Here is a 126214-nt window from a genome sequence, read left to right on the forward strand (position 1 = left end):
CCCCTTCACTACAAAATATTGTATTTTTTTTGTGCAGGATTGGCACATGCCAATCCCAAAACCAGGCATCCCACGGTAGTGCCTTTTAGTGTGCGGTAAGCACACGTTACTGCTTATCGCCACGTAGTAAAATGGCCCCTTTATCAGCCAAAGCAACAGCTTTGAAAACTGCAGTAAAAATATAAAGCAATAAGGCTCAGCAAAGGGGGTATAATGCTTTTTACTCAACTATTCAAATAAATTTCTTGCTAGCTTTTGAGAGTTATACTTTATTTATGTTGGTAACTTCATCACGTTCTGTTAATTGTAAGAAATATGCAGATCACATGGACAAGATCTCTTTATATCAAAAGGGTTTTATTTAAAATGTCCAAATTCTATAAAGGGTGCTAAAAATTAAGGGCTTGACTGTGCACCTAGTTATAGAATTGGGTCATTTACATGCATAACTAAATTAGCAAATTGGCGATGTGTCAGTAATTGGACTTAACTAGCACTAATTTGTAGCTATGCATGTAACAGACTTACTCCCCTAATTTAGCACCTAATTTTTATAATGCTGAACTCAGAGGGGCATGGACTTTATGACATTCATACCCCACATTTTCCTGCACAAATTCGAGTTCAGTGTGGCCAACAAGCTATGGCGCCCTTGTACTTAGCCGCGTAGGCACCTACACATGCTGCACCAGTTCGGAACTACCGCCCGGCTACCGCATAACCCGGGTGATAATTTCATTTTTTACACGCGTCCAGTGCAGTATATTTTATTTTCCGGTACTCGGCGCTAACCTGGCAGTAATCGCCATTGTACGCATGCTGACGGTTACTGTCCAGTTAACCTTGAGACCTTACCACTAAGAGAATGGGTGGCGGTAAAGTCTCAGGCCCAAAATGGATGCACGCCAATTTTCATTTTGACACGTCCATTTTCGGCCCCAAAAAAGAGGCCTTTTTTTGTAGGTGCGCTGAAAAATGGACCTGTGTGCATCCAATACATACACCTACACCAGCGCAGGCTGCTGTTCGGCACCCTATAAGAAAATACAAAATATGAAATAAGTGCTCACGCCTAAAATTAGGCACCGAAATGCAGACTTGAGATAGTATTCTATAACAGCAACTATACACATTATTGCCATTATAAAATTGGAGTTTACCCCTGGATTCTATATAGCGCGCCTAGAGATCTGCACAGAAATTGGTGCAGATTCTGTAACAATGCACATAACAAACTTAACAAGCAATAATAAGCACTGAATAGAACTTATACTCACAAGTTGCTTAAGCGTATTCTGTAATGATGTGTGCTGAACTTTTAATGCGTGTAGGCCAGTGGCCTAGCTAGACTTTGACGGGAGGGGGGTCCAGAGCCTGAGGTTAGGGCGCACATTTTAGCCCCCCCCCCCAGCGCCGCTGACCCCACCCTGCCCGACGCCAACTTTCACCCCCCACGGCCACAACCCTCTCTACCCCCCCTTCCCACCGGCAACCCTCTCGCCGCCTACCTTTGCTGGCCAAAGTCCTCAGCCGTGCGGCGTTGCCGAATGATCTGATCAAGTTTGAATCTGTTTCTGTGCGTGCGTCTGACACAAGCACAGAAACTTGATCAGATCGTTCAACAAGGAACGCTGCGCGGCCGAGGAGAGAACTTCGGCTGGCGGGGGTTGGGGTCCCCCGCCAGCAAAGGTATGTGACTGTGGCGGGGAAGGGTTGGTGGTGGGAAGGGGGGGTCGAGAGGGTCGCGGCAGGGGGGTCAAGGGCCAAATCTATGGGGGCCCAGGCCCCCGTGGCCCCATAGTAGCTATGCCCCTGGTGTAGGCAAAAAGGTGCATGGTTGTAGGCAGGAAATGGGTATTTTGTGAGCATTTTGAAATTTATGTGCCTAGTTATAGAATATCTACTATAATTCTTAATGCACTAATCCACATTCAGTCGCATGAAGGGGGCCAGTTGATCACTCACACACATATGCCCAACTTCTTTAAATACAGTTTTACACGTCTATTCATTAACCGTCAGTAGGATCAAAAAGATTTTCTTGTATATATATTGGATCATCAGAAACACATGCACACATCCATTTGGCTAAAAACTTTGAACCAAGAATTCAATAGGAGAGGTATGTACTCATCTTTAATCCATTTTTGTACATTAAACTTTTAGTCCATCCTTTATTCTCAGTATTATATATTTTTCAATTTTTTAGTTATAAGTTTTTAAGAGTTGTTTAACAATAAGAACCTCTTTAATTAAGAGGATACTTAGTTTTCCAGCCGTCACAAGGAAAAAAATCTGGAGACTACCTTGAAACAGCTATAAGTGAAACATGGATATTTGTGTCGGTGATATATGGTCTCCAACTTTGCTTGGGTGCTTAGACTGAAGCGGGAAGCTGCACCAATAAGCTGGAAAGTGAAGTACCCACTTAATTTTTTTAGGTGTCACATATAGAATCTCCCTCTTAGCGCCCAAATGTTTGGCACCTAAGTTTTTGTACCATGTATCTTTTTTTTGTTACATTTGTACCCTGCACTTTCCCACTCATGGCAGGCTCAATGCGGTTTACATGGGGCAGTGGAGGGTTAAGTGACTTGCCCAGAGTCACAAGGAGCTGCCTGTGCCTGAAGTGGGAATCGAACTCAGTTCCCCAGGACCAAAGTCCACCACCCTAACCACTAGGCCACTCCTCCACATGGGCTCTACATGCTTAACCACCAAAAGCTAGTTGCAGAAAAAGGAGCAAGCAGATTACTGTATTTACATCATGGGGCACACTATACTTGGCTCCAACCCATGCTTTCTTAGCCACTTTGCTTCACTTCTGATCAAAGCAGGTGTTTGCATAATGGAAAGAACTAGCTACAGCATTATTATGCAATTAAACAATCAGCTCATTCCCAATCAGCCCCCAGAACTCTCACATTTGCAAAGCAGGGTGACTCATCTAAGCCCAGCTCCTTTAGAGACTGGGACCCAAGTTTGTTTGTTTATTGGGATTTATTAACCGCCTTTATGAAGTGATTCACCCAAGGCGGTGTACAGCAGGTTCTAACTGAACCCAGGTACATTATGTTCAGTGATTGGACCCTTTACCTTGAGCATGTACACTCCAGATCAGCACCAGAAACCCTTTTTCATGAGCTCAGGGGGCCCTATATCGGTACTTGGACCCCCCCCCCCCCAACTCATATTTGTTGGTGAGGTCCCATAGCTGTGATATTGCCTCTTCCCTACTAATGTGAAATCTGTCCTTTAGAAGGGAAAGGGTAGGCTCTTGTCTGCCTGATTCTTCACTTCTGCTCCCCTTGTTTCCTGATGTGTGCAACAGAACTCTGTCCCAGTGTTTTGTCTTCTGCCCCTTATTGTTCCATTTTATCTGCTAGCGCAGGGCAGCCACAATTTTCTAAAATTTGAGTTGCCTTTCACCGAGGGCAGCAGCCATGTTATGAAACCAACACCCTTTGGCTATTCTGACATGAGGATCACACATACAGTGACTGCTAGCTGTCAGTGACACATATATAACATGAAACAGAATAGTCCTGTTGGGGAAAAAATTTAAAAAAAATATATGAAATCCCCTAAGATATGTTGTATCTGACATTATTCAATTAAAGACTTTTCATGGAACATTTTGAAATAATCCTATCCAATCTAGGTGACGGCACCCCAACAAAAAAGCCCTGATAAAACAGCCTGGTGACAAATCAGCCTGTAACAAAATGGCCCCTCCCACAAAATAGCCCCCTAGAAAAAAATGTAGTGCCATATTCTGGGCAGCCTGATCGGGGCTAATTTGTCAAAGGCTATATTGTGGGCAGGCTGTTTTGACAATGGCTGTTATGTCCGGAGCTTTATTTGTTTGGAACTTTTTTGTCGGGGCTATTTTGACCGGGTATCCAATATGACAAATGCTGTTCAGTAAATGCAAGCTCCCAAGTAAAACTAGAGGCAATTTTATTGGTATTGACTATAAATAATATCAGTATAAACACTTTTTGAAGAAGGAAATATGTTTGGTACTTAAACTGACGACAGCATGAGAAACACAAAATGATAGGATACCAATTTATTAGATATCCATGTTAGTATACTGGTGATTGTGCTTTTCCAGATTAAAATCTCCCATCAGCAACACGTCTTTTTTCACTGCTGTACCATCTGCCATTTGTTGGTGCTGCACGTTCAGCAGGAGCTATGCTAGGGTTTCTGCCGCCCCCCCATTTTTCTCTTCTATTCACCATTTCCCTTTTCTCTTCCCTCCTCTCGCCATCTCCCACCCACCATTACCCACTCTCTTCACCTCCTCCATCCAACATTTCCCTTACTCTTTTCACTCCCTCCCACCCACCCATTCAGCATTTTCCTTGAAACTCCTTACCTCCCTTCTGCTGTGCTGGTTGCTCCCACTGCCATATCTCCAGGTCCATAAGTTCACAGCAGCAACCTGAACACCAATATGTGCAGAAGAGCCTTTTAGCCCATGTGCTTGCAGCTTGTAAAGATCCTATCCACTGTGATGCATATTTCCCCTTGTCGGGGGAGGGACCAGCAGGATCTTCACAAACCGTGAGCGCATATGCTAGAAGGCTCTCCTACACATCTTGGTGTTTGGGTTGCTCCTGTGAGCTGATCGGCCTGGAGCAGAGGTGTCTAGACATAAATATTTAGGGTGGGAATAGGGAACCAAGCCAAAGCAACACTTTTGCACATTATGCCCACTACCCATGATAACTCCTCCTGCCCCCACACTTTAAAATTAGCACTATAAGACACAAAGGCCTTTTATGCATAAAGATGCCCCCCCCCCCCCCGCTACTTTCAGCTGCCACATTAAACTGCCATCATAATTCAAATTCTTCTGTGTGAGAGTGAAGTGTGGATCTTCTATAGGATTGACAGAATCTCAATATAAACTTTGCACCTCCAGTTCTGTATCAAACTCTATATTCCCCAACAATGGAGCTATCCCTTACAACTCACCTCAGGAACAGCACATGCTCCTTCCACTACCAGACCTGTTGATTAAATCAGATGGATAGAAAAAGCGACAGTCAAAGCCAAAAGGATGCTTGGGTGCATAAAAAAAAGGGATGACCAGCAGAAAAAAGGAGATGATAGTGCCCTCTGGTGAGGCCCCATTTAGAATACTGTGTGCACTGCAGTGTTGGAGACCGCACCTATGAAAAAATATAAACAGCATGGAGTCCAGAGGGCTGCTACAATATTAGTAAGCAGTCTTGAACACTAAAAAAGATAGGGACAGGCTTACGAACCTCAACATGTATACACTGGAAGAGAGGAGATATGATAGAGACATTTAAATATCTCAAGGGCATTAATGTACAGGAAGTGAGCCCTTTTCAACTGAAGGAAAACTGGAACGGGTGCATATGATGAAGTTAAGAGGGAATAGGCTTAGGAGTCATCTAAGAAAGTATTATTTCACAGAAAGGGTGTTGGAAACATGGAATAGCCTCTCAGTGGAGTTGAGGACTGTGTCAGGATTTAAAAAGGCATGGGATAAGCACGTGTGATCGCTTAAGAGTTAGGGACTACAGAGGATGGGCAAACTGGATGGGCCATTTGGCCTTTATCTGCTGTCATGTTTCTGTTTGTGTGGTGACTCTACAATATGTGGAGACAAGTAGTTGATCATTTTTATCTAAGGTGCCAAGGACCTGCTTTTAAATAGGGCCAGATATTTTACAAAATAACACAAAACCCTGCAAAAAGGCATTCAAACCTATATAGCAAACTTGCCAAACCACAGCAGTACCTGTGAAAAGACAGTGCTAGAAATATTACACTGGGTCCTACAGTATCAATCTACCTGCTACTGAAACTAGAACAAGCTAGACATTTCTACATAGACACTACATGCTAGCAGAATCCTTCACCTCAGTTATACATTCAGAAATATGGACCCTCAACTGATAAAAAATAGGGGCCCCCCAAAAATATGTAGACAAAAACTGAAATGGGAGGTCCCTCCCCTCCACCCAAGAAAGACAGACTTAATACTGGTACAAAAAAACAAATGCATTTTCTTCTGTACTCGACAAAATACACCAATAGAAAAGATGTACATTTATTTATTTAAATGTATTTATTTATTGCATTTGTATCCCACCTATTTGCAGGCTCAAAGTGGCTTACATAGCATTGTTAACATAGTTATTCCAGTATATCAAGTATAGTTAGTATTGTGTAGAGATTAATTAAGAAAAGAAAGAAGGAAGGAATTTATTACGGTATTTATAGAAGGTGGGCTTTCATAACTGAATGGGTTGGTGGAGTGGATTAGTGGGGCTGTAGGTTCTCATTGTAGGCCTTGTTGAAGAAATATGTCTTCAGAGATTTGTGAAAGGTAGTTGTTTCGTCAATTGTTTTCAGATCTGTGGGTAATGCATTCCATAACTGCGTGCTCATGTAAGAGAAGGTGGTGGCGTGCATCAGCTTGTATTTTAGTCCTTTACAGCTGGGGAAGTGTAGGTTGAGAAATTTGCGAGATGATCTTTTGGCATTTCTGGGAGGTAGGTCCACGAGGTTTAGCATGTAGGTTGGGGTGTCTGCGTGAATGATTTTGTGTACAATCGTGCAGATCTTGAATGCAATGCATTCCTTAAGTGGGAGCCAGTGGAGTTTCTCTCTTAAGGGTTTTGCACTTTCATATTTAGTTTTTCCATATATGAGTCTGGCAGCCATATTCTGGGCAGTCTGGAGTTTTTTAATAGTCTGTTCTTTGCAGCCAGCGTACAGTGCGTTGCAGTAATCCAGATGGCTTATTACCATTGACTGTACCAATGTATGGAAGATGTATCTCGGGAAGAAAGGTTTTACTCTTTTGAGTTTCCACATGGAGTAGAACATCTTTTTCGTAGTGTCATTTCCCAACATGGATACATCCCAATCCTTAAAAAGAATTAAATAATATTTGTATTTTCTACCTGGGCTGGTCCCAGTCCCTTTTCCAAATGCCATGTGTCAGCCTTCTCCTAAATTATTTTCCAGGTTGGCCTTTCCATTTCTTCTCTCTTGTCTTCTTTTCCTTCTCTACATCTGTCTAGCAATGATCTTTCTTTTTCTTTTTTTTTTTCTCTTTTCTGCCTTTATACATGCCCATTTTATTGTACCCTCATTCTCCCTGTCTTATCCTCCTTATTTTCACCTCTCATCTACCTACCAGCTTTTTCCATTTCCCTTTCATCCCCTCTCCAGCACTGCTATTGCTCCCTCTCTCTCCTTCCTCCTGTCTCCTATTCCTACTCCTTAGTTCCCCATTTCCTTCCTCACCCTACCAGCCTTCAGCAGCCTTAGCTCCCTCCTCCTGTCTCCTTTCTCTTCCCTCTAGGCCAGTGTGTCTCCCTTTCTCTTTTCTTCCACTCCCCCCTCCCCATACACACTTCCAGCTTCTCTATCCCTCCCTCTGTGGGTCCAGTGTCTCCCTCCTTTCTTCCTTAACCTCCATCATTGGATCTCTCTCTCTCTTCCCACCCCAAACCCTTCCCTGGCCAGCTTCTCCCTCCCTCCTTGAACCCACCATGCAGCATCTTTCCTTCCTTCCTTGCTTGCTCCTGCCTCACCTACAAAGGCTATGACGCCATCCAAGTCTGTTCAAGGTCCTTCCAGGTCAGCCAGGGACCCTGAAGCCAGTCTGCCAGGATCTGAAAGTGTACAGCCTGAAAATATAGATTAAAAAGGGGACACCCATACCGCCTTAAATGATATATAAACTGCCAAACCCTGGGCAGCTGTTTTTTTTTCCAAATATAGGCAAAACCTTTTTGCTGCAAGTCATCAAATAATTTTCATGGGAGAGGGGCAGCACCATAAAAAGAGTAATATGGGGAGGAGCATCAATTTAACTGCATGGATACAGCCTATCCAAGAAAGATTTATGCCCTCCCATCTCTCCAACTTCGCCAAAAGTTCACAGACCTTAGGTGAGTTTTCCCTGTAGAGATTATCTAGTCGGCGGGTGAAATTGACCTCCAGGTAGTGAATATAGTGGGAAGCCCAGTGAAAAGGAAAGTAGGCCTGTAGTCATGTCACCTGCTAGTCTGGGAGGGTAATACCCGACCATACTCCTGCTTCTCCTGGGCTTCTGAGTCAGAAGGACATCATCTGCAAAAAGGATAATTTTGGATTCCATCAGGCTGTGTTGAAGCCCCTTAATATCCCGGCATGTTTATCGTGTTGGGCAGACTGGATGGACCATTCAGGTTTTTATCTGCTGTCATTTACTATGTTATATGTTACTATGCATGTCAGAATCTTGCCAGCCAGTTCAATAGAAAGAGCAAACAGCAGGGAGTAAATAACACACCCCTGCCTTGTACCACAATGTAGCACAAAGAGAAAAGAATAGTGTCCATTGACCTGGACCGATATCCAAGAACAAGCATAAATGAGGTGAAGCCATTAGAGAAAGCATCCCTGGATGCCCACCCGCTCTAGGACCGAAAACAAAAACTTCCACTGAACCCGGTCAAACATTTTCTCTGCGTCTAATGATAGCAAACACATAGGAACCATAGTAGTCCAGGCACTATAAATAAGATCTAAGGCCTGACGGACATTATCAAAGGTCTGACGGACGTGAACAAATCCTGTTTGATCTTCATGAACCAAATCAGGCAGCTACCAAAGTGTGGACTTGGTGCAGTTGCCCATCATTGTAAGAACAGGAGTGCAAAGGGGTGCTGCCATCTATACTTAATCCCCAACTCCCTCAAGTGGCGTTAAAGGGTCGCAGTTCGGAGCGGCGTTTAAGGGTAGTGTTAGCCAGATATTGATAAACTTCTACTTGATAGGAATTCCATTGGAAATTGTCGATCAGCTGCGCAGCTTTAAGGACGTGTTCTTTAAGCTTATAGTTACAAAAGCAGGCCATGCTGTCTTTGGGCTATTTCTAGGCAGTGAGTTTTTTCTAGCAAGAAAGGTGCCGGTACTCAACTGCTAGGCCACCCTTCAAGGGTGGGGTGATCACTGAGGGACCCACCCCACAATAGCCAGGCCCCCTGCAGCCAGTCATATGACAAGGCAGAATTGGTGTGTAGAGCCTGAGCTCTTTCATTAAAACTTGGGGTCCATTGGTCAATTTTAGAAGACAATGGAAAAGATGCCAGTACTCAGTACCCCTCAAAAAAAAAAAAGCCCTGTTTCTAGGACTCCCCAGGTCCCGATGTGCATGCTCCAGCAAGATAGTAGCTGGATCCACTTTAGTCTGTCCTTCAGACAGGAGGGAGCTGGTTATCTGCTGCTGCTGCACCACAAATTTGCTGTCTGCATAGGTGGGCGTGTCCGACAGTCCCCCAAACTGGAGGTTATGACAATGGTCCTCCACTTTATCTAAACTCTGCCGGGTGCCAGTCTATGCGGACAATGGAAAAGATGCCAGTACTCAGTACCCCTCAAAAAAAAAAAAAGCCCTGTTTCTAGGACTCCCCAGGTCCCGATGTGCATGCTCCAGCAAGATAGTAGCTGGATCCACTTTAGTCTGTCCTTCAGACAGGAGGGAGCTGGTTATCTGCTGCTGCACCACAAATTTGCTGTCTGCATAGGTGGGCGTGTCCGACAGTCCCCCAAACTGGAGGTTATGACAATGGTCCTCCACTTTATCTAAACTCTGCCGGGTGCCAGTCTATGCGGACATCCGCGACCTGCCGGTTGAGTGAGTCCAGGGCCGCTGTGTGTTCTTTGATCCGCTCCTCCACCTCTTCAATATGGTGCCCCAGCTTGCGGATCTCCCCTCTCAGATCAGCCCCCAGCACTACCAGCTCACTGCACACCACTTTAATATAAGACTTAATCTTTTACAGTCAATCTTTCAACTCACTGAGGGGATTTAGCGAGGCTTAGTGGTTAGGGTGGACTTTGGTCCTGAGGAACTGAGTTTGATTCCCAGCACAGGCAGCTCCTTGTGACTCTGGGCAAGTCACTTAACCCTCCATTGCCCCATGTAAGCTGCATTGAGCCTGCCATGAGTGGGAAGGCACGGGGTACAAATGTAACAAAAAATAATAAAAATTCAATTGGTCAGCAGCTGTTTCTAGCCAGTTAAATTGTTTTGAATATCAAAAAGGAGGAGTTGAAAGTCTTGCTGTGGCCCAATTAACTCTGCAAATGGAATGAAATGGGACCAAATTTCATGTGGGGGAAAAACTGTTGAAAAGATAGCTCACATTTGAAGGTAGGCCGTAGTTGACTGGGGCTTCCAGAGAAATAAGCCCCCTGAAAAAAATGGATTAGTGCATTTCTATGGGAAAAACTTTCCAGCATAGTAACATTGATATTGGAAAGATGAAATGAAATGGTACAATGAAACAGAGCAGTTAGAAATTGCTGCTTTCAAACTACCTCTCTCTTGTTCTCTAATCTCCTGCCCATAGATGTAGTGACCTCAGTGGCTCCACCAACTATGAAGGTATAGACCTCTATGGTTATACCAGTAACCTTTCTGATGCCACACAGTACTTTCCAAAGTTGAGAGAGTTCTCAATACCTGTAAGGTAATGGTAGGATGAGACTTCATTTTAGAGGGAATCTGACTGGTAAAAATATAGACAGCTTTCTGTATTCTTTCTGTATATGGCTGGCTAAGTCACTACACGATAAAGTACTTGGAATTTGGCTGACCAAACCACCATAGTAGTACTACCTAAGCACTTTTAAGAAGTCAGAGGCAACAGAAGGCCTCAGAGAGGAGGAGGAGTAAGGTTAAGAGTAGCCATGGATCCTGGAAAGGGAGAAGAGCCAGAGGACCACCCTAAGAGTTGGATCCTGGGTGGCCAGGGTTCAAGAGAAGGGGGGTAATGCATTTCATATACTATCTTTTTATGGTACACCCAATGTGATTTACATAATATACAGGTACTTTCTCTGTCCCTAGTGGGCTCACAATCTAAGTTTTTGTACCTGAAACAAGTGTCTACAGCCTGTGCTCGTTACCAGTCTCCACAGAAGAAGAACTAAGAGGAGTTGGAGAAAACTGGATTTCCCCCATCTACTAAAGAGAATTCAAGTAAGTGGAGACGTTTTCTCTAAGGGAGAAGAAAAGATGAATCAATATTAAGATTCAGATAGCAGTCAAACCACAAGACTGCTGGAGTGAGAGGTTGGTCATATGTGTGCACTTGGTATGAACAACTCCTGCTTCTCATAGAGCAGCATTTCCAACCTCCCTCCCACCCGAACTGCTACCACAAGCAGCGTAGCAGCGGCAGAAAAAACAAGAAAAAAAGCAAGTGCAGGACTGCAGCCTTCAAGCATGTGCTGTCAGTTCTGCCAGTCCTCTGCCCCCAGAATTGGAAGTTGATGTCAGTGGGGGCAGAGGAACCAGCACAGCCGACAGCGAATTCCTGAAGGCTGCTGCGGCCCCGCACTTCTGTTTTTTTTGTCACAGCCTATGGGGACAGGGAGTTGATGGCGTTCGGGACTCGGAGGCGACTGCTAAGGAGGTTGGATGAAAACAGGAGACAGGATGAAGTTAAAAAAAATTGAAGCCAATAGGTCAGTAGTCTTTGTTTCCATTCCCATTAAAAAAAAAAAGCAAGCAAACCTATGAGCTGCTGAATCCAAGTTCATTCTTTATTGTTGGTAACTTTTTAAATTTAATCTCGCTTATATTTTTAAACATGCTGGCTTGTGCAGCATACAGATGTACAAAGATGTGTAATAACTTTTCATAGGTAGTTTAGTAATCTGCTTTAATTTGTAATCAATGTGTTATTTGGAGGGGCTGGTTATAGGGACACCCTAGCACTGATATATTTGTGGAGATAAAAAGATGGTCCCCTCCAAGGGACACCACCTTCCAGTGGTGGAGAGGCTTCTGTGTTTCAATGACTCAGAGGGCTATGCTGAAGGGTTACCCAAATCAGACAGGCCTCTGAGGAGAAACCAGACAAAGAGTGTCCCAAACTAGGGAGAGTAGAAAGATGGCGACCTGAAGCTCGTAAGCTCAACGGCCCAGCTGTCATGTAAAGTTCTGTCTTTGTTTACTTGACATTTCCTCTCTGCAACTGCAGTTACCTTAACTGAGAGGAAGGGGACAATCGGGGTTCAGCCGCCGATGGCCAGAGTTTTGTCCCCTGTGCAGCAAGTGTGGGACCGCTGTGCGATGAGATACCCACAGATGACTGGGTTGGTGAGTCCTTTGATTAGCACCGGCGAAGGAGCGTCGACGCTCTTGGATTTGGAAACAATTTCATCGCTCTCAAATCATTTAACCACCATGTCCAAAGGAGTGGAGGAGTGAGTTAGGAGTCCATGCTGAAACGGAAGTCATTTACAGCTGAACCCGAGTCGGCGGTGCCACTCCTAAACCCATAAGAGCTATCAGCTTGGAGTTTTTGGCTCCCATGGAGGTTACATTGAATATCATCTGGAAGGTGCTCCAGGACCTAACGGTGGTAGTAAATAACTTTGCTTCAGATATAATCTTATTAGTGAGCTACATGGATAACCTAATCGAACCCGAGAAAGAAATATTGATACAGCAAATTGAAGAGAAGACTAGACGATTTCATATTTATTCATATTTAATATAAAAAGTTTATTTTTGGTTCAGAATTGACTGCATAGCTCAATGGGCTATTGCAGGAAGCATTTCTTGATAAGCAATATACAAGCCAGAATGAATGATTAAAACAAAGCAATGTAAAGCAAAGAAATCAGAATGCTATATTCAGACAAAGAAATTAGAATGCTCAAGGTAAATCGAAATGCTTAATACCTCTTTGTTTCACTCTGTTTTTATACCGTCCTTCTTTGGCATCTGACCAATTCTCTCATACAACATTCCTGTGCAAGTCTCTGAATACCACAACGCTATTGTGCAGAACATGCTACATCTGTTTCCCCTTATTGGCCCCCCCTTCTTGCCAGACTTTCTGGAGCCGTGCCTTTGGCTGATGTGGGCCTCATGTCTCAGGAGATTTAGTGTTGAAACAGCTTGCTCTGCTGTTCTTTGAAGCTTTCCACTTCTATTTTTCATAGTTTTGTTCAACAAATCCTCCCTTTTGAGGACTGATTGTTTCAGGCCTCAAACATCTGTTTCAGCTCCAGTCTGTTGTTTCCTTACCTCCCTTCTAAATCTCCTCCCCCCTTGTTTGTGGCATTCAGTTTCTGCACGCTTTTTCAATATTTTTGGCTGACATATTAAAGTTCTATTCATTCTTTTTCAGTTATCATTTTAAAAGCATCCTGGCACATCTTTGCAAACATGCTAATACATGTTATACAACATTAAACAGATTCAATTGTACTAGGGTACAAAATTTATATTTATATTTCTTGAGGTATATAATTTATAGGACAGTGAGCTTCATCAAAGGGAAGTACACTGTCATTCATTCTTACTTTTCATTAGCTGATGTGGCATTAAAAATTACACAAATTAAAAGCATAACATTCATTGAATCAGTTGTTACAACATTCTGCGTGTAAGTGCTTTATCGGGGGAATGTGTTCAGTTGTCATACTATTAATCAGACACCAACATGATGTCTGTGGGTACTTGTCCATAAGCAAGGCTTGCTTATAAATAGTCTCATTTGTCCAATGAAGGTTTTCATCATCTCTTACACAGGTATTATTGGGATCACAGTCATGGTACCCACTCAATTTTATCATTGTAGTCCCATACATCATAGCTGGCAAGGACAAGGATGATGTCAATCAGTGGGCACATATGATACAATCAGTCAAATTCAACATTTTGGCCACTGTAACAAGTCTATTCTCATATGTGTTCATTGTCCATTAACAAACAACAACAGTCCAATACCATCATGTTTAGGGACATGATGTTTGTTTATTCTTTGTCCATTTCAATATTATTAATTCGTCGAATATCTGCTAAATGTATCCAAGAAGTATGACCTTCCAGACGGGCAGCGGTCTGAGTAAGGGCCGTGATAGCAAAAGGCCCTACATACACAGGATCCTTCCATGTTTTATGTGTAAAGTTCTTTCGTAGCACTAGGTCACCTACTTTAAAAGCACAAACATCATTATTCCCTACCTGATGTGATACATTTGTACGAATCATGTCACTGGTCAAATTTAGCATTGGTTGTAATTTTTGCCAGTACTGAGCTGTGCTATCAGTACTTGCTATTTGCATCGGGAAGAAATGACGTCCTGTCTGAATTTGGAATGGGGTCAATTTAGTACGCCCATTAGGTTGGGTCCTTATTGTCATTAATGCTAATGGCAATACATCAAGCCATGTATATAATTTTCCCACCATTTCTTTATTGAGAGATTTTAGTAAGACTCTCAATTTTGTTTTTAAAATGCCATTGTAGCGTTCCACCAAACCATTGGAGGTGGGGCGATACACTGATACTTTTCTGTGTGTTAAACCCATAATCGTTTCCATTTCTTTCAAAATACTGTTATTAAAATGTGTCCCGTTATCAGAAATTATTCTAGACGGACACCCATGTCTTGGCATAATATGAGTTACCAGGCATTGTACCACTTCATGTGCTGTCTCCCTTTTACATGGAAATGCTTCTACCCACCTTGAAAAAGCATCCACCCAAACTAACAAATACCTTTTTCCCTGCACTGGAATAATCATATCAGTGAAGTCAATATACCATTCTTTTGCTGGGCCTTCTGGTATTGGAAGTGTCCCAGGTGATATTTTAGGCCCTCGTTTAGGTATGTTAATATTGCATACCATGCAATTCTGCACAACCTGTTGAATCAAGTTATCAATTTTCAAAGTCCAAAATCTTTGTTCAAACTGTTGCTTCATTGTTTCCTTATTCCAATGCATGGTTGCATGCCACTCAGCCAATACCTTAATCGCCTGGCTCATTGGCATACAAGGTAATCCTTCTTCTGCATTAAACCATTCACTTCCCAATTTCATACATCCTCTCTTCAACCATTTTTCACTTTCCTGTCCCTCTGGCTGCCACATTTCAATCTTATCTACATTCGTAAGTGGCCCTTCCTGTGTCTGTCTAGTATTATACAAAATCTTTTCACTTTGCTTAACCACCTCCGTTGCTGCTGCATCAGCCATTGCATTACCTAGTGCCTCAAAGGTTGGCTTTTCAGTGTGGGTCGTGGTCCACACAACTGCAGTTTTTCTACCTTCACGTTCCCTTCTTGCCAAAATTTCAAACAGCAATTTCCAATATGTGTAATGTTGTAAATTTTTACCTGCACTGGTTATCATCCCCCTACGCTGCCATTTTAATATATGATACTGTAGTGAACTTGCAACGTAACCACTATCAGTATATATAGTGACATTTTGAGTCATATCAGTGTGTTGTAAGGCCGTAATAACGGCTAAAAGTTCAGCATGCTGTGCAGTATGGTCAGGAGGGGTTTTATATTGTACTTGCATTATCTTTCTTAGATTCTCATCTACCTGCACGCAGGCAAAGCCTGCAACAGTCCTTTCACAAGCTCCATCTGTAAACCATATTAATCCATCAGATAAGGGTTCAAAAGTAAGACAGTGAAATGTAGGGATTTCTATAGTATCAATCTCACCCTCTTGATCGACAGGAAAAAGCAGATCTATCTTATTTCTCTGTTCTTTAGTTAATGGTATTATTCTTATATCTTGTCCTAAAAGTACTGCTTGATATTTTCCAAATCTAGTGGCTGTCAATGCCGTCTGGCTAGGGCTCAACAGCGTTTTAATTGTGTGGTTGGTATGTATTACAATAGGAACAAAAGGCATTTGTGCTCTCCATTTACCTACTGCAGCCACTATAGCTGTCAGTAACTTTGGTATTTCTTTCATTCCCTTTTCCACATGATTAAAAGAGCCTGACAAAAAAGCTACTGGTGCATTTACTTCATTGTTTTGATTAATCATAGCTGCCCAACTGTTTCCCATGTCTTTTACCCATAGATGCACAGGTGATTGGATATCTATTACTGCTAACGGTCCTGGGGATAACAAATCCCTCACAATCTTAGTCAATACCATCTTATCCTGTTCTTCCAATACAATTAGTGTATTCTTTGGTGTGGCTGCGGGCAGTTTCAAATGTTTATAAAGTCTCATTACTTTTTGTGTATAATTTGGTATCCATTGTCTGCAGTAATTTAACATTCCCAAAACAGCCTTTATTTCCAAAATTTAAACACAATCCTAATTGAGACAATAAGTCTCTACCACACAAATTTACTGGGCAATCAGGTGCCACTAAGAAGGGTACCACAGCCTCCCTTGAACCGTGCGGTTGGCATTCCAGTCGCACCAGAGTCGGTTCTGTTAGCCTTTTTCTTTGTTCTATCCCCGTAAATCCCACTGTTGTTCTATACTGATTTGAAAGCTTAACTCCCTGCGGTTTTGCACACAACACAGAGGTACTCGCCCCTGTATCTATCAAAAATCTCACAGGAGTTCCATATTTGCCAATTGTCAATGTAATAAAGGGCTCCCTTGTGTCTAACCTGAAAATCATTCTCTCTTCCTGACACGGGTTTGCTTCCAGTCAATAGCATTGGTCTGGAATATTCTGCCAAGTTGGAAAGGCATTCACAGTACCCTGTCTCTGTACTGGAGCTCCTGGTCCCTGTGATTGCGTCGCTGGCTGCTGTATTGCAGTCTGCGGGGCACTCACAGGCATCCCTATTACTTGTGGCATCAATCCTTGCTGTGTCTGCATTTGTACTTGGGGCATTCCTGCATTCTGATAACATTCTGAGGCATAGTGACCAAATTGCTGACAAATCATATTGTTCAGATGTTATTAAAGATTTTAAATCACCTCTTTCACTATTAGCCCTACACACAAAACTCGCTAGGACTGTGACTAATTCAAACCAGATGATCTCTTAACACTGCAGGAATCTCACTTAAAAAAGGGTTAAACAAAGTTAAATTGCAAAGACATTCCACATAGAGAACTAGAACTCATTAATTAAACAGAATAACACATATTTTAAAATAAACAGAGATCACCTTATAAGAAAAAATCAAACTTATTTAAATCTAATCTAAAACAATCTTTTAAAAGGAACAAAGAAAATTTCAGTTCTTCCTGACCTTTCTAACCTGAAATCAAAACCAGATGGCATTCCTCAACCTTCAGGCTGAACAAAAGGCTGCTTTTCCTGCTCTTGCTGTATTTTTTCAAACGATCCATACTGAGACCAGCTCAAAAAAGAATCTTTTCCTTCATATTTGACCCATTTCTCATGTATTTTTTCAATCTGTTTTTTTTCTAACGGGAATAATTCTATGACATGCTGCAAAGGGGAGCATTTTTTTGAACTATCTAAATACATAGCATATACAGGAGGCTTTTCTTTCTTATCTGCCCCTTTCCCTTTCATTTTATTCTGACTATTACAATTTCTCCTATAGAGCCACAACCTACAAAAATATACTAATGCACTTAAACAAAGAAAATATACAAAAAAGAAAACTACAAAGCTAAACAAATATACATAAGTCCACAATGTAAGCTTACTCACGCGTCTTCTTATTTCTCTTTAGCAAGCCCAGGAGTTGTAGCCTGTATGTCCAGTTCAGTAGTTTGATCAATCCCACTTCAGTGGAGCACAGAAATTAGGCTTAAACAACGCTTGCTCTCTCAAAATCCTGTAAAAAACTTAGTTAACAACAAACACTTAATTTGTCCTTCGTCTCGCCTTCTCTTTTCCGTGTGCGGCCTACTCCTACTCCTGGCTGGCTCGCCACTTTGAAGAGAAGACTAGACGATTTCATATTTATTCATATTTAATATAAAAAGTTTATTTTTGGTTCAGAATTGACTGCATAGCTCAATGGGCTATTGCAGGAAGCATTTCTTGATAAGCAATATACAAGCCAGAATGAATGATTAAAACAAAGCAATGTAAAGCAAAGAAATCAGAATGCTATATTCAGACAAAGAAATTAGAATGCTCAAGGTAAATCGAAATGCTTAATACCTCTTTGTTTCACTCTGTTTTTATACCGTCCTTCTTTGGCATCTGACCAATTCTCTCATACAACATTCCTGTGCAAGTCTCTGAATACCACAACGCTATTGTGCAGAACATGCTACATCTGTTTCCCCTTATTGGCCCCCCCTTCTTGCCAGACTTTCTGGAGCCGTGCCTTTGGCTGATGTGGGCCTCATGTCTCAGGAGATTTAGTGTTGAAACAGCTTGCTCTGCTGTTCTTTGAAGCTTTCCACTTCTATTTTTCATAGTTTTGTTCAACAAAATGAAGTTCTACAGGCGTAGGAAATGGTTAAGATTTTGAAAATGATAATAAACCAGAAATTTGAACAAAATTAATATTATTACAGATGATTAATATTGAGATTGTTGTTTTCCCAGAGTTCCAGGTATGACTCCTAAAGATTTCCTCAGAAATATTTCCTGAAAATTTTGTTATTTTCCTTTGTAATGATTCCTCTTAGTAATAAAAATTATTACTTAGTAATATTAATTCAAAAGGAGTGAAGCCTGTGAAACTGGGATTACCTTAATCAGTGGGAATTGGATTAGAGACTCAAGTGTTTTGCATTGTTAAATAATTTCTGGTTTTAAAAGAGAAAAAATGAAATTAGGTGTATTATTTCTACTAATATTGGACAATAAGTATGTTTCCAGTGAAATAAATTGAATATACACCGTTTTGAGTTTGAAGAAGCCAACCAGACAATCAATGTGGAATAATGATTCAGATAAATAACTGGGGATAATCAGGTTAATACCTCATTTTTTCTGTTGTTTAATTGATCTCCTTGTCTTGTTTCACTCTCCCTATTTTGTGGTCTAAGGAAGAGTATAGAATTACCTGATTGAAATAATTATTGTGTATTACTTTCTCTGTATTTCTGGCAAGTTCTTTTATTGCTTGTAAATTTAAATTCTTATAAATAAAAAAAAGATGGAGACCTGTGTGGGAGGGGGCGGAGACCTGTATGGCCACAGGGGTGGAGACCTATGTGGCTGGAGGGGGGGGGGGGCAGAGGTTGAAGGTGCCACTATAAATTGCTCAACACACAGGGGTCTGTGAACTGAAAAAGTTTGGGAACCACTGTCACAGAGCAATTCTAGAGACTTGAATAGCAAACTTGGAGGGAGCTAAGGCAGGCAGGCAGGCAGACAGACAGACAGGTATATAAAGGAGACCTTCAGGGAATAGTAGAGAAGTTCCAGCTATAGCCTGGCAGCTTCTGCAAGAGAAAGGTCACCTAGAACGAGTGTATCAACTTGATATGACAGGAAGCAATCCTATAGCCAGGACCTGGCCTCTGAGTTATGCGGTATCCTTCTACAGCAAGAATGTGTCTTGAGGGCCATGTCCTATGGTAGTTGGAGATTCAGTCATTAGGAATGTATATGGCTATGTGGCTAGTTCAAAGGTGGCTGACTCATGTTGCCGGTGTAAGATTTTCAATAGCACTGAGGAGAAGTTGACTGTCTTGGTGCATGTGGCTACCACTGGCATAGAGTAGGTCCAGGATGGAGCTTCTAGAAGCCACATTTAGATATTTTAGGTAGAAAGTTGAAATCTAGAACCTCTGAGGTAGGATTCTAAGAAATGCTTCCCATCCCACACACACACAATTCAAGAGCATGCATGGCAGTGGAATCTCCATACATGGATAAGTGATGATTGTGTAGGAAGCAGGGATTTAGATTTGAAAGGAATTGCACAATGTTACTGGATAGGGGTGGGCAATGATAAAAAATTTTAATTGCACTTAGCCATGGTATGCAGTTTGGTCAATAAAGTTTCAAATAAAATATAATACTAAACTGAAAAGAGTGACACAGTTTCTCTCATGCTCCCAGCCTTCATCCAGTTTCTCTCATGCCCCCCCCAGTCTTCACACAGTTTTTTTTTAAATTATTATTTGTACCCTGTGCTTTCCCACTCATGGCAGGCTCAATGTGGCTTGGGTACTTATTTGTACCTGGGGCAATGGAGGGTTAAGTGACTTGCCCAGAGTCACAAGGAGCTGCCTGTGCCTGCAGTGGGAATTGAACCCAGTTCCTCAGGACCAAAGTCCACCACCCTAACCACTAGGCCACTCCTCCTCCCCCCTCATCTACCTGTAGAGCTATGCTCGGGCTCTCCAACACAGCATCAAAGGTGTTTTTTAATGTTGCGCTTTTTTTTTTAAGCTGTTTCAAGTCCCACAAGACTTCCCCAACTTCCTGTGTGGTGTGGCTCAAGTATTTGCAGAGCCCAGCCATGCAGGGGAAGATAAGGATTTTGAGGCTATGCTGAGGAAGCTGAAAAAATCCAGAGCCTGAGCCCAGCTGTAGGGGCAGATGAGGGGTGGTGGGCATGTCTGTTTAAGAAAAAAAAAAAGGGCAACATTAAAAAAAACAAAACACAGATTACTTTTTTTTAACACGTTAATAGTTAGTAATGTGCTAATTGCCCACCCTTAATTCTGGAGAAGTGGGGCTATTCTGAAACAATAGGCTTCACCTTAACCATGGTGAAACTAGGCTGCTGGCGATAACCTCTACAGAGAGCAGCTTTTAAACTAGATTCTGGAGAAAGCTGGCAATTGCTCAGGAATCCATGCTTCAAAGCAGGGGCGTAGCTACTATGGGGCCACAGGGGCCTGGCTCCCCGTAGATTTGGCCCTGGACCCCCCTGGCACGACCCTCTCGACCCCCCCTTCCCGCCACCAACCCTCCCCTGTCATGTACCTTTGATGGCGGGGGACCCCAACCCCCGCCAGCCGAAGTTCTCTCCTCGGCCGCGCAGCGTTGCTTCCTGAATGATCTGATCAAGTTTGAGACGCACGCACAGAAACAGATTCAAACTTGATCAGATCATTCGGCAACGCCGCGCAGCTGAGAAGAGGACTTCGGCTGGCGGGGGTTGGGGTCTGCCACCAGCAAAGGTAGGCAGCGGGAGAGGGTTGGCGGCGGGAAGGGGGGGGTCGAGAGGGTTGCAGCGGTGGGGGTGAAAGTTGGCGGTGGCGCTGGGCAGGGCGGGGTCGGCGGCGCCAGGAGGGGGCTAAAATGTGCCCCCTCACCTCGGGCTCTGGACCCCCCTCCCGTCGAAGTCTGGCATCTTAAACAAATATTGGTGAAATAGAACTAGAATACCTTTGTCAAAGCTGAAGTGGTCCAAGAGCATTTAAAGAACAGATAAATTATTTCAAATTATGCCCATTGTAAACACAAATGAAAAACATACTTTAAACTGTCTAAGAAGTCTAAAAAGATCAGAGACTTAGAATGTATGATAGTAAATGAAGATTTAGACATAATAGGTATCTCTTGGTTAGAAGGTTAACCAATGGAACACAATAATAACAGGGTGCACATTAGGTCAAAATTAAGGGTGGAACAAATTGCTGAGGGGTGTAAAAGCAAAAAAAAAAATGCAATGTAGAATCTTTATGGATAGAAATTACACGTGTGTTGCGAGGAACATAGGGATTGGAATATACTGCCATTCCACTGAACATAATAAAGAGATGCTGAAATGCTAAAAAAAATGCCCTCTGTCAACAAAATAAGTCTCATTGGATTATTTGAATACAGTCACATAATTTGGAATTGATCAAGTACTTTGGGCCCCAGGAGGCAGAGAGTCCAAATAAGGGCCTCAAATCTATAGAAAGGCCTCTCATCGTCCAGGCATCTGTGATCAGGCTGAGATCTCTATGACCATAACATTAAAAAAGCAATGCATTACTGTGTGAAAACAGGTGACTCTCCCTCCCACCAGTTTATCAAAATACATTTCTTTGCAACAAGAAAAGCTCTTCTCAAAATAAACCATGTCCAAAAAAAAATGAACTCATTCACGGTTTCACCTTTCTCCTTACTCAAGTTAACTCACTCTAAAGCAGCAACATAGTGTTAAAGTTGCAAATTGGCAAAAAAACTGTTGGGATAATAAGTCAAACCCTGAGGTTCTAGAAATTTCTGATGTGTCCTGTCTCATCAATAACATCAAACATAGTTGCTTTAGCCTTCCAGTCTACAGAACAGGCAGCGCCTTGTGACTCTGGGCAAGTCACTTAACCCTCCATTGCCTCATGTAAGCCGCATTGAGCCTGCCATGAGTGGGAAAGCGCGGGGTACAAATGTAACAAAAAAAAAATAGCCTGATGAATCACTGATACAATCTCATTGTTCCCCTGAATAAGTACCAACTACTCCTACTACCACTACTACAAATCATTGCTGTACACATTATATGCAGGTAACGTCTCTGTCCCTAGTGGGCTCACAATCTAAGATTGACTCCTTTGGGTTTATTACTAGGAAGTAGCTTAGCCAATGTCAAACTTGGCACACTGGGGCCAGTAAGCCATGCCCTGTCATCCAGACATCTGTAGGTTCTGTAAGAAAGAGCTGAAAATAGTTACTCATCTTGTGGCTGGCTGTGAAGTGCTGATGGCAGAAGATTTTTCTATGGAAAGGCACAATAAGGTGGGTACATCTCATTCAGTGGAAACTTTATAAGTGTTATATCACTGTACTGGAAAAAGGCATTGGGATTGTGGCCTTAAGAGAATTGCGGAAAATATTAAAAGACGTTATGATCACCTGGAACATCCCCATTCCAACTGATAAAAAGCTGAAAGAAAGAAAATCGGGCATAGTAGTAAAAGAGAAAAAAAAAAAGAATCAGAACAGCATTAATCAGAGAAGTGTCAGCTCTGTGAATTGCGTGGAGAGAGAGAAAATACTCAACTACCAACGTGGAGACAAACCGCTGCTTTTTAACATATTTATAAATGACCTAGAGATGGGAGTAACTAGTGAGGTAATTAAATTTGCTGACGACACAAAGTCATTCAAAGTTGTTAAATTGCAAGAGGATTGTGAAAAATTACAAGAGGACCTTACGAGACTGGGAGACTGGGCATCTAAATGGCAAATGACATTTAATGTGAGAAAATGCAAAGTGATGCATGTGGGAAAGAGGAACCCGAATTATAGCTATGTAATGCAAGGTTCCACATTAGGAGTCACTGACCAAGAAAGGGATCTAGGTGTCGTCGTTGATGATACGTTGAAACCTTCTGCTCAGTGTGCTGCGGTGGCTAAGAAAGCAAATAGAATGTTAGGTATTATTATGAAAGGAATGGAAAACAAAAATGAGGATGTTATAATGCCTTTGTATCTCTCCATGGTACAACCGCACCTCTAATATTGTGTTCAATTCTGGTCACTGTATCTCAAAAAAGATATAGAAGGGCTACCTTCAAAAGCTAATCAAAAAATGATTTGTTAGGAAATACCTTTTTTATTGGACTATGTTTTATTTTATTTCTGTTGACTACCTTTAAAAGTGTTCTAATACGGCTACCACATCGCTCTACTTCAGGAAACTCATCTTTCTAGCGTGGAACAAGCTAGCCAGAGGGAAGCATGGTGGGGTCACAGTGTAGATTTGGAAAGGGGCAGCTAATGCAGTTCAGACCATGGCAGTGGACCCCGAGGGCCGCTATCTGATCTGTCAAGTGACAGTGGCACACCAGGAGCCTATAGTATGCTCAGTATATAACCTTAATCAGTGTAATTGACTTTTTTATAAGAAGTTGACACAGTTGTTGTTACTGTACCATCCAGTGCCTCTTTATTATAGTGGACGATTTTAATATGGCTTGGGACCAACTATAGATAAATTGTATTACCCTCATGGTGAGGCATTCACCCCCACTAAAGCTTTGCCCAATTTATGTAGTGTGCTGGACTTAGTTGATATATGGGTTCTGCATCTCACTGACAGAGATTATACCCACTTATTGCAGGCACATTCAATGCAATCACATATTATCTTTTAATTTCCTCTGCTTTATTTTTGTCTGTTTTGAAGTCTGATCATGCTTGGGTCTGACTGGAGTCCTAGTGGAGATGGGGGCCGAGAGTATCGATGGATTTCAGAATCATTTACATCGCTGCTGGAATGATTACAAGACTTGCTGTGCATGTTGCATATCCGGTGCTTTATTGGGAGGTGGCTAAGACTGTACTTCGAAGGGGTGGGGGGAATTACTAGCTATTCCGGGCATGTTAAAAGGGTGTGGGATTAAATCTTATGGTTGGAGACCCAGTTGTGGTTTTACAGACAGTGCTTTGGGCACACTCATGATCCAGCTCACAAACAACAATTATTGGAGACCCAAGTAGCACTTAATGAGCTCCTACAGGAGAGAACTTGGAAATCCTTAGTCTTTTATAAGTATCGTCTTTACACTCAGGGCAATAAATGTGGTAGGTTGCTGGCTTGCTCGGCAGAGGGAAGTGGCCTGGGTGTTAGCGCTTCAGGATGGTTAATACTCATGCTGCTACACAGGACATCTTTGTGCGGTGGTATTGAACATAGTAATGTGCCCTCTGACAAGGTCTAGAAGGCATCCCTATACTTGGACAACAGTCTAGTGCCTACACTCACTCTAGTGGAGTGGACTTTGTTAAATTGGCCTTTGCGTTTGGAGGAAGTGGTGTTTGCTATTAAGCATTTCCCATTGATGAAGACCCCTGGTCCTGATGGGTATCAGGTGGAATTTTATAAGTTGAATGGTGAGGAGTGCATGCTGCCCCTTACCAGGATGTTTAACGTGATGGTGGATGCGGAGGCCTTCCTGCTAGAGCTTAATATTGCCCAGATTATAGTTCTTTCAAAGCCAGGATGGGATCCTGTGCTGCCTGAACCTTATTTGCCTATTTCTTTGCTAAATTTTGAAGTTAAACTCCTTGCAAAGGTGGTGGCCAACAGGTTAGCTCAGTTCCTGCCCTCCTTAATCTATGAAGCCCAGGTAGGGTTTATGCGCGGAACATCTGTAGCGAAGAACTTGCGGAGAACTTTGGTAGCTTTGGAACAACATGCTAGGGACGATTGGCCTTCATTGTTGATCAGCTCTGATGCCGAGAAGGCATTTGATCATGTCCTCTGGGATTTTCTTTTTGACATCTTGATAAAGTATGGTATTGATGGTTAGCTCTTGTCTATGGTTAAAGTGCTTTATTCGTCCCCTCAGGCCCAGGTCATGGTCAATGGTACTGTGTCTGCCAATTTTCTGATTCAACAGGGTAGCCGGCAAGGTTGTCCGCTGTAGCCATTGCTTTTTATTCTTACCTTGGACCTGCTCTTACACAATATCTACCAGACTGCAGATGTCTATGGTATTATGATGGGTCCTTTGTGTTTCAAGGTGGCAGCTTTTACCAATGCCATCTTGGTGCATCTTCTCCAGCTGGTTAGGTCGCTCCTAGTGCTTTTGGAATTGTTTAAAGAATCTGGGGATTTTGCCGGATTTAGGTTGAATCTGCACAAGTTGGAGGTGTTGCATTCCTCTCTAGCTCTTAAAGCTCTTTGGGGTTCCAGTTTCCTGTTGAAGTGGCGACTCACTCTTTTTGATATTTGGGGCTCCAATTAGCTCTGCATCCTTTGACCCTATACTACCTTAATGTTCTACAGTTGAATAAAGATACTCAGTGACTCTTGAGAGCTAGAGAGACCTTCCACTTTCCTTGATGGGGTGAATTAGTTTGCTCCATATGGTTATTTTTCCTAAATGGCTATACATATTACAGGCTTTACTGCTTTGTTTGTTGCAGCATAATCTACGCTGGCTCTATGGTATAGTTAAGTTTTGTTGGGCAGGTAGGAAGCTGAATGTCCGATTGCAGTAATAACTGCAATCGGTTATTACTTGGGAATTGAGTGAGGGCAGACTAAGCTTACCAGATTACAAGTTGTACAATCAGGCTTGCTTGATGCGCTACTTGGGGGATTGACTTTTTAGCAAGTCTCGGTTTACACCTTTGGATTTGGAGTGAGCATTTTTTGCCCCTTATGACATTATTCTGTTGCATTGTCAGAGCACTCAGCTTCCACCTTGTTATAGAGGTTCTTTTCTCCTGCAACCGTTACAGGAGGGGTAGTATGCTTTGGTGCACTTGGTGGTGGTGGTGGGGGGAACCCCTTCATCACTGATCTATTCTCCATTCGCGGAAATCTCGCCTTTGAACCAGGGATAACCCTATTTTCTGGAACTGGGAAGTTCATGGTATACTTAGATTGGATATCTACTAGCCCAGGGAGAGACACTATTGTCTTTTCAGGAACTCCAGCAGTGGGTAGGTGTTCAGTGGGGCAATCATTTTGGTTATTGTCAACTTCATCATTATATGCTCTCTCTTGCTGCAATATTGCTAAACCAGGGCTCAGGAGCCAAATTGCAGGAGTTTTTTCAGGCACTCTCCGTAAGTAGACTTTCAATTTCAGGCCTCCATAAGGCTTTATGTTCTCACCTTATCAGGCCTGTGGATTTAGGTCTTGCTTTGAATTCATGGGATCTTCTCGCTGCCTTAAGGGCTAACCCTTGCTTGGTTTCAGGGGCCTGGCTTCAGGAATGCTATTTTAGAGTGGTACACCATGCCTTTTTCTCCCAAGTACAGATGTTTCATGCAGGTAGAGTGCAGTCACCGCTCTGTATTAAATGTGAGGGAGCTGCTGGTACATTGGGGCATGTTTTTTTTAGGGGGGTGGCCTAAGATTAAAGTTTTGGTCCTCTGTAGAGCATTACATGGTCTCTGGTCTGGATGGGGTTGCTCTAGGCTCGGTGGAACAGTTACTCCTGGACAAGCAAGGAGCTTATAGGGTTGGGTTTAAGGGTCACATTTTACTATTTTGTAAGTTCAGGCTTGTTGCACCCGATGGATTCTTTGGTATTGGACTTAGAAGACCCCATCTATGTGGCACTGGAGAAATCAGGTGCACCAGTTGGCCACATGAGAGGTGAGAGCAACTCGTGGCTCTGAGAAGAAAAAAAAATTTTTTTTTTTTTGCTGATGGGGACTGCATTTCTGCATACATTGAGTCCTAGAGGACATAGTTTAGTGTTGAATCAATTGCAAGTGAGGGAGACGTGTATGTTGTGGGTTGGCTCTGGAAGGGACACTGCCAGGGATAGGTCCTGTTGCTCTGAAGTGGAGAGGGGGCTTCAAGGAGGTTTGATTTCACCAGCTAAGCTGCACTCTTTTATAAAATAAAAGAGACCCTCTCTCACATTACTAAGTAAAACTAACACCATTAATAATAATAAAAGAGAGAAATCTATACTTTTCCTCCCTTCTAGGGCTAGCATGTCTTCCTTGCTCTTCCTGTCCCCTCCTCCCCAATCCTAGGCCTAGCATGTCTCCTTCTCTTCCCTCACTCCTGCTCCCCCCTTACTGGGTACAGTACATATCTCTCTCTCCTCTCCCTTCCTCCTGCACCACCACCCCAGGCATTCTACAAGTAGCCCTTGCTCCTGTTTCTCACCGCCACACTCTCTGCAGGTCCAGTATCACCCCTCCAGGTACTGGCCTCATTCCTCCCCCCCACCCCAGTCTGGCCATGTACTCAGGGGTGTGCTGGTAAATTTTTAACAACAGGCTCTTTCTCCAGACGTAGCCAGCTCTGCAGTTGGACGGGCTAGGGGTGGCCTGGGTGGGGGGGGGGGGGGGGGAGCAACACTGGCCTCTCTCTCCTCCCTCCGTTCGTGCAGGCACACTAGGCATACCTTTGCTGGCAGTCTATAAATGGACTGCCACCACGCCCAATGTCTTTTTCTGAGCAGCATGCTGAAACTTCTCACACATGCTCGAGAAGTCCCAGCCTGCTGCTCAGAGCTAGAAACAAGGAGCGGGGAGCAGCAGCAGTCTATTTACTTTGCTGGCAGGGCTCAGTATCCCCACCAGCAAAGTAAAAGAGAATTCAGCAGGGGGCACAAGCCCACATTTTGGGAGCCAGTTGTTAAAGTAGCCATGGAGGGCCCTACTTTAACAACTGGCTCCCAAAATTTTTAAAACCGGCTCTTGCGAGCCTGTAAGAGCCTGCTCCAGCACACCACTGCATGTACTCCTCCCTCCTCACTGATCAGGTAATCTCTCTCTCTTTCAGGACCCCCCCCCCAATCCAAACTTGCCTTAAATTGTTGACGGACCCATGGGGCCTTTCCTCTGCCAGGTCTCCTCCCTCTGATGTAACTTCCAGTTTCCAGTTAACAGAGAAAAGGCACTGTGGGCTGGCTGGAGAGCTGTTTCTGCTAGGATTTAAGGCAAGGTTGGAGGGCAGGGAGCCAGAGGGAGTGAGAGATGATTAGACCAGGGGAGGGGGAACAACAGAGACAGCAAGAGATACTGAATTACAGGAGCAGTGCATGGCCACAGAGCTAGCCCTAGGCAGGTAACTAGGAATTTCATGACAGGAAGGGAGGGAGAGGAAGACAACGTCAGACTACAAGATAGAGGGCAGGAAGCCAGTGTGGGAGAGGAGGACACTCGACACTGCCAAGTGGGAGTTCTTGGCTTCCCAGAGGGAGATGACCTATATAAATAAGTCTTCCACTGAGGGTAGAAGAGTTGGCAGGTCCTGAAATACTATTTTCTTGGTTGCAGGGCAGACTTCCCAAGAATCACATACCAGTTTAAAAAAAGAAATATTTTAATATAGAGTAACAAGCCATCAATCATTTTCTGTTATTTTAAATGTTTTTACTAAAACCCTATACTATGTAAACATATGTAAGCTGCTGTAGTTGTACCCCAGAAAAATGGTATATCTAATGCATTATCCTTACCTACTAATTGATAGTACGATAAAACTGGTATTAGGGGATGAATGAGTTTTCTTGCTGAGCTGCTGTTGCAATGTTTAGCAGCCCTATTTTCAGTTGATGGCATCAGTTTAATTATACAGTCCATATCTAAATAACAAATCAATGAGTGCAGCCAGGAGTTGCTATTGACCCGTTAGTACATGACACAGGTGGCTTTTCTAAACAGCAGCACTGCAGGAATATGAGAGCTAATCAGTCATAAAAATGCGTTTAGCATACTATTGTCTGTTGTACACATAACATCAATACATAGGGCTAAAATATGCAACCAACAAATTAAACTATACAAAACAGACCATAGGGTTTCTGTCCAAATCTGTACAATGGTCCAACTTCTGCCTGTTGATGATTAAGAAATAGGCCTCTCAGCTAAGAAAACTCAGAATGTATATGGGAGGAAGGCTGGGATGGAAGAACATTGCAAAAAAATGAGACTTCTAGCTAAATGCTAAAGTAAAAAAGAAAGGTAGACAGTGAAACAGATGTTAACTGGACAGATTAGAGGGCCCTTTGGGCTATTAAATCAACCATTCTCTACTAAAATAACACTAAAACCATGAGGATATTCACTGAAATAACCAGCAGATTGAAAAAAAATGCAGTGCATAATTAAGCTGTCAAATCTCTTTCTGGATGATGTGATCAAGACAAGTGCCAGCACAGGGTTTTCTGTTTTGACAGCAGTTCTAGAAGTAATAATACTGCATGGAGACTGGATGCTGTTGAGTTAATAGTTCTATGATATGGATCCATGAAGAGAGGCTCTCTACCCTGAATGGCAGCTTGGGCTGTGGGGTATGGTTTATTTCTTTTTTTTTTTTTTCTGGCATTTATAAAGTACCTGTCTGAGAAAGGCTGCAGACAGGATGAAGACTCTAAGTGTAGTTTAAAATGCCTTGTGTCCAAAACCAAATCTCTTTGCTTCTACATTGCTCATATCAGCAGATCAAAAACCGTGAAAGCACTTCCCACTGACTCTGGATAACAAGTCCCATCACTGTACACTATAAAACATTAATCATTTAAGCTTCAACGTATTACTTTTTTTCTTCTGCAAAAATGCATAAATTATTGTTATGCTGATGCAATGACACTAAGTTAGACCCTTTCAGCAATAGCAGTGTGACTAAAGTGTAGAATCCTGGACTGGATGCCCATTCTCTGCTAGGATCCTGCGTTCCATGGTGCATGACTTCACAGAAGAAGAGTACTTGGCACGTCTGTTGCAGCAGAAGCAGAGGATCTGCTTAAAGGTTGTTCTCATATCATTGTCTCGATAGGAATATACAATTGGGTTAATTACAGAGTTAATTTCAGCCAGAAGCAGGAAATATTTCTCCACAGCAAGAACATTACAGTTCACACAATCTAGGCCATCCAACAGAAGCACAACCTGTCCAGGGGTCCAGCAGATCACAAAGGCACCTGCAAAAAGACAGAGATAATGGAAGGAAGACCATTAGAGTTGGCAAACAGAGTACTACAGAACACTTGAGAGGCAATTCAGATCTGTAATGATGCGGAAGAAAGCAGATCCAAATATAGAGTTCCAAATTGATCATGTTCATTTTCAATCAAATAATATCATGCATATAAAATGTACATTATAATATATATAAACCAATATACATATCTTACATAAATATAATAATGTAAAACAAAATATATAAAAATGGCTGAATATTGAATACGAAATATTCTTTAAAAATAAAAGAATGCCAATGCAATATTGACCATAAAAAGGTGTCAAATGCCAGACATACATTAGTGTTTGCCAGATCACAATATAGTGCTCATAGGGATCCTTTTACTGTGGTGTGCTAACGGATTAAGCGCACGCTAACAATTAGAACATGCTAGATAAAGATACCCATTGTATTCCTATGGGGTATCTTATTTAGCAAGCACTAATCATTCGTGTGCATTAAATCTGCTAGTGCACCTTAATAAAAGGACCCCATAATGTGTATGATAAGTGCACAAATAGTAATGGAATCAGAAGTGCTGTAATTTAAAAAACATTTTTTATAAACATTTACAGTGTAGCAACGTTTTACTCCACTACAACGCTATAAAATCAAAGTACATGTTCTATTAATCCATATGTGTTAAATAAAATAGACATTTTTAAAATTTGTATTATTATTTGGGGCCTCTTTTCCTAAACTGTGCTAGTGCTTCTCGCACAGCAAATGAGAGGAAGCCCAAAGGAACTGAATGGGCTTCCTCTAATTTGCCGCACAGGAATCGTTAGCGTGGCTTTGTAAAAGACTCCATATTTAATGTTTGTTCAACCATTTTTATATATTTTGTTTCTTATTATGTTTATGTAAGATATGATGTATGTATGTATGTATGTGTGTGTGTGTGTGTGTGTAGGTGTATATATATATAATAGTAATATTGTAAATGTCTATGTATGATATTTTTTCTTGGTAAGTGAACATAAATCACACTGCAACCCTCACACTTTATATGTTGTTCTAAGATTTTATGTTATTGATTTATGATTTAATTATGTTTTGATTACTATTTTTGGTACCATACTCCTAAGGCAGCTCTTGAAAGGGTGAAACGTGGCCCATGTTGGGTTTTGTTAAAATAAACTTGCTGTCTGAACCCTATATATGGATCTGCTTTCTTCTGCCTGAAATGTAGAGTACTGTCAGATGTTCCATTAGCAGATAATCACTGTGGGACCTTTTTACTAAAGTGCATAGGCATTATTTTCCATGTTTACATACATTATTGAAATTGTAAGAATTTTTTCTACGTGTGGATTGGCATGGGCGGATAGTGGGCATGGAAGCATTAGCTGAATAGTGTTTTATATTATTGATCTATTTTTTTGGCCAGAGCTTGATCTGCTGCCAATTAGCATACGTTAATTGGCCAATGCAAGGTTAATGCAGGAGCAGTTACCGCCTCCTAATATTTACATACATAGTAACATAGTAGATGACGACAGAGAAAGACCTGTATGGTCCATCCAGTCTGCCCAATAAGATAAACTCATAAGTGCTACTTTATGTGTGTACCTGACCTTGATTTGTATCAGCCATTAAATTCAAAATTGACTACTCCCCAGAAGTAGTCAATTTTTTGGACACCACAGTCTCAATCAGCGATGGCTATATACAAACATATATACAGGAAACCCACAGACAGATGCAGCTACCTCTACAACTCCAGCTTCCATCCATTATTTACAGCCAAGCCACAAGATACCACGGTATCTGCTCTGACCCAGTGGACAGAGACAGACACCTTGAAATCCTGACTGCATCCTTCGAACAGAAAGGCTACAACCCCAAAATAATCTCCAAGAATACTGCCTCCTCCCTCAAAACACCCAGGGAAAATCTGCTACAGTACAAATAAAAAGAAAGCCACAGACAGAATCCCCATTATAGTGACATACAACCCAGAGCTGGAAAAATTAAGAAAAATCATAAAAGATCTGCAGCCTCTACTCCAGGAGGATGAATTACTAAAAGAGATATTCCCATCCCCCCCACCAGTGCTGGCTTTCCGAAAGCCACCCAACTTGAAACACAAGCTAATTAGAAGTAAGCTCCCAACACAGACTCAAAAAGAAGAGAATGGCACACACATCCTTGCAATATATCCAGCTGCAAACTATGCCAAAACATTTCACAGGACCCCACAGTCATTCACAAAGGAAAAATATTCAACATAAAGGAATCCTTTACATGCTCATCTTCCAATGTGGCATCATTCAGTGTAAAAAAATGTGACAAAGGGTGCTACATTGGAGAAACAAGCCAGATGCTAAAGACAACATTTTATTTACATAGACATCACATGAAAAATGCCAGTGCCAGCCAGGATGCCATGCCTGTGGGACAGCACTTTACAGAACCAGAACACTGTTCCAGTGATTTCATAGTAGGAATCCTGAAAGGTAACTTTAAAACAATACAGGAACGTAAGACCTTGGAAGTCAGAATGATTAAATATTTTGACACCCACTAGACAGGACTTAACAATGATCTGGGTTTTCTAGCCCATTATAAGCCATAAGGTTGTACTGCTCTGTCACCCTCCTGTCTCCATGCAGATCTCCCTGTCTCACCTATCCACCTCCACCCCCATCCTGTTAGACTGTCACTGAAATGCTTTGATGTTTCACTTGTAAGCTTTGATGTTTCACTTATATATACTGTCATCTACCAACATTTGCTTATTTCCGATCTGACAAAGAAGGGCAACCTTTGAAAGCTAATCAAGAAATGTATTAAGTTACGTCCAATAAAAAAAGGTATCATCTTGTTTTCTTTTCCATGTTTTATTTTGTTTTATTTCTATTGATTATTTATTTATACAATTTCAAATTAAACACAAAGAACAAAACTTTGTTCAGCAAAACAGCCACTAAGAAAGGGATATAATAGTATCATTAGTCCACAAGCAAGAGGGATGTGATTGCCACAATCATGAGAGGCTGAAAATGGCAACATAAAAAAGGAAAAGAGCAAGAAAACAACCAGATACCAAAATCTATCATACCCCACAAACTTTGGAACTAAGTCCCAGTAGATCTACCATCCAGAAAGTGACGCAACTTAGATGGATCAAAGAAATAATATGTAACATTATTTTAATTCACTATACATTTACAAGGAAATCTTAATTAGTATGTTGCATCTAAGGCAAATACTTCCTGTCTCATATGCAGAAACTTATCTCTTGTGTCCATTTAAAAAGATCTGAACTGTTATCTCCTCAAAACATAATAGAAGCCTAAATAATGCATCCCTGTCCTCAGATGCACTGGACCCAGCTCTCTGTAGCATCGCTAGTGCTTCCTATGCCAGTCCCAGAAGTTTACATCAGAGGAGGTGGGTCCAGTGCAGGAAGCACTAGAGGTACTGTAGTAAAGAGCTGGGTCCTGTGCGTCTCCCATGGTAGTTTATTAGCACGAGTCCGGCAGAGGTGAAATGGGAGGGAGGGAGGGTGCGGTTCAGGCTGGGGAGACAGCTGAGCCTCGCAAAAACAAAGTAATAGCCAATCAACAGTTCTTTTGGGCAGGTGTGAGGGCAGGGGGACTGGGGTTTCCAGGTGATGTCAGACACTGGTTTGCATTTGATTGGGAATGAACTTCCAGTTCCAGCTCAGCTGTTTTTGGAACCGGAGGTTCAAGCCCAATCGGCTGCAAGCAGCATCTGACACTGTTTGGAAAACCTGTAGAGGGGGAGATGCAGAGGTATGGAAAATACTTTTTAAACTTTTACTTCATTACAAAGTACAAAAGTACAGCCTACTTGAAATGGGAGTAGCAGTAAAAAGTCTTTATTGAGGCACTCAAGTGAGGCCCGACTCGAGTCCGTGTTTTAGTGGACAAGCCACCTGCTTCAGGGGTTACAGAACTCAGTTAAGACAATACTATGACAAAATTGCATTGGATCTTACAGCTTTCTTACACTACTGCTCTTCGCTGACAGTGCATTTGCTGTGTACAGATACACATAAATGATATGAAAAGAACCAGCAGGGATCCTCATACTGGCCATCTGAATAAGAGTACCACCAGAGGGGTTGGGGGCGATATGATTGTTCACAAGACATGTAAGTTTGGAGACCAAGACAGGTTGCTGGCAATCTGTTGATAATTTGCTAAAGAAGAAGAAGAACTTTTAAAGTCAGTCCAAAACGAAAACACAGCCTAGCACACTGCTGTATTGATTAGGAGTAACAAGTCTTCTATCTACAAGCAAGACTGAGTCAGGCACATAAGTGATAGCACCAGGACAGAACATCTCTCTGAGGTCAGAACTAAGTGTACATTTTTGAACATGTACAGCAGCTGTTTACTCAGTACTTCATTTTTTTTTTATCTGCGTTGCTGAATGGAAATAAAAAAGTTCTCTTGTTAAGCAATTTTTTTTTATACCTGTGTGTTTCCAATCTTGCACTTTGTAATCATCTTCTTCCCAAAAAATGTTTATTTTATTCTATTTTCCGTCAAAATGTCCTAGACAAAGTGTGCCACCCCTGCCCACAGTGTGGAAGAAAGATCCAGAACTTTGACACCCACTCTAAATGCCTAAAATGTATGGGTACCGCCTAATTCCATGTATTGTTGCATATAACTTTTAAATTTGGCTTTTGGAATGTGGGGGCATTTTCTCAATCTCAACTATAAAAAGATAGAAAATACTTCAAGCTCTCAATAGACAGTAGGCATCTATAGCCTTTCTGCAGAAAATACACAGACTCTCAAGAACATGTCCAGCTGAGGTTATCATCTTATTTAGGAAAGGCCTTCCAGTGCAGAAAAAGAACATAATTTTTTTTTTTTTTCCAAATTTGTTTTATTATTTTCCATTAGAAACATAATAGTATCCATACTTTATCTTTGTACAGAAATTAGAATTCCTCTTTCAACTAACATGTTTCCAACTAATACCCTCCCTCCCCTATTGTAGTCCCTCCTCTCAGGAAGTTTTGTGACCAATTCTCTTTAGACTTGTCCATGTGACACATCGATCTGGGGTGTCCGAGAGGTTAACCATTGTTCATAAGGGTTCCACGTTTTATGGTACTGCGGAATACGGCCAGTGCGTAAGGCTGTCAACTTCGACATCAAATGAATATAGTCCAGTTTCCGCAACACTGACCGCTGTTCCGGAAGTATAGGTTGCTTCCATGCCGCCGCCAGCACCAATTTGGCGGCCACGAATAGTTGTACGGCAAAGCGGTGTATGGCATTAGGAATTCCTGTAGGTCTAAAATGGAGTAAGCAGTAGTCCATTCTCATCTGGTAGTTCACTCCTGTAACTTCACCTAATAACTTCAATATCTCCCCCCAATACTCCTGCGCATGCTTGCATGCCCACCACACATGAATCATATCCCCCACTTCTCCACATTGCCTCCAACACAAAGCTGACCCTGTTTTAAACATTTTAACCAAGCGATGGGGAGTGTAGTACCAGCTGTATAATATTTTGTGACCGTTTTCAGTTAAGGCACTAGACACCGAGACTGCTAGCAGAGATCTAAGTGCCACTTTCCACTGGGGCTTTGTGTAGGTTTACCCCATGGCTTTCTCCCACCTTGATAGGTATCGCTCCACTGGGTTAGCATGTAGAAGTAGTGCCCTATATATTCTTGAGATGCTACCCCTTCCTCCTCCCTTCATCATCCCCTCCTCCAATTTAGTTTCTTGTAGCTTTAACTCATCCTGTGCTCTGCGAGCTATAAAATCCTTCACTTGATAGTACTGAAAAGCTTGCAGGGGAGAGAGGCCATGCTCCTGGCATAATTCTTGGAATGGCACCGTCTTATCCGTTTCCCACATTTGGCCTAATTCACAAAGCCCCATCTCCTCCCATCGCTGGAAAGCTTTATCTTGTTTGCCCGGTCTGACCTGGGGAGCAAAGCGAAGGAACATATGCCTATAATATATTCGCCCCGGGAAAAAGTGTCCCCTTATCTTACTCCACGTCAATAGAGGCCAGCGCATCATAGGCGGGCTTCCCTTGATTATTTCTCCTAAATCTTCCCGCGATAACCAGGGGATAGCTCGCAGCGGGAAAGGTCCCATCCATTTTTGTTCCACCCTTGTCCAGGCCTTCCCTGTATCCTGAAGCCATGTAGCTATTACTCTAAGGTGGGCTGCTTGTAAGTAATGTGTGAAGGAAGGAACTCCCATCCCTCCCCTCTCTTTCGATTGATACATGACTTCTCTTTTCACCCTCGGGGGTCGTTTTCTCCAAATAAATGAAAATACCTTGTTCTGTAGGCCTCGCAAAAAAAAAAAAGAACATAATTTTGGATGCAGAAGGCCGCTAATATGAAGTGGAGGTAGTGGTAGAGAGACAACCCTTCTATTAAACAGAGAGACAGGAGTATAAATTCATTAAAAAAACGCTACTCAAACTAAGGAAGAGAACTCCTTTCTCCAATATTTTCTTAAAGCAGAAACAAAAATTTAATAAAGCAGAGTAAAAAAAAAGACTTCAGTAAAAAAAAAAAATCTAACCGTAGCAACAATATATCAAGGTAAAAATTGTTTAATTGTAGAAAAAAACCCACTCAAAAATATGAAAAAGGAAAAGAGGGAAGTGTTCTCTAAGTATAAGTCAACACAATCACATTGTACTTCACTGCATTTAGAGGCCAACCAAAACTGCTTTTTTCAGTTTTGGCCAAAACCAAAACTGCCACCAAAACTGTCTGAAAGCTTTCAACAAACCAAAACTGCAGCCAAAACTCATCATCTGGTTTTGGCCGAAATTGAAAACTCAAGCTTGGTTGTGTGAATGTGAACCAGTGAAAGCGGCTGAAGCTTGTCAGAGGTTGCAGCCTATATCCCTCTGCTAAACTCACAATATCCAAGTCCGAATATAATAATTTAAATAATGAAAGACCATATTTTTATCTCCAAGCAAAATAGCCTCCACACATATAGAAAACGCAGCTAATGAAAACAAACTAGTTAGTGGGGTCCCGCAGGGGTCTGTTGCTTTTTAATGTATTTATAAATGACCTAGAGATGGGAATAACTAGTGAGGTAATTAAATTCGCCGATGACACAAAATTATTCAGGGTCGTCAAGTCGCAGGAGGAATGTGAACGATTACAGGAGGACCTTGCGAGACTGGGAGAATGGGCGTGCAAGTGGCAGATGAAGTTCAATGTTGACAAGTGCAAAGTGATGCATGTGGGTAAGAGGAACCCGAATTATAGCTACGTCTTGCAAGGTTCCGCGTTAGGAGTTACGGATCAAGAAAGGGATCTGGGTGTCGTCGTCGATGATACGCTGAAACCTTCTGCTCAGTGTGCTGCTGCGGCTAGGAAAGCGAATAGAATGTTGGGTGTTATTAGGAAGGGTATGGAGTCCAGGTGTGCGGATGTTATAATGCCGTTGTATCGCTCCATGGTGCGACCGCACCTGGAGTATTGTGTTCAGTACTGGTCTCCGTATCTCAAAAAAGATATAGTAGAATTGGAAAAGGTACAGCGAAGGGCGACGAAAATGATAGTGGGGATGGGACGACTTTCCTATGAAGAGAGGCTGAGAAGGCTAGGGCTTTTCAGCTTGGAGAAGAGACGGCTGAGGGGAGATATGATAGAAGTGTATAAAATAATGAGTGGAATGGATCGGGTGGATGTGAAGCGACTGTTCACGCTATCCAAAAATACTAGGACTAGAGGGCATGAGTTGAAGCTACAGTGTGGTAAATTTAAAACGAATCGGAGAAAATTTTTCTTCACCCAACGTGTAATTAGACTCTGGAATTCGTTGCCGGAGAACGTGGTACGGGCGGTTAGCTTGACGGAGTTTAAAAAGGGGTTAGATAGATTCCTAAAGGACAAGTCCATAGACCGCTATTAAATGGACTTGGAAAAATTCCGCATTTTTAGGTATAACTTGTCTGGAATGTTTTTACGTTTGGGGAGCGTGCCAGGTGCCCTTGACCAGGATTGGCCACTGTCGGTGACAGGATGCTGGGCTAGATGGACCTTTGGTCTTTCCCAGTATGGCACTACTTATGTACTTATGTACTTATGTACATAGTGCTTGTACAATGGCTGACTCTGTGCCATACCTATAATTAAGATAAACAGAACTAAAATATCATAAGCTGTGTGATAGAGACTAAGATAATAACAATGGCAGAATATAACTAGAATGTTATGATTTGGCAAATTTCATAAGAGGATCCCATATCTTACGGTAAGAGAATTGGTTTTCTCTGCTGCCACTCTCTCATACTTAACAGTTACGCATACAGTATTCCATATTATATTTCCAGTTTTGAGGGTCTAAAAGGGTTCCATTTATTTGTAATTTTGTCGTGGGAGAAGAATAGAAGACCCTGACCATGTAGATAAAGGCCGGAGAGAAACCAAACCAAATGAAGAATGTAAAAAAGAAAATGACATTCAACACGGTCAAACGCCTTCTCTGTGTCCAATCCTATTGCTAAACAGGGTGTGTTAGATTAACCTGCATTATTATATTAGTAAACAATCATCATGTGCTATCTGAAGAGTATCAACCATGCACGAAACCTGCTTGACTGGTTGATATTTTTGGAAGAATTATTTGTAATCTTTCAGCCAGTATGTTAGCGACTACTTTAGCATCCAAGTTAATAAGGGATAAAAGGTCTGTAGTTTTGAACATAACTTGGATCCTTATTAGAATTCAGCAGTACGATAATAGATGCTTCAGTGAAAGAGCTTTTTTCCCCAGAATGAATAAGATCAGTGGTGTGCTGGAGCTGGCTCGCACCGGCTCGCAAGAGCCGGTTGTTAAACTTTCTACCGACTTGCGAGCCGGTTGTTAAATATCGTGAGCCGGCTCTGGCTCTCCTTCCTCCCTCCCTCTGGATCCAGTCCCTCACCAACTCCTTGTCCTTCTAATTCTTCGGGGCAGGCAGTCTTGCCTGCCTGCTGCCGATTCGCACTTTAAAAATGGCCGCCGAGACTTCATTTTGAAGCGCGAATCGGCAGCGGGGGAGAGTCAGCCTGCCCCGAAGAATTAGAAGGACAAGGAGTCGGTGAGGGACCGGATCTGGAGGGAGGGAGGGAGGAGAATTTGCTGAACAACTCAGGAGGGGGTGGCAGGGGAGAGAAGGGAGTCGCTGGGCATGGGTGGATGGAGGGGAGAGAAGGGTTGCTGGGTATGGGTGCATGCAGGGCAGGGGAGAGGAGGGTCACTGCTGGACATGGGTGGATGGAGGGCAGGGGAAAGGAGGGTCACTACTGGACATGGGTGGATGGAGGGCAGGGAAAAGGAGGGTCACTGGGTATGGGTGCATGCAGGGCAGGGGGAGAGAAGGGTCGCTGGACATGGGTGGATGGAGGGCAGGGGAGAGGAGAGGAGGGTCACTGCTGGACATGGGTGGATGGAGGGCAGGGGAGAGGAGGGTCACTGCTGGACATGGGTGGATGGAGGGCAGGGGAAAGGAGGGTCACTGGGTATGGGTGCATGCAGGGCAGGGGTAGAGAAGAGTCACTGGACATGGGTGGATGGAGGGCAGGGGAGAGGAGGGGAGAGAGAAGAAATGCTGGACATGGATGGAGGGGAGGGAAGAGTGAAGAAGGAGATGAGATGAGGGGAAAGGAAGAAAGGAGAAAAACTTCACATGGATGAAGAAAATAGGCAGAAGCTGAGGACCAGAAATGAAGAAGAGAGGAAGAAAGGAAAGAAATAAATGGAAAGGAAGCCCTGGAAACGGAGTTAAGAGGACAGATAGCAGCAGAATCGGATACTGGGCCAGCATGATCAGAAAAACAGTCACCAGACAACAAAGGTAGAAAAAAAAAATCATTTTATTTTCATTATAGTGTTTGGAATATGTTCACTTTGAGAATCAGGTGCTCAACATTAAAAGTTTATATTTATTTACTTATTTGTGGCATTTTATCGCACATTAAACATGAATTAGATTGGAACTTGGGATCATTTAATTTTTTTTCCTGAAGGAATGCATTGCCACGCCCCCCCCCCCAGGCTCTCTCCCCGGCTATAGCCAGCTCTGCAATTTGGGGGGGGGGGGGCACAGAGGGGGACCGGGGAGAGAGCCTGTTGTTAAACATTTACCAGCACACCACTGAATAAGATGATTAAAGAATGAGCACAACTCTGGGACTAAAAGGGATTGAAAAAATTCAAGAGTTAATCCATTTGGGCCAGGAGCTTTATTAGGAGCCATAGATTTTAAAGCATCTAGAATATCAGCTTCAGAGTTGGGCTGAGAAAGTTGCTCATTATCAGTATCAAATAGGGTAGGATGATTAATGTGATCCCAGTATGAGAGATGTAACTCATAATCTTGTAACTCAGATGCTTATAAATCAGAGAAACTCTTTGAATTTGTTGGATATATCTGTTTTATTAGTTAACAAAATATCATAATCTCTCTATATAAAAAGCAACACCAACGTTCTATGAAGCCTCCAGCCGGAAGTGTGAAGGGGGCGAGATATCCGGTTTCCCTACGAGTGTCTGCCCCGCCCTCTCTGTAACACAGTGAAGGAAAACAGCAGAGCACGAAATGAAATCGCTGGCTCTGTAACAGTGAAGGACTCAGAGGGGGGAGGGGAGAGAGGCCAGCGGGCAGGGGCACACACACTCCCACATGCACACAGAAGAAAACATTGCTAGCCCCCGTTTCATTTGCATCAGAAACGGGGCTTTTTTACTAGTCTTATTATAATCTATAATATTGTTTTTGTCCTGTTTTTTTTCTTTAAGTAATTGGCCAATAGTAGGCCAGCCTTATTACTACCAGAATAATACTGAGCAGAGTTCAAGAAAATCTCTTTACTAGCATTAATGCTCAACATAGAATTTAAAGAGAGGCAGACCTTTTTCAACTTTGAATAAACTGCTATATTAGAAGGACTATTATGATATATTTGCTCCAAAATCTTAATAGATTGTTCAAGTTCAGAAACCTCTTTGTTCATTTTCTTTTTTGTTAAGAAGTATATCTAATTATGAAACCACATATATAAGCCTTAAAGGCATCCCATCTTGTAATCCAGCTGGTCTCATTTAATGTGCTAAAAGAAAAACATTCTATTGCTTTTGAAATCACCAGCCTGTTGATGTAGTAAACTAGCATTAAATCTCCATCCAGAGTTGCGACGACTTGTTTGGAGTGATAATATTTGCATAGAAATATGAGCATGATCGGATAATAAAATGCATGCCAAGCTTTAGTCTTCTTATAAGGGAAAATAGATTTCCTATCTAAATATTTAATATTAAATTGAACTCACCACCTACAATGCAACGTGTATCACCCTCATTTGCTATGAATCAGCTAATGAATGGAAAAAAAAAATCAGGACAATCAGCATTTGGGACACAGATGTTAAAGATGACTAATGATGTATAATTTACAGTAACCTTTAACGTAATCCATCTACCAGAAGAATCCCCAAGCTTGTGATATAATTTTAATATCAGACCGTTTCCTGATTAGAATCGCTACTCTATTTTTTTACCCTCAGCCGTGGAAAAAAAAAGGAGTACACAAGACCATTTAGTATGGAGTTTAGCAGATTCTAATGATGATAGATGTGTTTCTTGGAACAACAATATAGCGAGATATTTATACAAAGCAGTCTTAATGAGGTTGTTACAGTGGCGTACCAAGGGGGGGGCGGTGGGGACGGTCTGCCCTGGGTGCACGCCATTGGGGGGGTGCCGTGCGCCTGCCGGCTCTTCGTTTTCATGCTCCCTTTGCCCTGGAACAGGTTACTTCCTGTTCCAGGGCAGAGGGAGCATGAAAACGAAGAGCCGGCAGGCGAGCGGCACCCCCCCCCCCCCAGCGGCGTGCACCCGGGGGGTTCTTTCGCCGGGGGGGGCGTCGCACTGTACCCCGGGGGGGCAGGGCGCATCGGTGATCCGCCCCGGGTGTCAGCCCCCCTAGGAACGCCACTGGGTTGTTAAAACCTTTAACACTGAGTGGATAAGATCTGTAAGGACATTAATTACACAAGTTATTAACTGATCCATTGATATTTGAAAAACAATGCTAAAAGTCAAGAATGTAAAGTTTCAATTAGTATAAACAGCTTACAACATATGTAAGATAGGGTATTTCTTAACAGTAAAGAACAAAGATGCACAGTAGCAAAACAGTTAACACAAACCATGAGATGCAAGACACATGGGTTAGCATTTTTTAGTGGTGCCATTTTCTCTAAGGTCTTGGCTAAGTGTGTATGCCAGTTGTCAACCTGTTCTGACACTGTAGTTATCTTTTCATCCACATGTGGATAGTCCAAGGCCTCTAGGAAATTTTCAGCGGTCAGCTTTTTTTTTTGTCTCTGATCTCCTTCCAAACTCTGGGAGGTGCCATTTGTTTCAGGTGGTCACTTAGGGAAAATTTAATTAGAAAATGGTCTGACCGTGATAAGGATGTTGTTTCAATACTGTTATCCCAGAATTCTGGGATATCCATCCCTTTGTAGAATACCAGGTCTAGTGTTATATCATGTTGTTGGCATGGACTGAAACTACTACTCTTGGGATAAGCCCTATGGAGATTCCCACTGGACCTGTATCTAGATGGTGATTTGGTGATCACACCTTGAAAATGTGGAAAGACTAAGATTACATAATCATTCTCATGAAGAAAATCCCATCTTGTACTGGGACACGGCTAATGTGGTCTTGAGGGGGGAGATAATCACCTATTTATTTATTTATTACATTTGTACCCCACATTTTCCCGCATATCAGTAGGCTCAACGTGGCTTACAGGTTCCGGAGAGGAGAGTGCCAACTCCGGAAATATATACTGAGTGGAAAATAGAGTAAAAGTAGGTGCAAGGAGGCTGATAAGGTTCTGGAAAAGAGAATACGACTCTGGGGGCGAATACATAGTAGAATATAGAGAGAAGTAATCCCAGTGAGGCTGATAAGTCTCTGGGGATGGGACTACAGCTTCTAGTGAGCAATAACAGAGTAGAATACAGGGTAGAAGTACACTTAACTGGAGTGGTATGATTCAAGGCAAACTGAGAAGGGAAATGCAGTTCTGTGTGGTCCAGCCATCTGTCCTGAATAAAACATAATTACTAGTGACCCAAATGGCTCTCAATGAGCTCCTCCATCATCGAGCCTCAAAATCAGTCAAGTATTATCAATATAAACTTTATCGTTTTGGAAACAAGACTGGGAGCCTCCCTGCCAGATTGATTAAACAATGGTGAGGGCCAAGTTGGGTGTTAAAGGGTCAGAATGAGAAGACGATGCAGAAATAGATGATGCATTTAAACATGCTTAGAACATTGGTTGTCAAGTCTCCACTATACCAACTGTATAGGCAGCCAAATATGATGGGAGTCTTTTTTATAACTATACATCATCCCGAAGTATTACTGACAGCATTCAACTTATTAGTCAAGATGTCTTCCCCTCCCCCTGAGCTGCACAGCACCTCACTCACAGCATGTGACAATGAGAGATCTACAACACTGGAACTGCCAAAGCTTCACCTGTCTTTTGTCATTTGTGAGACATAGACTGTAAAAGTCTGTCCGGCAGTGGCGTACCAAGGGGGGGGGGGGGGGGCGGTGGGGGCGGTCTGTCCCAGGTGCACGCCGCTGGGGGGGGGGGGGGTGCCGCGCGTCTGTCGGCAACGCTTGTTCCCTGCTCCCTCTGCCCAGGAATGGGTTACTTCCTGTTCCGGGGCAGAGGGAGCAGAGAACGAGCGAAGCCGACAGGTGCGCGGCACCCCTCCAGCAGGTAAAGATGCACCCGGGGGGGGGAGGTTGTGTCGGCGATCCGCCCCGGGTGTCAGCCACCCTAGGAACACCACTGCTGTCAGGCATCAGCCTCAGTTCCCCAAAATTTCCTTCCTGACTGGAGCCCAAACTCAGACAACCATTCCTTTGTCTCATTAGGTCCCAACTGACAAACTGAGCACTGATGCAGAAGAAAACACAGTCTCTGGCAAAGTTCTCTCACCAGGGCTAAGGCAGTCAAACAGAAGCTTGCACACATTCTATGTCCTGCACACTGCAAACATACACAAAAACATGTAAAAATTATATTAATATCCTTGTGTTCAATGTAAAAGCTTTCCCCTCATGTCAATAGCAAAATTGTTATGTTGCTATGTAAAAACTTTTACTTTTGAAGCAGTTTATTCTTAATTTTTGCCTCAATGCATTTTCAGGATTTTGAAAACTCACACCACTTCCATTTTCCAAAACACCAATCCAGCATATCTCAGACATCAATTTTCACCTCAACAGTCCTGATTTCTACCTTGCCAGGGTCATCCTTATCAAAAATAGGTCTCTCTGCAGATCTCCATTTTCCTTACTGTGCAGGAGCACCATTTTCTGCCCCTCCCCCCCCCTTTACCAATAGAGTATTTTCTCAAGTCATGTACTACTTGTATTTCTACCTTTGTCATTTATGCTAATATGCTCTTGTGACAAACTTATGTGGGACCTACCATATATATGATGAAAACTTGACTGACAGATCATAGAAGCCACCTGTATGCCTAATCTTTATCTTCCCTGACAGTACCTTGTATTCAACATAGCCACTCGTTTCACCAGCTACAGTAGTTGATCCTTGAGAACACATCCCTGATCCTCCATTTGGAGGTGACAGACAGTTTTAATTAACCTTAAGGGAACAATATTAGATTTTTGAATTATGTGCAGAGACCCCCTGGGGTTTAAATGTTGCTGGTGAATGGAACACTATAGTGGCTGATAACTTGCAACATTTAAACCCCAGGGGGGGTCTCCGCACATAATGAAATAATCTAATATTGTTTGCTTAAAGTTAATTAAAACTGTCTATCACCTGCAAATGGAGGATCAGAGATGTGTTCTCAAGGATCAGAAATACAAGTGGTACATGACTTGAGATAATACTCTTTATTAGTAACAAGATTATGCCTTGCAGAACATGTAAGTGAAAGAATGCAAAAATCACATTGCTGGCACGGGGCATGGCCCACAACATAATGAGAAGGAACACCATTAATACAAAACTGAAAGCGAATTATATCTTGTAAGTTGCATCCATGGGTGTAAACCAGTGGCTCTCAGTCTTTCTTCTGTTGTGACACACTGACAGACAACAGACAATATTCACATGGAAAAAACCCTATACATCATTTCATTATTGCTAGTAAGATATAAAGGAAATACAGACACAATGGTGGTGACTTCCAGGATAGAAAATAGGGCTGCCGAGAGGGGGGCAAGATTCCGTGGGCCCGGCCTCCAAAGGGGGCCCGGTGACAGGAGGTTCTGCTCCCTCGGTCCGTCTCTCTGCTGCTCCTTTGTGTCGGGACCCGGATGATTGCATTACTGCGATAACCCGAGTCCCAGCACACATGAGCAGGAGAATGAAAGTGAAGGAAGAGCAGATGCAGGAAGGTAAGGGGGCAGGGGAGGCAGGAGCAGCCCAAGTGGGGGGGAGGGGTGGCTGCAGCAGCCCTACCCTGGGCCCGGCTCTGTCTCTTGGCAGCCCTGGTGGAAAAGAAGAATGAGCTGCAGCATTTCAATTTGAGGCTAATGACAGACACAGGGACCAGTTATGGAGATTTCAAATACCCAACTTCCTGGTTCTCAACTCTCCCCAACCTGTAGCACACATGGCTGTTAAGAAAAGTACAAGCATGCTGTCTGTCAAATTTTCAGTGGCATATTTCCCAGCTGTTGGTGACACACTGGTTGAGAACCACTGGTGTAAACTATACTTGCTTGAAAAATTGAATGCAACTGTAAAAGTACTTGATATACCACCTTAGCTGGAACACAGATCAAAGCGGTTTACAATTGGAATGCTTAAATCGCTTCAGGACTACCAATGTTCAGCGGCACTTCAGCCGCACCGACTGGTTAATATTGGCTCTGACCAGACACATTTTAATGGGCAGATTATGGACAGTACAAGGGGTGGAATTGGGGTGGAGCCTGAAGTTATGCGAGTACCACCAATTTTCAGTGCCAGCACCCGCATAGCTAAGGGGACAAATTTAGGACAGCTTTGGTTAGCTATGTGGGCCTCAGCTGAATATTGGCCAGGACCATATAACTTTTTAAAGACCCTTTCCAATCTCCCTTTCTGATCCTCCTCCGCTGAAACAGCTGGTAGTACTGCAAAGCTGCCAGGAGAGGTCTCAGCGGTCATTTTGTTCTGGCAATCGCTAGGGGCAGAAGTGGGCTTTGCTCCTGCACCCACTAGACCACCCGGGATTTCAGCTAGCTTGAGGAGACCTACTGAGACTGGGAGTGGGGTTTCCTTTCTTGCTAGGGGAGGAGGAGATCGGGGGAATGGGGGAGGGATTAGAAAGGGTCTTTAAAACGTTATGTGGATCCCAGCTGATATTCACTGGGGCCCATATTACTGCCTTATACACACACCGGCTGAATATCAGCCAGGACCTGCATAAGCTTCAGCAAACAGCCCCACTTAAACTAGCGACAAATATTCAGTGCTGGTGTCCGGACATGGCTCAGCATTGAATATCTGGGGGCTAAAATACACTAATCACAGTCGGCTGAATATGGGTCCAAATAATAATCTACTCTCACTATAGTTTAAAGCTTTTTCACATTAAGAACACCACTGTGGGAGTGCTTGTTTTGTGACAGATTCATATTTTGTTTGTATTTCCATAAAATTGTCAACTTTGAATTGACGACATAATGCATTTTGACATATGTGGCATTTTATTTGCAGAGAGCCAAAGGCTGTTTCAAGCAGGTGAGTTCTATATGAGTATCAGAATTGAAAATGGTGATTGGGAGAGGTTTTGACAAGATTAAGAACTCTTTGCACCAGACACTGGTCCCTGAAGAGGAATCATCAAAATGGGACCTTACTGGAATTAGAGGCCCTCACAGTGGCAGATACGTGTAGACCTTTCTACAGTTTTTTTCAAAAGAACTACTGTGATTATTCAGCAGCAGTATTGCAGATAAGTAACCATTCTGATTCTCATCTTGGAGTGTTTTTGTAGAAACGTTATACCAAAAAATGTGGGACACTTGTTGCACCATTACGTGGGTATAGACATCTATGATGTTGAAAACTTTCCCATTATTTTTACAAACCAACAGTGGTTAGGCGAAACTTAAGATAGTCATTGTAACTAAACAAAATTAGTATCAGACTGGACATCAATAACATGGGATTAACTGAAGGCTTTTATCCACATTTAGGGGCATAGTTATCAATGTGGGCACTGTTAAAATATGTTATTTTACCACTAACTCATGCTATTTTAACACAGGTTCCATTTTATAAGAGACTAGTTACTAATAACTGAGGTTAACAGTAAAATAACACGCCTTAACAAAGCCTAAGTTGATAATGTCCCCCCTTATTATATGTGCCATTGTGATAAATAATCGTTGGTTGCTTCACATTCAATGGGTATGGCTTGATTTTGGTATTTACAAATAAAAAAATGCACTCATTTTCTGGTGTGATATCAGTAAAGGCAACACACTCTCCCCCCCACCCCCCGTTACCAGGAACTAACATAACAGGTCAAAGCAGTGCTTTTTTTGTAGAAAAAAAGGTGCCGGTACTCATTGTGGGCGGGGTCACCACACATGGCACCGCCCCTATTATAGCCACACCCACATTAGCCACACCCCTTATACCAGCCATGGCGCATATAAACAGACATCATTGAAAATATTATACTAGTATAGGAGAAAAAATAATGTGATTTTTTTTCATTATAAATAATTTCTGTAAGCTGTTACAGCTCCAGTATACCCAGTGCAAAATAAGACAAATTCCAAACACTAAAATGAAAATAAAATGATTTTTTTCTACCTTTGTTGTCTGGTGACTTTGTTTTTCTATCCATATTGGTCACAGTCTCTGATTCTGCTGCTCTCTATCTGTTCTCTTAACTCCGTTTCCAGGGCTTTCTTTCCATTTATTTCTTTACTTTCCTCCTTTCTTCTTCTTTTGTTGCCCTGCATCCATAAGTAAAAGCTGGGTCCTCCTCCATGGAATTGACTGGAGGAGGTATAAGATGGATCTAGCTTTTGCCTATTTTCTCCATCCATGTGCAGTTTTTCTCCTCTTCCCTTTCCCTCATCTCCATCCATGCGCATCTTCTTTTTTCTTTCCTCCCCTCCATTCATGTCCAGCACTTCTCCTCTCTCTTCCCCTCCATCCATGTCCAGCACTTCTCATCTCTCTTCCCTCCTCTGTATCCATATCAAGCAATAATTCTCTCTCCCCTCTCCTCCATCCAAGTCAGCATTTCTCCTCTCTCCTAGCCAACTCCTCCATCTATCCATGTCCAGCAATTCTCTATCTCCTGCTCTCCTCTCCATCCATTTCTAGCATTTCTCCTCTCTCCCCTCTCATCCATGCAATTCTCCAGCATGTCCAGCAATTCTCTCTTCCCTGTCCTCCCCTCCCTCTCCAGCGATTCTCCTCTCTCCCCTCCATGTCCAGCAATTCTCTCTTCCCTGTCCTCCCCTCCCCGTCCAGCGATTCTCCTCTCTCCCCTCCATGTCCAGAAATTCTCTCTTCCCTGTCCTCCCCTCCCCGTCCAGCGATTCTCCTCTCTCCCCTCCATGTCCAGAAATTCTCTCTTCCCTGTCCTCCCCTCCCCATCCAGCGATTCTCCTCTCTCCCCTCCATGTCCAGAAATTCTATCTTCCCTGCCCTCCCCTCCATGTCCAGCAATTATCTCATCCCTGCCCTCCCATCAATGTCTAGCAATTCTCTCTCCCCTGCCCTTCCCATGTCCAGCAATTCTCTCTCCCCTGTCCTTCCCTCCCATCCCATGTCCAGCAATTCTCTCTCCCCTGCCCTTCCCTCCCATCCCATGTCCAGCAATTCTCTCTCCCTTGCCCTTCCCTCCATCCCATCCTATGTCCAGCAATTCTCTCTCCCTTGCCCTTCCCTCCCATCCCATGTCCAGCAATTCTCTCTCCCCTGCCCTTCCCATGTCCAGCAATTCTCTCTCCCTTGCCCTTCCCTCCCAGCCCATCCCATGTCCAGCAATTCTCTCTCCCCTGCCCTTCCCATGTCCAGCAATTCTCTCTCCCTTGCCCTTCCCTCCCATCCCATGTCCAGCAATTCTCTCTCCCCGCCCTTCCCATGTCCAGCAATTCTCTCTCCCTTGCCCTTCCCTCCCATCCCATTGATTTCCAGCAATTCTCTCTCCCCTGCCCTTCCCTCCCATTATTTCCAGTGATTCTCCGCCTCTCCCCTACCCTCTCATCGACGTGCAGCGATTTTTCCGTCCCTCCCCTGCCCTCACCTCTCTCATATCCAGCGATTCTTCGTCCCCCAGCCGTCCTCCTTCACTGCCTGCCAGCCAGCGTCGGACTCAGAAGCGAACGGTGCAGGCAGCGATTGGCTGGCAGCGTCGTAGCTTCCCTCTGCAAGTCCCGCCTATGCGTAAACAGGAAGTTGTAGGCGGGACTTGCAGAGGGAAGCTACGACGCTGCCAGCCAATCGCTGCCTGCACCGTTCGCTTCTGAGTCCGACGCTGGCTGGCAGGCAGTGAAGGAGGACGGCTGAGGGACGAAGAATCGTTGAATATGGGAGAGGTGAGGGCAGGGGAGGGACGGAAAAATCACTGCACGTCGATGAGAGGGCAGGGGAGAGGCGGAGAATCGCTGGAAGTAATGGGAGGGGAGGAGAGGAGGAGAAAAAGGTGCCGGTACGCCGTACCGTTGCGTACCGGCACAAAAAAAGCACTGGGTCAAAGTGACGTACCTAACTTATATGGCACCTGGGGCGGGGCAAAGCACCCCCCCTCCTCCAAGCAAGAGGGTGTGTGGAGCAGGTGCGTGCTGTTGGTTCTTCCAGTCCCCTGCCCCCTCAAATGTCAACTTCCTGTTCTGAGGCAGGGGACCGACAGAGCCAACAGCATGTGCCTGCTCCGCGCACTCCCTCGCTGCCAGCACCCAGGGCAAACACCCCCACCGCCTCGTCCTAAGTATGCTAGAGAAACTATCCCTGTTCGGGTATCGAAGCACACCCTCAAGTATTCAAGTGTTTGGGAAGGCGTTAGGCTGCACTTTGGGAAGTTGATCACCCAACCAAGCGACTGAAGCAACCCAATCACTTTGTCAGTTGCCCGCCGCCTCTCCTCGAAAGAAGACGCCTGCAGAAGCCAGTTGTCTAGATAGGGATGGACCTGAATCCCTTCCTTCCTGAGATAGACCGCCACTACTACCAGGATCTTGGAAAAGGTCCGAGGCACCATGGCTAGGCCGAAGGGCATCGCTTTGAATTGAAAATGACGACCGAGCACTGCAAAGCGAAGAAAGCACCTGCGGGGAGGCCAGATTGGAATGTGTAAATAGGCCTCTTTGAGATCGAGAGAGGTCAAAAACTCCCCTGGCTGCAACACTGCAATCATCAATCAGAGAGTTTCCATGCAGAAAAGCCGAACCCGTAAGGACCTGTTGACGCACTTGAGATCTAAGATGGGTCACCAAAAACCGCCCTTTTTTGGCACCACAAAATAAATGGAGTATCGACCGCACCCTTTCCGCTGGGGGTACAGGCTGGACGGCACCCCGCCATTGTAAGTTGAGGAGGGTGTGTCGGACGGCCCGCATCTTGGCGGGACATTTGCAAGGAGATTCCAGAAAAGAGTCTACTATCGGACGAGCCAATTCTAACTTGTAGCCATCTCTGATAATCTCCAAAACCCATTCGTCGGATGTTACCCTGGTCCACTCCATCAGGAATAGGGACAGTCTGCCCCCAATAACCGGCTGGGTATGGACCAGGGCCCCATCATTGGGCGGACCTGGCTGCAGGCTGGTTTCTGTTACTGGAAAGGAAGGCCCGCCTGTCACCTCAAAAGGGCCGAGGCCTCTGAGAAGATGCCCTGCGACCTGGATGGTAACGCCGTGTATCCCTAAACTTAGGTCTAGGTCCTGCTGGTCATACAAACTTGGACCTGTCCTCCGGGAGGCGCTGGCCCTTAGAGTCACCAAGGTCCTTCACAATCTGTTCTAAGTCTGTCCCAAACAAAAGCTTTCCCCTAAAAGGAAGCCTTGCTAAACGTGACTTAGAGGCCACGTCTGCAGCCCAATGCTGCAACCGCAGCCAGCGACGCACAGTGACCGCTAGGGAAACCTCCTTCGCCGAAGTCCTCAAAAGATCATAAAGAAGATCCGCAAGGAAGGCTAAACCGGACTCCAAGGCTGGCAAAACAGCCACGAGATCTTCCAGGGAGGAGGCTTTCTGTACCCACGATAAGCATGCCCGCGCCGCATAGGAGCCACAAACTGAGGCCTGCAGGGAAAGGGCCGCTACTTCAAAGGACAGCTTCAAGCAAGTCTCAAACTTACGATCCTGAGGGTCCTTAAGCACTGTGCCACCCTCCACAGGGAGAGTGGTTTTCTTAGTGACCGCTGTGATTAAGGAATCCACCGTAGGTACCTTCAGCAAGTCTAGGTCAGGAACAGATAGTGCATAAAGACGCGAAATAGCTTTAAGCAACCTTAAGCCCACTGTCCAGCATATCTCACTGCGCCGAAATAAGGATCTTCATGGCCTCGTGTTGGTGCCAGACATAACAGAGGGCACCGGACCTGTTCCCCCTGACGATTCAGGGGGGAAATGGCCAAAACATCAAAAGCCCTAAACAGGGAGGGAAGCTCATCCCTGCGAAAAAGGTGGGCAGCCGTCACATCATCCCCCTCCTCAGAGGGCAGAGTGACCTCATCTGCCAAATCCAAAGATTCTGAGGGAGAGCCTGGAGACAAAACCGGGCCATCTGTGTCAGATAGCTCCTTGGGATACAAATTTGAGGCATATTTTCAAAGCACTTAGCCTTCCAAAGTTCCATAGGTTTCTATGGAACTTTGGAAGGCTAAGTGCTTTGAAAATACGCCTCAAAATCTCCACCCGGGGACGTTTTGGCAGGAAAGACTGAGAAGCTGCAGCAACTGAAGTTTGCTGAGGAAGAGACGGGGCTTCCTGAAGAGAAGCTCCTGACTTCTTCAAAAGAAAGGCATTGTGCATTAATAAAACAAAATCTGGGGAAAAAGGAACTGCAAGGGACACCCCTGCTCCCTGTACATCGCTTCCCTCCATTGGAGCCTGTGCCACAGAAGCGCACTGCGCCTCTTGTCTATCAGCCACCATGTGTGGAGCGGGTCGCGCCTGAGAGGAAACAATGGCATCTGCCAACGCACGCTGCACTAACTGCCCTGAGGAAACCGCCGATACTATCCCCTGCGCTTCTGACTCACTGGACGCCTGAGGGGCACCCCTGTTGCTCTGAACACCCGCTGCAGGCTGATGGCGGCAGGACTCACACTCCCCCGATGCTGCTCTCCGGCCCCCACACCGGGAGCAGCGCTTAGCCGCCTCAGAAGGCACTGACATGCTCCACAAATGCCTGCCCCAAAATTGACTCAGCAGAACGTCTAGTTCCTCCGTATGATTAAACAAAAAGTCTCATACTTTTTTTTTTTTTTTTAGTCAGGAGAGAAAGGAAACACCCGATCAGGCTGACAGCCCCAGGTGGCGGAGGAAAGGTAGGGGAGACCGGGAGGGACCTGGCACCACCAGGTGTACACCACAAGTAGCAAACAGCCACTCAACCCCCGTCTGTGCTAAACTAGGCCCAAAAGGACACCAGTAGCCAAATCAAACCAGAGCTGCACAGAGATGTCCCTCCACCTGCTAGATAGAGAGAATACTGAGGTTCAGTTGGCTGCACAGGTCCACATATAGCAAGCCTCAGAGGTTCTCTCTATCTCCACCTGCTGGTAGAGGGACACAGCCCACAAGTCTCTGGATTGATCTGTGGGACGCCATGGAATCGAGGATTATACCAAGATAACGGTCGACACTGGAGCGACTGATGTACCAAATAGCTGAATGGGGGAGGAAGGAATGACTGATGTATTTGAAAACCAGCAAGCAACGGTTTTGTCAGCACTTAATACTAACTGGTGATCCTTTAGCCAAACAGCGACCGTGTCAAGGTAGGTTTAAAGGGGACCACCTGAGGGAGAGAGAGGGGAAGTGGGGTACAGAAAAAGGATATCATCAGCATAGATGTGATCAGATATTGAATAAGGGTAGTGAGAGGACTTAGAAATAGATTAAAAAGGAGAGGAGAGAGAATTGAATCCTGGGGAACAGTGCAGTTCCAGTTTCTCAGAAATTGCATCAGCAGAGATAATCTGTAAAGAGCGACGTGATAAGAAAGAAGCAAACCAAGATAGACTGAATCTGTAAAGAGCGACGTGATAAGAAAGAAGCAAACCAAGATAGAACTGAACCTGTGATACTTGAAGATGATAGATGGGTAAGGAGAAGAGAATGATTGACAAGGTCAAAAGCGGCAGACAGATCTAAAAGAGACTTCTAGGACTAAACAGGACAGAAGCCTTGAGATTAACATATCTGATGACTTTAAGGTAGGGAAACAGTGCAATAAAATGGTGACCAAAGCCAGAGAGTTGCATAGGCGGAGGCATAACCAATAGAAAAATAGGTGATAAAGCCTTTATATTATTCATTGGTAAAATCTCATCTAGAATATTAAGGCAGTCATCTTAGAAGTGCTATTCATGTTTTCCACATGGATGTGCTAGACTAACATTGAAATGACAAATGCGTGTAAAACACGATTTTACAACAGGCTGCAAAGAAACATATATGCCATGAAATCATGGAGAAAAGTAGGTGGTGTGTCTGGGGCATACTGGGGACAGCATTTAAAAAGGAGATAGAGCAGCTTTTGAACTAGAAACTAGGGGGAGGCCGACAGTCGTTCAAAAGTGCGTGGTTCAGAACAAGGTATCTTTCAAAAATATCACCAAACAGGGAAGATAGGGTATCCCGATAGCGAGGTTGCAATTAAGACCATAGTACACCAGGTGTCTTTAAATAAAAAGTAGACAAAAGATTGCAAAGTATCACAGTCAACTGCTGAGCAAGATGTAAATGGGAACAACAGTTTGAAATGATAGATGCGAATGCCAGAAGCCTAAGAACACAGTAACATAGCAGATTACGGCAGATAAAGACCTGTACGGTCCATTCAGTCTGCCCAACAACATACCATATGTAATGAGTTTATGATGTGGAGGAGTGGCCTAGTGGTTAGAGTGGTGGACTTTGGTCCTGGGGAACTGGGTTCGATTCCCACTGCAGGCACAGGCAGCTCCTTGTGACTCTGGGCAAGTCACTTAACCCTCCATTGCCCCAGGTACAAATAAGTACCTGTATATAATATGTAAGCTGCATTGAGCCTGCTATGAGTGGGAAAGGACGGGGTACAAGCCACACCTACACCCTGCCACCTCCGACGATGTCACCTTCATGCCCCACCCAAGTCATGCCCACTCCCCCACTGCCTATGATGACATCACCGGACATGATGTAGAAACCGCCCAAGCCCCACCCCTTTAACATAGCCCCACAACTTGACCTGCCTTATTTGTATAGCCTCATTCTGAACCCCACCCTTTTTTTGCATAGCCCTGCCCCCAAATCCCACCCCTTTTGGAGATGTCACAGGAAGAGACGCCATTGCCATTGCATCACTTCCTGTTTCCAATACTAACCACCATCCTTGACGGGGTCACATGACTGGAAGTGACACTGAAAAACCCCAACACTGCCCCCTACAGCCGTGGAAGACTGTGCGCAGCTTAACCTTTTTTTCTCACAGGAAAGAAAGAAAAATAGGCATTTGTTTTATTTTTCTTTCAAAAAGATACCTTGTGCTTAAGAATGACAGACTGATTGCTGAAGGACTGCCGTTTTAGGCTTAAAAACAAATAAATTGACCCCTCCTCCTCCTCTTTGCTTTAAAGAGCATACAGTGGTGGAAATAAGTATTTGATCCCTTGCTGATTTTGTAAGTTTGCCCACTGACAAAGACATGAGCAGCCCATAATTGAAGGGTAGGTTATTGGTAACAGTGAGAGATAGCACATCACAAATTAAATCCGGAAAATCACATTGTGGAAAGTATATGAATTTATTTGCATTCTGCAGAGGGAAATAAGTATTTAATCCCTCTGGCAAACAAGACCTAATACTTGGTGGCAAAACCCTTGTTGGCAAGCACAGCGGTCAGACGTCTTCTGTAGTTGATGATGAGGTTTGCACACATGTCAGGAGGAATTTTGGTCCACTCCTCTTTGCAGATCATCTCTAAATCATTAAGAGTTCTGGGCTGTCGCTTGGCAACTCGCAGCTTCAGCTCCCTCCATAAGTTTTCAATGGGATTAAGGTCTGGTGACTGGCTAGGCCACTCTATGACCCTAATGTGCTTCTTCCTGAGCCACTCCTTTGTTGCCTTGGCTGTATGTTTTGGGTCATTGTCGTGCTGGAAGACCCAGCCACGACCCATTTTTAAGGCCCTGGCGGAGGGAAGGAGGTTGTCACTCAGAATTGTACGGTACATGGCCCCATCCATTCTCCCATTGATGCGGTGAAGTAGTCCTGTGCCCTTAGCAGAGAAACACCCCCAAAACATAACATTTCCACCTCCATGCTTGACAGTGGGGAAGGTGTTCTTTGGGTCATAGGCAGCATTTCTCTTCCTCCAAACACGGCGAGTTGAGTTCATGCCAAAAAGCTCAATTTTTGTCTCATCTGACCACAGCACCTTCTCCCAATCACTCTCGGCATCATCCAGGTGTTCACTGGCAAACTTCAGACGGGCCGTCACATGTGCCTTCCGGAGCAGGGGGACCTTGCGGGCACTGCAGGATTGCAATCCGTTATGTCGTAATGTGTTACCAATGGTTTTCGTGGTGACAGTGGTCCCAGCTGCCTTGAGATCATTGACAAGTTCCCCCCTTGTAGTTGTAGGCTGATTTCTAACCTTCCTCATGATCAAGGATACCCCACGAGGTGAGATTTTGCGTGGAGCCCCAGATCTTTGTCGATTGACAGTCATTTTGTACTTCTTCCATTTTCTTACTATGGCACCAACAGTTGTCTCCTTCTCGCCCAGCGTCTTACTGATGGTTTTGTAGCCCATTCCAGCCTTGTGCAGGTGTATGATCTTGTCCCTGACATCCTTAGACAGCTCCTTGCTCTTGGCCATTTTGTAGAGGTTAGAGTCTGACTGATTCACCGAGTCTGTGGACAGGTGTCTTTCATACAGGTGACCATTGCCGACAGCTGTCTGTCATGCAGGTAACGAGTTGATTTGGAGCATCTACCTGGTCTGTAGGGGCCAGATCTCTTACTGGTTGGTGGGGGATCAAATACTTATTTCCCTCTGCAGAATGCAAATAAATTCATATACTTTCCACAATGTGATTTTCCGGATTTAATTTGTGATGTGCTATCTCTCACTGTTACCAATAACCTACCCTTCAATTATGGGCTGCTCATGTCTTTGTCAGTGGGCAAACTTACAAAATCAGCAAGGGATCAAATACTTATTTCCACCACTGTATATAGATAAAAAGGTAAGCTGTTAACTTACACAAGGAACTGTAGGAGGTTGGATGGTCTGGCTCGTCAGGCTTCCTTTTTTTTTCAAAGCTGTTTTAAGATAAGTTTCACAAGAAACCAGAGGTGTTTTTTTTCTGAATAATGCTGCAGAAAAATAAAAGGCTCAATAAACTCTTCTCTCAAGGCAGAGTGGTGCTGTTTTGTGTGACAAGCAGCCCTATCCCGACTTCCCCTACCTCCTCCTGTTTTCGAGACATCTGTGTGAGCTCAGTCTGCAAGAGCTGAGCAGTGTTCACCTGAGAAACATACAAGTTTTTAAAAAGTTATGTAAAAGCACCAGTAAAAGAAATAGCAATGAAAATAGCAGCAGAATAAATCTTTTATACAGGGACTGTTCTGCCTTACAGATATCTGGCCCCTCTTTCTCTCCCTAGCCATCCTTGTAACACCCCCTCCTTCTCCCTAGCCACCCCCATAATGCCCCCTCCTTCTCCCTAACCACACCCCCTTCCTTTAGCAAAGCCATCAGCCCAAACAGAACAATGCTTTATTTTGATTTCGCCTCTTCCAAGAAGTGTGACATAACTGGGAGTTGTTTGTGAAACATAAACAAAGAAAGCGTTGTGTATGTAGATCTTTTCAAAGTCTATTTTGTAACCTACAAAGAGTGCCATATGGTTTCTAAATAAAACTTTATAAAGGAATCATGGTTCTCGCATCAATTACAACTGTACACTGTCGTCTGTTCAATGCAAATGGTTTCTTATAGGGGAGGTTAATGTATTTCACAGGTTTCTTTTTTTAAGGGGAGGAATTTCTTCGGTTTTAACAGGGGTGGTGAATTTCACAGAAACCTCAGAGGGGTTTTCTATAAGAAGTTCAAGCAAATGCCTGTTGCTCGCGTTGCCAACTACTGTTGAGGGCATATTGAGTTCAGTCATGGAGCTCATGAACTCCAAAGAACCCATGTTTTCCTTGGTTGGGAAAGAGGGTGTGTCTGCGTAGGCCCATGAACTAGGCTGAGCAGATTAGAACCACTAACGGGGTACCCCTTGTATACAAAAGTCTCATCGGCACATGTTTCTGGATAGTTTATCGAGCAATACTTTGGCATTTTTCCTATAACACAAACCAATTCCTTTTAACACTTCCTGAGGAACAGGGACAGGAGGGCCATTGTTATCTAGCAACACCTCCGAATATTTAGGACTTTGTTCGAGGAGATACAGGTTTATTTTTTATCTTTCCATTTCACCCTGTTTGGCAAACAACAAACAGGTAGAACTGTAACATGGCTGAATAAAGTTTAATCTTTTCACAGTCAGTCCAAAACTTAGAATACTGCTCATTCCTTCATCAAGCCTTTGAACGCATCCATTCTAATATTTTCATAGGGTGCCAGAGGACCTCTTAAACGATCGAGCTGCCGGCTAGGGACCAAGTACATCTTTTCAGCGTACTCCACTGCCAATACGGCTTGTGATCAGTGGTAAGGCAAAGTTCAGCAAGGGTCCAATAAAAAGCCCCCGAATGTGTCACCAGCTTCTTTTTTGCTTTTATCCCTGAAACTCTTTATTGCATGCCTTTGTCTTTTCAGGATGTTTAGGGCTATCCTGCTATAGCCACTATTAAGTCAAACGAAGCAATACCAAGGATGGCCTCTCTCTGGCACGGCAAAGCCTGAACTAAATGTTTTTAAAGCTCCAGGTTCCCCTTCAGACAGCTAGATATGCTGTTGCCTTTGAGCGCAATTACAGCATGGGAAAAAAGTGGAAGCTTGTCACTTCTTTTTAGAGGCGCCCCACTGTTTTCTCACCAAATACGACTGTCAAAGCGGGGGTGGGGGGAAGATGTCTGTCCTCAAACTCCGTAAACCTCGGCGTCCACAATGACATAACTGTACAGTTTTCTGGTAGCATCTTCAAAAGCATTGAGAAAGAAATGCATCTTGCTTGGATACATTTGTGTGGCGAGAACAGCTATTTGATGTTTCTCTCTCGCATTCTTAAACACCACCATATATTTGTATTTAAGGTGATGGTACGGCTTGTTCTGCCTTGACAAATATATATAATACTTAAATTTCTATAGTGTGTAATATTTGGTAAAGACTTTTTCAATCTCATCACTTTTACAACTGGTCTCCTTAAAATCATTGATGACCAGATTTACTTTATGGGGTGGAGTGGAAACAACAGGTCATTGTTACGTAACCGGCAGCGAATCCATAAAACGTATAAATGGGTAATAGTTTGACAGTTCTTCATACGTAGGTTGCCAACAGGTGTAACACCATACGATTTGATTGGGTCTTATGATGAACATAAGATTGGTGTGTTCTAAGGTATGTATGTTTCTCAGGTGAATACTGCTAAAGCAAAATAAAGCACTCAGATTCAACATCTAGCTCTTGCAGACTGAGCTGAAAAACAGGAGGGGGTAGAGTTTGTCACACAAAGCAGCACTGCTCTGCCTTGAATGAAGAGTTTGAGCTTTTTTTTTTTTTGCAATGTTCAGAAAAAAAACCCCAAAACCCTCTAGTTTCTTATGAAAATTATCTTACAACAGCTTTGGGAAAAAAAAAAAAAAAAAAAAAGAGGGAAGCCCAACTAACCAGACCCCCAACCCCCAAAGGTTTCTTGTGTTAAGTTAATCTTAAAAAAGTGTAGCTTTTTGTCTATGTGTGCCCTTTAAAGCAAAGAGGAGGAGGAGGAGCGGTTGATTTTTTTTTTTTTTAAGCCTAAAAAGGCTGTCATTCAGCAATAAATATGTCCTTCTTAAGCACAAGGTATCCTTTTGAAAGATAAAGAAAACAGCTATTTTTCTTTCTTTCCTGTGAGAAAAAAAAAGGTTAAAACTGTGCACATTCCTCCACAGATGTAGGGCAGTATTGGAGTTTTTCAACGTCACTTCCAGTCATGTGACCCCATCCAAGATGGCAGCTAGTAAAGGAAACAGGAAGTGATGTGATGTATACAGTAGTGGCTACCAACTTGGAAAAGGGATGTGGCTATGATGTCACTTTCCATATCACCACCAAAAAGGGTGGGGCTTGGGCACAGTCAAATGAGGCAATGAGTGGGTGTGGCTTGGGCATGGGTGTGACTTGGCATGTACTCACTTCTGATTGCCTGAGAAAGAACCCGGAAACAGACATGTCAACTGACAAAATCAATTACATTTGACAAATGCCGGTGAGATTCACTAATCATGGTAATAAAAAATGTTGAATTATAATAGGTCAGAATGCACTAGGAAGGTAGGTGAAAGAAAAAATATGAACCAGATGAAATCCAAGGCTGGATTTACAGCTCATGTGACCCTAGCCAAGGGAATCTTCAACGCTTCCTCTCTTTTCCTTCATATCCCAACATTGCTCTCCTTCTGCTGAGTAGGAGAGAGATGGGGGGAGAGGGAAAACTGAACCTACATTGCATGAAATTTCCCACACTTGCCATTGATTCCTATTCTAATATTATCATCAATGTGTTTATAAACATTAACCTACAGCACTCTGCAAAGCATAGGTGCCCATAGACATATGCCTACTGTGCCTAGTGCCTAATGTGAAATACAGTCTTCACTATGACCTTCCCAGGATCATGAAATTAAGGAGGCAAAAATCACCCTTAAGTATGCTTTTCCTGTTCTCTAGTGTATACATAATCTTTGCTGCTTACTAACTAGTCTGAGAGTAGTACTCAGAAGCAGGCAAGAGCAGAGCTGATTAGTGAGAATCACTTACTTAAAATGATGATAACTGTTTTCATGAGGTTGATCATGGTCTCCTTGTACTTGGGATGGAAGGATGTGTGCTGGGACATGCGTGTCATCTTCTTCTTCACGTAGATGAAGATATGTATATAGGCGACCAGCATGATCACAAAGACTACCAGGTTGGAGATGGCCCAGAAGATTAGATAGTTACGGCTGTAGAGGGGTGCCATCCTGGAACAGAGTTCCACATTGCACATACAGTGCCACCCAAAGGAGGGAATGAGACCTAATAGCAGTGCTGTGATCCAGATGCAGATGATGAGAATGGTGACCCGTTGGTTGGACATCTTGCTGTGCAGTTGCATGGTGAACACAGTCTGATGCCGCTCCACTGCGATGGCCAGCAGGTTGGCCACAGATGCTGTCAAGCTAGTATCCAGCAGACTCTGCCGTAACATCCAAGTTTTAATGGTCAGTCCAGCTGTCCTAGGGCCAGTATTAAACATGAGGTAAGTGTAGCCTATACCTGCAAAGAGGTCAGCTGCCGCCAGGTTAGCCAGAAGGTAATAGATGGGATAGTGGAAGCGGCGATTGATGATTATAGCAGTAATAACCAGGAGATTGGTGAGGAGCACAATGATGCAGACTGTCAAGCCCAGCCCCACCACAACCTTGTCCTTGGTTCTCCAGTGTGTGGTCAGCTCTTTGCCACTGATATTGTAAAAAAAGCGTATGGTTTCGTTGTAGTAACACTGCTTCATCTTGGTAATCCCTGGGGAGTCTTGCTGAGAGAAAGTGAGAAAACCACTTTTCAATGCAGGTCCAGCCAGTTTCTCAGCCTTAAAATGTCAGGGTTGCAGCTAAAACAGAGAGAAAATGTTAGGAAGGAATAATATCAAATAAGAATAGACCACAAGTCAGATAATCAGATATCTAGATTACTGGGCCTCACTTACTGATAATAATAAACTGTCTGCCTATCAGGGAACAGGTCAGAAGCAAAGGAATGGCATTCAGCCAGAGTCAGCTCATTTCACATCTAGTTATAATCACTAGCTCCAATCACACAAGGTAACCAACTTACAATAATAAGTTACTCAAAAATAGAGGTCTGCACGGGAATGGGGTTTGCGGGGATCCCCCCCTGGTCAGCGGGAGTGCCGTGGGAATTGAGGCCGGCAAAAAAAAAAAAAAAGGCCGCCCAAAATCCGGCAACCCGCACACAGCATGAAAAAGCCACAGCAGGTCACGGAAAGGGGCAGAAGATTCAAATTTCAAACAAAGCATGGTTATATGAAGATTCAAAAAGAATGTCTGCTGCTGGTTCTCCCCTTCTTCTTTTAGTGGGTGGAGACACCAAGCTCTCCTCCAATGAGGCGCCACTCAGAGTCAGAGAGCAGGAGAATGAAATTTCTCGTCTTTTTTGCCAGCCAGTTGGACTTCGTTAATGATGTCATACTGCTGAGAACAGCAGGCTCCAGCCAGGCCCGCTACCAGTGAATGCTTAGAATCAGAGACTCGTCATCAGTGCTGTAGGAGGAGAGAGAGGAGGACAGTTGCACGCAGCAGCACGAGGAGCACTGCAGGAGGAGGAGGACTTCTCTCAGAGGTAGCAGGAGCAGATCAGCTGTGTCACAGAGGACAGAGGGAGGGAGCAGGACGGAGCAACTGGCACTGAAGGAGAGAGAACTGGAAGGCAGCAGAAGTTCAGCAGCTGTGGTACTGTGACCAGAGCCAGACCAGAAGAGAAGGAACAGTGAGTACTACTAGTGACTGTGAGTGAGTAACTGAGTCATCCACAGAGGTGAGCTCAGCTAACTACTTTTATTTTTTATATGTATAGGCAGTTTATTTCTCTCATGGTGGGAACTGGCTGTTTTATGGGGACGGGCGGGGATGGAGATCACTCACGGGGACGGGGGAGAATACTCACGGGGACGGGTCGCATTTCTGTCCCCGTGCAACTCTCTACTCAAAAAGCAAATGCATTTGTAGTTTTTATAAACATATTTTTAAGAGGCATATCACATGTTCTATCCTGGATACCATCTAAAACTAAGGTATACAATAAGAAAGAGGCAGGAATCTGCTCACAAATAACAATACAACATACAAAGCACATCAGCCATAATAAAAAGAGAAGTGATTTATTGGAACGAGTACCTGGTGTGGCCATGTTTTGCCCACAGGCTGCATCAGGGGTAAAACAACTCGAGAATGTACGATAATACATTATCTAATCTAATCTGAGACTTGTAGACCGCACTAGTGCCAGCAGCAGGAGCGTCAAGGCGGTTAACATCATCAGGAGCTAAAAAAAAAAAAAAACACCCAACAATAAAAAGAAAATAAACAATCAGAATATATCAAATAAAAACGTTTTTAGTTTTTTTATGCAGTGGAATATAGCCAGCCTCAGACTGAATTGATAAAGGGAGTGCATTCCAAATTATAATAATTATAACAAATAATCATCAATTAATGATCAAAAATAAAACATTAAAAAAATAAAATCACAAATTACAATTACACTAATAAAAATATACAAACTGGCAAATAAAATACTTACATATAGAGAACAGGCATGCACATATTTTCAATATGGATACATGTGCATAAGGAAGATAAAAAAGGTGAGCTTTTATTTTTGCATTTTGTAGATGAAGAGTAGCATTTTTGAAGTTTTTGGCTCCAGTTTTATCAGTGAGGTGATATTTGGGTTTGTTTTCTTAGAATAAATAGTTTTTACATTTCTAACCTTTGACCAGTGGTGGAAAGTATTGGGTTGCTAGCTGGAAAGAGTACAGCAGATTCACACTTTTGTGCCGGAAGAGTAGAAACTCTGTCCGTTTGAAGAGAAGTGCTGTTTGTAAGTAACCCATGGCTGTTTCTTAATTTTTTTACATTTTATGTATTGAATTTTGAAAGATTGTTTGCTGAACCCCTTTATGTGCTAACATATTTGTAATTTTAGGCTGATTGGATATAATTTTAACTAACAGGGTACGTTTATTAGTATCCCCTTTTAGGTAGGTGTCCTTTTGGGTATTCTCTATTTTATTTGCCAGCTTGTATGTTTATTAGTATAATTGCAATTTGTGATTTTTTTAAAATTTTTATCATTGATGATTTATATAATTTATTATTGTATATTCTTGTTGTAGTTTTACCCCTGATGCAGCCTGTGGGCAAAATCTGGCCATGTCAAGTTCAAATAAATCACTTCTCTTCATTATTGTTGATCTGTTTTGTATGTTCATTGTACCATCTAAGGCTGCCATCTCTCCCAGGTCATCACAAACACACTGATCCAAGTCTACTCTCGCACCATTGAATGCATGGGGCTATAGTTCTGTTTTCCCTAAGAAAGACTGGATTCCACCTCCATGCAGGAAATGAGCAAAACCAGGGTAAGCTGGCAACTCAAATACCAAATATAAACAGAGTTATCAATTGGCCTATGTTCTGGAGTGAAACTTTAGATCATCTCTAATTTTGAAACTTACAATCCAATGCACAGGAGGTAATTTTAAAATAGGTAGACACCTAGCCTATTTAATAAAGGCACTAAGCCTATATGTCTTTATAAAATAGTAGGGGTGAACCAGTAGATATCACACCTAAGCTGGAGATATTTATGCATGAGTGGAGGAGTGGCCTAGTGGTTAGGGTGGTGGACTTTGGTCCTGGGGAACTGAGGAACTGAGTTCGATTCCCAGCACAGGCAGCTCCTTGTGACTCTGGGCAAGTCAGTTAACCCTCCATTGCCCCATGTAAGCCGCATTGAGCCTGCCATGAGTGGGAAAGCGCGGGGTACAAATGTAACAACAAATGTAGATAACAAAACAGCAGATACAAAACGGAAGAATGTTCAAAAATTTGATGATGATGTCAATACCAGACATTGCCCGACACAGGCCGTGTTTCGCCCAAGAAGGGCTGCGTCAGGGGCAAATATCATTCGTCGTAATAAATGTTATTCACATGAACCTTGAAATGCTAGGTTCTTGATAGAATAATGAGTTCTTGAAAAAACAGCAGGAAGGATATACTAATGATGATCATCACATGCCTTTCCTCCAGCACTGTTGTCTACGTTTGCAGATCGTTTGCCTTGTTGTTTTTCGGGACCCTCATTGTTGGATATTTATGCATGTTCAGGAGCAGGCTTAAAAGTTAGCACACAAGTATACACAAGCTGCGACTCTGCCAACATTCTGCCCAAACTCCACACGTATGTGTGGGTCAGGTGAAAGTCTATTCCTTCTTTTTTCATTCTTAGAAGTAGTTTATTGACAATCCAATCGCAAATATAAACACAAGCCAACACAAATATGCCATGAACAAAAATACATACACACTGAGGTGCATTTTCAAAGCACTTAGACTTAAAGTTAGAACATTGTAAGTCTAAGTGCTTTGAAAATGAGACCCACAGTAACTCAGTCAAATGCAGTAGTGTTAGGGACAGCAAACGATCACAAGCAGTAACTTCTATTCATTTTAAGAACATTTTCATGAAAAACTCCCCTGTCATCCCACCCTCTCAAAACCATCCATGGGACAGACCATACAGTCAAAGAAAAGAAACAAACCTGTCACACTGTAGAAACACCCACAACTGTTATGTTATGTTACACGAATGTTATATTCTGCAGATACCATACTCTAGTTCACTGCGGATAACAATAAGAATAGACAACGACATGCTGGAAATTACTATAAAATTATAAACCATAGGTAAAAACATCCAACTGATTGACAATAAATATTGTGAGAAGAAAAAAAGTTTTCAAAAATTTACAGAAAACCAAATAGTTGCTAAGAAGCCGAACCTCTGAATTCCATATTGATGCAACTTGGCAAAAAAGGGAAAGAATTAAATTGCCTTTTCATTTTTATATGATTCTCTGGCCTTCCCTCTGCAGGATTATGTAGAAGGCTAACCAAATTGCACAAATAAGATAGTGCTGCCCCATACATGATCTTGACAATAAAAGCGCACAACTTAAACTGCGCCCTTGCCATAATAGGCAGCCATTGTAGTTCTCTACGTAGAGGGTTTGCAGATTCAAATCTTCTAGCCACGTACATTAATCTAGCCATGGTATTTTGGATCAACTGTACCCGCTTAATCAATGACTTACAACAACCAATATATACAATGTTATGTTGGCAAGACTTGTCTACTGCAAGTGACTGAACCAATATTCTAAACTTAACTGGTTCAAGATAGCAACAAACTGACCTTAATTTACATAACATGTGAAAGGATTTGCTTATCAAAGATTTTACATGAGTTTATATACCATAAAATTCTACACTCAAAATGTTTGAACAGAATTCAAAAGAAAAAACATTATTGCCAATAGTAAACTGTTGAGGATACTGAGAGAAGTCTATAAAGGAGCAAGCCATATAGCATAGTAACATAGTAAATAACGGCAGATAAAGACCTGTACGGTCCCATCCAGTCTGCCCAACAAGATAAACTCATTTTTCATGGTAGGAGATATGTATACCCGAGTTTGATTTGTCCTTGCCATTCTCAGGGCACAGACCGTAGAAGTCTGCTCAGCACTCTTCTTGTACTAAAAGTTCTGAAGCTAACATCGAAGCCCCATAAAATTTACACTCTAGTCTAGCCCATCCATATCTATTCAGTCACGATCAGGGCATAGACCATAGAAGTCTGCCCAGCACTGGTTTTGCTTCCCAATTACCGGTGTTGCCACCCAATCTGCCCTAAGATTCCATGGATCCATTCTTTCTAAACAGTATTCCTTTGTGTTTATCCCATGCATGTTTGAATTCCATTACCATTTTCATCTCCACCACCTCCCATGGGAGGGCATTCCATGTACCCACCACGCTTACCGTGAAAAAATACTTCCTGACATTACTCCTGAGTCTGCCCCCCTTCAACCTCAATTCATGTCCTTTAGTTCTACCACCTTTCCATCTCCAGAAAAGGTTTGTTTGTGGATTAATACCTTTCAAATATCATGTCACCCCTGTTTCGCCTTTCCTCCAAGGTATACATGTTCAGGTCGGCAAGTCTCTCCTCGTATCCCATACCATTTTTGTAGCTTTTCTTTGTACCACTTCCAGTCTTTTTACATCTTTAGCAAGATACAGCCTCCAAAACTGAACACAATACTCCAAGTGGGGCCTCACCAACTATTTGTAGTGGGGCATCAACACCTCCTTTCTTCTGCTGGTTATAACCCTCTCTATGAAGTCTAGCATCCTTCTGGCCACGGCTGTCACCCTGTCACATTGTTTCTACACCTTCAGATACTCAGACACCAACACCCCAAGGTCTCCCTCCTGAGACGGTCTTACTAATCTCGCCCCTCCTATTCGGTATCTGTCTTTTGGGTTTCTACACCTCAAGTGCATCACTCTGCACTTGGCATTAAATTTTAACTTATTTTTCATGCCAGTTATTAAATTATTCACTACTGCTATTTTTTATTATTTATTTTTAGAAATGTTATTTTAAAATTATTATAGGACGTTCTGGTCACAGGGAGGAGTTGGGAGAGTGATTCAACCCCCCCCCCCCCCAGGATGACAGAGCAGACTGTTTAACTGCAATTGTTAAAAGTATATTCTCCTGAAGACACTGTTATGGCGAAACATGGTCCCATGTTAGGAACAACAATGTTTAGTAAAGATTTTTTTAAGCACTGAAGTCACAGGTGAGACAGAATTTACCAGCAACACTACGAGATTGGATATGGGACACTACTTATGGACCTGCTATAAGTCAGTGATGGCGAACCTATGGCACGCGTGCCAGAGAGGGCACTCAGAGCCCTCTATGTTGGCACGCGCGCTGTCGCCTCAGCCAGTTCCAGCACCCCTCCGAATAAAAGTCATACCTGCATCAGGCCTCCCTCCCTCCCACCCAGCACCAGGCCGCCCGCCCGCCCTCCCTCCGAGCACCAGGGCCCCCCCTCCAAAATTTAAAAGTCATACCTGGTCGGGGTTAAGGCGGCAGCAGCAGTGAAAAGCACTGGCTCGGCGCGCCTTCAGCCTTCCCTTCTGTCTCTCAAGCGCTGGCCCCGCCCTCATTTCCTGTTTCTGCAAGGTGCTCGGAGGCGGGGGGGGGGGCGGGCAGGCGACCTGGTGCTCGGGCGGCCTGGTGCTGGGTGGGTGGGAGGGAGGCCTGATGCTGGGAGACAGGCCTGATGCCTGGTGCTGGTGGAAGGAAGGGGGAGGGGTGCCGCCTGGTGATTGAGGAGGTGGCTCTGGCAGTCAAGTAGGCATTGGAAACGTTCTAATATTATATATTGGGGGAGACACTTCCTGCTGATCATCGACCATCAACCCCTTAATGGATGGCTCGACATAATGTCACAAATGTGCATATCATGCGCTGGTTCCTTAGCCTCCAGCCCTTCAGCTATCTGGTGAGACATGGGGCAGGCCAAGACCATGCCAATGATGAAATTTTTGTCTCAGGAGGGGGACCCTGATATGACAGACGATCAACCAAGCAGGCTTGAGCTGAGGCGGAAGGTATGTGAAGAGGTATACAGAATACTACCCCCCTCAACTTTAAGGATAGTCCCTCATAGCCTGACCCACCTTAAACCCATTAGTCCCGCCCAAGGAGGAAGTGAGAGACAGGAGAGGTGGAGCCAAGGGTACAGGAAAGAGGACATAAAAAAGGTAGGGCCAGACTGGGGTTGAGGAAGCCCATGGAAGGAAGAGCTGAAGCCCCACCATATGACTCTACAACTTATGTCTAAGCCACTGTGACTTGGTTGAGGTAAGCCACTTTTGATTGAGACTTGTAAGCCTTGCTCCGAGATCTGACTAGAGCCAGACTTGGAATTCATAGAAAGAGAAGAGATTACAGGCTGTATTTGGGGCATGGCAGCCGACAACCTCAGACTGTGTTGGGCCCTGTCAGCCACAGGACCTGGCTAAGACTGTATTTGCTAAACCAAAGAGACTTTTCACCTTGTATTCCTGGCCCTGTGATGCAACAGGCCTCAGGTTTAACTTCAATAAAGCATTTATTTTCAATTTTACACCTTTATCTGGCTGTGTTATTGTGCAGGCCCACCCTCAATCCTCACTCGTGGTCTCACAAAACCCAAAATTTCTTTGTGCTGCTTCTCATAACCCTAAATATCTCTCTGACATCTGTAAATGCAATTTACATTGAGAAGATTCATGGAGAGGCCCCAGACACCGTTTTCAAGACTCTGGCTGTTTTTTCTAGGGTAAGTCACCAAAAGAATTATTTATTTGAATTTATTTACCGTCATTTTGAAGGAATTCAATAGATCAAACATAAGCAATAGACAATTACAGCAGTAAAAATATTCAAAAACAATACAAAGTATGGCGTGGTATACTATTTACAATGTCAACACAATACATAACAGAACATTATAATTGATAGCGAAGGGTAAAGCAAAGATGTAACATATAGATAGGTAAGAAAGTAGGAAGAGTTAGAAAGTTGCACATGAAGTCAGAGAAATGGTTAAATATTATCTCAGCTAGGGAAGGAGTGGATAAACATGTCCTGCTGCAGTATGTGCAGTCTGAGTCACTCCTTGTGTGTGTGAGTGAGACTGTTAGTTACTTCTTCCACTAAAGGCCTGGTTGAAGAGCCAAGCTTTCTCCTGCTTCCTGAAGAATGAGAGCAGTTACAAATAACGTGAAACTATACAGACTGAGCATACCAAAAAGCACAAAGAGTAACAACCCCCCTCCCCCCAAACTAGAACTCTGTATCTACTCAATTTTGATGAAAATACCCAACTGGTGTGCCTGCAGTCCTCCATCAAGATCTACATCAGGCAAAGTGTGAAATAAGGAAAAAAAAAATCTTTGAATTATGTGAAACCTACCAAAGGAACAAAGAACCAAACAACTTTGAGAGGACTGAAGGAAAACTTATAAAAGTGAAAAATAAGCGAAAAATTGCAAGAGCAGTATTTTGATGAGCTTCAGTTACAAATGTTACGCAGACGACATCCAAATACTATATGCATCACCTCTTAATTCCACCAATTTTAGCCCATTTATGAGCAAGCCTCTTTATGGCTAAAAACTCATATCAACATTTCCAAATCAGAATCCATTATTTTTCCCAGCACCTACTGTCACTACCACCATTACTGTGTGCAATTCTGGTCACCACATCTCAAAAAAGATATAGTGGAATTAGAAAAGGTACAGAGAAGGGCGACAACAATGAAAACGAGGATGGGACTACTTCCCTATAAGGGAATGCTAAAGTGACTAGGGCTCTTCAGCTTGCAGGAAACAGTTGAGGGGAGATATGATAGAGGTACATTAAATTATGTGCAGTGCAACAAGTAGACGTAATTGCTCATGTACTCTTTCCAAAAATACTAGGAATAGGGTGTACGCAATGAAGCTACAAAGTAGTAAATTGAAAACAAATCGGAGAAAATATTTCTTTTTTTTTTTTTTTTTTGTTACATTTGTACCCCGTGCTTTCCCACTCATGGCAGGCTCAATGCGGCTTACATGGGGCAATGGAGGGTTAAGTGACTTGCCCAGAGTCACAAGGAGCTGCCGGTGCCTGAAGTGGGAATCGAACTCAGTTCCTCAGTTCCCCAGGACCAAAGTCCACCACCCTAACCACTAGCCTCCTCCAACGAGTAATTAAACTCTGGAATTCGTTGCTAAAGAATGTGGTAAGAGTTAGTGGGGTTTAAAAAAATGTTTGGCTATCTTCCTAAAAGAGAAGTCCATAAGCCATTATTAAGATGGACTTGGGGAAAATCCACTGCTTATTTCTAGGATATAACAAAATATTTAAACACACATGAATACAAGTGTATTGCTTCTTCAGCTTATTGAAAGTGGAGTAGTCTCATATATAACACACGATAAAGATTATTTGATTTTTCACCCAATGACTGGGTGTATTATCTGTGTGTATTGTCTAATCATTGACTTAACCTCCACCACCCTTTGCTAATCTTATATATGAAAATATATTTCTGTTTATAAATATGCTATCATCTAATTTTATGCAGCACTTAGCTTGAACAAGTTGGTGCTCTTAAAACCCCGACAGGTCCCCGTTTCGTGTCCAGAGTAATGCTGCAGTTGCACTTGAGACAGTTACTTGAACTGGTGACTCCCCCTTGAAAAAGTAGCCACGAAACGGGGACCTGTCGGGGTTTTAAGAGCACCAACTTGTTCAAGCTAAGTGCTGCATAAAATTAGATGATAGCATATTGATAAACAGAAATATATTTTCATATATAAGATTAGCAAAGGGTGGTGGAGGTTAAGTCAATGATTAGACAATACAAACAGATAATACACCCAGTCATTGGGTGAAAAATCAAATAATCTTTATCGTGTGTTATATATGAGACTACTCCACTTTCAATAAGCTGAAGAAGCAATACACTTGTATTCATGTGTGTTTAAATATTTTGTTATATTTTGATGCTCGACAGAGCACAGGCACAATTGTTTATTTCTAGGATAAGCAGCATAAAACTGTATTGTACTGTTTTGGGATCTTGCCAAGTACTTGTGACTTGGATTGGCCACTGTTGGAAACAGGATGCTGGGCTTGATGGACTGTCAGTCTGTCCTAGTATGGTAACGCTTACGTTCTTATGGACATCCTGTTGCCTTTCAAAAAAAGGTCAAAATACTTTGTAGCAATTTTTGACCAAAAACTAACATTTAAGCAGCATATAGACAAGGTACATAAGTACTGCCACACTGGGACAGACCAAAGGTCCATCAAGCCCAGCATCCTGTTTCAACCCTCGTCACAAATACCTGGCAAGATCCCGAAAAAGTTCAATACATTTTATGTTGCTTAACCCAGAAATAAGCAGTGGATTTTCTCCAAGTCAATTTAATAATGGTCTATGGACTTTTCCTTTAGGAAGCCGTCCAGACCTTTTTAAAACCCCGCTAACAGCCTTTACCACATTCTCTGGCAACGAATTCCAGAGTTTAATTATATGTTGAGTGAAGAAACTTTTCCTCCAATTTGTATTAAATTTACTACTTTGTAGCTTAATTGCATGCCTCCTAGTCCTAGTATTTTTGGAAAGAGTAAATAGGCGCTTCAAGTCTACCCGTTCCACTCCACTCAGTATTTTATAGACCCCTATCATATCTCCCCTCAGCTGTCTTTTCTCCAAGCTGAAGAGCCCTAGACGCTTCAGCCTTTCCTCATAGGCAAGGAGGCCCATCCCCTTTATCATTTTCATCACCCTTCTGTGTAACTTTTCTAATTCCACTGTATCCTTTTTCAGATACAGTGACCAGAATTGAACACAATATTCAAGGTGCGGTTGCACCATGGACCCATACAAAGACATTATAATGTCCTCACTTGTTTTCCATTCCTTTCCTAATAAAACCTAACATTCTATTTGTTTTCTTAGCCGCCGCAGCACAATGAGCAGAGAGATTCAACGTATCACCAACAACGAAGCCGAGATCCCTTTCTTGGTCAGTGACTCCTAATGTGAAACCCCGCATTACGTAGCTATAGTTCGGTTTTCTCTTTCCCACATGCATCAATTTGCACTTGCTCACATTAAATGTCATCTGCCATTTAGACGCCCAGTCTCATAAGGTATTCTCGTGATTTAACAATATTGAATAACTTTGTGTCATCAGCAAATTTAATTAACTCACTAGTTACTTCCATCTGTAGATCATTTATAAATATGTTAAAAAGCAGAGGTCCCAGCACAAACCCCTGGGGAATCCCACTATCTACCCTTCTCCATTGAGAATACTGACCATTTAACCGTACTCTGTTTTCTATCATTTAACCAGTTTTTAATCCGCAATAGGATACTACCTCCTATCTCATGACTCTCCAAATTCTTCTGGAGTCTTTCATGAGGTACTTTGTCAAACGCCTTTTGAAAATCCAGATCTACAATGTCAACCGGCTAGCCTTTATCCACATGTGTGTTCACCCCTTCAAAGAAATGTAATAGATTGATGAGGCAAGATTTGCCTTCACTAAATCCATGTTGGCTTTGTCTCATTAATCCATGCTTTTGAATATGCTCTGTAATTTTGTTCTTTATAATAGTCTTGTCCTTTTTGCCTGGCACAGACATCAGGCTCACCGGTCTATAATTTCCCGGATCCCCTCTGGAATCTTTTTAAAATATCGGCGTTACATTGGTTACCCTCCAAACTTACGGTACCACGCTTGATTTTAAAGATAAATTACATATTACTAGCAATAGTTCTGCAAGTTCATTTTTCAATTCTATCAGTACTCTGGGATGAACACCATCCGGTCTAAGAGATTTGCTACTCTTCAACTTGTCAAATTGCCCCATTACATCCTCTAGGTTTATAGCGATTTAATTCAGTTTCTCTGACTTGTCAGCTTTGAATACCATTTCTGGCACTGGTATCTCTCCCAAATCTTCCTCAGTGAAGACCAAAGCAAAGAATTCATTTAATCTCTCCACTTTGGCTTTGTCTTTCCTGATTGCCCCTTTTACCCCTTGGTCATCTAGCGGTCCGATTCTTTTGCCGGCTTCTTGCTTTTAATATACCTAAAAAAAAAATTTACTATGTGTTTCTGTCTCCAATGCAATCTTTTTTTTTCAGAGTCCCTCTTTGCCTTCCTTAGGCTTTGCATTTGGCTTAGGCTTTTGCTGTTTCTCCTTGTCTTCAGTTGGTTCCTTCTTCCATATTCTGAAGGATTTTCTTTTAGCTCTAATAGCTTCCTTCACCTTACTTTTTAAACTATGCTGGCTGTCGTTTGGTCTTCTTCCCTTCTTTTTTAATACACTGAATATATTTGTCCTGGGTTTCCAGGATGGTATTTTTGAACAGCATCCACGCCTGATGTAAATTTTTGACCCTCGCAGATGCTCCTCTACATTTTTTTTCACACCATTCTTTTCATTTTATCATAGTCTCCTTTTTGAAAGTTTAACACTAATGTATTGGATTTCCTGCATACTGTAGACTTACTCCAAAGCTAATAACAAATGAGATCATATTATGATCACTGTTATCAAGTGGCCCCATCACCATTACTTCCCGCACCAGATCATGTGCTCCACTAAGGACTAGGTCTAGAATTTCTCCTTCTCCTGTTGGCTCCTGTACCAGCAGCTCCATATAGCAGTCCTTGATTTAGTCAAGGAATTTTACCTCCCTAGCATGTCCCAATGTTACATTTACCCAGTCAATATCGGTGTAATTGGAATTACCCATTATTATTGTGTTGCCCAGTTTGTTAACGTCCCTAATTTCCGTTAACATTTCTACATCTGTGTGTTCATCCTGGCCAGGCGGACGGTAGTACACTCTGTAATAGAAGTGAATTTTAAAGATTGTTTTTCAACTCTGCCTTGACCGACATTGCACTTGGGGTCTGTATTTTTTATTAGAAGTGATTCTGTTTCAAAATTATTGTTTAACTTTGTGTGAAAATAAGTTGGAATGTAGAAGATAAGATAGCTCTAATTAATTTGGTATATGTCGGGAGAGGTGGAGCCTGTTTCGAGTTCAGAGACTGGCCACCTGGACTGAGAAACCTGTGACCACATTCCCACAGTATGGCTTGTTTACCTAAACAGAGAAATTCTCAAGCATTCTGTAATTTTTCTTAGCTCTGAACAGGAGTTCTAAGCCTAATAAAAAAGGGAGTTTCTGTCAATGAAATTGGGAGCACGTCTGTGATTAACGTACGAATTGCGCAGAGAACCATATTTCCTGGTCAAATAAACTCCTGGCTTTCGCTGTGAACTTGCCCCCCCCCCCCCCCCAGCTGATAAGAGCCTGGATGATGTAATGATCAGTGATGGACATATGTTGCTTCTTTTTCTGCTCTAGAAACTCCTAGCATTGCTTGGATGTAGAGACCAGTGATAATGATTGTTTATAGGTATTTTTCCCCCAGTTATATAGCTTAATCATTGTGTGTGTGTACACACACACACACATATTATATATATATATATATATATATATATATATATATATAATTGTGTACAATAATGAACCTCTAATAAAAGCCTCATTTACCTAATACGAATCAAAAGAATCCACAGTAATTACTGAGTAGTCTGTGTCAGTGAGGCAGGCTGTAAAACCAGGTCAGAACATTTTGGCGACGAGAGTGTAGGATTCGTAGAAGGAATGGCACTTTTTAAGAGGAATGAAGAGGAGAGTGTTGAATTCCAAGGCTGGGATGAGGCACCATATGGTGTTATAGCCACTGGGTGATCAAAATGTGCAGGGTTATTCCTGTTTAAAGGAATCAAAGCCTTTGGCTGTGGTTCGTTGCAGGCAAAAAGTTAAAATCGAAAGTGAGAAGGATCAGTATTGCTTATCAGAATACCCATTAGAGCCGGGATAAACAGTATAGGAAAAGTACAGAATTGGAATGATAGGTATGACTTACACAGTTAAAATGAAATGCTTACATTACTGATAAGCTGGATAGTGCAGTGCTGTGAGAGTTAGATTGTAAGCTCTTTGAGCAGGGACTGTCCTTCTATGTTAAATTGTACAGCGCTGCTTAACCCTAGTAGCGCTTTAGAAATGTTAAGTAGTAGTAGTAAGTAGTAATATAAATATAGGAAGCAAAGAGGGACAATTAACAAAAAGAAAGTACATTTATATCATGATTTAGGATGTTTAGAGACGTTTAGACTCATTTAGAGTCATTAATTGCACAAAGGACAAGGGATGGGAGATAAATCTTTATAAGATACAAGGACCATCCCAGGCAGCAAAGCTTTTAGGCATTGGAATTTGTTCCTCTGTAAATTACTCAGTTTTTGCAAGCAGCGCAATACTCATTTAAGTAATCAAAGGAAAAAAAAAAATATATATATATATAACCTTGAGTGGAGGGAAAAAGAGCAACAGGTTTTTGAACAGACAACACAGATTGCTTTTATCTGTAGCCAGTGCAATTAGGAGAATGAGAATTAAGTGTGCTAGTGAATGAAAATTATGCTAATTAGAGTTTTTGGCAAAAACAAAAGAATCAAGTAACACTAGGGTTTTACAACCATAAGGTTTTAGAAGTAGAAAAGAAAATATACTTCCTTTGAGAAACAGCTATTAGCATGTTATCGGGTTTAGCAGATAAGGATAAGACATTAGAATGAAGTGGACAAGGAGGAAGTAGTTTATACTCATAGTCTGTGGCAAATAGATAAGCCACTTGGCTACCTACTTGGTAGAAAAATAACTGGAAAAATATGCCAAGGATTTGTGGGGCAGGATTGTGGCAAGATATTTGGAATTATGTAAAATACTAATGTTATTGGTTTTTATAAAGACGCTCATTTCAAGGGTGGTACTTTAGAATGTCTCTACTGTGCAGTGGCTGATGAACAATCACACCCCTTGAGGTGGACACTGTGGAAGAGCCAGATAATTGCTCAGGTTTGGTGAAATGGGTGCACCAAAAATGTGACCATCTGGGAAGAAAGGCCACTTACAAGTGGGCAACAGATCATGGTATTAGTTTAATTATGGAAGTTATTAGAACTGTTATTGTTGAATATCTGGTCTGTTAATACCAGACTAGGCAATCTGTTCCCCACATGTCAAGAGGCAGGTATAAAGGGGAAAATTACCTGGATAAATTTGGTAGATGGATTATGTAGGACCTTTACCTAATTTGCGAGGATGTCAATATGTGTGTACAGCAGTAGATACTTATTCCAGATATGTAATTGCACATCCTTGCAGGCAATACTATTAAAACTTTAGAATTGATAATTGATAATGGTTCCCATTTTAAAGGCTAATTAGTATAACAATGTGCCTTAAGTCATAATATAATACTGTCTTGATCCTCCGATCTGGGCAAGAAGAATGGACTTATGTCCCAGCAAATAAGTGTTATCTTAGAGAATAACTGATCTGTTTATATACTTTATTCATAGATCTTTGTAAGAATCAGTGTAATCCTTCTTCTTATGGTGTCTTTGGGTATGGCTATAACCCCTGGTGGACATTTTTGACTCACCGCCAAGAGTCAGGGCAAGCTGATTGGGAGATGGAAGAATCATAATTAAATTGGACAACAAGATAATTACACATGTTCAGCTTACTAGATGTGTCCTGTGGCAACTATTAACAGAAATTCAAGTGTGGAAAGGAGTCCTACCCCACAAACGAGTTTAATATGACTTCCAGAAATCAGAGACAGACAATACGGCAATATTGTCCCAAAAATGCGGACATTGTTGATACTTACACCATTGATGTTTTATTAGTACATGTTTATATTCTTCTTGTGTGAATGCTACACCTATGAAGACCTGTGTAAATACTGTAGTACCCTTAATTGCCTAGATATAGAGTAAAAAGAACTTGTTATGATACATTGTTAGGAGCTTTTGGTACAAGTGGAGAGATAATAAATGCTATGGATGCTGAAACTTCAGCCAAAGTAAAATGTATTAAAACTGATATTAATCAGCGTAATACTTTGCAATATAAACATTTTGTTTATTAAACTCCGTTTACAAGTAGACATTAATATAGCATATTTTACTACTTGCATGTTGTAATACTTATTTGGGGGGTAAAAGCTAAAGAGGATCCACGTACGTGGCGAACTCAATAGATCCCACAGGGCAGCAAACAGATAAAAGAAGTGGGAAAAGTAAACCAGGCTTATCCAAAGAACTGGGACCAAACAAATAACTAATAATAAAATCAACACAGTTTATTAATGTTTCCTTAGAAATGGCTCGACACAACGTTGTGTTTTGGCCTGGCGGCCTGCATCAGGAGTCTTATGTCTTAAGGAAAGACTGATGGTCTAATTTTACATTTAGGTTGAAAAACAGAAGGCTTGAAATAGCAACATAAAGTTGGTCTTAAAAAAGACCGTTGTGTCAAACCGTAAGGCACTGGAATAAGCACTGATGCAATAGTGAAGCAATATTTATTTGCCCTTATACAAAGGAATAAGGCTCAAGATGACTAACTCTGAACACTTGTGGAGGTGAATTTCACCAGTGGGTTCCTTCCACAACTTGATTAATAATTTCAAATATTGCCTTGTGCACTGACCTCTTTTGTTCTGGGCAAATTGTGTAGTTTAACGTAACTAAGCAGTGTGTATTGTCTGTAATACTGAATTTTGGTTAGTTATTGGTGGGCAGCATTATTACCATTTGCTCTTGGTCTATACTTCCTACTAATTTTAATATGTTTGTTGAAACTAGTGCTCAGTATATTACCCATTTGTATAATCTGTCTTGTTCCTTTTTTTTGTTGTTGTTTTACCTGATATAGAGTAATAACTCCGGAGCTCTGCCTGTCTCTTGGGCCCTGCGCGTGGAATGGGTAGCACTTCAGAAAATGCTACCCTAGATGTTCTGGATTTCAGCTTTCTACCTAAGAGCCTAAATTTGGCTTCCAGAACCTCTCTCCCACATTTTCCTATGTCATTGGTACCCACATGTACCAAGACAGCTGGCTCCTCCCCAGCACTATCTAAAATCCTATCTAGGTGACGCATGAGGTCCGCCACCTTCGCACAAGGCAGGCAAGTGACCAGGCGATCCTCACGTCCACCAGCCACCCAGCTATTTACTTGCCTAATAATTGAATCACCAACTACAACAGCCGTCCTAATCCTTCCCACCTGGGCAGTAGCTCCTGGAGACACAAGCTTGGCGCGAGATGATATTGCATTCCCTGGTGTGCTGGTCCTGTCTACAGGATTACTTCCAGCCTCACCAGGGTGATCCTCTCCTTTTAGAAGGCCTCCCCTACTCCAAGGCAGCACAGGGGCTGCCAGATTGGAGGTGGGACTTCTCTACAATGTCCCTGTAGGCCTCCTCTATGTAATTCTAGCTTCCTTTTTTGCCCTCCAACATATCAGATCATGCAACCCATATCTTTCAGGATCTTGCATTCGTTCTGTAATTTTGTCACTGGTCATCATTCATTTAGATTTTTTTAAATTCTTTGTTTTCAAGGCTCTCACTAATGTCTCTTATGCGACAATTATCTACATAATTCTCAAAAATTTGACCATGCGACTCCTTTTTCAAGGACTGAACATTGGTTACCAGTATACGCATGCATACATATCAAACATTTATAACATTGGCATAGAAAGGCCTACAAACTCCTGTTTCTGATTATATCTCTAACTTGTTACATTTATATCACTCTAAGTTGTTACAGTTATATCATCCACCTTGCCTTCCTTGTTCTCAACACACCTTATTGCACCTTACCCCTCCTTCTGTTATAGGCTTGGATTTTACCAGAGAAACTTCTTTTTCATATGCTGCACCAGAGGTGTGCTGGTAAATGTTTAACAACAGGCTCTCTCCCCGGTCCCCCTCTGCGCCCCCCCCCCCCCCAAATTGCAGAGCTGACTATAGCCGGGGAGAGAGCCTGGGGGGGGGGGGGGGTGGCAATGCATTATCCAGGAAAAAAAAATTAAATGATCCCAGGTTCCAATCTAATTCATGTTTAATGTGGGATAAAATGCCATAAATAAGTAAATAAATATAAACTTTTAATGTTGAGCACCTAATTCTCAAAGTGAACATATTCTAAACACTATAATGAAAATAAAATGATTTTTTTTTCTACCTTTGTTGTCTGGTGACTGTTTTTCTGATCATGCTGGCCCAGTATCCGATTCTGCTGCTATCTGTCCTCTTAACTCCGTTTCCAGGGCTTCCTTTCCATTTATTTCTTTCTTCTTCATTTCGGGTTCTCAGCTTCTGCCTATTTTCTTCATCCATGTGCAGTTTTTCTCCTCTCTTCCTTTTCCCTCATCTCATCTCCTTCCTCACTCTTCTCTCCCCTCCATCCATGTCCAGCATTTCTTCTCTCTCCCCTCCTCTCCCCTGCCCTGCATGCACCCATATCCAGCAGTGACCCTCCTCTCCCATGTCCTCCATCCACCCATGTCCAGCAGTGACTCTTCTTTCCCCTGTCCTCCATCCACCCATGTCCAGCAGTGACCCTAATCTCCCCTGCCCTCCATCCACACATGCCCAGCAGTGACCCTCCTCTCCCCTGCCCTCCATCCACCCATGTCCAGCAGTGACCCTTCTCTCCCCTGCCACCCCTCCCGCGTTGTTCACCGGCGATTTCTCCTCCCTCCGGATCTGTCCCTCACCGACCTGACTCTTCTAATTCTTCGGCGGGGCAGGCAGTCTTGCCTGACCGCTACCAGCGCTGACTCTCCCCTGCCGGTTCGCACTTCAAAATGGCCGCCGAGACTTCAGTAGAAGTCTCGCGAGGCCGCCTCTGGAAGTCTCGGCAGCCATTTTTAAAGCGCAAACCGGCAGGGGAGAGTCAGCGCTGGTAATGGGCAGGCAAGACTGCCTGCCCCGCCGAAGAATTAGAAGAGTCAGGTGAGGGATCGGATCGGGCGGGCGGGAGGAGAGCCGGCTCGCAGTGGGAAACAACCAGCTCGGCTCGCAAGTCGGTACAAAATGTAACAACCGGCTCTTGCGAGCCAGCTCCAGCACACCACTGTGCTGCACCAAAAAACTTTGGAATACGTACCCTTTAAAACTGCAATCAGAATCCTCTTACCCTACCTTCAAAAAACACTCCTCAAAACCTGGCTCTTAAATATTCTCCTCTTAACTTTTTATTAACATCTTATGATTTTTTTCTCCGTTTCTTTTATCTTTTAATTTTCCATTTTGACTCACTTCTGAGTTTTATTATTAGCCACCTTGCTACTGCTTTGTGAATGGCGGTATATCAAATTTTTATAAATAAATATTTCAGAAAATTTTATTTTACATTGGTACATCATAAGAGCATAAGAATAGCCATACTGGGTCAGACCAATGGTCCATCTAACCCAGTATCCTGCTTCCAACAGTGACCAATCCAGGTCACAAATACTTGTCAGAAACCCAAATAGTAGCTTTTTGAAATCCACCAATTTTAATTATTCACTCACAGCAGCTTACAGTAAGGAATCACTTGGCTGTGATGCCTCAGGAAGGTTAGGTATTTTGTAAGATTAGTGAGAGATTTTACTGCCAGATCTTAGTGCACCCATATTTATTCCCAAATGAAAGAAACATATGGCTTGTTATTATTTGTTTGCTGTTACCATTACAGAGGATCTTGAGTGGGTGATTTTACTGGAAACAAGAGGGAGCCTTATGTGCTGTAAGAAAGAAGTGGTTCCCTTCAGCGTTCCTAAACCGAAAATAATTATAGTGTGAAGTAATCCTAGCTGTTCGATTTGTGTATATACAAATAATTCATCCTCCAAAGGGGAAGTTCTCTACAGCAACAAGGCTCCTGCTAACCTCCAGATCTGCATCTTTGCCAGTCTTCCAAGTTATTTATGAGTCACAGTTCAATGACTTAGTAGGACTGGTCCTGCAGCTCAGGCTACAGGATTGTGTACTGAAGCAAAGAGCATCTATTGGGTCGCAAAGTGTCCCAGTTCAAGTATAACGTCTTTTTGGTCAATCCTGCTCTATGTAGCAGCATGAAACATTTGAGTTTGACTCCACAAGTTGTCAGAGCCAGTAGGGTTGGCCATAACACAGAAGTGATAGGCAAAGGCCTAAAAAGGGTTGGGAGGACAGATGGGGACTGCAGGGGCCTTCACAGTACCAGCTAGATAAGTCTACGAGTTGACAGATTGCCAGCTTGCAGGTTGTTAATGGTTTTCAGAGATCCCTTCAGACAACATATCTGGGGAATAAGTCCTCAAAAATAGAGGGATAAAAATTGGAAAGAAAGCAAAAAAAATGACCCTCTCTCCCGGCTCTTTAGCTTCACACTGGTGCCTATTGTACAAAAGTCTGCTTCTCCTGATGTCAAAAGCTGGTTATACCTCTGGGATAGCATCATACCTGGCTTTAATCTATTTAGGAGTGACAGAGAAGAAAAAGGAGGAGGAGTAGCTCTTTTAAAACGGTTGAAATGAAGGAGGTAGGAGGAAAAGGGGAGAAGGCACAGTGGATAGTCTTTGAAAGAGAAGGTGGCACTTCCATCCTCAAAGACCTACAACTCAAAACAGAAGAAATGGACAGAGATCTGATCAATGATATTGCAAAGGCTGGAATGAGAGTTGATGAAACTGGGCAATGGGTGAAGTGACATTTACAATAGAGGATTCAATAAATGTGCCAAACAACAATGAGAAGCTCAATGGCACCCCCCCTCCACAAAAACAAGAGAGGCTTGGCAGCCTCAACACCATACCCTCCCACTCCAGCAAGACCACCAAGAGAGTCTTGGTGACTCCAACATAACACCTCCCACACCAATGAAAAATTTGAGGAGTTTGACAGCCCCAACGTAACAGTTCCTACCTCCAACAGAGACAGTGGGATTCACTTACTCCGACAAAATATTTTCCACTGCATAAAACCTCCCCGTATCCTTTCCCAATTCTCTTTCCCCCTTCTTTATCCAAACAAGCTATGGTAAACAGTTCTCTTCTCCATCCAGCTAACAATACAATACAGATGGTCTAAGCAGTGAAACTTCTCCATCTGATCCAGATAGACCCGCAGAATCCTCCAGACATCCAACCAATGCAACTGGCACTGGTCCTGCAAACCCTTGAGATCCCACAACACCGGCAACGCCGCTGACTGATTCACATGGAACACGGAGACCACGTTGGAGTGGAATGGAGTGGAGTGAAGATGTGGACTAATGGTTAGTGCAGCGGGTTGTGGACCTGGGGAACTGGGATCAATTCCCACTCCTGCCTGATGTTTGGCAGTGGGTTGAGAACCTGGGGGGGACCAGGTTTAATTCTCTCTGCTGCTCCATGTGACCCTGGGCACTACGGAAAGGGAATGGGACATGATATACCACCTTTCTGTGTTTTTTGCAACTACATTCATATATACAGGTACTTATTTGTACTTGGGGCAATGGAGGGTTAAGTGACTTACTCAGAGTCACAAGGAGCTGCAGTGGTAATCAAACCCAGTTCCCCAGGATCAAAGTCCGCTTCACTAACTACTAGTCTACTCCTCCACTCCCAGTACCTGTAAAATGAAACTGTAAACTGCTTAGGTCTAAGCGGTATATAACTACTGAAATTAATGAATGGAAGGACAGCACAGGCCAGGGGAAAACAGCAAGTATGGTTTCCTGCAAGACAAGACCTGTTACTCCGAGATATGCCTTGCTGACAAGGCCACCTTCAAAGTAAGATCCTTAATTGTGCACCCTGCCAAAGCCGAAGAGAGCCTTCACTAAGGCCAAGAGAATGAGATTAAGGTCCCAGGGAGGGATCAATCTGCACTGATTGCCTTAACAGCCAGACCCCCTTAAAAAAAAGTACCAAACCCCAAAGTAAGCCAAAGAAGTCGGCGTCTTCCAGAATCTCAGCATGGTTCCAATCATTCTGGATGAGAATCCTTTCTTGGACAAACACGTTCTCTCAAGAGCCAAGCCATATGACAGAATTCAATCTGGACACTGAGAGATGCAACAAAACATTCACCACCAGGTGCACCAGATCAACACTAATAGGCTGTTGAGACACAACTCTCTGAATGACTCGCCCCAGGAGAGGCCAAGGTGGGAACACATAAAGCAGTCTGGACCACTACCATGGCCGAATCAGAGCATTCAGGCCCTCCAACATACGCTCCCTACTGTGACTGAAGAACTGTGGAGATTTGGCATTTGCAGTTGTCACCATGAGATCGATGATTGGCCAGACCCATTTCAGAACCACCTGCTCAAAGGTGATTCACACAAGAGACCACTCTCTGGGTCATTTTTGGCTGAGGAAGTCTGCCTGAACGTTTTCCACTCCAGTCACATGAACTGCTGAGAGATCCATCAAGTGACACACTGCCCAGGCCATCATCTGGGCTGTTTCCTCCATCAACACCTGGCTCTTTGTCCCTCCTTCTCGGTTGACAAATGCCACCGCTGACATGTTGTCCGGCAGGACTCGCACAGACTTACCCTCCAGCATCTGCTGAAAGGCCTGAAGCGCTAGACAGATTCCCCTCGTCTCCAGCCTGGCCCAAACAATGGACTCCCCAACTAGACAGACTGGCATCTGTCATCACCACTATCCACTGGGTCATATCCAGGGTCACGCTGCCTTCCATTGGGAGTGTGAAGCCACCAGAGAAGATTGCTTCTCAACTGCACCTGAAGAGGAAGAAGAGTTTCTAAAGAATGAAGCCGTGGGACCATCGAGAAAATAGGGCTCTTTGCAACAGTCTCATGTGAGCTCTGGTCCATCTCACTACCTCCAGTGTGGCCACCATGGAGCCTAGTACCTGAAGATACAACTGAGCTGAAGAAGAGAATGCAGCAAGAAGGGAGTGAATCTGCAAATGAAGTTTCACTATCCTGGCTGCTGGGAAATAAACCTGGCCAATAAGCTTGTCAAAAGTAAACCCTCAGATATTCCAGGATCTGGGAAGGGATCAGATTACTTTTGGATTGATTGATGAACCAATCCAGCAACTCCAGAACCTGCACCACCTGAGAAGCGGCCTGTTCATTCTCCCAAGCAGACTTAGCCTGGATGAGCCAATCGTCCAGGTAAGAGTGTACAATGATCCTTTCCTTCCACAGAGTCACTGCCGCCGCCACCACCAACTTAGAAAAGGTGCAGGGAGCAGTCACTAGACAATAGGAACCGCACAAAATTGAAAGTGCCGAGCAAAGATTGTGAAGCATAGGAATTGCTGATGACACGCCAAGATGGGGATAGGCTTCTGTCAGATACAAGGTGGTCAAAAACTCTCAAGGCTGCACCACCTCCATTCAAAAACTTGGACCTTGAACGCCCTCAAGATCCAAAATGGGGCAAAAATTACCCTGCACTCAGCAGAAGGCACTAGACAAACACCCTTGAGATCCAACAACTCATCATCCAACGGTACCAACAGGGGAATTCCTCAAAGGTCTCCTGAAATGGATGCACGCACTCTAGGGCATAACCACTGCAGATGACTTTGAGGACCCACTAGTCCAAGGAAATCTTGGCCCACCTCCCATAGAAGCCCCTCAAATCAAGATCTGACCGCCACTGGAGACTAGGCCCCAACACCTCCTTTGGGCATGTCCCTGACCAGAAGCAGCCAGGTCAGAGTCCCTACACCTGCAACAGCCTCCCTGAAAGGACTGCGACCTCTGAAAAAAATGACTATGCTGCCAACAATTCTTCCGGGCATAAACCAATGGAGATCACGGAAATGCCCTCTGGGTGTAGACCCCTGACTGAGCCTCTTAGGGCGATCCTCAGGCAACCTAGGCACCTTGGACTCACCCAGACTCTTCAAGAACTTGTCTAATTCATTCCCAAATAGCTTACCAGTAAAGGGGAACCTACTGAGCTTCAATTTTGAGGCCATATCTGGCGACCAACCACAAAGCCACAATGACCTCCTTGAGTGTCATGGACTTGGCAGAGGGTCACAGCAAATCATACCAAGCATCAGCAAGAAAGGAGGCGCCCATTTCAATCTTAGCAACTTCCAGATCCACAAGAGAAAAATCATCCACTGGCATGTGAAGCACCTTCTCTGCTCAGCGAAAACACACACTAGCTACCAAACCCCCACAAATAGCAGCTTGCACCACAAAGGTGGAAACATCAAAATTCTGCTTAAGGAGAGACTCTATCCTGCAGCCCTGAGGGTCCTTCAAAGCTGCACCATTGTCCACAGGAACTGTATTCTTCTTGGTCATAGCCGACCAGGTGCAGAGACTCGCGATCATGCTCTCTGATGAGATACAGCCTAGTCAGAGAACGTACCAGGCGGAAAGGTGCTTCTGGGGAATTTCACAGAGTCTGAATGACATCCTGAATATCCTGATGCACAGGAAAAGACCAACTCGCCTTCCAAATTCCTTTAACCAGAGGGTCCACCTTCCAGGGCTCTGGCACTTCCTCCTCAAACTTAAGGACCGATTAAACCTGCACTATCAACTCCTAGAGATCTTCAGGGTGAAAAACATAGACCACTGAGGAATCCTCATCCAGGAGCAAATCCTCTGCCCAGGGTTCTTCACTTCCCAGGTCCACAGTCACACGGTCATCCTCCAGCAAAACCTATTCCTCCTCAGAAGGAAGAGAAACTGTATCCACAAACGCTTTCTCTTCTTCCCCTTCCCAGGTCAGCTTCTGCCTCTTGGAAGTGGGGGGACAAGGCCTACCATACCCTGAAACGTCAGGCTCCCCAGATTATCTACGGCAAAAATTCTTATACATTGTGGGGAGAAACTGACAGCAGAAGATTCTCCTAGCTCTGCTGGCATTTTAGGTCCTGCAAGCAAACAAGCTGCCTCCAAACATGGGGGTTGAAGAGAAACCTCTGTGGGATCCAAAACGGTGGTGGTTCCCACCAAAACCAGAACTGCTGCCACATTGGGAGCACTGGTGCTGGCTGCGCTCAGTACTTGATCCTGGCTTCGCTTTATGCCGAGGGAAACTCCACTGCAGGACCAGCAATTCTTGCACACACCTACAGCATCCAGGCGCTTGCGGCAGGCTGTGCAGTGTCACAGCTTCTCAGAGATCATGGCATTGCGAGAAAGTAAGGAGGGCAGAGAACGTGCCAACTAAAAATAACTGAGCACTGCCCCCAAAACAAAAAGACTGCCGAGCACTGGCATAAAAAGGAGGCTTTACTTTTCTTTAGTACTCCAAATAAATGAGGTACATCTCTAAGGCATTCAAGGCCTAAACAATAGCTAGAAGCACAAGGACTGAAGCACAAAAAGGAACCTCCAGAAAAAAAGAAAACCTTCAGGACCAAGGAACCAGGAGGGAGAGAGAGGGAAAAAAGGAGAGGGACGCCCCAACCAGCAGCCAAAGAAGAGCCCTGGGAGAGGAGAAGCAAGGAAGCAAGCATAGCTGACCTATTCTTACCTTATTTTTTTTAACCCAGGGACCAGGCCTACCAGACCAGTCGAGACTGCAAATGCTCACACCTTTTCAGCAGCGACAGGTAAAGTACCTGTACCCAAGACCACCATTCGTCCCTCCCACCCCTTCCCTCCTTCTCCCTCACATCTGAAAATTAGCCTTCTTAATGTCCAGTCTTTGTACCATTAGGAATTCTTAGTCAGGGACCTCGTTCTCCTCTACTCCTTTGACATCCTTTGTTTAACGGAGATGTGGCTTGTCGATTCAGATCTTTCTTACCAAACGCAGGTGGCCCCGCCTGGATACTGGAGGACTTAGAAATATTGACTTAGGAGGGACTATCTTATAGGGTCCACCACAAGTCTGTAGTTCTCAGTCTCCACATCCATTTAGGCCAGTCTTGAGGGATGCTGAGGAAGAGGGAGCAGTGCTGGTCTCCACAGTGAGAGGAGAAAGACATGCAGCAAACTTATGTTTGAACAATTTTATTGATAATCAACAACAGCCAACAATCACAATAAACCTCAAATGAGATCATCATGCTTTAACATTTCTACCTCCCAAACCAACCTCAACCCTCTCTCCACAGACTATAATCAACAGTAAAATACTGGGAAGTCAAAAGCATTGCTACACCTTAGACAGAAAGAAAGAACAAAGAAAAGGTGCAGCATCCCAGTTAACCTTTTCCAGTATAGTAACACCTCGCAAACTAACTTTCCCCCCAGTCTTAGCAGATCTTATCCACTTGCAGCACAAAACCCCAACAACCCCTCCCCGCTAAAACCCAAACTTAGTAACCCCACATCCTCTCTCTCTCTCCTCCCCTAGTTACCTCCCTCTTACTATAGGGGAATCCAACCTACTACTACTATAAATCATTTCTATAGCGCTACCAGTCGGCAGCGCTTCACAATTCTCATATACTAACCCAAATTCACACACCCCCTTTCCCCCCTCCCCAAAAGAAGCTGGAGTTAATTACTATAAATTGGAGCAGACATAACATAAGAGATCTATAAATTATTAACAATGAGGCTGCAGCCCCAGGGGTTCAATAGGTTCAGATACGGGTCCCAAATTAGTACAAATTATTTTTTGTGGTGGATAGTGCCCTTCGCCTCCTTTGCCTCCCATGTGGCCAAAAGATGCACCTGATTTCTCCAATGCCAATGCCGGGGAAACCGGTAGTATTCAATATTGTAAAACAGTTTTCCAAGCCACCAACATAACTTCCTACTTAACAAGCAAGAATGTCTCAACAGGGGCCGGAATGCTCCAGGCACATCTAACAGCAGCTGTTCCAATGTCCCCCATACATCCTGGTTAAACAAACGTATCAAAAATCTCCTAACCTGTTCCCAAAATTTACGAATTTTAGGGCACACCCAAATTGCATGAAAAAAAGTGTGACTGAGATGACCACACTTGGAACAAATGGAACCTCCATTGCTCCCCCCTACATTAGCTAACTGCACTTTAGGCATATATGCTCGCAGGATCACTCTGTATCCACATTCTCTTAGTCTCGCTTATGTAGAAAATTTGAAAAAAAAAAAAATCTAAGCGTAACCAAAACATCCCAATTCCCTAATTGGACCCCTGAATCCAACTCCCATCTAGCCTTTAGATCAGTAAAATCCTGACCTGAGTGACGTTTCACCAGGGCCTTATAAAGTCTAGATACAGAAAGGCCCTGATCTGAGACTTCCAAGAAAAAATTTCGAACTTGGGTACCCACCTTTAACCTCAATATTGAACTGTCCAAGGTGGACACATAATGTTTGACTTGTGCATAGGCAAAACTGTCTCTCCAGAGTCTCTAAGGAAAGCAATTTCCTCTCACCCCCTAACACATGTTCCAGAAGGGAAATCCCTCTGTTCCCACAACCTAAACATAGAATTGTCCCAACCCAGGATAACTGCTCGATACTATACCTTAACCATCACCATAAAGGGGGGGGGGGGGGGGGGACTAGCACTGTTCTCCCCTCAACTCCAATACCCCCATTAGAATACCTTTCGCTTCGACTAATGTCACATCTGTTGTGCCCTTTATACCCCCTTCTCTTGTATTTACCTCCCCCAGTCACTTTAACATCCTTCCATTCCCTCTCAAATCAGTCCGATGTCCTCTGACCTTCTTAATCTAGGTTATCTCAACATTTACCTCAACGATCCCTCTGCTCCTTATTGCCCGGACTTCAATGCCCTTCTACAGGATCTTTCCTTATGCCAGTACATACTGTTCCCCACTCACCAAGCGGGTCATGTACTAGGTATTGCTATAATTTCAGTTGAGGATTCAACTTCTGTTATACCTTCTCAGTCCCTCTTTGTGCCATGAACAGATCATGCCTTCATTAAGCCTTTAAGTGAGCGTTTGATGGATACCAGTCACAGTGGCAGTCATGAGATCTATATTTGTCTTTTTCTCTCTTCTGCGCTTCCCTCCCCCTTTCTCTCTTTGCTTACTCTGTGTTTGATTGGTACACTTTTCTATCTACATTATGGTGTTCTTTTCTTGCTATTTTTAGTCTGTAAATCCCTTGGTTCTATTTTCAGTTACAGCAGTATAGCAAAAAAGAAGAATTAGTTTGATCACTTTCTTCCCCACTGGGGAGACCTAGGCTCAGTCATACTCCTGGGACTTTCAACATCTCAACACCGAGTCTCTTGAGGCCGCTTTGGATTTGTTCCCCACGATTTGGATCGCCAAACTGCTCTCTTGAACACCAAATAGCTACTGCTTATAATACTTTAGTGCCTCCAGTGCTCCATCCTTCTCAGTCCCTAACCCCCCCCCCCCCCCCCCGACGCCGTCATGACCCTTAGTTTGGCCCTGATCTCCTTGTTCCTAAAACCAACTTTGACACACCGAACATCTGTGAAGAAAATGTCAGACTCTTATCTTCAATACATACAAACTGCAGACCTACTCTTATAAATCACAAATCTGCAAGGATAAAATTAAATATTACTCAGCCAAGCCCCTATTCTAAGACGATGTATCAGATCTTCAAATCTTTAGTTTAAGTTAACCCTCCTGAGCCTTTCTCTGATCTTCTCCCTACCCCTGCTCTCATTCTATGTTTACCCTCAGTTTCCCCTTTACTCCCTCCTGGTGTCAGCAAACTACAAGATCGCAGAACATAGGTCTACCTCTTCGACTGATGTTCTGCAATCTTTTAGTTTGCTGACACCACCTATGACTTTCAAGTTGTCTGTCAGAACCACTATTGTGCCATCGGATTCCTTATCCTCTATCTTCATATTCACTGGTTCCGCATAATATGTCTCCCTTACCTCCAGTCCACAATAGTTCACAGTCTTACAACTGCCATTTTCCCTACCCAGTGGAAACATATCTCCATTTTCCCCAAGATTAAAAGATCCCAAAGGTGACATGTCTTTCTGTACTATCGTCCCATTTTAAACAAAATTATAGAGAGCATCGTTCTGAATCAACTAGATCATTTGGACAAAATGGATTCCCTGAACCCCTACCAGACTGGATTCCGTAAGTCGCACAGTACTGAAAAGGCCCTTCTGGGGATCACCACTTTATATCTATCATGCACTAGACCAGGGTAAAACCCAAATCTTTATTTCACTTGATCCAACTTCTGCATTTGATTTGGTGGATCATTCCCTGCTCTTGCAAAAGCTACACAATTTAGGGAGCAGAGAGGTTGCATTGACATGGTTCCACTCTTAAATTTCAGAGAGATGTCATTCAGTTCACTGGCATGGCACTCTATATAGATTCCGCTCCCCAAGAGTCCCTTCTGGCACCAATTCTTTTCAACGTCTTCTTCTCACCACTTGGCCTGCTTCCTTTCGTCTTTGCAGATGCCATTCAAATCCTGACTAGCATTAATCCTGACAACCTTGCAGATATTGTAACTCTTAATCAGAACCTTTCTGGGGTCCTGGAATAGTTACATACCCACAAGCTTAGACTCAATATGTCCAAATCTCGCTGTATGGCCTTTGGCCGCAAGAGATACCCTGACTTGATAGCCCTGATTATGCTGGGAGGGGTGCCTTTGTCCCTAGTGACTACCATGAGGGTCCTAAGTGTCCATCTTGATGATACTCTGAATTTTCAGGCACAATTTAATAATATCATCTGATCCTCATTCTTTAGATTCAAACAACTTTACTCAGTGAGCGACCTGTTCAATAAACTGGCATTCTGAACTCTGATCCACTCATTTGTGATAACCCAACTAGATTACCACAACTCTCTGTTTTATGGTTCCTGGAAACACGATATCAGATACCTCCAAATAGTCCAACATGGAGTAGTGAGGCTCCTAAAAGGATCACGGCATTACGACCATCTCACACCTCTCTGATTTCTTTTAAACTGCTTACTTTGGTCCATAAAGCTTTTCATTCCGGGGTCCCCGTATATCTTACCTGCTATGTCACACCCTATACTCCCACCAGAACCTTCTGTTCCTCGCAGGCTAAAAATCTCGTGATCCCATTGCTTCATGCGGTGTGTCAACATGTTTTTTGTTCTCGTATTTTTAGCATGATAGGCCCCACCCTCTGGAACTCCTTTCCCCATTCCCTACGGCTTGAAAAATCTTTTCCATGGTTTAAATCTGGTTTTAAAACTTCCTATTCCAATCCGCCTACCCCTCAAAGAGCATTGCCTTTGCTCTGGCAGTGGATGCTTGGCCCTGCTGCTATTGCACCTTAGCTTACATTTACTGCTCTTCTACTAATTATTGTATTTTCCAATTCCCTTTGATAATGTGACAATGCTTGATGGGCAGTATATCAATTTTCAATAAACTTGAAACTATCTTCACTTCCATTCCAGAAGTCGCCAGGAGCAGTAGCACATCTGTGATTCACATACTCTGCCCTGCTGCCAACCCTAGAGTCTTCTCTCTACTGCATCCTACCCCTGATGAAACAGGAAGTTAATGTTAAGAGATGGTAGACACAGTACAGAGAAGACTCTAGGGTTGGCGGCAGGGCTGAGTATGTGAATCACAGACGTGCCACGTCTCATGCATTTGCCCCTCTTCTCCAGCTCACATGCTAAAGAACCTTTTTCTCCATCAATGGCTCCTGTTCTATTCTCCGCCCCTGCCCACCCCTCCTCTGGTTTGGCATCTGTCTCTCACTCGCTCCCTTCTCCACCCCAGGGTCCTCTAAACTTGCCTTCAATCCTGGCTCACACCAGTACCCACAGCTCTGAAAGCAGGCTGCCTGTAAGCGGTCCGCTTCCTCTGAGTTTACTTCCTGTTTCCGGAGGAGGCGAGCCTGGCAGGGGAAAGGTCTTGCAGACCACCCACAGCCAGCCTGCTTTCAGTGCTGCAGCTGCCAGCCAGGATGGAAGGCAAGTTAAAGGACCCCATGGTGGTTAAGGGATCAAGTGCATGACAGATGCTGAAGAGGGAGAGACATACCAAACTGCGGGGGAGAGGGGGAGTAGAGGGGTCACAGATATTGAATGAAGGAGGGGAGTGAGATGCCATACTGTGAGGGAGGGAGAAGCTAAATGATGCGGAACTTACAGGAGAAAGGAGAGAAATACAAGAATGGGAGGGTGGGAGTGAGAAGAAATAGATGCTGGGATCTGCAAGGGAAGGAGGAGGAGGGGAAGATACTTGACCTGCAAGGAGTGGGGGCAGGAGAGAGACAGGGACCTTTGCTGAATTTCTGGAGAGAAAGGAATGAGGAAGAAGGGGAGAGAGGGAGATACTGGACATGGAAAAGGATAGGGATACAGCGGGATGATGACAGACACATGAGGGAAATGGGGACACAGATGGCTGATATGGGATAGGAAAAGAATACAGACTGAGAAGCAGGATACTTAAAATGGCAGGGTAGAAGTGACACAGGGTAAACACTACACAGAACAATAAACACAGAGGGAAGATGGATAGTGGACATGGAGAGAGAAGCAAAGGCCACATGGACAAAGAGACCCTGGCAAGTGAATTAAAAGAAGACAGGAAAGTAGAAACCATACACTGGGACCAAAATGATGAGGAAAATTAATGACCAGATGACGACGGTAGAAAATGAAATGTTATTTTCTATTTATTGATTAGAATACATATGTTTTTAGAATGTACATCTGCCAAAACTGGTTTTAGACATAGCTGGGGCCCCGTGAGAAATACCTCACTCAATGGCCTTCAATCTCCAGCATAGCTATGATAAATCTCCAGCTTTGGGATGAGCTACCCTTGGCATCTCTGGAATTGCTGCAGTCACTGGAGACTTCTAGAATGGAAGTGAAGGTATATTCAGGGGGAATGGAAGGAAGAAGAGATGCTAGACCATGGAAGGGGGGAGATGGTGGAAAAATGGAAGGAGATGTCGGACTGGGGGAGGGGGAATGGAATGAGAGATAGAGACTAGCTGGCAAGTAGGCTGGCTAGTGACACCTCCCTGAAGATTGCTGCCTGAAGCTTCCGAATCAGTTGGCCAAATTATAGAGCTGCCTCTGTCTGCCCCCCTCTACTGCTTCCATTTTTTTTGGAGGGGGGGGGGGCAGCTACACTCAGTCACCTAAATAAAAAAACTGATAGAAAGATTCAGCTAAATTCCAGTGCCCACAACAACTTAAGCAGAGCTGCCAAGTTAGAGACCACTGCAAAGCAAGATTAAACTTCCTGCAAAAATTATTTTAAATCTATCTAGCATTATTAGGTATAGTAGTACATCCTGCCAGGAGGCAAAGAGAAGGTAACCTTTTGAGGTCTCTTTCATCTTAATTCTAGATAAACTCTTGATGACCCTGTGTGTCACTAGAATCAAGGCTGCTTTTAACTGGTTCAGTACCCCTATCTGTTTTAATCATTCCCAGAATAAATAACTCCGTAATCTCTTATTTGCTCTAGTTGTCCTGAATAGATTGTAAGCTCTGTGAAGCAGGGACTGTCTCCTATTTGTTTTGTGTATAACACTGCATACACCTAATACACTATTCTTCAGTGCAAGGCCCAGGGGCCAATGGTGGCTCCCATTGTCTTTTTCAGATTTTTTTTTTTTTTTTTTGCTATTCAGGCTCAGGAAAGAAAGGAGAAAGTGAAAAGGGGAGATCTGCATGTTTGAAAGACAAGTTATATCCTTCTATATTGTCAATGGCTCCCTCTCCTCTGTTCATCTATCCACCACATACTTTCATCCAATTATAAAGATATTCTTATACTGGCTTAGGAACCTCAGCTGTGCATATTGCCAACTCAACTTTTATGGCAATAGAACTTGCACACCACTCTTCATCGGCTTACCCTGATGCCACATTTTAAATATATTTTTTTCCTTATGTTTTATTCTTTTACATAAATTATACTTAAATACGCATCTTATTTCAGACAATCGGACCCAGGGGTTATTATTAACATCCGACATGCACGTTTCGCCCTTCCCCAGACAAGGCATTTTACAATACACAAAAGGGAATGTTTGAGAAGTCTTACCTCCTTAAGGATACCCTCCAATAAAATCTGAAGGCGGACTGGCAGTGTCTGTTGTGCCTCCGCACAGGAAGATATATGGCCACTCTATCTTTCATTTGAATCCCAGTTGGCCCCGGCTTAAACATTAATAAAGACCACTAGTCTGATAAGCAGTCGTACAATTATTCAAACTGAGAGCAGGGCACAGATTGCGCTGGGCCAGAACATCCCTCTTTTTAAAAGTAATAAGAACGCAAGAATCCCATTCCCACCACCTACCTCCTAAAGATGGCTATGTTTGCTTCCCAAACCTCACTTGGCATTGCAGTTCTGGGTTTCTAATGTTCTTGTCTTTGTTTTTCAGGTATTTTTCATTGCTACTGGTTAAAAAGTCACTTAAAGGCATTATGCTTAAGTATATATTTGGCTGGCAAGTGTCTACACCAGCCATGTAACTACCATTTTTAAAACGCTATTGATTTTCAATAAATGGCTTGATCCTCTGGGATCCGTTTTCGTTTCTCAAAGAAATGTGGCATATTGATCTACTATAGCAATATCATTAGTAAACTAAAGTCGCACATCCTGAATTCTCTGTTATGCTACGGCTCCTGCCTTCAAAAAGAGACTTGTTCCTTATTTTCTGCAATTCTACTGCAGCAAAAACTCCCACAGGCCTGATTAGCCACCTTCAGTTTACTAGTGGCAAAGTTTATTTAGACATGATTAAGTTAGGAACGTGTGTGAGACAGAAGGCTGAGAACAGTAATCAAAAACAGCAACTACAAAAGAAAGCGATATAAGCAGAACAACTTTTAAATGTGCAATTAAGAGCGTCTCCTAGGAAGAAAACCTAGGTACCTCCTCATTCAATTAGACAAGTCTGAGCCGCACAGGGACTTGTATAATTTGATCCCATACCTCTGGGGCGTACAAGCTTCTTCGATCTAGTTTGTTGTGCAAAATTTGGGCTCCAGTCGGTTATGTCCTGGAACGCTCCGATCTTCTTTTAGTTTGCAACGTTGTAAACTCTATAGTCTCTCCGCTCTCATGCGGATTTTACTTCTCCTTGGTTTCACTCTACATTTAGCTATCACCCTTCCATTCCACATTAACTAATGAATGCAGTAAGCCTCCCTCTTTCTTCACTCGCCTAAGGAGGTGGAGTCCTAAGTGTAGGGAGACAAACTGGGGTGGAATTCCTGATCCATAAAAAAAAGGCAGGTCTGGAATTTGCTGGTCCCAACAGGTTTCTAAGGATCATGAATGTAAAATTACTAGGAGCCAAATAATCTCTGAGCCTCTTTTTTTTATAAACTAAGACTTTGAAGCACAATTAATAGGTTTTGTGCATTTTATTCAAATTGCTACACCAACACTCAAGACTAACTGGAGCTCTAAAAGTGATTTCTAGTCCTAGCTTTCTTTCGTCTTGTTCTCAAATTACAAGGAGATAAACTGACTCACTCCGACGTGACTGAGCTGGGGGTTAGACCTGAAGCACAGAGAAATACCCTTTTCAACCTAATGATGACCCCACTAGCCAAATCCCTTTCCAATCAAGGCCTTAACCCTTACATCTATGCAGATTATGCTAGATATACATCCCATTCAAACACGATCTAACAGAAATCACAAACGAAATCAAACTCAGCCTGCAAATCATGAACTCATGGGCGGATGCATTTCAATTAAAACTCAACGCAGAGAAAACACGCTGTCTCATCCTCTCATCCCAGTACAACACGAATAAACCCACCAGTATAATCACCCCAGATTACACCCTTCCTGTTTCAGACAGCCTGAAAATTCTCGGAGTTACAATTGACCGCAACCTCACACTAGAAAGCCAAGCGAAAAATACAACAAAGAAAATGTTCCAATCAACGTGGAAACTCAAACGAATAAAACCTTTCTTCCCGAGGGAAATATTCCGCAGCCTGGTACAATCAATGGTTCTAAGTCACCTAGATTACTGCAACTCAATCTATGCCGGATGCAGAGAACAAATCATAAGAAAACTCCAAACGGCCCAAAACACCGCAGACAGACTCTTATTTGGAAAAACTAAATTTGAAAGCGCCAAACCCTTACGAGAAAAAATGCATTGGCTCCCAATCAAAGAACGAATTGCGTTCAAAATCTGTACCCCGGTTCATAAAATTATTCACTGTGAGGCCCAGTTATACATGGCAGACCTCATAGACTTACCAATCAGAAACACAAAAAGGTCAACACGCACGTTCCTAAATCTACATTTCCCAACCTGCAAAGGACTAAAATATAAATCAACCTATGCATCCAGCTTCTCCTACATAAGCACACAACTATGGAATGCACTACCAAACGTCTTGAAAACAACGCATGACCTAACAAACTTCCGGAAATCATTAAAAACCAACTTGTTCAAAAAGGCATACCATAACGATCCAACTTAAACACCTGAACATTGCAACACAAATAAACTTAGACTATAACTGGACAAAACTTAACTCCTCCTCTTTGATTACCAATCCACTCTGGGCAAGATGCACTAAACTAAACGAGCCTTTAACCAGTCTTTAACGAACAAGTTTTTAACCCTGGCATGTACTAAAGCCCAATTTCCGACGGTAGCACACTGGCTTACCAAGGGGGGGCGGTCCGCCCCGGGTGCATGCCGCGCACCTGTTGGCTCCGCTCATTCTGTGCTCCTTCTGCCCCGGAACAGGTTACTTCCTGTTCTGGGGCAGAGGGAGCATGGAATGAGCGAAGCCGACAGGTGCACGGCACCCCCCCCCCAGCAGGTAAAAATGCACCCGGGGGGTGTGTCTCGCTGCACCCGGGGGGGGGGGGGGTGCATCGGCGATCCGCACCGGGTGTCAGCCACCCTAGGAACGCCACTGCGGTAGCAGCATAGGCGGTCGGAGGCCCAACTGTTTGGGGAGGCTACAGGGGGTGGGGTTAGGGGTGGGGCCAGGGGTGGAGCTTAAATCCATAATTGTCTGATAACACACAGAAAAAATAAATAAATAACAATAAAAGTCACAATTAATACCTTTTATTCAATTTAGATATTAGATATGTATCATATGTCAAAGAATAAAGTGGTTGCTCAAAGCATATACTAACCACAATCGCTCAACTGCAAAACATTATGCACAACTTTGTGCAAAAACACACTCAGAACCTTACTGTACCATAAATATTACACTGGGCAGAACCTAATACACCAATATACCACCCATACGGAAAATGCAGACCATCAACAATATGAAACAAGGTATCATAATATCACAATCCTCATGTAGAGCCACAAAACACCCTAATTCATGTTTAATGTGGGATAAAATGCCATAAATAAGTAAATAAATATAAACTTTTAATGTTGAGCACCTGATTCTCAAAGTGAACATATTCCAAACACTATAATGAAAATAAAATGATATTTTTTCTACCTTTGTTGTCTGGTGACTGTTTTTCTGATCATGCTGGCCCAGTATCCGATTCTGCTGCTATCTGTCCTCTTAACTCCGTTTCTAGGGCTTCCTTTCCATTTATTTCTTTACTTTCTGCCTTTCTTCTTCATTTCTTGTCCTACATCCGTAAGTAAAAGCTGGGTCCTCCGCAGACTTGACTGTCCAGTGTATCCAGCTTCTGCCTATTTTCTTCATCCATGTACATTTTTTTCTACTCTCTTCCTTTTCCCTCATCTCATCTCCTTCCTCACTCCTCCCTCCCGCTCCATCCATCTCCAGCATTTCTTCTCTCTACTACTACTTATCATTTCTAAAGCGCTACTGGACGTACGCAGCGCTGTACACTTGAACATTAATAGACAGTCCCTGCTCAACAGAGCTTACAATCTAATTAGGACTGACAAACAGGACAAACAAGAGATAAGAAAACAGTCACATAATAATAGGTTGGAATGTAGTAAAACAATCTAAATTTAGCACTTTCATTTCATGCCATGTGAGATCAGGCCCTATCTAATTTTAATTTTAAACAGTATTTATATGCTACCAAATAGAAAATGCTGATAAACAGGCTAACAATGAAATAAAATCAGAACCATATACAGAAATACAAGTCGCCACCAAATTTGAATATTCATATGCCCCTGTTTTCTGACCCAACTCACAATTAACTACCTCTCCCTCCAACTCCGTATCAATATGGGTAACAAAATTTCCAAAAATAGCTTAATTTAAGCTCTGATTATGCTCTCTCCCTTCCCTCTCCTCCATCCATGTCCAGCAACCCTGCTCTCCCCTCCATCCACCCATGTCCAGCAGCCCTCCTCTCCCCCCTGCCCTCCCTGCCCACCAGCGACTCTTCTCTCCCCTGCCCCTCCTCCAGCCATCCATAGCTTTCGCTTTCTCCCCCCCCCCCCCAGGGTCCTGTCTCTTCCGCCCGCTCTCACCCATCTGCATGGTCCCTTGTTTTTAAAGTCTGAGGTGTTCTCCCTCCAACACCGGCGATTCACATAGCCAACCTTAATCTGCCTGTGTCGGAGCCTCTCCCTCAGACGCGTCCCGCCCCCTCTAATGCAACTTCCTGTCTTACGCAGAGGTGGGACGTGTATGAGGGAGAGGCTTCGACGTAGGCAGATTAAGGCTGGCTATGTGAATCACCGGCATCGGAAGGAGAATGCCTCAGGCCAGATTGACCATGTGGATGGGTGAGAGCGGGGGGAGGAGGTGCAAGACTCGCGCGGGAGGGGACAGGAGGCAGAGACCAGTCACTGCAGCATTTGGCGTTTAGGCGCCCCAAGCCTCTTATACGGGGCGCCTATGGGTAGCAGCAAACAAAAATGGAATGCAGATGAGCAAATTGTGTAGAAACCCTATTGAAATTAGATGCACTAAGGTTTTCCACTTGCCCTAATGCTGGAAAACTCCGGGAAAGCTAACGAGATGTCTGTACCTCTCATTGGGGCTGCCCGGCTTCCAAAACAATGTGAAAAGAAAAAAAAAGAAATCGGGAGGTGGCAAAAATGCTCGTCAGGAGCGTCCTTTATGGACGGCCTTGCCCCCCCCCCCCCCGCCCGAGGTCGCCGCTGCTGCCCGCTCCCCCCTGTATTAAAATCGTGACTTTTTTAGGCAGCCCTGGCCCCCCTCCCTCTCTCCCTTCCTCTCTTTCTCCTTTTTTAGAAAAAACAGCTCCCGCCATCCTCTGCCCCCGTGCCCCGCCCCTGCCACCTGCCCTGAGGTTGTCGCCGCCACTCCCCCCCTCCACCAGGCCCCCCTCCGTCTGAAACCGGGCCCGTGCAGTGCCCCTCACCTCTATGTGAAGGCGCTGCACGGGCAAGAACAGCTAATCGCCTCCTCCAACGTCCCTCCTGGGCCCGCCCTCGTCTGACGTAAGTACGGGCCCAGGAGGAACGATTATCAACGTTTTTAACAAAGGGTTAGAGAATGCAAATGAGCTGCAACGAGCAGCTCATTTGCATTCCCTTTCCTTCATGCATAGCAGTTCTGTACCGATTCGTTATGGAATTCGGTACGGAATGGCTCTAACGAGGACTTTTGTGCATCTTGCCCTCTGTCACTCATGAGCTCTAATGTAATGCCACACTGTATTTCTCATACCAGAATTGGCGATCGCCAACACGGTACTATGTAAGCCACATTGAGCCTGCAAATAGGTGGGAAAATGTGGGATGCAAATGCAACAAACAAATAAATAAATAAGTAAATAAAATAACTCACCTGTAGGTCACACACGGTCAAAGACAGAACTAGAGATTTTAAATGAGGCACAAGGGAGAAGATCAGAGAGAGTCAGTGTGGCTTAGAATGGAGGTCCAGGAAGATAAACTCACCCAAGCTGAACTAGGGATGTCGGTAAACAAAGTAACAAGATGATATGTCCATAAAAATAATATCATGCCCATAAAGTCGATGGAACCTGTCTCCAGTGCCATGGAGTTCAAGTTTTGTAAGACAAGGTCTTGATAAAAAAAAAAAGTATGAATCCCACTTATAGTAAATTCAGTAATGCATAAAATGACGGCAATATAATGTGGCCATAAAATAGTTTGTCAGTAAAAAAAATGGCAAACTTTTATTTAACGACAACCATGCTCTGGACTACTGAGCAGGAAGGGCCAGAAAGCATCTTTACCTGTCTAACAAGTAATACAGGCTCTAGAGAGGAAGTGGAGCAGCACTGAATATAAGGTGTGGACTACAATCCAGCTTTCCACTTGTACTCCATGTCTCCGCCCCATGCATGGATTTAACCCTTTCGGTAACACATGCTTCATTGCTCATTTCTTAGAAACAGAAGGATTTCTGTGGGATTTCTCATAATTTGGGTCTGGATTATGATTTGAAAAACACTGAAGAGCTGATCTGATACAGCACAACACCTGGGAATCTGTTTAGGGAGATGGAAACAACCAAGCAAGTGATATCAATAGAAAAAAAATGATAGGAAGAAAATGCTGGAAAGTTATACTAGAATTCCTGGTTCTTTTGCAGAGTTTCACTGTTTAAGAGGTATGATATGCAGCAGCAGACAGGAAGGCTGTGTGTAAGCGCTTCTCCTGTTCCCTGGCTGAATGAGAAAATGAAGAATGACATTGAAAGATGAGTGTCTAAAATCTGTAATGCTGACAGTTTTATCTTTCTGTTCTTTCTATCCTTTTGGATTATGTAATTTTGATCTTTTTTATTTTAGCATGTATTTTATTTCAGGTACCGAATAAACTTGAAACTTGTAGTGGGGTGGAATAAGAAAGGAGTGCTTCCCTTGCCCCTTCACTTCATGAACACCTCCATTTGCACTGCTGCTCCAGATATCCTCCCCAGACCAAACCCCACCTTCCACACCCTTGCCGTGCAGAGCCGTGCAATTGCGGAGCCCTGTGCAGACCAGTTTGCTGGGGCCCCCCAGTCCCACCCAGCCCCACCCCTTGTTGACAAGATATGTTTTAAACATTTTCTTTTATTTCAAATAAAGACAAATCAAGCAAAACTTGTATACAAAAACAAATTCAAACATGAAAAATGCTGTACTAGGAAACCTTTGGGTTTAAAAAGCAAAACCATGTGCACGTAAGGACTAGATAAATGAATTAAAATGAATCCCCTTAATATGTAATATAGTGCACTCCATTTAAGTGCACGTCGGATAAGCATGCTCTGTTTAAGCATGTCGTACTTCGGTGCCATTTTTGGCGCCATCAATTTCTATGGGGACAAACTTCGGTTTAGCGCACCACTGATAAGTACAAGATTCGCTTATATGCATGGTTTAAGGCCGCTCCTCTGCAGAAAAGACTCTGCATAAGTGCACGCATGGAATATATATATATATACTAGTAAAAAAGCCCCCGTTTCTGATGCAAATGAAATGGGGGCTAGCAAGGTTTTCTTCTGTGTGCATGTGGGAGTGTGTGTGTCCCTGCCCTCTGCCCTCTCTCCCTTCCCCTGTGCTCTCTGTCCCCTCCCCCCTCGGAGTCGAGTCCTTCAGTGTTAAGTTTCCTGCTGTGTTTGTGTTACAGAGATAGTGAGGGCTTCTGCCCTCTCTCCCCTCCCCCCTCTGAGTCCTTCACTGTTACAGAGAGAGCGATTTGATTTCGTGCTTTGCTGTGTTTTCCTTCACTGTTTGTGTTACAGAGAGAGCGAGGGCGGGGCAGACACTCATGGGGAAACAGGATATCACTCCCCCTTCACACTTCCGGCTGGAGGCTTCATTTTTAACGTTGGTGGTGCCTTTTATATATAGAGATATTTATTTTTTGATTTGTTACTTTTGTATCCCACATTTTCCCACCTATTTGTAGGCTCAATGTGGCTTACAGAGTACTGGAGCGGCATTTGCTGACTCTTGTGTGAACAAATACAAAGTGATGTGGTAAGATAAAGTTCGTGTGGTACAGCTACATTAGGGAATCGTACAGCGGAATAGTTGTGTTATGTCCATTACGTACTTTAGTTTTGTTGTGTTGCAGAGATCAGGCATTTAAGTTGGATCGGTAGGGTATGCCTTTTTAAACAGGTTAGTTTTTAGTGTTTTCCGGAAGTTTAGGTGGTCGTATGTCATTTTCAAGGCTTTTGGTAATGCGTTCCACAGTTGTGTGCTTATGTAGGAGAAACTGGATGCGTAAGTTGATTTGTATTTAAATCCTTTGCAGCTTGGGTAGTGCAGATTTAGATATGTTTGTGTTGATTCAGATGTGTTTCTAGTTGGTAGCTCGATCAAGTCTGTCATGTATCCCGGGGCTTCACCGTATATAATTTTGTGAACCAGGGTGCAGATTTTGAAAGCAATGCGTTCTTTGATTGGGAGCCAGTGTAGTTTTTGCGGAGGGGTTTTGCGCTTTCAAATCGAGTTTTTCCAAATATAAGCCTAGCTGCCGTGTTTTGAGTGGTCTGAAGTTTCTTTAAGGTTTGTTCTTTGCATCCCGCATAAATTCCATTGCAGTAGTCGACGTGGCTTAGTACCATTGATTGTATCAGGTTGCAAAATGTTTCCCTCAGGAAGAATTGTTTCACGCATGTGAGTTTCCACATTGAGTGGAACATTTTCTTTCTTGTGGATTTCACTTGGCTCTCTAGTGTTAAGTTATGGTCCATTGTAACGCCGAGTATTTTCAGGCTTTCTGAGATAGGGACGGTGTAATCTGGGGTGTTGATACTTGTGTGGTTGTCCGCGCTGTGTTGGGATGAGAGGATGAGACAATGTTTTTTTTTCTTTATTGAGTTTTAGTTGAAATACATTGGCCCATGAGTCCATGATGTTCAAGCTGAGCTTGATTTCGTTGGTGATTTCTGTCAGTTTAGTTTTGTAAGGAATGTATATTGTGACATCGTCTGCATAGATGAAAGGGTTAAGGCCTTGGTTGGATAAGGACTTGGCTAGTGGGTTGAAGAGGATCAGTGATAGCGGTGATTCTTGTGGTACTCCACAGTCTGCTTTCCACGGTGATGATATGTTTGAGTTTGATTTTACTTGATATGTTCTTGTGGTTAGGAAACTCTTGATCCAGCTAAGTATATTTCCACCAATCCCGAAGTTATCCAGTAATCTTATTAATATGTTATGGTTTACCATGTCGAATGCACTAGACATGTCGAATTGGAGGAGAAGGATGTTTTTGGCTATTGCTATTTCCTGCTTGAATTTGGCTAGGAGAGTGAGTAGTACTGTTTCAGTGCTGTGGAGGGGGTAAATCCTGACTGTGATTCGTGTAATGTTGAGAATTTGTTTATATAATCTGTAAGTTGTTTGGTTACCATGCTTTCCATCAGTTTGACTACCAACGGGATAGATGCTACTGGACGGTAGTTAGTAATTTCATTTGTATTTTTCTTGGTATCTTTTGCTATCGGGGTGAGTAGGACTTCCTGTATCATACAAGGCTAACCCAAATTCATGGATGACTGGGGAAATTTGGAAGCAGTGGCTAAAGAAGTTAGACACTAGAATGCGGGCACAAAAGCATCAGATTTTGTTGCTTTATGATAATTGTGCTGCACACAGTGATGATGTCAGGCTGTCTAACGTCAAGGTGGTCTTCCTGCCACCAAACACTACCTCTCTGATCCAACCTATGGATCAGAGCATAATTGCCAATTTCAAACAACATTATCGGGCTCTTGTGCTACGTCGTCTGATGAGCGTTATGGATGACAAGACTGGCAAGGATAAACGTGCTGTTGAACTGGCTCGTAATCTATCACTGTTGGATTCCCTACATATGCAGAAAGAAGCCTGGAATCATGTTACACAGGCAACCATTGTGAACTGCTACAAGTGGGCAAGCTTTGTTAGGGATGTGGAGAGGGACGAAACAGATGCAGCTGTTGCAAACGCGTCAGATAAACAGGCTATTGACATCCCAGCCGGTGTTACTGAAGAGGAGTTTCATCACTACGTAGCTGTTGATTACGATCTACAAACAGCTGAAGACAGCACTGATGTCGAGATATGCGCCTACATGCAGGCAACGGCTGATGATGAAACAGATGATGAAATGAGCAGTGAGGTACATGCTGACAAAATTCAACAACCTCCTGTCACTTTTGCAAGAGCGCTGGAGAGTCTCAACACCGTGCGGGCCTATCTGGAGGCCACTGGATGTCAGTGCTATGACAGTTTTACCGTCTGGCAGACGTAGTCTATGGAACTCACAGACCCAATAGTGTACAGAGGACTATGACTGATTACTTCTCTGGAAAAGGTGCAGAGAAGGACGACAAAGATGATACAGGGGATGGGACGACTTCCCTATCAGGATAGTCTGAAGAGGCTGGGGCTCTTCAGCTTGGAGAAAAGGTGGCTGAGGGGAGATATGATAGAGGTCTATAAGATAATGAGTGGCATGGAACGGGTCGATGTGGAGCGTCTGTTTACACTTTCCAAAAATACTAGGACAAGGGGGCATGCAATGAAGCTGCATTTTGGTAAATTTAAAACGAATCGGAGGAAATTTTTCTTCACTCAACGCGTAGTTAAACTCTGGAATTCGCTGCCAGAAAAGGTGGTTAAAGTGGTTAACTTAGCGGATTTCAAAAAGGGGTTGGACGGCTTCCTGGAGGTAAAAGCCATAGAATGTTATTGAATGGACAAGGGAATAATACAGTATTTCTAGGATGGGCAGGACAAATTGCTTGTTCTTTTGGCCATTGTCAGTGACAGGGTGCTGGGCTCGATGGACCCTTGGTCTGTCCCAGCATGGTGATGCTTATGTACTTCAAGTAAGCCTAACATCAGTTAACGGAGACTGTATAACGTCAGTTGAGACTGTATACTATATGTATAATAAACAGTACTGTACATATGTTTATCAGATGTCAATCTTTTTTTTTATTTATCATTTGACTTAATTACATTCACATTTATCACATAAATGTAAGGAAAAACAGAAATTAATATAAAGGAAAAATTTTTTCTCATCAATATATATTATATAATTGTCCACAATTGGGAGATTCAAAATCAGGAAAACAATCTCAAAGAAAATAAGAAAAACTCAAAATGGTTAATCTTACAATTCACATTTTCTGAGGGAGGAAGGTTAATCGGTAATTGCAGCCGGTACAGTGGTAGCTAAAGGAAGTTGCTGCAGAGGGTTCTTCATCTGTTCTTTCAACTCCACAAACTCTTGTAATTTCTTAGGTTCAACAAATAATAAGGAAATAAAAAACTTACAAGGAAATCGCACTAGGAAGGTCCCACCTAGGGCAATGATTCCTGGCTTAAAAGCCAGGAATTCACGCCTCCTAGTCTGCAATTCCCTTGATATATCAGGAAATATATTCATCTTTGAACCCAAAATACTATCAGCCATGTGTCGGAAATACAATTTCAAAACATTGTTCCTATCTAAATCAAAGGCGAAAGTCACTAATAATATAACTCTATCTGAATTTTCCAAAATGTCAGTTAAGTTCACATCTCTTTTCTCTGATAAAGAAAATGTTAAGGGAAATATAAATCACTTTAGACACCAGAGGGTGGCTATCAGAAGGTATTTGCAAAATATCAGAGAAATATTTCTTCAACAGTTCAGTAGCTGATATACAGGATGTTATAGGAAAATTTATCATTCTCAAGTTATTTTTCCTTAATTGGTTCTCCAGAAATTCAAATTTTTACAAGAAACATAGCTGTCCTTCATTACCAAATTAATTGATTTTCGTAGAGAAACCATTTCCGTTGTCAAAGTCTCTATTTTTATATCTTGGACTTCCACTTTGTTAGATAAGTATTAATATAAATTCTTTAACTCACATGTTTATGCCTGAAAAATTTTAAACATCTGAAGAAGAGAGTTATTCACACTCTGCAGCACTTCCCATAGTACGTCCATTGTGACATTATTGGCTTCACCAGATCCAATTTCGCCACAGAAACCACTCCAGATATCTTCGGGGGGAAGAGCTCACTTTCCAACCCCCCAGTTGGTTTATTATCCGGAGTCGATGCTGTGCCAGGACCTCCTCGGGTCGCGTGAGAATCCTAACCCACTTTGGGCGTTTCCACTGTCGAACTCCATAGCGAAGCGTTACTGTTTCCGGGTCTTGGAGGGGTCGTGCCAGCAGGAGGACTCAAAGTCACTCCCTCTCCACTGAGATTCGGCAATAAAGCCTTGCTGTTCCCCGAAGCAGGAAACTATATCCCCGACGTTATGACCCCGAATCTCTCCAAAATAGGCTGAGAAGTGGTGGGAACCCCAGCCGTGTTCGAGGAGGACAACACCACGGCTTTGCCTTTTCTCTTCCCCATTCTCTGGGGAGCGCGCCTACTTCTTCAGGTATTCTGGTGTAAAACGGGAACTCAACTAACGTACGTCCTGCCTCAACGCCATCTTGGATCCTCCAGTTTGGGACACTCTTTGTCTGGTTTCTCCTCAGAGGCCTGTCTGATATGGGTAACCCTTCAGCATAGCCCTCTTGTGTCATTGAAACACGGAAGCCCCTCCACCCCTACAAGGTGGTGTCCCTTCGGAGGGGAGATGTCAATCTTCTTTGGGTCACAACAGTTAAGTGCACTCTCCGGTTAACTGCATGTATTTCTTTGGTCCCAGACCCTTGCACTTAAGCAGATTGCACTGCACTTGGTAGCAATAATGAAACAGTGATTGAATAGCAAGCAGCCTGAGCCAACAGATTTATTTTCCACTTAACATAATTAACTTTGTATGAACTTGGCTGCTAATAGTGTGCTGAACTGGACAATGTTGGCACCAGCCATGGCGCATATAAACAGTAATCATTGAAAATATTACACCAGTACAGGAGAAGAAAACTAACTTGTTTTTTTTTTTCATTATAAATAATTTCTGTAAGCTGTTACAGCTCCAGTATACCCAAAATGACACAAACCAAATTAGCATACAGACTCTGCATGCAACACAATACCAGAAAAACAGAATATTGCTATACATTGCAAAATAAGACAGCAGACATAGGCGGTCGGTGGCCCAACTGTTTGGGGAGGCTAAAGAGGCGGGGTTAGGGGTGGGGCCAGGGGTGGAGCTTAAATCCATAATTGTCTGATAACACACAGAAAAAAATAAATAAATAAAAATAAAAGTCACAATTAATACCTTTTATTAAATTTAGATATTAGATATGTATCATATGTCAAAGAATAAAGTGGTTGCTCAAAGCATATTCTAAGCACAATCGCTCAACTGCAAAACACTATGCACAACTTTGTGCAAAAACACACTCAGAACCTTACTTGAATAGACTTCTTGAGCCTGTTCGTCTTGCCACCTCTTTACCACTGCTTTTGACTCCTAACTCACTTGCCCTGTCCTTTATCCTCACCTCTTTATTCCTTTACCCTTAATTGTTCTGTCTGTTTACCTGTCTTATCTAGATTGTAAGCTCTTTGAGCAGGGACTGTCTTTTGTGTATGGTGTACAGCGCTGTGTATGCCTTGTAGCGCTATAGAAATGATAAGTAGAGATAGATACTGTCCATAAATATTACACTGGGCAGAACCTAATACACCAATATACCACCCATACGGAAAATGCAAACCGTCAACAATATGAAACAAGGGATCATATCATCACAATTCTCATATACAGCCACAAAACACCCTAATTCATGTTTAATGTGGGATAAAATGCCATAAATAAGTAAATAAATATAAAACTTTTAATGTTGAGCACCTGATTCTCAAAGTGGACATATTCCAAACACTATAATGAAAATAAAATTATCTTTTCTACCTTTGTTGTCTGGTGACTTTTTCTGATCATGCTGGCCCAGTATCCGATTGTGCTGCTATCTGTCCTCAGTGCAGGTCAGGAAGTCATCCTCGTTAAATATCTCCGTGGCAACCCAGGACACCTCCAGCCAACCCCCCTGCTCTCCCAGCAGTAAAGTAAACAAATCAAACCATAAACCAATTTCTACAACTGGTTACCCAAGGCTAGAGGGCTTTCACTGCAGCTCCTGCTGTGAGGATGGAGGTAAATCAACAATTTAAACCCCTCAGAGCACAGCACGGGAGGCTTAGCCTCTCCAAGCCTCTTATACCGGGCGCCTATGACAGCAGATGTAAATTCTCAAATTGGACATATTCCAAACACTAAAATGAAAATAAAATGATTTTTTCTACCTTTGCTGTCTTGTGACTTTGTTTTTCTGATCATGTTGGTCCCAGTCTCTGACTCTGCTGCTATCTGCTCCCTTAACTCCACTTCCAGGTTTTCCTTTCCATTTATTTCTTTACTTTCCTCCTTTCTTCTTCATTTCTTGCCCTACATCCATAGGTAAAAGCTGGGTCCTTCGCGGACTTGACTGGAGGAGGTATAGAGTGGATCCAGCTTTTGCATATTTTCTCCAGCCATGTGCAGTTTTTCTCCTCTTTTCCCTTTCCCTCATCTCCAACAGTATGCATCTCCGTCCTCTTTCTTCCCTCCCCTCCATCCATATGCATCTCCTTCCTCTCTCTTCCCTCTCCTCCATCCATGTCCAGCATTTCTCCTCTCTCCCATCCCCTCCATCCATGTGCATCTCCTTCCTGTCTTCCCTCATCTCCATCCATGTCCAGCATTTCTCCTGCCCTCCCCTCCATCCATCCATGTCCAGCAACTCTCCTCTCTCCCCTACCCTCCCCACCCCTCCATGCCCAGCAATTCTCCTCTGCCCTCCCCTCCCATCCATGTCCAGCGATTCTCCTTTGCCCCCTGTCCTCCCCTCTCATCCACATCCAGTGATTCTCCTCTGTCCTCTCTCCCCTGCCCTCCCCTCTCATCCATGTCCAGCAATTCTCCTCTGCCCTCCCCTCCCAGTCCAGCGATTCTTCTTTGCCCCCTGTCTTCCCCTCTCATCCATATCCAGTGATTCTCCTCTGTCCCCTGCCCTCCCCTCCCATCCATGTCTAGCAATTCTCCTCTGCCCTCCCCTCCATGTCCAGTGACTCACCCCAGCCCCCAACTTACTCCCCCCTTTCAGCCCCCGTTTTAGTCCCCAACCCCAGCCCCACCTGTGCCCTCAGTTTTCCACAGCCCTCCTTTCCTTCCAGCCGCCCTGCATTTAAAAAGTTGCAGCGGTGGCAGCGTCAGCGAAAAAGCAGGTTCAACTCTAGCCTTTAAACCTTCCCTTCTCTCTCAGCGTGCACTGTGCCACCTTTGCGGAAAACGGAAATTGCATCAGACAAAGGTGGCACAGTGCACGCTGAGAGAGAAGGGAAGGCTTAAAGGCTAGAGGCAAGCCTGCTTTTTCACACTGCCGCCGCTGTGACTTTTTAAACACAGGGTAGCTGGAAGGAAAGCTGTGAGGATCGAATGGCAGGGAGCGAGAGGAAGCGCTGCGGGGCCCCTGGAGGCGCAAGGCCCTGTGCCACCACTCCTGTCACACCTTCCTAAGACCGGCCCTGTTGCCGTGTATCTGACACATCATTCTTTGATCTCTGATACACACTCACACCTCTGACTCAGATACCACTGCTCCAGACATCCCACACATCATTCCCCTACTTTGCCCCCATAATATTGATGCCCCTACTCCCCCCACCTCAGGTATTTAATCCATAGCAGATACTTCCCTCACACCCCCTAATGTCCTAGATATCCCCAGCCCACAACACATGTAGCCCCTACCTTTCACATAAGAAAAGTCATACTGGGTCAGACCAACAGTCCATCTAACCCAGTATCTTATGGCCAATCCAGGTCATAAGTACCTGGCAGAAACACAAATAGTAGCAACATTCATGTTATCAATCCCAGAGCAAGCTGTGGCTTCCCCATGTTTATCTCAATAGCAGACTATGGACTTTTCCTCTAGAAATTTGTCCAAACCTTTTTTAAACCCAGATACTGTTAGTACTTCTTCCGGCAAAGAGTTCCAGAGCTATTATTTCCATGTAACTTAATTGAATGTCCCCTAGTCTTTGTACTTCTTGAAAAAGTAAAAAATCAATTCACTTCTACTCATTTTACACCATTCAGGGTTTTGTACACCTCAATTATATCTCCCCTCATCCATCAATTGTCCAACCTCTTTAGCCTTTTCTCAAAAGAGTTCCATCCCCTTTATCATTTTGGTTGCTCTTCTTTGAACGTTTTCTAATTCCGCTATGGGGCTCATTTTCAAAGCACAAAGTTTCATAGTAACATATAGAACTTTGTAAGTTTAAGTGCTTTGAAAATACGCCTCCATCACTTTTTTTAAATAGGGCGACTAGAACTCACCACAATACTTTGGGTGAGTCACACCATGGCATTACAAGACCTTCAAGTTGTTATTCAAAACTTTTTTTTTTCCTCAGGCTTTTGGGCCTCAACAACACAGAGTATTTGGGTGGGGGGTCCCTCTTGGTTTATGCTCTATTGTTTAGATGAGTATGGTTGAATTGATATAATTGAGGCTTCATATATTTGAAGTTCTTTTGTCTTTTCTGTTTTATACATTGTTCTATCATTAATTTATTTATTGTAAACTGCCCTGAACTGCTTGTTCAGATAGGGCGGTATATCAAATTTTAACACACATAAACATTATAGTATTCTCAGTCTTATTTACCATCCTTTTCCTAATAATTCCTAGCATTCTATTTGCTTTTGTTGGTCACTGCTGCACACTGGGCATATTTCAACGTATTATCTATATCCTGGAAGCCCAGGCCACTTATATTCCATGTATTAAAAAACAGAGGAAGGAAGGCCAAGTGACAGCTGGCATGGTTAAAACGTGAGGTGAAGGAAGCTATTAGAGATAAAAGAAAATCCTTCAGAAAATGGAAGAAGGATATGACTGGATAATAAGAAACAGCATAAGGAATGGCAAGTCAAATGCAAAGCACTGATAAGGAAGGCATAGAGGGACCTTGAAAAAAAAAAAAGATTGCATTGGAGGCAAAAACACATAGTAAAAACTTTTTTTAGGTATATTAAAAGCAAGAAGCTAGCAAAAGAATCAGTTGGACCGCTAGATGACTGAGGGGTAAAAGGGGCACTTAGGAAAGACAAAGCCATAGTGGAAAGATTAAATTAATTCTTTGCTTCGGGCTTCGCCGAAGAAGACTTGGGAGAGATTCTGGTACCAGAAATGGTATTCAAAGCTGACGAGTCAGAGAATGTAAGCCGCATTGAGCCTGCCATGAGTGGGAAAGCGCGGGGTACAAATGTAACAAAAAAAAACTGAAAGAAATCTCTATAAACCTGGAAGATGTATATTCCTCCCTATACTAGGACTGTAAGATGGCCCTGCTAGCCCTCAGATTTCCTAGTTTTGCTGTCATCAGCATAATTTTATTTCTTCCTGCAGCTGCATGTAAGCAGAGTGCAAACTTAGGAGGAACTGAAGCTATGCGGCCAGTGGTGTGCTGGAGCTGGCTCACACCAGCTCGCAAGAGCTGGTTGTTAAATTTTGTTCCAACTTGCGAGCCGGTTGTTCCTAAGTACGAGCCGGCTCTCCTTCCTTCCTTCCTCCTCCCTCCCTCCGGATCTGGTCCCTCACCTGGCTGAGTCACCCTTGTCCAGAATTCTTCGGGGCAGTCTTGCCTGCCCACTGCCGGCGCTGACCCTCCCCCGCTGCTGGATCGCTCTTTAAAAATGGCCACCGAGACTTCTGCTGAAGTTTTGGAGGCCGCCCTTGTAAGTCTTGGCGGCCATTTTGAAAAGCGATCCGGCAGCGGGCAGGCAAGACTGCCTGCCTTGAAGAATTCACTGAACAACTCGGTGAGGGGGTGGCAGGGGAGAGAAGGGAGTCACTGGACATGGGTGGCTGGAGGAGGAGGAGGGGGGCAAGGGAGAGAAGGGAGTCGCTGGGCATGGGTGGCTGGAAGGGAGGGCAGGTGGAGAGAAGGGTCGCTGGTGTGAGAAGGAAGAGGCTATCCTACCCTGGTTAGGCCCCTAGAGGGCGCTGTTCCCCTAAAATGTCCAGGGAGAAGGGCTGGGTGAGTCAGTAAGGGGATGTATAGCAGGAGGTCGCTAGGACCGAGGAGAGTCCTGGAGGAGGAAACAGGTGCAGCAGGTTATGGGCTGGGTCCTGTTTGGCCATTAAGCACTTAATACCCCACCTGAGTTGTGAGGGAGAGGGGAGAGCTAGCAGCTAAGGAAGAGTGCTGGTAGCTGAAGGAGGAGGATCTCCATCAGTGTTGCCAGGTGGGCGGTTTTACCGCCCAATTGGGCGGTTTTCCGCGACCCGCCGCGGGAAATTTTTGCCCGCGGCGGGTTGCGGTTTTTTGGGCTGTTTTTGGCCTTCAGTGCGGTTTTTTCGGCCGCGGGGGGGCGGGGTTAGTGACGTTTTTGGGTGGGGTTAATGACGTTTTGGGCGGGGTTAGTGACGTGGGAGGCGGGGCCGATGACGTAGGAGGCGGGGCCGATGACGGGGAGGCGGGGCCGATGACGTGGGAGGCGGGGCCGATGACGGGGAGGCGGGGCCGATGACGTGGGAGGCGGGGCCGATGACGGGGAGGCGGGGCCGGTGACGTGGAAGGCGGGGCCAGTGACGGCGGGGGCGGGGTTGATGACGGCGGGGGCGGGCGTGATGACGCGGGGGTGGGGGTGTCAGGGGCGGGGTTTGTGTTTGGGCGGGTTTTGGGCTGTTTTTTGGGCTCGATCGGGCTGGAAAAAAAATTTCCACCTGGCAACCCTGATCTCCATGAGAAGTACTGGCTGAGCCCTTGGACTGGTGGTGAACTGTGTGCAAAGCAAGGAAGTTGGCTGGGGTAAGAAGGCCCTAGAGTGTCAGGTATAAGAACTGTATGTTACAAGGAAGGACTGGGTGTCCAGGCGCTTAAGCTGGAAGATTGAACTGAGTAGGAAGAAATGTTTAAGCTGGAAGAACTGTTTAAGCTTGATAAAAGTGTTTTAAGCTGGAAGAGATGTGCCCCAGGAAGCGGGAATAAAAGATTTTGTGGGTGAGACCTGACTATGTTTGCCTTTTGAGAAGCATGTCACCCTGAGCAGAAAGGGGCAATGGACTAATTTGCATAGAATCTGCATACTAAGAACCAGCTCACCCTGAGTGAAAGAGGGACCTGGGATCCTGAGGTGGGAGCTTCATCTTCACACTAGCCTCATCTTCATACTGGACATGGGTGGATGGCGGGCAGGGGAGAGGAGGGTCGCTGGACATGGGTGGATGCAGGGCAGAGGGAGAGAAGGGTTGCTGTACATGGGTGGATGGAGAGGAGGGGCGAGAGAAGAAATGCTGGACATGGATGGAGGAGAGGGAAGAGTGAGGAATGAGATGAGGGAAAAGGAAGAGAGGAGAAAAACTGCACATGGATGAAGAAAATAGGCAGAAGCTGGATCCACTGGACAGTCAAGTCTGCGGAGGACCAGAAATGAAAACAGGAGGAAAGGAAATAAATAAATGGAAAGGAAGCCCTGGAAACGGAGTTAAGAGGACAGATAGCAGCAGAATCGGATACTGGGCCAGCATGATCAGAAAAACAGTCACCAGACAACAAAGGTAGAAAAAATATCATTTTATTTTCATTATAGTGTTTGGAATATGTTCACTTTGAGAATCAGGTGCTCAACATTAAAAGTTTATATTTATTTACTTATTTATGGCATTTTATCACACATTAAACATGAATTAGATTGGAACCTGGGATCATTTAATTTTTTTTTCTGGAGTAATGCATTGCCACCCCCCCCCCCCCCCCCCCCCAGGCTCTCTCCCCGGCTATAGCCAGCTCTGCAATTTGGGGGGGGGGGGCACAGAGGGGGACGGGGGGCGCAGAGGGGGACCGAGGAGAGAGCCTGTTGTTAAACATTTACCTCCACACCACTGGCTAAAAGGATCAGCTGCTAAGGTTAGGACACTAATATCAGTTGTGGATGTTATTCAGAAATACCAGCTTGGAAGCCTAGACCAGATGCATTCCACGTATTTGCAAAGCTGGAAAGGGAAAACGACAGCCAGCATGGTTAAAAGGTGAAGTGAAAAAGGTTATTACAGCCAAAAGATTGTCCTTCAAAGAATGGGAAAAGGATCCAAATGACAAAAATAAGAAGCAAGTCAGATGCAAAGCATTAATAAAGAAGACTAAAACAGAATATGAAGGAAAACTTGCCGCTGAGGCTAAAACAGTAACAACTTTTTCAGGTACATCAGAAGCAGAAAGCCTGCAAGGGGATTTGTGGGGCCATTTCACAATGGAGCAAAAGGGGCGCTCATGAAGGACAAGGCCATAGTGGAGAAACTGAATGAAGCAAATAATTCAGTCTTTACAGAAGAAAGGTATAGGATCTGCTAGTACCGGAAATGGTTTTCAAGGACGATGATGCGGAGGAACTGAAAGAAATCTCTGTGAACCTGGAAGATGTACTGAGCCAAATTGACAAATTAAAGAGTGGTAAATCACCTGGACCAGATTTATTCAAAGAACTCAAACATGAAATTGCTGATCTGCTGTTAATAATATGTAACTTGTCTCAAGTCGTCCATAATACCTGAAGATTGTAGGGTGGCCAATGTGACGCCAATTTTTAAAAAGGGTTCCAGGGGTTGGTCCAGGAAATTACAGACCAGTAAGCCTGACGTCAGTGCTGTTCAAAATAGTCGAAACTATTATCTATATATATAAAACTCACCCTCAACGTTCTATTTGCACTGACGTCACTGAAGCCAGGTTCGTAAGTTCGAAGCTCTGAAGCCACAGAAAATCAGTCTCTGGGCCCCGCCCGTCGCGTCAAACGTTATGATGTTGAGGGCGGAGCACATTCAAGGAGCCAACTGCAAATCCCTAGCACTTCTACGGAAGAAAGCGCTCACGTCTCTCGAGATTACGCTTACCTTACCTTTCAGGCAACCTTAAGGACGTGGTGATGCGTGGAGGCGGCCTCTCGATTGGTGGAACTGAAACCGCCTGGAAGCAGGGGAGAGAAGAGCATCGCTGGGGTGGATACAGGGAGGGGGGACCCTGGCACATACTCTCATTCTCACACACACACTCGCACCCACTCTCACTCTCTCTCTGTCACACACACACACTCGCACATTCACTCTCTCTCACAGTCACTCTCACACACGCTCTCTCAAACATACACACTCCGAGGAAAACCTTGCTAGCGCCCATTTCCTTTAAATCAGAAACGGGCCTTTTTTACTAGTAAAGAATAAAATTACAGAACATGTAGACAATAAGGTTTAATAGGACACAGAGTCAGCATGGGTTCAGCCAAGGGAAGTCTTGCCTCACCAATTTACTTAATTTCTTTGAACGTGTGAATAAACGTGAATGTAGTGTATCTAGATTTTCAGCAAGCTTTTGATAAAATTCCTCTTGACTCCTGAGAAAATTAGAGTCATGGGATAGGAGGCAAATTTCTGGTATGGATTTTTTTTTGTTACATTTGTACCCCACGCTTTCCCACTCATGGCAGGCTCAATGTGGCTTACATGGGGCAATGGAGGGTTAAGTGACTTGCCCAGAGTCACAAGGAGCTGCCTGTGCCTGAAGTGGGAATCGAACTCAGTTCCTCAGTTCCCCAGGACCAAAGTCCACCACCCTAACCACTAGGCCACTAAAAGAAAAATAAAGGGGATGCAACTCGTCTCGTATGAGGAAAGGCTGAAGAGGTTAAGGCTGTTCAGCTTTGAAAAGAGACGGATGAGGGGAGATATGATTGAGGTCTACAAAATCCTGAGTGATGTAGAACCAGTACTACTACTATTAATCATTTGTAAAGCGCTACTAGATGTACGCAGCGCTGTATTCATTATATGCAGGTACTTTCTCTGTCCCTAGAGGGCTTACAATCTAAGCTTTTTGTTCCTGGGGCAATGGAGAGTTAAATGACTTGCCCAAGGTCACAAGGATCTGCAGTGGGAATGAAACCCAGGTTGCCAAGATCAAAGCCCACTACACTAACCGTTAGGCCACTCTTCCACTCAGGTAGAGAGGTAAATCGAATTTTTACTTGTTCCAAAAGTATAAAGACTAATGGACACTAAAAGGAAGTTACATGGAAATACTTTTAAAACAAATAGGGAGATACAAGCCGCATTGAGCCTGCCATGAGTGGGAAAGCGCGGGGTACAAATGTAACTAAAATAAAAAAAATGTTTAAATCAACAAATAGTTATGTTCTGGAACTCTTGCTGGAGGATGTGGTAACAGCTCTGGAACTCTTTTCTGGAAAATGTGGTAACATCAGTTGGCATATCTTAGTTTGGCGAAGTTCCTGGAGGAAAAGTTCAGTCTATTGAGACAGATATGGGGAAGTAACTGCTTGTCCTTGAATTTGTAGCATGGAATGTTGCCACAATTTGAGTTTCTGCCAGGTACTTGTGATCTGGCTTGGCCACTGTTGGAAACAGGATACTGGGCTAGATGGACCATTGGTCTGACCCAGGATGGCTATTCTTATATATATATTTTTTTTCTCCTTTTCTTTTGTAATCGATTCTAAACTGTTTTGGTAAGATGTGCATACTAAGTACCTGTAATATTTGCATGCCCACTACTGCCGTTGTATGGCAATATTAAATAGGGATATCATGATAATCTGGCCTGTTCCACACCTTTCTGAGTCTGGTTTCAAAACCAACTTTGTAAGAGTACTCCTCAGTGCAACTGGTGCCTACCATCAACATGTAGAAGGTAAGCACATCTCGAAACAGCCTTTAGTTGTTTGCTTTTGTTGAGTCTCCATAGCACTGTGAGAGGTTTGAATGGGGGCTTCAATACCATTCTCACACAGCTGATGAAAGCTCTTTTTGATCCGCTTGAGTCTTGCCACTTGAAGTACTTGACCTGGAAGGTAAAATTATGTATAATCATACCTGATAATTTTCTTTCCATTAATCATAGCTGATCAATCCATAGACTGGTGGGTTGTGTCCATCTACCAGCAGGTGGAGATAGAGAGCAAACTTTTGCCTCCCTATATGTGGTCATGTGCTGCCGGAAACTCCTCAGTATGTCGATATCAAAGCTCCATCCGCAGGACTCAGCACTTAGAGAATTACACCCACGAAGGGACACTCTGCCCAGCTCACCACCGCCGAAACGGGGGAGGGGAATTAACCCAGCTCATCCCCACACAAGTGGGGGAGGGGAATCCGTCCAGCTCATCCCCGCGGAGCTGGGGAGGGACACCACACCCGCCGATGCGGGGGGATCTGGCTTATCCTGCAACCGCAACCGCGGGAGGAGCTGACTGACCCTAACACCGCCGAAGCGGGAGGGGTACAAAGCTGCCCTACAGCCGCACGAAGCGGGAGGGAATGCCGGCAGAATTTTAAGTCTCAATCCAGCCCCGTAAAACGGAGGGGAGAGGAATGCAGCAGCTCACTGTAACACAAACTCGTCTTAACTCTTGAAGAATCCAAGTGAAAAAACTTGAACACGAAGTCTTTCTGAAGTAACTGAAGACTAAACTTGAACCTGAAATGCAACCAGAATAAAAACAGTACAGATATCTGGGAGGGGCTATGGATTGATCAGCTATGATTAATGGAAAGAAAATTATCAGGTATGATTATACATAATTTTACCTTCCATATCATCAAGCTGATCAATCCATAGACTGGTGGGATGTACCGAAGCAGTACTCACCCAGGGCGGGACATTGAAATCCCTGACCTCAACACTGAAGCTCCAAACCGGGCCTCCGCCCGTGCAGCCACAGTCAAACGGTAATGCTTGGAGAATGTATGAGCCGAAGCCCAAGTTGCCGCCTTGCATATCTCTTCCAAGGAGACGGATCCGGCCTCTGCCATCGAGGCCGCCTGAGCTCTCGTGGAATGAGCCTTCAGCTGGATAGGCGGCACCTTCCCCGCGGCCACATAAGCCGCTGCAATGGCTTCCTTGACCCATCTTGCCACTGTAGGCTTAGCAGCCTGCAGACCCTTACGAGGACCTGCAAACAGGACAAACAGATGATCCGATTTCCGGAAATCATTGGTCACTTCCAAGTATCTGATGATGACTCGCCTCACATCCAGATATTTAAGAGCAGAGTACTCCTCTGGGTAGTCCTCCCTACGAAAGGAAGGGAGACAGAGCTGCTGATTCACATGGAAGCGAGAACAATCTTGGGCAGGAAGGAAGGCACTGTGCGAATAGTCACTCCTGCCTCAGTGAACTGCAGAAAAGGCTCTCGACATGAGAGCGCCTGGAGCTCGGAAACTCTTCTGGCTGAAGTGATAGCCACCAAAAAGACTGCTTTCAACGTCAGGTCTTTCAGAGATGCCCTCGACAAGGGTTCAAAAGGCGGCTTCTGCAATGCTCTTAGTACCAGGTTGAGATTCCACGCAGGCACCACTGAGTGCAGAGGAGGGCGCAGGTGATTAACTCCCTTGAGAAAGCGCACCACATCTGGCTGCGAAGCCAGGGAAGCACCCTTCAGGCGGCCCCTGAAGCAAGCCAGAGCCGCTACCTGGACTTTAAGGGAACTGAGCGACAGGCCTTTCTCCAGACCTTCTTGCAGGAACGCCAACACTGAAGAAATTGGAGCAGTGAAGGGAGAAAGTGAGCCTGCTTCACACCACGCTGCAAAGATACGCCAAACCCTGGCGTAAGCAGTAGAAGTAGAGCGCTTCCTCGCTCTCAGCATAGTGGCGATGACCTTGTCTGAGAAGCCCTTCTTCCTCAGACGCTGCCGCTCAATAGCCAGGCCGTAAGACCAAAGGGGGAGGGATCCTCCATCACCACGGGACCCTGATGTAACAGGCCCTGCTCCACTGACAGCCGCAGAGGATCGTCGACTGAGAGCCTGATCAAGTCCGCATACCAGGGACGCCTGGGCCAATCCGGACCCACCAGGATTACCCTGCCGGGATGCTTTGCCACCCGGTCTAGCACCCTGCCCAACATGGGCCAGGGCGGGAACACATAGAGAAGCTCTTGTGTCGGCCACTGTTGGAGAAGAGCATCTACTCCCAGGGATCGAGGGTCCCGTCCTCTGCTGAAAAAGCGCGGCACTTGGCAATTGGCCGATGACGCCATCAGATCTAGGCTCGGCTGGCCCCAGCGCTTCGTGATGTCCAAGAACGCCTGAGCAGATAGCTGCCACTCTCCGGGCTCCAAGGTATGGCGACTGAGAAAGTCCGCCTTGACATTCATGACTCCGGCAATGTGGGCCGCTGAAAGCTGCTCCAGGTTCACTTCCGCCCACTGGCAAAGATTCATAGCCTCCTTGGCTAGAGGGGCGCTCTTGGTACCTCCCTGGCGGTTGACATAGGCCACAGCCGTGGCATTGTCCGACAGGACCCGTACAGGCTTCAACACCAGTACCGGGATGAACTCCAAAAGCGCCAACCGAATGGCTCTGAGTTCCAGGAGGTTGATAGACCACTTTGCCTCTGCAGGAGACCAGAGTCCCTGCGCTGTCCTTCCCAAGCAGTGGGCTCCCCAGCCCGACAACGAGGCGTCCGTCGTGACGACAATCCACTCTGGGGTCACCAGAGGCATTCCCGCAGACAACTTGTCTGTCTGCATCCACCAGCTCAGCGCCTTGCGCACTGCTGGGTCCAAGGGAAGGCGCACAGCATAATCCTCCGACATCGGAGTCCAGCGCTGCAGCAAAGAGTGTTGAAGCGGTCTCATATGAGCCCTGGCCCAGGGCACAACTTCCATCGTGGCCGTCATAGAGCCCAACAGCTGCACATAGTCCCAAGCCCGAAGGGGAGAGGCTACTAGGAACTGGTCCACCTGAGCCTGAAGTTTGACAATCCGATTGTCTGGCAGGAACACTCTGCCCACTTGGGTGTCGAATCGAACTCCCAGGTACTCCAGGGACTGAGTCGGGCGCAGCTGGCTCTTCTCCCAGTTGATGATCCATCCCAGGGAGCTCAAAAGAGCAACTACCCGGTCCACAGCTTTGCCGCACTCTGCATAAGAGGGGGCTCGGATCAACCAGTCGTCCAGATAAGGATGGACTTGTACCCCTTCCTTTCGTAGGAAGGCCGCGATGACCACCATTACTTTGGAAAAGGTCCGCGGAGCAGTAGCCAACCTGAACGGGAGGGCTCTGAACTGGAAGTGTCGTCCCAGGACTGCAAAACGCAGAAAGCGTTGATGAGGAGGCCAGATGGGAATATGCAGGTACGCTTCCTTGATGTCCAAGGATGCCAGGAACTCTCCTGCCTTCACTGCCGCTATAACAGAGCGGAGAGTCTCCATGCGAAAGTGCCGCACTTTCAAGGCCCGATTGACCCCTTTGAGGTCGAGGATAGGCCGGACAGAACCTCCTTTCTTTGGTACCACAAAGTAAATGGAGTAACGTCCCTTGCCAAGCTGACTTTCTGGCACCGGAACGACCGCGCCCAGGCGGATCAGATTGTCCAAGGTCTGCTGCACTGCCACAGCTTTGACCGGAGACTTGCAGGGAGAGAGTACAAACCCGTCTTTTAAGGGTCGGCAGAACTCTAGTTTGTAGCCGTCTCTGATGACTTCCAGCACCCATGCGTCTGAAGTTATTGTGGTCCACTCGCCCAGAAACGAGGACAGCCGTCCTCCAATCTGCACTGGGGCGTGGACCAAGACCCCGTCATTGGGTACGAGACCCTGGGGGAGGACCGGAGGGAGCACCTCCGGGACGGCGGTCTCTGCGAAAGGAATGCTGCTTGGGGGAGAAATTCCTCTTGAAGGAAGAGGGGGCAGAGCCCGACTTGCCCGGGCGGTACCGACGGGCTTCCTGCAACCGTCCTCTGAAGGTACCGGGACGAGTACTAGCCCGAGCCCTGACCTCTGGTAATTTCTTGCCCTTAGACGTGCCGAGATCGGTCACGATTTTGTCCAGCTCGACCCCAAAGAGCAGCTTGCCTTTAAAAGGCAACCTAGCCAGGCGGGATTTAGAGGCGTGGTCAGCAGACCAATGTTTCAGCCAAAGCCACCGCCGCGCAGAGATTGTCTGAGCCATGCCTTTCGCTGAGGCCCTCAAGACATCATACAGCAAGTCTGCCAAATAGGCTAAGCCCGATTCCAGGGCCGGCCAATCAGCCCTCAAGGAATGATCCGAGGGGGAAGCCCGCTGCACCATAGTCAGGCACGCCCTGGCCACATAGGAGCCGCAAACTGAGGCCTGCAAACTTAAAGCAGCCGCCTCAAAGGACGACCTTAAGGCCGCCTCCAATCTTCTGTCTTGGGCGTCCTTTAGGGCTGTGCCACCTTCCACCGGCAACGCCATTTTCTTAGTCACCGCAGTGATTAAAGAATCCACGGTAGGCCACAGATAGGTCTCACGTTCACTCACAGCCAAAGGATAGAGGCGGGACATAGCCCTAGCCACTTTAAGGCTCGCTTCTGGGACATCCCATTGAGCCGAAATTAAGGTGTGCATGGCATCATGCACGTGGAAGGTTCTAGGCGGGCGCTTCGTCCCCAGCATAATGGCAGAGCCAACAGGGGCTGAGGGAGAGACGTCCTCCGGAGAGGAAATCTTCAAAGTGTCCATGGCCTGTAACAACAGGTTGGGCAAATCCTCTGGGCTAAAAAGCCGCTCTGCAGAGGGGTCATCCGCTCCACCCGAGCGGGGATCCGTCTCCTCCAAGGAATCCGCAAAGGACCGTTGGGAGACCTCAGACACGCTGCCCTCATCTACATCGGAGGAGACAAATTCCTCCAAGGCCTGGGAATCAACCCGAGGGCGTTTACCTCTGGGAACCTCAACCTCTTTACCAGACGAGGGAGCAGGGGCAGCGTTGTGCATGAGGAAGGCATGATGCAGCAGCAAAACAAACTCGGGGGAGAAACCCCCCAGACTGTGCACTTCCGCAGTCTGGGCAACAGCCCTAGACGCACCCTCAACCGGCGCTCGCAATAGCGGGGGAGAGACATGCTGCGCATCCAAAATGGCGTCCGGCACGAAACTCCGCGAAGGAGCCGCGCGGGAAGAACGGCTCTTAACTTTAGCCGCTTCTGTGCCGTCGCCCAAATTAAGGGCGTTCATGGCATTAATGTCTCCAACCTCAAGGGCGGCCCAAGAAGAAGCCGTCCGAGCCGCGTGGCCGGCCAAGATGGCGGAGGCGAGGAGCGGGGGATGGGCGTTTATGGCGGGAAAAACCGCCACGCCGGAGGAAGGACCGGGACATTCATCGGTCACGAAACTGTCACCCAACAAGGGTGAATCAGGCTTGAAGACCCCCGCATCCCCTCTAGAAGCGCTCAAGCGACCCGGGGAGCGACCCTTTGCGCCCTCGCCCTCCGACGCCATATGCCACGAGGAGAAGAATCGGGGAACCCCCTGCCCGCTATAAAAAGGTAAAAATTACCTGCTGTCCGCTCCGAGTTGTAACGACCTGGTGTCCCAGTGAGTAGCTGCAATAGACGCTTAAATAAACGTCGAAATAAACGCCTTTAAGGACGTTCAAAATTTTTTTTTTTTTTTTTAACGGAGCCAGCGGGAGGGGGGAGAAAAGGAGGGACCTGGCACCACCAGGTTTGCACTTGCTCAAAAGAGCCCTCAACCCCAGGCACTCAACAAAACCTAAAAATTAGGCTTGGAGGCCTAGCCAGAGCTGCTGCTGTGTGTGACCACCACCTGCTGAGATAGAGAACATACTGAGGAGTTTCCGGCAGCACATGACCACATATAGGGAGGCAAAAGTTTGCTCTCTATCTCCACCTGCTGGTAGATGGACACAACCCACCAGTCTATGGATTGATCAGCTTGATGATATGGAAGGTTTTATTTTGGTGATGGTAACTTCAGCACTTGAGGTTGATGAGCTTCAGACCCTCGTAGTAGATCCACCTTTCACAAATATCCTACATAATATCCTATATATATATAAATATATATATATATATATAATTATATATATATATAATAATTTGCACCTCCAACGTTTTACATCTGGATGCCTGGGTTCGTAACACAATTCCCACTGGTCCCCCCTCGCATCTAAACGTGATGATGTCAGAGGGCGGATCAGTGAGAGGGAAGGGAAGCCAGCAACAGCCAGCCACAGAACACTGGGAGGCGAGGACAGAATCGAGGGAGAATCACCCCCTCCCTCCCCCCTGTCCTCCGAGTTCCAGACCCCCGCGCCTCCCTCCTTCTCTCCCCTCCGAGTGGCAGCCCGACCTGCGTTCGCCGCCCTCTTCTCCCAGTCCTACACTTGCCCCTCACCTTCCTGCATGCACAGAATGTAAAAGTTCTTAATTCGGGGTCTGGCGGCAGCAGTGAAAGGTGAGCAGGCACAGTGCTTCAGCATGCCTTCCCTTCTCTGTCTCAGCTCTGCCTCTGGTCCCGCCCTCATTTCCTGTTTCAGGAAGGGCGGGACCACAGGCAGAGCTAAGACAGAAGGGAAGGCATGCTGAAGCACTGTGCCTGCTCGCCTTTCACTGCTGCCGCCAGACCCCGAATTAAGAACTTTTACATTCTGTGCATGCAGGAAGGCGAGGGGCAAGTGTAGGACTGGGAGAAGAGGGCAGCGAACGCAGGTTGGGCTGCCACTCGGAGAGGCGCGGGGGCCTGGAACTCGGAGAGTGGGGAGGGAGGAGAGGGGCATGGAATTAGGAGGACTCTCTCGATCTCACTCTCACTCTCTCACACACTCACTCGGCTACTGAGAGGGGGGGACAGGGGGGACAAAATTCCTAGGGCCCGGCGCCGCATGTCCCTTGCATGCAGCATTTTTTTCTTCATCCGTTGCTGGCAGCGCTGCCATTCATTCTCACAGGCAGCTCCGCTCTCCTCTGCCACGTCTATCCGGCCCTCTCTGATGCACTTCCTGTTTATATAACGTAGGGCCAGATGGACGCGGCAGAGGGGAGCGGAGCTGCCTGTGAGAATGAATGGCAGTGCTGCCGGTGAAGAAAAAAAGTAAAACGGTTAAACACGTGCGGGGGGGGGGGGGGGGGGTAGGAATGGCGAGCGAGGGCTGTCGGGGAGCTGAGGGCAGGGAGAATCGCTGGACAATGGATGGGAGGGCAGGGGGTGAGGAAATCGCTGGACGAGGAGGGCAGGGGGAGAGAGATCGCTAGCTGGACATGTAGAGGAAGGCAGGGGGAGAGAGAAGAGATTGCTGGACAGGAGGGGAGGGCAGGGGGGAGAGAAGATATCACTGGACAGGAGGGGAGGGCAGGGGGAGAGATATCACTAGACATGGAGAGGAGGGGAGAGGAGGGGAGGGCAGGGGGGAGAGAGATCACTGGACAGGAGGGGAGGGCAGGGGGAGAGATCACTGGACAGGAGGGCGAACAGATTGCTGGACAGGAGATGAGGGGAGGGCAGGGGAGAGAGAATTGCTGAATATGGATGGATGGAGGGGGCAGGGGAGAGAGGAAATTTACTGGATATGGGTGGATGGAGAGGCCAGGGGAGACTGGAGAGTTGTTGGATATGGATGGATGGAAGTCAGGAAGGAGATGCACATGGATGGAGGGGAGGGAAGATAGGAGAAATGCTGGACATGGATGGAGTGGAGGGCAGTTAAGAAAGGAGAAATGTTGGACAAGGATAGAAGGAAGGAGATGCACATGGATGGAGGGAAAGGGAGAGAGGAGAAATGCTGGACATGGATGGAGGGGATGGAAGACAGAGGAAGTAGATGCACATGGATGGAGGGGAGGGGAGTGAGGAGAAATGCTGGACATGGATGGAGGGGAAATTGCTGAATTTAAGGGCTGGATTGGAACACTTTTGGGGCAGATGCTGAAACTGGAGAAAGGATAGGGCAGGGCTACAGATGCTAGACAGGACGCATGACACAGGAGGATGGTGGAAGTGGTGAGAGAAAAAATATCAAATGGAAAGAAGACACTGAGACCAAAGCGAATAGAAAAACTAAATGATCAGACAACAAAGGTAGAAAAAATATTTTATTTAGAATTTATTAATTGGAATGTGTCAGCTTTGGAAATGTGCATGTGATATTTTTCATGTAAGTTTCCATTGTTCTAGTATTGCCGCATGCTGAGTCTGACTTCTTGAGGTAACTTTCCAGTTCAGTATTTTGCCTTCATATTTTTTTTCATTTCTAGTTCCTTGTGTCATATCTGTTGTCATGCGTTTTTCATGTGTGATCAAGGTGCAGTATTTGCAGCCCGTTTTGTTTCACTAGGTTGTGTACTGGTGTTTTAGATCCCGGTGTAATTATAGCGCTGCCTTTCCACGCATAAGGTTGTAGCTCGTCCTGTCCTTGGAATTCTAGTGCTGTTATGGTTTGGTAAGGTTATGAGTGGGTTTTTGCACAAGTTTGTGTAGTGTTTTGGCCTAACTAAGGTGGCACCAAAATATCAGAAAAGGCGTAGAGCCTAAATCATGACACTACCTCTTGAAAGATCTACATATAGTGCAGGGGCCCGAAGGCGGACGGGGGAGCAGCAGCGACCTGGGGGGGGGGGGCAGCCTTGTCCCGGACCAGTCTCTCGGTGGCCCTGCCCTTCAGTGGTGTACCAAGGGGGGGGGGGGGGGGGGAGTGGTCCACCCCGGGTGCACGCCGCTGGGAGGGTGCCACGCGTCTGTTGGCAACGCTCGTTCCCTGCTCCCTCTGCCCCGGAACGGGTTACTTCCTGTTCTGGGGCTGAAGGAGCAGGGAACGAGCGTCGCAACAGACGCGCGGCACCCCCCCCCCCCCAGCAGGTAAAGCCCCCTTTTGGGGGGTGTCCATCGGTTCGCCGGGGGGGGGGGGGGGGGGGGTCACGCATTGCCCCAGGTGTCAGCCACCCTAGGAACGCCACTGCTGCTCTCTCACTCTCACAGGATAGCCTTGCTAACGCCCATTTCGTTTGTGTGAGAAACGGGACTTTTTTTTTTTTTTAACTAGTAAGCAAAATAAATGGGGCAAAAAAAAAAAGTTTGCTGAACAAATCTAATATACAAAGAAGAGGAGGGGGTCAACAGGCCCTTAGCTTTGTTGCATTTTTCTTCTTCTTTAAACATCTTAACTGCAAAAAGTTACTTAACATGAACCAGAGAAAAACACCTTAGACTACGAGCCCGTTAGGGACAAACTACCTAGAAATGATAAGTAGTAGCAACAGTAAAAAAAAATAAACACCCAAAAGCTAGTTACAAATATATTAAGGCAGAAAAAGGCACCAGGTTGATTGTCACCATACAACCCCTCCCCCAATTTCTAGCGCGACTAGCAGAATCAGGAAGCGCTGCGGATACACCTAGCCAACACCTCCAAAACACAGAAAGGTGATCAAGAAGTTATTTTTAGGAAAAAAGTTTTCTATTAGACGCTCAGATCAGCAACAGAACCCGAGAGAAAGGAGATGTCGCATCGCATCCACTACTCCAAACCAGGAGCAGCGGCGGCACCACCTCCTCCGTCACAGGGAGGCGGCAACGGTCAGAGCTGAGTCGCGCCGCCCTCTTGGTTCCACACGTCCTTTCCCCATAAAATACCAATTAAAAAACAGCTCCCCCTCCCCAATACCACTGCTGTTATTACACAAACGGAGAGCGAGAAACGTCACCGCCGCCACACCACCACAGTCTTAAACCGGCGGAGACGGGAACCAGAGCGCTCACTCGTAAGTCTGGCTAAGCCTTTTAAAACGAGTCAGATAAATTGTCCTTTATTTCCTTAAACCCCGCTTTACAGTTTCCTGACGTTCTCGGGTAACGCTGACAAGAGCACCATGCTGGCGACGGGGAGGGGAGAGTGGCATCAAGAATAATAATTTATAATACCCGCGGAGGGGACGACATAAGGGCGGGAAGACGGAGGAGAGCGAGCTCGACGCGCGTGCGTGGGGGAGACTAGCTACACTGGACGATAACGTCGAGGCAATTCGCCGGAATCGCCGGTGCAAAGTAAAGAAACCCGGCGCTCTTTTCTTTTTCTCTTTCTTTTAACTGTTATTG

General features: G+C 44.4%; 1 protein-coding gene across 5 annotated transcripts; it reads right to left on the reverse strand.

Annotated features, from left to right (window-relative positions):
* Positions 1–27881: 27881 nt before the first annotated feature.
* Positions 27882–99636, reverse strand: LPAR2 (lysophosphatidic acid receptor 2). 5 transcript variants are annotated; one of them, XM_030197570.1, is made up of 4 exons: positions 99216–99636; positions 62383–62530; positions 60248–61079; positions 27882–30014 (listed from the first exon to the last, which is right to left on the reverse strand). In XM_030197570.1, the coding sequence occupies exons 3-4, from the start codon at positions 60978–60980 to the stop codon at positions 29716–29718; spliced, it is 1032 nt and encodes a 343-aa protein (XP_030053430.1). In that variant the 5' UTR covers positions 60981–61079; positions 62383–62530; positions 99216–99636; the 3' UTR covers positions 27882–29715. The 5 variants fall into 5 exon arrangements, with proteins under 5 accessions (XP_030053430.1, XP_030053429.1, XP_030053432.1 ...); XM_030197569.1 differs by lacking the exon at positions 99216–99636 and adding an exon at positions 94444–94927; XM_030197572.1 differs by lacking the exon at positions 99216–99636 and adding an exon at positions 78826–78842.
* Between the last annotated feature and the right edge of the window lie 26578 nt (positions 99637–126214).

Source organism: Microcaecilia unicolor, chromosome 3, assembly GCF_901765095.1.
Source record: "Microcaecilia unicolor chromosome 3, aMicUni1.1, whole genome shotgun sequence".
NCBI lineage: Eukaryota > Metazoa > Chordata > Amphibia > Gymnophiona > Siphonopidae > Microcaecilia > Microcaecilia unicolor.

What these genes read in the sequence shown, in the direction of transcription:
- LPAR2 (XM_030197574.1), bottom strand. Translation starts at nt 60,980, where the DNA reads ATGAAGCAGTGTTACTACAACGAAACCATACGCTTTTTTTACAATATC. An exon ending in AACAGTTATCATCATTTTAA is followed by an intron (nt 30,015 to 60,247) that starts GTAAGTGATTCT and finishes GTCTTTTTGCAG; the next exon opens with GTGCCTTTGTGATCTGCTGG.